This window comes from Choloepus didactylus, chromosome 1 (genome assembly GCF_015220235.1).
Source record: "Choloepus didactylus isolate mChoDid1 chromosome 1, mChoDid1.pri, whole genome shotgun sequence".
In the NCBI taxonomy this organism is placed as follows: Eukaryota; Metazoa; Chordata; class Mammalia; order Pilosa; family Megalonychidae; genus Choloepus; species Choloepus didactylus.
In genome coordinates, this window is record NC_051307.1 from 13,424,994 (window position 1) to 13,559,359 (window position 134,366).

Below are 134,366 nucleotides of genomic sequence, written 5' to 3' on the forward strand. Positions count from 1 at the left end.
CAATATTGAGATATAAGTCACATACCATAAAATTTTAAAGCATACAATTCAGTGGCTTTTAGTTTAGTAAAGAGTTGTGCAATCATCACCCCAAAAAGAAACCCTTTCCCCATTAAGCAGTCATTCTTCATGTTTCACCCCTGCACCCCAAGTCCCTGACAACCACAAAGCTGCCTTCTGTCTCTATGGAATTGTCTATTCTGGACATTTCATACAAATGGAATCGCACAACATATGGTCTTTTGAGTCTGACTTCTTTCACTTGTCCTATGTTTTCAAGGTTCATCCATGTTGTATCCTCTATCAGAACTTCATTCTTTTATATGGCTGAATAATATTCCACTGTATGTGTATACCACATTTTATTTCTCCATTCAAACACTGATGGATATTTGGGTTGTTTCCACTTTTTGGCTATTGTGAATAATGAGGCTGTGGACATTGGCACACAGGTATCTATTTAAGTCTCTGTTTTCTTTCCCGTATATACCTAGAAGTGGAACTGCCCAGTCATATGCTAATTCTATGTTTAACTTTTTAAGGAACTGCCAAATTATTTTTCACAGTGGCTATACCATTTTACAATCCCATCAGCCAAGCTGGAATTCAGACCCAAGTTTTCACTATACTAGACTGCCCGTCCCAGTGAAGGAATTTTTGCTATAGTACAGGAAGAAAGAGAGGTAGAAGTTCACTTGAGGTCCCTTGTTTTCCCTCTACAAACTGCCCAAAGGCAAGGTCTGATATTATTAGTTCTTTTGTTATCTCCTCTTGTACACAGTACATAGTGGTAATACAAACAATTATTTCTAAGTATGTAACTTATGAACAATGACATAACGACGAATAAACAGATGATATGATTGCAAGCATGTAACCACTTGCCAATGACCACAGTTAGAGCAATAGCCAGGGCTAGATCCTGCTTAAATTCCCAAAAGCTGGTCCATGCCCTTAAAATGTCACCGCCTGGGAAATCACTGCCCTCCCCCCTACGTGGGATCAGACACCCAGGGAAGTGAATCTCCCTGGCAACGTGGAATATGACTCCCGGGGAGGAATGTAGACCCGGCATCGTGGGATGGAGAACATCTTCTTGACCAAAAGGGGGATGTGAAAGGAAATGAAATAAGCTTCAGTGGCAGAGAGATTCCAAAACGAGCCGAGAGATCACTCTGGTGGGCACTCTTACGCACACTTTAGACAACCTTTTTTAGGTTCTAAAGAATTGGGGTAGCTGGTGGTGGATACCTGAAACTATTAAACTACAACCCAGAACCCATGAATCTCGAAGACAGTTGTATAAAAATGTAGCTTATGAGGGGTGACAGTGGGATTGGGAATGCCATGAGGACCACACTCCACTTTGTCTAGTTTATGGATGGATGTGTAGAAAAGTAGGGGAAGCAAACAAACAGACAAAGGTACCTAGTGTTCTTTTTTACTTCAATTGCTCTTTTTCACTCTAATTATTATTCTTGTTATTTTTGTGTGTGGGCTAATGAAGGTGTCAGGGATTGATTTAGGTGATGAATGTACAACTATGTAATGGTACTGTAAACAATCGAAAGTACAATTTGTTTTGTATGACTGCGTGGTATGTGAATATATCTCAATAAAATGATGATTAAAAAAAAAAAAAAAAAAAAAATGTCACCGCCTGGGAATCACAAAAGCGCACCTTCCCCAGCCACCATCCGGGCGTCCAAGACCCTGACTGGCACCATTCGCCTGGCACCAGCTGTCCGAAAAGCGGAACTGGCGAAAGAGGCCTTTGCCCCTAACCGACATGGCCGCCTATAAGGCTTCAGAGTTAGGGCGGCAGAATGAGGATCACGTGACGAGAATTCCGACCCTTTATTGGCCTTGTCTCCCGGGAGGGCGGGCCCCAATAACCTAGCGTGGGCCGGCTTTAAAGGGCCCACGGCTAAATCCGCCCGAGCTCCGCCCTCGAGACTGGGCGGGCTGGGCGCCGCGCGGAGTTTCCACCCCTCCCGCGCGGAGAGGAGGTGAGCGGGGCGGGCGCTCGGAGGCCGCGTCTCCGGGAGCCGTGGTGACCGGCGCTGGGGGCGGCGCGAGCCCGAGTGGGTTAAGCGCGGCGTCCGCGGGCGCGGCGCGGACGGGAGAGCGCGAGGTTCCTGCGCGCGACCCCGGCGCGGGGCTCGGGGGCGCGCGGGCACGGGGATGGAGGACGGCGTGGCCGGGCCCCGGCTCGGGGCGGCGGCTGAGGCGGCCGGGGCGCAAGCTCGGCCCGGGGTGTCGCTGCGGCCCTTCGCGCCGTTCCCGGGGGCTGCGGAGGCTGACGAGGGCGGCGGCGACTGGAGCTTCATCGACTGCGAGATGGAGGAGGTGGACCTGCAGGACCTGCCCAGCGCCACCATCGCCTGCCACCTGGACCCGCGCGTGTTCGTGGACGGCCTGTGCCGGGTGAGGGCCGGGCCGGGCCGTCGGGGCGGAGGGCGGACACTTGTTGCCCGGGGGCGGGCGGCGGCGGGCGGGAGGACGCGGGGACACCCCCGTGGCGCCCCGCCGCTGTCCCTCCTCTCCCGGGCCGCGCAGACGGGGGTCCGGGGCTCCCCGGGTCCCCGAGCACCCACCTGGCCGCTCGCAGCCTGCCGAGGGGTGCTTTAGGGGCTCCCCTTCGACCAGGGCTGGGAACCGCCTCCCAGCGACGCCCCTGTCCCTGGGGCGTTGACTCGGTTTATCCGGCGAGGGAGGCGGGCCGGGGAGGGGGCGAAGTACTGGACAATCAGGGAATGAATTGGCCATGAAGTGGCCGGAGCTCTGACCTGGGGCTTTAACCATCGCTCTGCAGTTACTTATTAGAGAAGGGGGGGGGGGGTCTCCTCATTCATAGGGATGAGGAAACACGTTGGGCGGCGACGTGACTCACTGTTCATAAATAGGACGTCTCTGCATTCTCAATCTGCCCTTTTGGAAGAAAAGCCAATGTTTGGGTGAGGATCCGTGGTTGCTCATTATCCTGTGGTTGGCCAATTTTGGTCGAATGGTGTTGAGGGAGAGAAGGGGCCTTTTTGATATTTAGTCACAAATTTTGATCTCTGGAGGAGTGGTGTGCCACCAGCGGGGACACTCAGCACATTGGGAGTTGACGTCTCCCCCCCAAGTCTACACAATGTAGACAATTTGGAGGGTGAAGTGGGAAGGTATGAATAATCAGTGATGTTGGTGGGGAGGAGGAGTTTATTTCAAATCTGCAACTATTGTGCAGAATCTAATTTGAACAGTGTAGGCGTTGCAGAAGAAAACAGGTTCTTTGGGAGATGCCCCATTAGGAGAGAGCTTTCAGAGAGAAAAAAAAGCAACATGCTTTCAGTGCTTGGCTTTGGGTCTCTTTGTATTGTCAATAAACTGTACTAGAAGGCCACTGCCAAGAGGGAGGCCACAGTGGAATAGGGAGCTGTGTGCTGAAGTCCCATTTATTTATAATTTATATGCCCATTTACTTTCAGAAAGGATTTACAATGGCTGTGTGCTTAGGTAGGCTTGCACGCATGCTTTCTCCAGCAACAAATGTCATGAGCGCAGGCTCTTCTTATTCATCTTACTCTAAAACCTTTCCTTGTCTTCCAGCCATTTCAAGCCTCTCTCCTCAGGGTCCGAGGCTTCCTTTCTAATGGAGCAAGGTCAGGTCATGTAACAGTTCATTCATTTGCTCAGTGTTTGTAGCAATTCATCGTTTTGATTTTTCTCAGTAGGTGTTGGAGACACTCCTGAAATTGCTCTGTGGGAGAATTTGTCCCCTTGGCTGGTTATTCATTTAAGAAATGGTTCTTGAGGTTCTACTATAGGCCAAGCACTGTTCTGGGCTCTGAGGGAACAGTGGTGTCCCCTGCCTTCAGCGGCTGACACTCTTGTTGGAGGAAACAGATAACAAGCAAGTCAATATCAAATATGTTGGACAGAATGAAGGCTGGGGGAGGAAGAAAGAGTTGGAGGGGGTTGCTGTTTTACATGAGATGACCAAGGAAGGTCTTACTAACAAGATGTTATTTTGAGCAGAGACTGCAGGCTAGCATTCATTCATTCATTCATTCATTCATTTGCTATTTATTGACTGCTGACTGCGTTCCAGGCACTGTTTTAGGCCCAGGGGATGTAGAGGTGAACATGACAAGCTTCCTGCTTCCGTGAAGCTAATGTTCTAGTGGTTGAAGAGGAGATTAACGATAGGAAAAAAGCAAGTGAACAAGGTAATTTTAGATAGCAGTAAGTGCAATGGAGAAAATAAAACAGGGCAACAGGATACAGTGACCAAGAGGGGGAGGCTGGGTCTTATCAGTCAGTCCTAACAGTGACACGCTGGTGGTTCAAGGGGCATTAATGTAGAGCTGGTTAATTGGGACAGGGCTAAGGGCATCAGCAAGGGATGTCAAGGCTGACCAGCAGCAGCCAAAAGCTGGAGCAAAGAGGGAGCAGTGTGGCTGGGACCCTAGGGGAGGAGCCCCCTAGGAGGAGCTGTAGATCTGAAGGTCCAGAGCTGCTGCCAGGATGGAGATGCTAATGCAGGGAGCAGCCAGGAAGAAATGCCCAACTCCCCCCAGCCCTTGGCCGCCAGAGGGAAGGGAGGCCAAGCCATCTGGACTATAGGCAGGGTCAGCCTTCCAGGGCCCAGGAGGGTAGAGAGGGACAGAGAATGGTTCTGGGTAAAGGGAACACACAGAGAGGAGTCAGCACGGAGCAACTTTAGATTGAATGGCCTGAGAAGACCCCTCTGAACAACTGAGACTTGGCTGATGGGAAGTAGCTCCTTCCTGAGATTTTCACGTGGCCAGCTGTCCAGACAGAGGGCATAGCAAATAGAAAATTTCCAGCACAAGGATGTATGGGGTTGTTTCAAAAAGCTGGAAAGGTCTAGCACACCCAGAGCCTTGAGTGGGAGGTAAGGGAGTGAGGGTGGTTGAGGCTTGAGGGTAGCCAGGGGCCATTCACCTGGAGGAGGGCTGCTAGTGGTGATAAGGTTCAGATTTTATTCTAATTGCAAAGCTGGGCGGAAAATGGTTTGCAGGGAAGGAAGACAGGTGGGCAGAGAGGAAGCAAAGGGAGTGGTTTGGAGGGCTTTTGTAGTTGTCCAGGGGAGATATGAAGGTGGCTGGCTTAGGGTGGTGGTGGTGGAGATGGAGAAAGAGACAGGGCCTCCCATTCTCTCTGTCTGGGGCACAGGAGCTTCAGAATGGAGATGGGCTTTGTGTGTTGGTTGCCCATTCATCTTACAGGAGTGAGATGTAAGACAATAGGTAAAGACACAAAAAGCAACTCAGCTATGTGAGTCAGAGTCTCTGAAGGCAAATAGCTTGGTGCTGTAAGACCACCCAAGAGCTAAAAATCAAGGCGGGTTAACAGAGTTTCTCATTTAGCTAAAATCCCCGCTCTGAGAGGGAATATGGGACTTGTACGGTTTTAATTATTCTAAAAGCCACTCTTAAGGTAGCATGTTCACCTACTTTAAGATTGGCAGTGAGTAACACCTGGTGGGCAGACCATTCAGTTTAACTCTGATCCAGATCCTTTGTCATCGTCTTAAACCAGTGCGTAGGGGTCACCTGGGTGAGCGATGGTGTGCAGGAAAAGGATGGCTTCTAACTTCTTTGCATATGTTCATATCATTCTATAACCTTAGTCTTGAAGGAAAGAAAGAAGTTCACTTGAACTACTAATTCATTTGGAAGTGTACATCTGAACCCTGTTTGTAACTGTAACAGTTTGGTACAATGTGTAAGATTTCTTTTTATTAGCTGGATTAGCATCTATATTGTAAATAATTTAAAATGAATATATTAATTAAGGGTTTACTTAAAAAATAACTAAAAGCATATTGTCATTAATTTAAAATAATGTTATTAGAGAGTTTCACACTGTTATGCATGAATGAAAACTTTTATTAATATAAGATTATTTTCTGTTTGTATACAGATTTGCTTAGCATAGTCTATTAATGTACTCTTTTTATGAACCTCTTTTTTACTTAGAAAAGCAAAGCAGTGCTTTGAACTAGTAATTATATGTGCTATTGAATTGTTGGCAATGGTTAGCTGGTTCGCTAAAATAAGGGTTTAGTCAGTCGCCACCAAGCTAACCAGGAATTTAAGAGTTCCTGAATCAAATTGTTAGTTTCCAAGCAGTAAGTGTAGTTCCGTAAAATAATGGAACTTAATATCTGTTTTTCTGTTGTCTGAAACGTGAATGCTTATTTGGTTGTTAGAGCTTTACCTGCAGGCTAAATCAGGAAATGCCAGTCATAGAAGAATTTAGTCTTTTCTAGTGAAAAAAACTCACTTTTCTTTAAAAAAAAAAAAAAAAGCCCACTTAAGATTTGTGATACTTCCATGAGTTTCTTTTAATAACAAATTATTCTGGTAGGCATGAAAGGAATGTAAGTGATGTGCTCAAATTCTTTGTATCAGTGGATCCCCCTGACCACGGTGGGAATGTCAGCTGCATGCTGGAATCCCCAGGGCGGGGGGGTCCTCCAGGCCAGTTCATTCGAATCTCAGAGCTTGGGACCCAGGTGAAGGCAGACGGAAACGTTCCCAGGGTGATTCTAATCAATAGCTAAGGTCCAGTACCATCGTCCCACCTAGAAGCGTTAAGCCTGTTAAAAGAGAATAGAACTGGAAACCTGGGTTCTAATTCTAGCCAGATAAGGAAATCCCTTTCTGTGCCTTGATTTCCCGAGTCAAAAATGAGAGTCCGGCTCTCCATCTGTAAACTCTCTGCTCGAGTGTCCTCTGGCCTTGTAGCCCGAAAGCAGGACCACGGGCATCGGCAGGACAGCCTGAGACCTTAGGCCCATGAGGCCATGCCCGAGGGATCTCACCTCTATCTCGGTTTGCCTCCCCAGCCTTTCCAGGCGCCCCCTCACCTGCTCACCCTCCCACTGAATGTCAGACCACGTCCTTGTCCTCCTGAAACTTTGTTTCGTGAGACTAGATGTCATCGAACTGCAGTGTGATGACTGAAGCATTTTTAAGACCTCAGGTGACACAGCTGGTCTGTGTCGTTTCAGCTGGTGAACAGTATACACTTGGCTGTGTTTCTGTCCATCTCTGTGGTAAGTCTGTCAGCAGTAGCGTGTTGTCAGATGTGACATCCTAGTAGGGTGGGAACTGACAGGTTATATTACACTGTAAAATCCAGGCATTTTTTAGGTCATTTCCACTTTTCACCCTAGTATCATAGCTCCTCATTTCTCAGACTTAAATTATGCATGAAAATTATCTAATAGACCATCTTCCTTTTCCCCGTAAGCCTCCTTAAATGTGGAGACAGAAAGCGTCTGGTCTCCGATAGGTACGGTTTAATGTATCTGGGAATTTTCAGATTGCTTTGTGTAAAAAAGAAAAATCTACGTTCATGTGTAGAAAGCTGATTTTAGAAGCTGTCTACTAGTTCCCTGATTTACAAATCCCCTACTTTTAAATAAATCAAATGTTCTTTACTTGCCTGAGTTTCTCTTAATCCTGCCTCACCACTCCACTCCTGGGAGGTGTTCGGTTCCCTTTCCAGCTTAATCTGCCACCACCAAACATTGCTCAAAGCATTTCTTCTCCGGTAGTGGTAGCTTTAAATGTTATTGCCTGCCACCGCAGACTTTTCAAGTCCCAAGACAATTACATAAGGGAACAAAAAATAGGCTTTGTGATAGAAGAGAATAGCTACAGCAGAGCCTGTGGATTCCAGTGTTCATATTTCAGGCTGTTTTCTTCTCTTTGCTCCTTTTGTTTTTAAAAATGTAATCAGTGGACACAATCCCCCTTTTTTATCCACATCATGGGGTGCATTTGCCATGCCTGGCTCTCCTATCACAGCAATAGCCACCGTGCACACATCAGGGTGTGCCTGCTGGGGGCTGGGCAGGAGACCCCCCACACACACACTTTCTGTGCACTGTTGTCAGGAATCAGTCTGGAGGGGACAGTCAGGGCAGTGTAACAGTTAGGGGTATGGCTGCAGGCATACCTTTTGACCCCAGGGAAGCTACTTGTACCTTAGTCTCCCTGTCTGTAAAATGGGACTGTTAATAGTACTTACATTCATTATATACATAAAATGCTTGCCACAGTGCCTGGAATATAATAAATACACAATATGGGTGTATGTATTCATTATCAACTGCTGGGTAACAAATGAACCCAAAACTTACTGGCTTAAAACAATCAGTAGTTACCGTTTCATAATTTCTGTGCATCAGGAATCCAGGCATGGTAACTTAGCTCGGTGCCTCTGCCTCCAGGTCTGTCACAGGCTGCAGTAAAATACTGGCTGCAGTCCCGTCCGAAGGCTTGACTGGGGTGTATCTCCTTCCAAGCTCACTCACGTGATGGTTGGCCTGGTTCAGTTCCTGGTGGGCTGGGGGACTGAGGGCCTCAGGTCCTCAATGGCATTTGGCCAGAGGCTGCCCTCCATTCCCTGCCATGCGGGCCTCTCCACAGGGCAGCTTGCAACGTGCAGCTGGTTCCCATCAGAATGAGCGGGAAAGGGAATGCAAGATGGATTCCACCAGCTTTCTGTAACCTAATCTTGGAGTGATACCCCATTGCTTTTGCTGTGTTCTATTCATTAGAAGCGAGTCAGTAACTACAGCCCACACTCCAGAGCAGGGGATTACAGCGGGCAGGATACCAGATTATCACGGGGGGCATTTACAAGCTGCCCACCACACTTAACTCTTTATTAGCACCTGTTTTATTTTGACTTTTGTGGAGCAGTCGCGATTTAGAAATGTTTATTAAGGTGTTTTATAATCTGATTTCTTTTTTTTTAGAACTCTTAAAACTCCATAAATGAATACAGTTTTAGCCCCCATAGCTAAATCCTTATAGGATTATAGCCGGGTAATTGTATTTCTAAAGTATCTAAAGCTGCTACCCACTGTTTTCTGAAAGAAGAGCTTGTGAAACTAAAGCCTTTGTAACATGGGAAGGGCCAGTACTTTTCTTTTCATTACTTATTTCGTCAGGTGAAGTTTGAAATTCCCATATGTAATCATAATTAACACAATGGAAAGAGGTATTTGAGCTTGGCCTGAATTCAGAATTAAAAGGCAAAAATGCTCAACATAGCAATAGCTTGTTTTACTTTCTCTCCTTTGTATTTTTTGTTGAACTTTGTGCTTTATTTTAAAGGTAAAATAGTTTCTGTTGATTAATAGAAAAGGATTTATGTGTAATATGAATCGTTTCATCTTCACAAGAACCCTATGAAATCAGTACTATTATCATCCGCATTCTTCAGAAATGGCAACTGAGAACGAGGCAGGCCAAGTGACCCACCCCAGGTCACACAGCCAGTAAGTGTTGCTCCCACAATGCAAACCCAGTCTGGCCAACTCCAGAGCCTCTGCTAACAATCAGTCTTCTTACAGAATGCTGTCATGCACATGAAGTTTTCATATACCTCTCGTGTCTTATGTAAACTCTAGGACAGCTCTGTGAAGAAAGTATTTTTATCTTCAAGAAACTGAGGTCCAAATGAGTTCAGACTCCTTAAATTTTCTGTCAGTCCCTTATTTATGTTTGGCAGACGTTTTGGCGTGCTTGTGGTATACCAGGCACAGGAGGAGCCCTGATGATGTTCTTGTCTTCAAGCAGAAGTCACTGCCCGGGCACTGGAGCCAGGCGGACCTGGATTTGAATCCCGGCTCCCTTACTTCACCCATTCATTCACTTTCTCATGCATTCATTCAATAAATATTTATTGGTGTCTACTATGTTCCGAGCACTTTGTACTGGTTTCAAGACCAGCTTTAGGACCCCAGGCAAGTTGGTCAACCTTCCCAAGCCCCAGCCTCCTCAGCTGCCAAGTGAGAACAGGAACCCTGACCCCCAGTCCTGGTGAGGCTGGGTGGTGGTATGGGAGCACAGTCCTGGAGAGCCCTTTGTGAATGGTAGACACCATCTCTGCCTTCATCAAGCTCCCAGGCCAACAGGAAAGATGTAAAATTAAATTTTTGTCCACCTTTAAAAATGTCTTTTGTATTGTGTGTATGATGTGTAAATATGACCAAATAACTTAATAGATCCATAATTAATCGTGTGTCTGGGCAAGTTATTTGACTTTTCCAGACCCCAGTCCCTTTCCTTTGGCTGTAAACTGAACAGATTGAATTGAATACTCTCTGAGACATCATTTCTGGCTCTCAAGACTCAATGTCTGTGCTCTCCCATGGGTGAGATGAGCTGTTTGCTTCTTGCTCCCCTAACCTCTCCTCCTCCCCCAAACACACATACACACAAGATAGAGCAGGTTTTTCTGGGTAGGAATTGCCCAGAAAGAAAATTTCTCCAATGTGATGCTAGTTCTTTTCCATCCTTTTCCAGCCTTCCACCCCTACCCCTGCCTTCTTGCCCTGTGTTGATCAGTGGGAGCCTCAGCTGCTGGTTTGTGGCTGGAGAGGAGGTACATTTCAGTCACTTGAACTTTGCTTCTTTAATTGGTCTTGGAAATTGAGTAGGGCTGATCTGATATGATCTCCCTGAATCTGTGAGGCCTTTAATGACCCCAGCATGGATTCTGTCCAATTACCACTCGAGGGTTTGCCAAAGACATAACCTCCCAATGCCAAAACACTCGAGTGAAGCATTCTCTAAAAGTCCATCAATTATTGGAAAATTTTCCAAGTCTCAGGATAGCTCTTATTTATTAATAGGGCAACAGTACATCCTGGCTCAACCATCCTGGTTGATGCCTGTTGTCCCAGGGAAATTGTTAGTAGCACCCTCTTTCACTCTTAAGTTTGAATGATAAGTTATATAATTAATAATTATACACTTCATTTTGATGACCCTGTTTATTTAGCATTTACCATTTGTGCCAACTGTTTTACAGGCATTGTCTTGCTTAATCCTTCTCTCTCTAAGATAACTCTCTCTCTAAGATAAATACCACTATTTTCCCATTTTGTAGAGGAAGAAGCCTTCTCCCTCTGCAAAATCAGTGAGCACATAGAATCCCACAGTAACTGTGCTTCTCTCCTTGGCCATTCTCACAGTATCGTGGCAGGAAGGGCTCTTGGAGACCTAAATCCTTCATTTCTCCAGTGAGGGATTCAGGCTCAGAGAGGCTGTGACACATTCTGAGGAGTACTCACTAGGTAGTGGTGGGACTAGAACTTAAAGCAGATCTCCTTGCTTCCAGCCCAGAGTCTTCTGAATCTCGCATTTAATTCTCTATCTAGTAATGTCTTCCCCCCTCCTACCTCCACCCCATCCGAAAGAACCAGGAGCCTTCAGATAACAATTCGGGTGTTTCAAGTTGACTTGACATCAGCTAGGACAGGGTCAGCTTGTAGCAACCTGCGGGTGAGGCCTGACCCCAGCTCTGCCGAGGGTGCCCAGGAGCTGTGGTCCCAGTGAAGGGACAAAGAGCTCTGCAGCCAGAGCTAGTCCCGTGCTGTTCAGAAGACCCGACAGTCGCCACCAGGGGGAAGTAACTTCACTTATGTTTTGTGATGGATCCTGTTGGTTGGCAGACTTTATTTCAGGCAACAAAAAAAAGGAATTTCCAGAAAGGAAGAGTCATGTCTTGGGCTGCAAATGAAGCTATTATAGAGGGAAATTTGTCATGGAAACTTTAAAGTGAAGAGACCCCACCCCCACCCCTCTCCCCCAGCAGAAAAGCTTGTGGGTGAGAAGGCCACCTTCCCTAGGGACCTTTCCCCGGTACTGGGTGCTGCGCCACTTCTGGTTAGAAGACAGAACACATGGTAGCTGTGCTCACCAAAAGGGAACACTGTTTAAAGGGATGATCCCACTCCAAATATGCCTCGGAACACGTTTGCAAAATTTCCTGCACATACTTGGATTAGGGGTAAATTTTACATTTGGAATATGACTCACATCATCGACCTAAGGAAATACAAAGGGAAAAATCACTCAGATGAAACAAGTATGTTATTTCAGAGAGAATGAGAATTTCCTGAGCAGGCATCAGCTCTGAGATTACTCAATAGATCACTTTTAAAAGGAAGAGCTTATGCTGGTGGGCGAGTGGGCAGACCTGTGTCAGGGGAGTGCTGTCCTCGGATGATTCCAGCATGATCTGTAGCTCAGACTGTGCAGTGGGAGTATTCGGGGCTGGAGCCAGGGTTCTGGGGAACTGAGAAGCTGAAGATCTCGGTTTCCCACGGGTGACCACTCTTGCATTTTAAACTGTGGATCTCAGGTGGTAAACGGAGACCACTGAGGGTCTGGGTCCGAAGAACTGCCTGAAAGGCTCTTCGTGGCTCCTGACAGCAGACCACCCATCAGAGCACTTACCTGGGTCACTGTTCATGCACTGACCTTAAAACATGTGCAGATGTTTGGAAGGTGATTCGAGGTTGGCTCGCATCTGGATCTCTCTAGAATAGCTGTGGGTCCAATGTGTCTTTCAGACTTGACCACATACATTACTTTGACACATTTGCTGAGTGGTTTTCATTTTTTGAAATCAATTCTGGTAAGTTTGTGTATTTCTTCAGTGATTCATAAATTTGCCAGGGCAAACACTTTGATCCTAATGGGCTCTGTTTTGTCAAATATCCATTTAGTCATTGATATATATTGGGGAACACTGATACCATATTATAAGATACTTTGTAACCTCTTAAGTTTTTTAGAGTTTATCTGTTATTTAAGGTCAAGTTCATGAAAATAACCTGGTCTCTCAGCACCATGAGCATGCCTGAGAGTGTGGATTTAGTGTGAAGTGGGTGGGGGAAAGTGGGGGGTGGGTGAGTAGTGAAGTTTCATGGTGGGGGGGGTGACCTCCTGCACTTAGTAGAGGGATTGGTTGTCAGAGGTCAGCCCAGGTCATGTGCTGCATTGGTGGCTTGCAATGGTGTAGTACCCGCTGCCACCTCGGGGGCTTACTGAGATTCTGAGCCACTTCCACTTTGGATGGGGAAGCCCAGGGCTCAGCGGTGCCCTTCCCCTACTAGGATGCTGGGAGAAGTTGCAGTACGGTGATGATTGTGATACTGCCTGAGACAGTAGATGCTCAAAAAATAACTGCTTAGTCGTTGTCAAGGATCCCTTTTTCACATCAGTGAACCATATTGTTAGAGGTTTATATTGGGTCACTGTTTAATTTTTGTTTGTTTGTTCAATTACTTTTTCTTCCTCCTTTTCTCCATTGGATAGCAGAGGGATCACATTGGCGGTAGCACCAACTTGCAGGTTTCCTTGATGCTTTTTATTAATCTCACTTAATTTTTATGGCTCAGCTGGGCACGGAAACACACCTGAGGGTGTGTGCACAGGTACCCAGAAGTGCCCATACTCCTTTAGGGACAAATATCGACCACAGTTCAGGGTCACACATGGTAAAGGTGGTGGGGTACAGAGGTTGGGCCAACGGGTCCGAGAGCCAGCTCTGCCAGTAACTAGCTCTGTGACCTTGGGCAGGTCACTTAACTTCTCTGCGTTTCTGTTTCATCGTTTGAAATCTGGGGCTGACAATAGTGCCTGCCGCTCGGACATCATCTGAATAACGAGTTCAGCATAATACCCAGCTCATGGAGTTTACTACTCATTGGCGCTTTTGTTGAAATGCAAAGCTGTCCACACACATTGTTGTAATGCACTGCTCACGGTGGCTCATCCTGTACCTAGCAGAGTGCCTGTCACGCAGTAGGTGCTTAACAAATACAGTACTCATGGAGCAGTGGAAATAGCACAGCATCATCAAAGTGAGGGTGCTGCTCTTTTAAGTCCATCAAATACTAAGGAGTAACTTAGGCACTTTCAGAAGCTGTGTAGGTCATGTCAGCATCCTTACACATACACCTTTGTTCACTTGTGTTAAGTCTCCAGTTTTAAAATCATTGCTGCAATTGTGTGTATGTGTGTGAAATGAACAGACTGAGAGGCTGCTGAACATTCGGAATACCATAATGAGATGTAGTGTACCAGAAGACCACCATGGCTTACCACTTATCACTTGTAATGCTTAGAAAAAGCTGTAATTTAACATGGTACATTTTGACATGAAATGAGCATTGCTGTGAAGTTAAAAACAACTTAAGAACCTGAATGCTTTTTTATGGATCTCAAATACGATAATGCATATGGAAACTCCATGAATGGTAAAACATAAATCCTAGACTTCCTAGCACATTAAAAAAAAAAAAAATTCTGGAATTGAAAAATCAGTGTCAGTGTTTGGAGATAAGGTCCGGGCCTCTCCCCTCTCTCTCCTTGTGCTGGAATGCCTTTCAGGGGACACATAGATCTTTTTAGAAATACCCCATCACCTGCTAAATCTCAGGCCATTCCACCAGCCTCTAGCACTCTTGACCAAAGGTTGCTGGCCATTCTTTGCCATATCTAGTCCTTAAATGGCAAAATCAACTTGTGATCTTTCTTATCTCTGAATGCCACCTAGTTTCCATTACACTGTGTCAGGAAAGATGATCTTCTTCAATGAAATGCATGCTGTCCGCTTAGTACCCTGCTGTGCTTTTAATGAAACAAGCCAGTCTTTACAGAGATAGTCCTTACCCTGCCACTTGTCACCCAGTTGCAGTAATGTGAGATGGTTGCGTCAAAGTGTGGCCCCAGTGGGGAGTGAGGATCGAAGTGTGGGCATTAGCAGAGCGTAATCTGGACTCTCAGTTCTTGGGACTGGTTCTTGATGCTTCAGGTCTGTATCCTGCCATCAAGCTGGAGAGCACGACCAGTATGAGCTGTCTGGAGGGGAAGGTGGCTCATCAGCTGCGGTAGGTCTACACTGTGCTGACTGTCAGGGTATTATGGAGGAATGTCGAAAGAGCACAATTCATAATAAGTACCATTCACTGAGTGCCAGCCACGCGTCCTTTCATTTGTCTAGGTTGCTGTGTGATTTGGAGAGTAATGAATTATCAAAGTAACATTTGGTCATAAAATAAGTAAAAGAAAATCATTTCCTCTAAGTGTCCTTTAGAGCTAGCCTCTAGATTTTGTGTACACCCTTTCAGATGTTCTATGCATGTATAAACATATGCCTTGTATACCAAGAGAGATAAATGCATTTAAATATATACCCCGTGTGTATGTTTACTATGTTTATACAACACAGTATTGTGTAAATTGTCAAGTCCAAATTCCATAGGGCAGGCCCCAAGTAAGGAACTCAGTGAAGGTGACATTGAATTTCCCAGGAGAAGCTGGCTGTCTGGAGTACAGATAGAAGAGAAATTCTTTCTGACTGCTGAAATCATCTGTTCTCCCTTTAAGGCTTCAACCAAATGGATGAGGAGATTCCTCATTGCTGAAGACAGTTCCTTTGTTGATTGTAGATATGATCAGCCATAGATGCAATCAACTGACTAACAATTTAATTCCACAAAATAGCCTCATGGCCACACTCAGACCAGTGCTTGCTTGACCAAACAACTGGACACCATAACCCAGCCAAGCTGAGACATGAAATTAACCATCACAGGGAGTGAGTTAGGTTTCTGTTTTTCCTTTTTGCTTGTAACCTGCATGTTGTTCCAGTACCACTTATTAAGCAGTTCATCTTTCCCTGCAGATTTGAAATGCCACCTAAATGATCAAATATATCTTCACCAGGACTCTTCTGATAGGTTGAGAATTTTGGCCATTTCTGAATCAGTTTTAATTTTTTATTTTAATGACTGTAACTTTATAGTTTAGCCTTATTTAGCAATTCATAGGGCTAATTCTCAGTATTTATTTTCCTATCCAATTTTACTTGCCTGTTCCTTGTGAACTTTAGAATCATTCTGTCACATTCCAAATACCCTCCTGTCCCCAACAAAAAACAAAACAAAAATGTGATGATCAAATTTGTTGGTATTTTGTGGGGGGGTTGCTTTGGGCTTATAAGAGTTACTTAGAGAGAACTGATACCTTTAAATATCATGTTCTTTAAGGTTGCTCTACTTATTTAAGCTGTCATTTATGCCACTATTTCTTTGGTTGTATTTGTTTTATGTTCTATGTAAATAGTTTAATGTAAACTTAAGAAATGTATTAAAATATGAGATCTTTTTCTCTCATTACACTTACTTTTATGTTCTTATGAAGGAAGTTGTTGTTTTTTATGAATTAACTTTGTAACCAACCACCACATTCTGTTTCTAATAGTCTTCAGTTGATTATTTTGTGCTTTCCAGACATAAAATTTTATCATCTGTAAAATGATGATTTTGCTGCCTTCTTTATAATACTTACATGTTTTGTTTCATTCCCTTTTCCAAATGCTTTGGCTGGCACTTCAACATTAAATTATAAAAGTGGCAGATGGACATTCCTGTTTGTACCCAATATTTAAGGGAAATTGTACTAGTGTTTTGCCATTGACTGTAATCTTGGCATGGCATGGTATTTTAACTCACCTCCAGTTATCATGGATGAATCCTTTCCTATTATAGACCTGGTTACACAGAGCAAACAAATACAGTTCTCTTTTATTACTTTTATATAGGTTCTAACCCACCAAAACAATGCTTTTTTTTTTTTTTTTTTTTTTTTTAGGAGCGACTTAAAGAATATTCTGTGAACCATATGTCTCCATCTGCACAGTCCCGATGCTGCCCACTAGAAATTTCTGCTTTGGTAGAAATGCCCCCTATCTGCCCAGTAGCCACTGGCCACATGTGGCCATTGAACACTGGAAATTTGAATGATGCAACTAAGGAATGGCATTTTAAATTAAATTTCAATTAATGGTAATTCAAATCCTGACCTGCTATTAAGCACTTAACATACAGCTAGGATGACTGAGGAGCTGAATTTTTTATTTTGTCTAATTTTAATTAGTGTCCATTTGAAGAGCCTCAGTGGCTAGTAGCTGGAGACTCGGGCAGCAGGGTGTTAGCACCAGAAGGGACCCCGTGCCCGCTCACTGTGGCTTCTGCATCTTATGGGCGTGGAGACCGTGTTTGGAGAGGTTGAGGTTGGCCCCAGGTCACACGGCTCACTCGTGACTAAACTGAAACTAGCAGCCCGGGTGCCCTGTTCTTAGTTTCGAGCGTTTCTCACTGTGCCTGACCCCACTTGGCTCCCTCACTTCCCCTTGCCCTTCTTAAATAATCACCGAGGTCCCACGTATGCAGACAGTGCCCAGTCCAGGAAGCATGCCCCCGCCTTCCTGGCTCCACCCGAGGTGGCTGCGCAGTTACTGACTTTTCAGCAGACATTTCACTCTACAGTGCAAAGGTTCTTTCCAGATAAAGGCACGCAGCCTGCCGGGGGGGCCAAGTCCCTGGCTGCTTGTAGGGTCCGGGGTCATAGGTGACCGCGTCTTCAGTCTTTCCTAGGGGTCCAGGGTCTCAGGAGGCCCAGTCCCGGGTTGTTCGTAGGGATCCAGGATTGTCCTCGCTGTGGGCTGGTTGGCAGCACCTTGACGCGCTTTGCTTGTGTTCCAGCACAAAGCTAACATGAGGCCCTTTGGCCCAAATGTATTTTTTCTTCCTTCCTCTAAAAGATTTCAACCATGGATGTTTCCAGCCTGGCAGCAGGGGGCTTTCTCCTCTCTTGTGACTGCAGCTAAAGCATAGGAGAGCTCGAGTTGCAATAAGCTGGGGAGTTGGAGTGGAGAATGAAGAAAGGAGCCTTCAGGAAGGCCCTTAGCCCAGGGCTACAGAGTAGAAAAGTCTTCTGGTAACGAAGGAACCCTGGCATTGCTCACAAGTCTTTTGGAAATCTTCCGTCTTCCACCAACTCCCTTATCCAGGGGTTTCCTGGGTCAGCCAGTTGGGACCACTGCTGTGACAGTCCTTTGCTTTCCCTCCAGTTGGTCCATTCCAGTGACGTAGGAGTGAGCGCCCCTAGAAAGAATTCTTCACTTTCTCTCGCCAGTGGGAAGGCCTCCACTCCCATCTGAAGGCCGTCTCAGAGGTGAAGGGCCAGGCCCTGGCCAGATGCCCTGGGCTCCATCCTGGCTCCTCTTGCCAGCAGCAAGACTTTGGTGTCTCTCTCTTGGTTACTGCGTGCTTCCGTTTCCTCACCCGTAAGGTGGAAGATGGTAGCAATCGCCACCACGTGGGGCTTGGGTGAAGGTTGCATGAGTGCTCTGAGACGATGTGACCCAGTAGGACCCCTCAACAGGTATGAACTCTCCCTCACATGGAGGCGAGGACCCTCTGGCTCAGGGCTGGTCACCAACCTGCAGGCTCCGTCCACCTGGGCCCCTCATGAGGGCTCTTGACTCAGGGCAGGTGTGATTGGCACGTGTGATGGGCTGCACAGGTGGTCCCCCAGGATTCCCCGCTCACGGCCGGGCAGCAGGTGTGTCCCAGCCCTCAGAGTGATGTCTGGGGTCTCTGGCAGGCAGGGTCCAGGCCTCCCAGTGGAGACCTGGGATAGCATATTAGTGGGTGTTGGGGAGAAAGGCGCTTTCAGCTGCCAGAGAAGGAAGAGGGCATGCAGAAATCTGTTGACCAGTTAAGATGTGGGCTCCTCAGGTGGGAAAGGAGGGCCCCCTGGCAACCTGAGCCAATTCCACCTTTTCTCTTGGCTTCTATTAATAGCGACCTCCTGCAGAGCGGGGCTTCAGGACTCAGTCCCCAGACACTGACACCTGTGATGAATGTATGGGGCGTGCACATTCTTTGCAGAGGCAGTAATTTACTAGGTCAGAACACAAAACTCTGGGATTCTGTTCTTTCACCGGTGTGGCTCCATTTTTTTTTTTTTTTTTAATTATTGTATGGTCGGGGAAAAGCCTTGGAGCACTTTCTTAGAGTTTAAAAACCAGGTATTTCCAACCCCCCATAATTATCCTCTCTTCCTCCTTCTCAGCACACCTACAGGAGGAAATGGCTGAGGTGAGTTTCCCCATTTATTCAGTATCTACAACATATGGCAAAGAGGGTTCCATGATGTGCTTAGTTAGTAAAGGCCTCCGCAGTGTTTGTTCTGTGCCAGGCACTCTTGTAAGTGCTTCAAAACGTGGGATCATTTAATCCTCACAAAACCCAACGAGGTGGCTCCTGTTATCGTCCCCACTTTATGGATGGAACAACTGAGGCAGATGAGGGTTCAGTCAGCTGCTCGGTTTTGCCCAGTGAAGTTGGGGAAGGTGCGGGATTTGAACCCCGGCCATCTTATTCCAGAGTCTGTGCCTCTGCCCCCGCCGTCTCCCGGGGTGCTCCTCATTTAGTGTGACCCCAGCACCCCGTAGGGCATGTCCTCATTGCCCCGTTTCCTGGTGAGGACCCCGCGGCGCGGCGAACGAGTGCGGCGGCCAGCGGGTGCCTGGGATTCAGACGCGCACCTGCTGTCCTGGACGGCTGCCCTCCCTCTCCTCTTCCTTGAATCCGTCTCGTTGTTTTTCAGCCTGTGTCTCTGCCCTCAAGACTGCCCTGCCTTCCCCTGAGCTTGTTCAGGTTCCATTTCCTCCGTGAATTGTCCCTTCGTGTCCTTGGCCCATTCAGCCGTTGGATGTTTATTTTAGGTACATTCCCTTTCTGACTCAACAGTCAGGACAGGAATTGTCTAATACCATCAGTCAACTCTGTAACGTTTTTGTCCCCTTTCTGTTTTGCAACAACTCGGAAAATAATTCTGCCACTGATGCCGAGTTAAGAGGGTACGAATGCGGAGGTCATCCACACACACAACCACGCCTCAGGATTAAAGAAAAAAAGTGTGAACCAGCAATTCCCCCCTCCCCCCACACATATAGACTTACAATCCTGTCCAGGGCAGGGGTGGCCCAAGGAGCAAGCGCCTCCTCTGGACTGTACACCGGCCTGGGGTCTGGCGCGCTGGAACCTTCCACAGGTGTCTGTCCGGGAACGCCAGTGGGAGCTCCACCTTGCTTTCACATGGCGGGAACGGAGACCAGGAGACAGAGGCTGACCAGCACTTCCATGGAGACAATGCCCACGATGGTTTTGTCTCAGTTTTCCAGGCACTTTGCTAGACCTCTTTCCTGTCCTGAAAACCCTGGGTCTTTCCCCAGGCCTCGGCTGGCTCAGCAGCCCGAGGGCCCCTCCACCCTGCCGTGGGACACCCCGAGCTCCAGCCTCCACGCCCCGTGCAGGCTCTGCCTCTTCATCGGTGAAGCAGGCACAGTCGCTCCCCTCCAGGCTCCCAGGCTGGCCTCAGAGGGAGGCCCAGTGGGCGAAGGCCCAAGAGCAATTCAGGGGATCGGTAAACGCAAAAGGCACAGACGTGCTAGCCTTGCCCACCGCCCCTTCACAGCGTCCCTGGAAGGTACCTCAGCCAAATCTTATTCCTAAAGGTTCGATTGTTTTATCATGTCTGATGGTCTGTTTAGAGGGCCCACCTAGGAGGGGCTTTGCCTGTGACAAATAGGATGAGCCTTGCCAGGCAGCTACGGGCCCTCTGCAAAGACGTGGTTGGTGACTGCGAGCTAATTAGGAGGAGGCCGGACTACATGAAGTTACCGACATTTGACTGCTTTGTTAGGCCTCCCTTGTGGCCAGGTTTCCCATGTGACACTGTGAGCTGCTTCAATAAAGCGAGCTGGAGCACATCAGATGGAACCCTCATTGGTACAAACGAGGGATCAAACTGTATGTTCATCTAGGGCAGGGAAGGCCCAGCTCACTTGAGAGCTAAAGTCAGCAAACATCCGTTTTCGGGGTTTAAGAAGCCCCCGGTGCACAGCACTGGCACCAAGAGGCTGTGCTCCTGATGTTGCGGTCCTGGGACTGCGGACAGAGCTCAGCCCCCTTTGCACCCCCAGTTAACTCAGGCCCTGCAGATTAAAGTTTCTGTTAATCACTGGAGAGCCAAGAAACTACACAGAGATATCAGGGACCTGACAGCCTCAGGCAAGTTCTGTAGACTCAGAAAACACCGGCACCCGATGATTAAGCCCTGTTGGCTTTAAGGCTGCAACATGAATGGGGTCACGAATAAATGCTTCTCTTCTGGCCCTCGAGGCCTGTAGTAGCCGAATGGCCACCCCAGGCTGGCCCCAGCAAGGTGGCTCGGGAGGAGGCCACCAGTTCTGTGGGGCTTGTGAGTGTCACCGCGGGCTCGCCTCATCCTGCTCTATTGTCCCAGTGCGGGGAAAATGGGACTTCTCCCCTCTGCTCGAGCTTTAACCACCTGCTGACCCGTGTTTGTATACAGAAGAAACACAGCAGCCTAATACTGATCCTTGGGTTTTATCAAATCTTTTTTTAGCGCAGTCAGAGGACAGTGCCACAAGGGTGTGGGAGTGGGGCTGGTCGTCATGAAATGAGGTACCACTGGTGCTGGGGGGTTGCCCCAGCCTGGCAGGGGGCTACGTGCAGTGAGGGCGGGAGGGCGGCCGGCAGGGTCCTCACGCCCAGGGGTGCTGCCCGGGGCTGGGAGCCACCCCTCCTTCCAGCAGGACTTCTCTCCAAAACAGATGCTTGGTTGTTTGGGTGAATCTGAGTAGTTTTCTCAGTTTTTCTGGCTCCTCATTATTTTCCTTTCTTCTCTCTACACCTAGAGAGTGGAAGCTTTGACAAAAAGAGTTGGATCTGAAATTCTAGGTTAGATTTGATGGCACTTTTTGAGGCTGTAATCCGGGCCATGTTGCAATTTGCTGTGTAACCACTTCCATTGTAATTGGGGATGGGGGCGAGGCTGGGTCTGATGGATGAAGTTAGTTCTGTGGACCCGTGTGAAACAGTGGACTCATGGGTGTCAGCATGCTCGCCAGAGGACCTGCCCGCCTCGTGAGGGTGTTGAAGCCCTTTATTTAGATAATTCCTTGAATTGGGATTCAGCAGCAGCTTAAACAACCTACGCTTTTAGTCGTAAAATAGCTGTCCTTGAAGCTCAGCTTTCATTTCCCTCCCCCGTAATTCAGACCCTCCATGGTTCCCAGGCCCATGGAGTCTGGGTGGGCGGTCCCTCCAGGGGCCCAGGAGGCCCCTCATCGTCTGCCTCCTGCCCCCTCCCTGCCCCGCTCTGGCTCCCACACCCTCCTCTCACTTCCCCGGCTGTTACTCTGGCTTCTGCCTTGTTCTTTGAACATCCTTGGGTTCCCACTCGGTCCTTTGTGCCTCTTCCTGAAATACTTTTTGTCCAGAAAGCCACGATTCATTTCCTCTCCTCCTTCAGGTCCTGGCTCAAACGTCATCTTAGGGACACTTTCCCTGCCCATCCTGCTTCCATCAGGCCCCCCACCCCCACCCTTTCTGTCCCCTGCCCAACTTTTCCCCCCCTTTTCTGTGCCACTTATCACCAGTGACACACTGGGGGGTTTATTTATTATTATAACCATGCAGGCAGGGGCTCTGTTTCATTTTGTTCACCTCTATATCCCCACTTCCTAGAACTGTACCTGGTGCACAGTAGGTGCGCCAATAAATATTTTTCAAATGAATGAATGAATGAATGAACTCTTCCTGACAAAGATTTCCACCGGCAGAGCCTGGAAGTGAGGAGTGGGTCTGTGTTCTGTCCTGATTTTTACAGTCTCCTTAATGAAAGTAGCTTCTGTGTGAACTGGCAGGTTCCATCGTCTGAAAACTACGTCGGCATCACCTGTGCATGAAGCCTAAGTGTACAGCTTGCTGGGTTTTTATAAAATCAACAAACCCTTATTGTCACCTCCCAAATTAAGACATAGAAGAATATGTCTCTGCCCCAAATCCAGTCATTCTAATCACCCTCTGTAATTAGCTAGATAGATTTTATGTTTGAACAGTGACCTAGTTTTAAGTCTCCTTGAGATTCCAACCTTCTCACATGTAGGAAACATGCCTTCTGGTGCTTGTACAACCTTCCTGCTGCGGCCCTGCACCCAGGGCCCCTCAAGGGTGTGTCAGACCAGCTCTTAGCACAGTACCTGGCTCCGCACTGGGAGGAGGGGTTGGCTGCAGTCACAGCCTCCCGCTGTGTTGGAACTTGGTGAGGTTGGAACCCGGATGCGGGGTCTGTTGCGGGCATGGGGGGAGGTTTGTTAACGTAAAAAAAAAAAAAAAGTGTGTCAGGATAATGTGGAGAAAACAGTTAAAGAGGAGCGGTTTAGAAAGGGAATATAGAACGTTTTTCCTGGAGGTTCCTAGTTCTCATTCCCTTCTGGCACAGCGTACTGAAGTTCACATCCTGTAAGGCTGGCTCATTTTACATTCATTTATTCATTCATTCATTCACTCAACAAATATTAATTGAATAGCTCCAGCAGTGAGAGACCCAGGAGGAAACAAAGCCATGTCTGTGCGCACGTGAAATGGACCTTCTCATGGGAGGGGCTGATAATATTTTTTGGATACATTGGTTTCAGACTGTGGTTACTGCTGTGAATAAAGCCGTCTTGGAGCTGTGACTGGGCCCTGGGGGGGAGGGGTCTCTCAGAGCAGGTGACATTTAAATTGAGGTCGCAGTTTTCTGCCAAAGATGCAAAAACGAATCTAGTCATGAGGACACCCAGAGCCAACAGATGGGCATCCTACGAGATAACTGGCCTGCACTTTCAGAAATGTCTAGGGCAAGACAGACAAAGAGAGGCTGTTCCGGATTGAAGGAGACCAGGTGTGACATCTAAACGCAGCAGGGGGTGCTGGGCTGCGAAGGACATTCCTGGGACAATGAGTGAAACATGGATTCCAAAACAGCTTGGTAACAATGTTAAATTTATTTTGATATTGAGATGTGGTTTTATTTTTTTAAAAGTCCATTCTCAAAACACACACACCGAAGTATTTAGTGGTAAAGGGGAAATTAACGTGGTATTTGCACCCTACATTTTCACGTTTAAGATGAAACAGCCTGTGTGTTAGAGCAACCTGGCACTCATGGAAAGGCCTGGAAGACAAGGGGGTTCACAAAAGGATGTGAAGAGCCAGGTGAAGGTCCAGCCGGAGGGAAGGGCTGGTTCCCAGGCCTCTGGCAGAAAGAACATGTTACGTCACTCGGGCCCCCAGTGTGGACAGCAGGGCGTGGACAAAGGGAAAACGTGCAATAGTGAGAAGTGCTTTAGTGTTTCTTCTGAGCTGGGCTACGTCTTCTCTTATTTGTTGATAAGTTTATCCTTTTTCTAGGAAAACTAGTATTCTTTACATAATATGTCCTTTAAAACTTTAATTCTTAATCCTGTGAAGCTAGCAGTGAAATAAAAAATGAAAAAGCCTTCCGATTGTATAGCACTTTATTGCCCACAAAGCTTTTTTACAAAAATAACCACAGGAGTTGTAGTGAAAGACCCCCCGAAAATAGGTCCACAGTTACGCCTCTCTGTCTTTTTCTCATCCAAAGCATCAATACTATCTTTATTGTGCTCTGCTTTTTTTTTAAGTAAACATTTTTAAACAGAAGCATACAGAAAAGCACACATACAGAAATGTACACAAATCATGAGGTGCAGCTTGTACACACTCACACGAGATGAAGAAACAGTGATATCGGCCCCGAATCATCCTTCACGTCCCTCCCCAGTCATCACCCCTCCCCAGGGGAGCCCCCCTCACCTCCATCACCCTAAATTAGTTTTGCCTGTTGGAACTTTATATAGATGGAAACATAAGGTTTTAATTATTTGTGTCTGATTTCCCCTGTTCAACATTATGTGGCTGAAATTAAGACATGTTGTTGCATGCTGGAGGAATTTGTTCATTTTCATGGTTTCTATTGCATGGTGTGAATATACCTCAATTTTGGTATCACTCTACAGTTGGTGCCTATGTGGAAGTTTTCCCATTTGGGGGTGTAACAGTGATGCTGCTCTGGCCTTCTCCTGCATGTCTTTTGATGTACGTATGTATGCGTTTCTTTGGGGGATGTGTCTAGCGGTGGAGTGGCTGAGTCAGGTTATGCCTCTGTTTGCCGGGTACTTACTGCCCACCTGTCTCGTTGTGGGTTCAGTTGTGACCTCCAAAAAGACGTCCTCACCCCTGGTGCCATGAATGCGGCCTTATTTGGAAATAGGGTCTTTAAAGCGGTTATTTGTTAAGATGAGGCCAAACCGGATTAGAGTGAGCCCGAATCCAATATGACTGGCGTCCTTCTGAGGAGGGGACAGAGGACACCCACATGATGGCCGAGGTGGAGATCGAAGCCCAGGGCTTGCCGACACACCGCCAGCAGCTGGGAGGATGCAGGAAAGGATTCGCCCCTGCCGGTTTTGGGCTCTTGGCTTCCAGAACTGTGGGCAATAAATTCCCGTTATTTTAAGGCCCCCAGTTCACGGTATGTCGTTAGGGAAGCCACAGGCCACTAAGAGGAGTCTTCAGACGGCTGCGTCGGTTCACGTTCCTACCAGCAGCTCTAGCAGCTCCAATTGCTCCACGTCTTAGAGTTTGCTTTACTAGATTTTTTTTTCTCTATTTCATTTTCTTTTCCTTTGGCCATCCTGGTAGGTTTTGTAATCGTATCTCACCGCTGTCTCGGTTTGCATTTCCCTGATGATTAATGATGCAGAGCATCTTTGAAATATAAGCGACCAGTTGGTTCTCATCCTTTGTGATGTTTCTCTTCAAGGTTTTGCCTGTTAAAAAAAAAATAGAGTTGTCTTTCTTTTCTTACTCATTTTTGGGAACTCTTTACATATTCCTAACTTAAGTCCTTTTTTAAGATTCATGTTTGGCAAATCTAATCTCTCGTTCTGTCTCTTGCCCTTTCACTTTCTTAATGGTGATTTGAGGAACAGACATTCTTCATTTTCATTTATTAATTTATTATTTCAATTTATTAATCATTTCTTTAATGATTTTTGTGCCTCTGTGTCCTGTTTAGAATATCCTTGCTGACTCTAATGAAGATACTCTTCTGATTCTTTTCTAAAAGCTTTATTGTTTTACCACTCACACGAGATCTACAATTCATCTAGAAAGTGTCTTTGTAAATGTTCTGAGGGTGGAGTTGAGTTCCATTTTTTTCCCATATCGATAGCCATCTGACCCAGCAGCATTTATTGAAAAGGCTAACTTTTCTTTATTGCTTTACTTCATCACCTTATTCATATATCAAGTGCCATAGTATGTTTTTCCAGTTCCTAACCCTGAGTAACAAATCCCCCCATCCCCCCAGATTTAGTGGCTTAAAACAATAGCAGTCATTTAGTTTACTCACTAATCTGCAATTTGGGCAAAGCTCAGTTGAAACAACTCATTTCTGTCCTATTTGGCATCTGCTGGGGTGGCTTGAGTGGAGCCAGAGGATTTACTTCTAGGGTGATTCATTCACCTGGTGAGCAAGTTGGTGCTGGCTTTTGGTGCTGGTTCATCTCAAGTGAATTAGAAAGTAGAAATAATATCTTAGCGTTTGCTGCTTTTGTAGCTAATGTATTATTCTGTAAGTATCTGTAAATTTGCTTCTTTTTGTGTTTCATTGGGTCCCTGAAGACCTTTCACAGCTTTTAATGTTATAGATATTCATCAAAATAAGTTAAAAGGGGGAAGTTGAAATCTTATATAGGTTTTAAAAATTATCCAACTTTTTTGAATGTTATTTTCTTAGCAAAAGAGAAACTTTGTTTTCAACCCCAGAGTGTATGAATTATTTTTACAATAATCAGAGCATACAGTTTGTGTAACATTTAAAACATTGACCGCTAAGCATACAGAAGTGGTATCCATTAAATGCATATCAAAGCACAATTTTCAGATAATTCCTGTTTCGGTTCCTAATGCCACACATTGACATAAAGCTGTAAGGTACCAGTGGTTGCTGTGCATTTTATTTTGTGTCTGGATTCGTGACGCTCTTAGGAATCCTTTGGTGAAAGGCAGTCTTAAAAGAGAAAATATATGGGGTCCAGATTTGTTTTTAAGAAAAGTACCAGGCAAGCAGGTATGTGCTTCTGTTACAGTCTGCAGAAGCCTGCCTGTTAACTCTTTAGCTTATAAGTACATGATCCAAAGTTGAAGCAAGTTAGATCTTTCCAGTATTGCCTCCTTTTGACTGATGTCCTCTGCCTCCTTTGTAATTTTTCCTTGACTGTCCCTAATTACACCATCCCGCCTAGCAATTTGACATACACCTCAATAGGTATTAATGGCAACAGGATTATATTTCGTGATGGAGTATAATTTTCCACTGAAATCAGCTTTGGAAGAATGGGTCGGTAGAGAAAGACTTGCAAGGAGGATGTGTTTAAGGAGTTATTCACTAGAATAAACTATAATTATGAAATTATTTTACAAGGTACAGTGTTCTGTTTTTGTTTTGTTTTTTTCTTTACCATAATAATGTCTGTTTTCTTAGATTTGGTGGAAACATTCCGAGAAAAAATACCGTGACCCTGGAGGCTGATTTTTCTTCATCATTGTGCTTTGGAGTTGTTTGGTAAATTCGTTCTGATTAAGATATTAGTTATTTCTAACATAACTGAGTGTCTTATTTCCTTTTGGATTCCTAATGTCTTAGTGTCTTATGAGGGCTAGAGATTATTTGACATAAGGTTTGAGATTTTTCTCCCTCTAGAATTTGGACAAAATATCAGAGTCAGCAAATCATTGCCTGTTGACAGACAGCAGGTCATCTGGGCACCCTGTGGCTTTTGCCAGCCCAGGCCTGGGGAATCAGATCTGGGCAGGGCCGGGTTGCCGCTGTACCCCACATTCTGTCCATCCCAGCAAGCTGTTTGGGCATCTCTTCAGAAGTGTTGGGAGTTGAGCTACTTTTCACCCACACCCCTGTTCCCCCATCTAAGCCAGCATCATCTGCTGCCAGGGTTATTGTGAAGCACCTCCAAATTCTTCCCTCTGCTCTTGGCATCCTGGAACTCTAACTCGGCACATGGCAGCCAGTGGGGTTTTAAAAATAGAAATCAAATCTGGTCACGCTCTTGCTCAGAGTTCTCCAGCCCCTTCCCAGCCTGTTCAGTGCAACCTCCAACTGCTTACCTGGGCCTGTAATGTTACCCGTGAACTGGCCCGTCTGCCTCTCCAAACTCACCCCTCCCGAACCTCTGCCTCCCTCACGTGCTCTGGCCACGCTGCCCTTCTGGCTCCTTCTCCCGTGCGCCTAGCCTGGCCCTCCTACAAGGCCTTCTCTGCCCAGAGTTTCCTGAATGCTCTTCCCTCAGATATCCACTTACTCCCTGTCTCCTGCCCGAGCATCGCTTCCTCTGAGAAGACTCCGCTGACCCCTAGCTAAACTGGCGCCCCATGCCCCACCCCTCCCCTCACCCTCTGTCCTCTTCGTCCTCTTAGAGCCCCAGTGCTTCCTGGCATTATAGCACAGCATCGCTCATTGTGTGTTGTGCGCTTCATGGAGGCTTTGTCTTGCTCACCCTTGTAGACCCAGCCGCTGGAACACTGCCTGCTCAGTGAACAGGTGTTAAATTGATGAATGAAACTCCGTGACTCAGATGAGTCTGGGTGTCCAAGGCTGAGGTGGGCAGATTGCCTTTGCTAATGAGTTTAGAGCCCTCTTCTTGTCCCAGGCAGCCACTAAGTGAGAGCTGCATCTTTCCCTGCCTCTTACCCAGGATGCAGCTTGCCTGGGGCAACTACCTGCAAAGGTAAACCACCCCTGTGGCCAGAGAGACCAGGCACTGTTTGCATTTTAGTAACAGATTCAGGGCTGGGAGGGCACTGACCCAGGCTGGGCCCTGATTCTGCTCCTGAACTGGAAGGCACCACCTTGCAAGAAGGCTGCAAGCCCTGACAAGACCCTTCTCCCAGACCCTCTTCACCCCCATGTGGGCCACCTGCTGATCGTCTCACTTTTTTTTTTTTTTAAAAAAAAGATTTTTCATTGATACTGTATTAAAACACTGATTGTGTTTAATGTTTTTTAGGGCCTGTAAGCAATACAGGCTTTTCCTATTTAATGACATTTTCATCTATAAAGGCACTGATCTCTGGGAATTGCTGTATTTTCCTCTTGGGCCTCCTCAACTGCCACAATCAAAGCTTAGCAAAAGGAGAGAGAGGAGTTGGGGTGCTGGAGGAGGGGAGATTTACTTCTCCTGCTCCCTCTTCCTCTTTTTCAATTTGAGGAAATCTTTCAAGTAAGAGGAAAGAGAGAGGGGTAGGAATAATACTTTCTTAGATTGAAAAGATCTTTAGGGGGCCATAGCAATTCATTTTATGACTCTCTGGGATACTCATTTTTGTTTTGTTTTTTTCTTTACTAGAGAAGTTGTGGGTTTGTTTTTCTTTTTTTTTCTTTCTTTTTTTTTTTTTTTTTAATAAGCCTTTACTCTGAGCCCTCCTTACTCTGCCCAATCCTGGAACTGTCTTGACAGAGGATGAACAGAGGCAGCTGGGAAACCGAACCCCAACCCTGCAAACAGCATTTCAGTTTGGTTGAGATATTGGAAAAGGCATCCTTCAATTCTAAGGCACTTTAAAAATTATATAAACACAATTATTATGGAGGCTCAAACATGATGGTTTCCTTTCTACCCTGAAAGGTATTTTCAGTTCTTTTTTCCCATAGAGGCTGAGCCCTCCCTGGGACCCTGGCAACCAGAGGGGCCCCAAGCCCCCAGCTCACTGCTCAGTGCTGAGAATTCTCTAGGTCCTTCTTGTGACTGTGTAAGACATTAGACAAATTTTGGCCTAAAACTCTCCCTCCTACTTCCCACTCCCCTTTCCCTAATACCCCCTGCCTTCCTTACCTTTCTGTGGTTTTTCTGGATTTGCAAAGTGCTTTTACAGTGTGTGGACACAGGAGGCAGCCAGGGAGGAAAGCAGCAGGTTGCAGGTTTTATTTTGCCAGGACCCAGGGCTTGGATCCCAGGCCAGCTGTTTACCCTCTCTGGGTTGAATTTTTTCATCCAGGAGTGGGGCAAATGCTCTGCACCTCTTAGGATCAGGGCAAGGCTTTCCCTGAGGCGAGAGGGCGTAGGAAAAGTGTCCAGAGCTTCCCCAGGTGTGGCAGAGATGCTCAGGACAGGGCGTCATCCTGCTCACCCCGCCTCCCACCTTCCCTCCTCTGGGGCCCATCCCAGCTCTGCTTTCTGCAAGCACCTTCTGTTCACCTTCTTCAGGTCGCAGCATGTGATTTCTGAAGCCCGAGGACATGACTAGATAATAGCCTGCCAGGCGAGCTGCAGTGATAGTTTAATACGAGCCCTGATCTGATTATTCTCCAGTCATTCAACCCTGGGCAAGAATGGATTCAGACTTTCCACTGCTGCCAGCACCCGCCGGTTTCCATATCAGCTGGAGCCTCGGGAAGATGGAAGGACATGCCGTCATTCTTTCCATTGGAGCTGGCCTGGCTTGCTAGCAGGCCCACATGCCGGCAGGTTGAGCAAAGGGAAGTTGCCGCTGCCAGCCAGGCAGTGCAGAGCACACTTGAGGACTGGCATTGTGGCACTCGGTGCTACAAGGATGAACTCACCTTACCTGTGAGAGCAAATTTAGCAGGGCCTCCTCGCTTCTCATTTGGAGTCCTTCGTTTGGTTCTCTTTTGCTTTGAGCTGTTGAGGACAGTGCAGTGTAGAAATTTTGGGTCTGAAAGCAATGCAGTGTTACACTCTCTGCCCTCTTTGCCACTGATACCTGCTGTTAGTTGTAAAAAGTCAGGTGGCCTTTTCTTTGGGAAATAGGAGGGATGCTTCTCATTGACATGATCAGAAAGGAGCCAAGAATGAATCAAGATATAGAAAAAAGAATTGTAGTACATAGGAGAGAAATTAACTCAAGTTCCCTGACCTTGATAGTCTTCTAAAGTAGAAGCCAAGGTCACCTACTTAGACCGAAGAGTTGAAGGTATAAAAAGGGATGAGACATCTGCAGTGGAAACAAATGGAGAATGGAAGCTTGACCCAGCAATTCTGAGGGCCCGTCTGAGGGTACATAGGATATATCTGTAGTGGGAGCAGTTGGCCTAGTTCTGGGTTGTTCAATAATTAGAAGGATCAGGATTGAAATTTGGCCAGGCAAGCACAGCAGCAGGACATTGATGAGGGAACTTAGCGATGGCAAAATATTTCCGTCAGTGATGGTTACTGTGAGATTAGCTAATGCATAAATGATTAGCTAAATTCCTCTACCCCCAGTCAGCATCACCATGCCAAAGTTCACACCAAAGAAGAACTAAGAAAAAAGGGAAATTGGAAACTTTTGGTCCCCAAATTTGAGGGTGCCTGCTAATATCTTTCCATTTACGTCCAGTTTTCACAGAGCATCCTCCAGTCAGTTTACAAAAGCAAATCCACCCCCAAGCAAGTAATCATGTCTTATAGGCAGAATAGCCAAACCCACTTTCATGGACTTCAGAATGTCCAGTCTGGACGAAACTTTAGAGATCATCAAGCTCAGTGGTTTTGTAATTGTTTTGTTTTAGTTTTTTGTTGTTGTTGTATCTTAACAAGGAAACACCATTTTGAAATGAATTCTCTCACTGAACCCCGACACTTAAAGGAGATCAGAGCCAAGCTGCCCGCAATGAGCTCCCCTTACCTCCTGCACCGTCTCCACAGATCCCTGGGACTCCCCCTAATTTTATCTTGGGTGAGACTGAGCCAAAAAGAGGGCAGGCAGGGCCAGAACTGAGCCCTGGCCCCCTGACGCTTGGCATTGTGCTCCTTTTACTGTGGTCTTCTCTCTGCCCCCCCGAGAAGTGGCAGATCCTAGACCCAAAGGCACGAGCAGATCTCTGACATTTCTGACCTCGTCCCTTCCTGGGAGGGAACAGGCCATCGCAGGCGATTTTTCAAGTGAGGCTGCTGCTGCTGCTGCTGCTGCTGTTTTTTTTAACTTCAGGCTCTTATGAAATCCCTCCGTCTTCAGGGAGTTAACTGCTTACGTTCTAGTCCCACAAATATATGCATGACTTTCAGATAGAGCACAGGCTCATTCTGCAGATTTTCCAGCCCGCCACCCTCAGACAGCTGCGCTGTGCCTTCCTGGTGATAAAAGGGGACGAGAAGACCCCCCTTGCATTAGGGTGTCTGTCCTCTGCTTTTGCTGGGTCACCAGTTATGTTGGTGATAATTAAATTTGGTCCTTGATAGGCATGCAGCCAAAAGCAATTTGTGGTATGTCATTTACCACGTTAAATAGTTGTCTTAATGAATAATTTTTAAGTTTTTACTTTTTTTTAATCTGTAGGCTCTTTATAGTTGATTTAAAGTGAATTGATTGGCATCTTGAGGAAAATATAACTTAAATTGAAAGTACATTCATGTTTTAACAGTACTTATTTTTAAGGTAGATGTAAGTTTCAATTTTATAGTACATGTAATCAGTTTTTAAGTGGTGATTTAGTTTTACTTTTTTTAGGATAATTTTGCAGTTATGTCAGAAAATCCCATAATGATTTGGCCCATTTATATATGTTCCATTTGTTTATGAAGCAACTTCCCTCTGAGAGGAGATTCTTTTCATAATCATGGTTATTTTTGGGGGGGGTTTATTACAATTTGCAATTCACATGAGTCTGATTGGGGAAAGGATTTTTAAATATATATATATATTTTATACAAAATTATGAAGGTCTCCATAAACAAAAGTATATTCTAGTGCTATGCTAAAAGCAATTTGAAATTCCTTTTCAGATTGCATCTGGAGCACAAGTTCACTAAGTACATGAGATAATTAGACTTGAGTTATGATCACTTTCTATTTTTGGCTTACAATTGTGTTACTAGGTTGATCATGACTTCATTTATCATGTTTTTATTTCAAGTGTTCAAAAAAAAAAAATCAAGTCCACCGTCAATGGATAGAGATGTGCCATCAGAAAAATATGTTAGAGACAAAGGCAGGAGGGATGGTAACTTACAAGAGTTTGAGCCATAGAGAATGTGGACAAGATGCTTTATATATTTATTCGCGGGAGCTTGTCGGGAAGTCAGCCGTGTTGCTTTATAGTCTTAACTCATATTGCCTAATAGATTGTCATTTCCATCCTGTTCTGAGTGTCCCATGTACACCAGACCTCTGCAACTGCCAGTACTTAAATTATTGGAGATCATATGCAGCAAATATATCTATATATTATGTACACGAATCACTCTAGTCTTTTGGAAAGTTCTCGGGCTAAAAAACATTTTCTTTCCTTTTTTTTCTTTTTTTATAATTATTATTCCTTTACTTGATTTGTTCTCTTGTCTCCAGATCATACTTTTTCTTTAACAAGTTTTTGAAAGCTTTGCATTTTAGAAAAGCAAGGGCCTTTTTCACTGTCTGGGATCCTCTAGATTGACTGGTTTTCTTTAAAATCTCTATAGGCGCCGCTACAGTACCTACTAAAAACTCAGCTCATCCAGTTCCCCTGTCCTCTGTCCCCTCAACTTCACTGCATGGTCGGGCAATGCCATGCATGGGCGGTAAGCAGAAGGTGTGGCAACACCTCACCCACCACCTTCACCCTTCTTTTTCTTGGAGGACGGGGGGCTTCCTCACTCACCTCTGCTGCACCCCAGAGCCCTCACTGCAGGTCTTACACTCATTCCCGTGGTCTTTGTGCTCCTTGAGAAAGGAGTAATTGATGATCTTTAGGACTGTTTCCTCATCTGTAAAGTGGGAACAACACCTATCTCACAGCCAAGATGAAAAATGAAAAAGACAATGCACACAAACTCCTAGCACAGTTCCTGGCACATAAGATGTGCTTAAGTTGTTAGCTGCTTTCAGGCCCTTTCCTTTCTTCCCCATTTGTCCCCTTGTCCTCAGATACCCCGGAGGACGCGTCCCACCACTTTGTCCAGGCCCAGGGCCTTCTAGTCTGCAGCCTGGGACGTGTCCCCTTAGGACGACGGTCTTGAGCAGGTTTCTAATCCCTGTAAATGTGTATAAATGAATAAAGGTGCCATTCATTTGTTAGTATTTGTGTTAAATTATTTCACAATAACGTAAAGGCTCTTGTTTGAGGCCAGTCTTTCAGGCCTGACGGAGATTCCCTATACAGCAATTTTCCAACTTCAAATGCAAGTTTTATTCCAAAAGCTCTCTCTCTGGAAACCTGCCACGAGTGCTTGGAAGGGACTTGCCCGCAAGACCACGTGATAGTGGTGCTCAGGCCAGCAGCCCGCAGAAGCCGTTAGAACCCACACGTAACCAAACGAAACTGGCTGGAGGCTGTTTGAAAACTGATGTGGGAACCATCTAACAGAAAGGAGGAACTGAGGGAAACAGGGATGAAGGAAAATCTGACTTTAAATAACTGTTGGCCTCTGGTAGGAGTTGAAAGGTCTGAACGGCCCCGGTTTGGTGGGTTCCACCACAGGAGCCAGTGAGCACAGTTACATAGACAAACAAGGCTCCTTTCCACACAGCCTCCTCCCTGGACCTGTGGTTCAGATCTAATCCCACCTGCCTGGGGAGCCAGGCTGATGTAAGGAGACCCCTCTGAAGCCGCCTCAGGAAGCCCAGTGGTCTCTGCCATCATTCATCAGCAAACCTCCTCTTTGGATTCGTTCACTTCCTTGGGAGGTTGCAAAACTTCCAAGTTAGCCCAAGAGTTAAATGACACTTGAGCGACAGCTACAACAGCCCATCTAATTCCGTAACAAGATCTTCTGATGGCTTGGGGAGCAGAGTTGCATCAGTGACAGAGCATCTTCAGTTCTCCCTCTCTCCTGCGAAATGTGAGCATAAAGGGTAACTAGATTTCAAGACTGAATGCTGACTGTAGGTGGCTGACAGCCCCTAGCTGTGGCACCAGCGGGCAGCCGAACTGCAGCACGAGGTCGGCTCCAGCATGCACTTCCTTTTAACGGGACCAGGCATGCTTTCAAAGCCTGAGCTCGGTCTCTAGGGGAAGGCTGCCATCCCAGTGGAAGCTGTTGTAAGTGCGTGCCCACCATCGCGGGGGTCTGCCAACCCCTTCCCTGATGTCAGAGTTGAGCCCCCATCAAGGGGGATTTGGTCCTGGCTGAGAGGAGAGACCTAGGATGATACCTGTTTCACTCCGTTATCTGCTGTCCAAGAAGCAGATGGAATTCTTGGACATAAATGGCAAAAGTGAGCCTCACCTTTCTCCTCATACATGACTGGTTGGTTACATCAGCTGCAACTCATAGTGGCTCAGATTCGGAAATTCCAACGAAGCCTGATAACTTGCCAGAGACTTCTTAGGTGGTGGGTGAAACCTTACAAAGATTTGCCTCATTACTGATTCTCTTTGTCAGTAACGAGTCTGAAGTTTTGAGTTTCAAAGTTGTTGGAGATTCTTCTGAATAGTTATGCTTATCTTTTTCTAACCATGGGGTACATGGTAGAGCTTGTGTTCTCAGTGTATAAGGATTCCAAGTTTCCTTTTAGTAGGAAAGATATGTACTATTTTTTTTAACTGTGAAGCCCTTGATTTGTGTCTGTACACTTCCCAAGTACAAAAGCACCTAGCACCCCAATGGGATGGGAGGGGCGGGGTGGTGGAGGACAACACAATCCCATTGATGAGATTTTTAGTTTAAGCCATCAGGTCAAAGAACGCTGAGTTGAGGGCACTTTCCATGCTTCTAGCCTCTCCGCAGCCCCCTTTCCAGGTGAGGTTTGGTTTGTGTCTTACTGGTACAGTGTGTGTCTCCTGAGCCAGAGACAGTGCACATCCTGCCCCCCTCAGTAGGAACTAGAGTGAACGGGGTGTGTGTGTGAGTGTGAGAGAGTGTGGTGTGTGCATATGTGTGTCACAGCACACTAGGAAGGGAGGAAGGAAAAGGAGCTGAAAGAAAAAAGTGGGGCGAGTTTGGTCTCTTGTAAGTGAGAAGCTGGAGAACAAAGGAACCCTATTCTTTGGGGGGTGAGGACGGGGAGCAGGCAGTGCCTGTCCTGTGACTCGGGACCTCCCTTAGAACCAGGCCAGAGGGTCATCGGCCCAGGACCCATTGTGTCCCCAGTCCAGACCTTCTCTGGCCACATCCCTCATGTCTCCGAGGGGACATGCTCACCCAGAGCCCACCCCCCTCCCTCCACTTCAGGCCAATTCTGGGTCCCCAGGACCTTGGAACGCCCTCCCCAAATGGCCCAAATCCACCTCTGGGGTATGGACAGGCCTCTTCCCAGGTTCGATGACCAGGCCACAGGTGGCTCCATCCTAGGCCTGAGGAGCATCTGGGAGCAGCTGTTTAGCGGGGCTGCGGATGGACTGCAGCATGTAGGCAGGGTGCTCACCTGCAGCGGGCAGGGCCCCTCGGGCACAGGTGCCGCCGGTGGTGGAAACAAAGGGTCAGTTCCGTGAGAAACTCCAAGGAGTCTGAGGATCCTGACGTCACACCTGCCTTCCAGGACACTACATCTATATTCTTTTTCCAAGATAGGAAGATAGAACATATTCTACCTAAAGTTTTCTAGCTTGATGTATAAATTTTAACCATGTAGACACATGGCATGTGGCCTCCATTTATCCCTGGTGATGGCCTGCTGCAAACCCAAGCCCCATAATATTAAGCAGCTCTGGAGTTCTTCACGCAGAATTTGGAAAGTTGGTTCTGGGAAAGACTTCGCGGCCCGCCTTGCCCAGATGCCCTCTGGTGCTGGCCCGCCTTGCTGGCTTGTTGCCAGGCAGTGACCCAGCTTCTGCAAACCCCAGGAAAGCGCAGCTTCCTCTGTTGGCCCGTTTCATCTGAAATGGCTCTGAAATAGTTCCCCCTTCTCTTAAGCCAAAAATATCCCTGCTTTCACTGAGGTGTCACTAAGTATGTTTCTGGAGGGCGGCAGGTTGTTGAGATGTTGAAAGTGTCCTGGACAAGCACAGTAAGGAGCCGTCCGTGCCCTGGAGGCAGAGGACAGCTCAGATGAGACAGTGTGCCAGAAAGGCCTGCACCCTCAGTGGCCACTCACACGGAAGCTGGTTAGGGGCCCACTGGGTGCTGTGTGCACACATCCTATGGTGAGCAAGACACGTGACAAACATTAGGGAACCTCCGTCTCAGGTATGTACAGTGTCATTGTCGAAGAGACACCACAAAGCCCTTTATAGTAAAAGGTGTGTCGTCTCTTTGTGGCTGTTATTTGTTAAATGTAAGTCACACTGTTTGCAGAGAGCACATCGAAGGAAAAGTCACTGAGTCCGTGTAAAGCTGTCATTAAACAATGACAAAAAATAAAGTTGTAGGAAGAGGTTAAGAAGAGGTTCTGGTGCTCCCGAACAGTGTGCTTTCTTATGTGGCCAGTGTTTCCTTATCAGCTGTAATTTGTGACACACGGTCAGACACACTCATGTAGCTACCAGTGAAGGAGCGAGCGTCTTCTCCCATGTTGTGGCCGTAGATCACAGGTTTCCCAGCTGCTGGGCCCTTGCCATCCCCACCAACGTGCGTGGGGAACAGCAGCCCAGACTTGGGGGCCAGGGGTGGGTGGAGAAAGAGGCCCCGGTGTCTAAGCAGCCTGGACATGTCCTAAATCGGTGCTTCTCAAACTATCTGTGAGGAAGATCTATTTTGATTTTTTTTTCCAATTTCCAGTTTCTTGCCAACCGATACTTTTGTAAAATAGAATAAAAATGAATTGCTAGAAGAATGAAATGGAGCAAAAAGACATACAAAATACAGGCCCTAACTTTTTATCAGATTCAACAGATATAAAATTTTCCTGTTAAATTGCTTTAGATGTTTCTAAACACCTTCTCTCAATTTTTCTCTTACATCGTGGCAGAATGGCCCCTGTCCACAGGCCACACTTTGGGTAGTACTATCCTAAAGGACGAGAAGAGGTCAAACCCCCAATTAGAAAACATAAATACCCAGGGGGTATAATTAGGAGGTTTTCAAAAAATTTTTATGGGGAGGAAAAGAAATCAATAAACATAATTTTCAATTTGCGAAACTTTTAATTTACTTGAAATATTTTCCGGTGAACAGGCACAGGTTTCACGTGGTTGCATGTTAATCTGCTGGTTTTCACTGGCCTTTTCCTCACTTATCCATCCCCAGAGCCACTGCCGCCTGGCCATGGTCCCACCACCCTCCCCTCTGCCCTCCGCTCCTTCAGATCAAGCCCCACAAGGTGCCACAGGGGTCTCCCCAAGTCACCAGCCTGGTCCTGGTCCTTCCCTGTGGTTTCACAGTTCCAACAGCATGGCATCGCCGTCCCTCCCTGGTGGTGTCTGGCCTGGCCTTTCAGCTGCGTTTGTTATTTATTTCCTGCCTTGTGCTCTTTTCCTGCCTCTCCATTGCCTCCCCACCGGAGGCTCTGACAAACCCACACTCCACACTCCACACTCCATGAGTGGGAGCCATTTGTCCTTGTGGAAGTGGTGCTTTGCCCCAGATTCTTTTCTGTCATATACAGTGCTGACTTAAAACATCTTCATACAGCTTCTCTTTTTAAATATAGGAACTAATTTCCCCAAATGGAATTGTGAAGTCCAAGATCATGGCCTCCACACACATTGTTGCATATTCCCAGACTGTCTTCCAGAAAGGTTGAGCCACTTTTCAGTGTCAAGGTCAATAAAGCCTGAATTTTAGCTCAGAAATATATTCTGTCAATTTTGGCCCAAGGTAACTTTTATCCTGAATTAGCCAACACATCTTATGTTTCTCATAGTTGACATGAAATTAATTGGCTTTCTGCTTCCAATGGAAGCCTTCAAAAGCAAGGGCTTTTCGTAAGATCATGTTGGAAGCAATAGAGTTATTTTAGGTTTTTTTTTTCTCTTATTCCTTTGTTTTCTTAGGGGTTGTTAATTTTCTTGGGGTATGGTAGGAACATGTTGGAAGCAATGTAGTTATTTTAGATTATTTGTTTTTCTTACTCCTCTGTTTGGACATGGTTTATTAATTTTCTTGGGGTATGGTAGGAACATATTGGAAGCAAAGTAATTATTTTAGGTTATTTGTTTTCCTTAATCCATTGCTTTGTTTGAAATGTTGTGGGGTTTTTTTTGGTTGTTGTTTGCCTGTTTGTTTTTAATTTTTTGATAAACAAAGTTAAAAAATTGAAAAAAAATCAGTAGAAAAATGGGAGTAAAAACTAAATGACAAATAGGGTGGGATGGGGGGATGGTTTGGGTATTCTCTTTTCACTTTTATTTTTTATTCTTATTCTGATTCTTTCTGATGTAAGGAAAATGTTCAGAAATAGATTGTGGTGATGAACGCATAACTATATGATCATACTGTGAACAGTTGATTGTATACCATGGATGACTGTATGGTTTGTGAATATATTTCAATAAAACTGAATTAAAAAAAAAAAAAAAAAAAGCAAGGGCTTTGTCTTCCAGTTCACTCTTACCCTGAAAACAAACATGCGCATAATCAGTCCTTGATGTTGACACCCCTGAGTCTGATTTCGGGGTGAGTGGAATTTGAGGTAAATGGCTTGTTTACAGAAAATGCCCCTCATCCTGTGTGTCAAACAAAGGTAGAGATAAGAGAGTAACTGAAAATAGCAGGTCTGCTAAGTAAGACACACTTGGACCTGGCGATGCAGAAGGTCGGCTGGATAACCTTATCTCATTTGGGATAGAACACCCTAACCAACATGTGCATTTCTGATGTGCCGGATTCCATGAGCATTTTACTCATATCTCTGGTCCTCACTCTAGGTTTATGGGCTCTGTGCCACAGGAGTCTTATCCCATCTTAGGGGTGAGAAAACTAAAGCACGCCCAGAGGTTAAACGATTTGCCCAAGGTCGCAAGCCCACGCAGCCCAGAGCACTATGTGTAGTCTAATTTTTGCATTCACCTGACTGGATGTGGGAGTGTCCTTTTGAAAGTGCCCCAGGAGTTTCAGGGAGGTGAGAAGATCATGGGATGACCTGCGCTCAGATGTTCCATCCACCCCAGTTGCCCACCGGCCTCCTAGGACCCTTTGCACGGGCATCTGCTGTGCGTTTGCCTTGCAACGTCCACTGTGTGCTGCTCCTACGTCCCTCTTGGGAATGCCTGGCATGTGAATAAAGCAGACTAGTTGGGAAATGTCACCTCAGAGTAAATCAGTGCTCTGTGATGTTGTCTTTGATTTTTTAGCCAAAATGTGGCCATAAGTGATTACCCTGGAGGGGAATGGAGCAAGGTTACTGTTCTGTGTGCCTTTACAGTGTACTTGGTGAGGTGGTCTTGAAACACTTGTTGTGCGTGCCTTCACGGAGAATACGAGGCAGAACCAGCACAGTTAGTGCAGGCCCATTCAGCACCAGTGCAGAGGAGGGATGGGCCACCTCCAATTTTCTGGGGAGACCCTTGAATTGAAACAGCCAAATCCCCGAATCACACTGAGCCTATGGTAAGTACAGTTGGGCAGGAGCTGACCCAGCAAGATTCAGCTTTGCTGAGCAGACAGTTGTTTCCTGTGTTTTGATTCATGTTTAGCTTCTCCTCTTTTCATAAAGAGATTACTCAGATTTTCCTATGTAAAATAATCCAGGAAGAGCTAAGAACTTTCCAGAAAGTTCTAGTTCTTGCCATTGTGCTTTCAAATATTCAAACCAACTAATTAAAAATGCCAACAATATGTTAACTCTTGAAGGAAGATAAAACTGTTTCCAATGTATTTTTGCTTATGCAGAGAGCATTAGGACAGTATTTAAATAGGACATACAGGTAAACGACTATTTCTGACATCAAAAATAGTTCAACCATGGCTCAGAAATGTACTCCAGGATTGTTTTCTATTGAACTAAAAATAAAAGTTTTAAAGTTTCCACTTGACAAAAGACATTTCCTGATGCAGGAGAAAATTGCATGGACCGGGAACTTTTATCGTGTATTTACATGGATTGTGATTTCAACACAGCAATGGTTTGTAAGTGGTATAATTCAAGCAGCTTTACTGGAACCATTACTCTTGTTTCATCATTATTCTTTATTTCACCACGAATTCTCCGTTTCGCCTCTGCCAGGCTCTCACTCTGCTTCCTGAAGAGATGTATCATTTTTCTGATGTCTTTGTGAAGTTGTGTCGATATATCTGATTTTTTAACACATTAGTTTCTTCGTGTTGTCACTTCAACCCAATTTTCTTCTGATACATTTTGAATGTATCATATTGAGTATCAAAATTATTAAAGACTCACAAAGCAGTTTCCACTATAAAACCCAATTTTCATCATTTAAATAGCTTTATAAAACTTCTCCTTTTGTAAGAATGTTTTCCAGTAAGTGGATGTCCCACACAAAATCAGCAACCTTGAGATAAATTTCAATATGGATGTTCATTGTTTGCTTCTGTCCTTTTTCCTAAATTTTTATTCTTATTCTCTGTTACTCAATGTTCTAAGAATAAAATACAGAGAAATGATAAAGGAAGACCCTTGCTTTTAAATTCTTAAAAGTCTAGGTTGGTATCCTCTATAAAAGTTATTCAGGAGAAATAAGCCAGACACAAAAAAGACAACTATTATATGATCACTTGCAAGTGGTTAAAATTGGAAATTTCAAGTTGTATGCTACAATAAAAAGCTGAAAAAAAATTTAAAGTTATGTGGGAGCAGCTCGCTGAAGGAGTTTTTAAGTTCTCCTTGCTCCAGAACCTCCCAGCCCCCTGCCAGCCCCCTGCCAGCCCCCTCCCGGTGCAGGTTCTTCTGACCAGCCTCTGGATGGGGTGCCCTTGTCTGTACCAGCATTTGCCTGAGGATCAGCAGCCTCTTCAAACAAAACCAGGCTTGTCAGAGTCAGAGTCACGCAACCTCCATTGCTAGCTCAGGCAGATTCTGGGTTTGTGTTAGAGTGCTCAAAAAGGCATAGAACCTGACATCTTGGATTAAAAGATAATATTGAAAAATACAAAAACACACAAACTTTTTTTAATGGTCTGGAATCTTTCTCAATTCAGAGCCCGAGACCTGAATGAGCTCCAATATGTTCTCTTTAAGTACTGTTTATACCTGTCCACAGAAACCTGAGGGCCTGTCAGCATACCTGAGCTGCACCTGTTTCAGTACTATTTAATGGATTTTCCAGAAGGAGTATTTGGGTGACAGTCAGATGGCTTGAATGTGAACGTTGATGTTGTCAGGAGCTACACGACCATGGGCAGTTCATCTGAACTCACCAGTCTGTTTTCCTCATCTGTAAAGATACGGTTTCCCGCCATCCTCTTAAGGGTTAGAGAAACTCAAATAAGTTAATGTAGGTGAAAGGAACTTGTCAACTGCAAAGTGGAGGTTGAATGTAACTTAGAATCATCATCAGTCAGAGCCTGCAGAATAAACTGGAAAATGCAAGCTACATTCATCAGGACCTCCAGCGGAACCCAGTTCCGGATATTTAACTGACTAATCCATAGGAACAAGGGGTATTTCAAAGCACGGCATTTAAAGCATTAAGCTTATTAGACCGTGACTGCATGACATTTGTGCGCCTTACAAATGAGTTCTTTATCTTCCTGTTTGCCTATGAAAGTTATAAAAATGCTTTGGAGGCCGCCAACATAATAGGATTCCTTGTGGAGTTCTTTATTAAATTGCACTTGAACATGTAAGCCATTATCCAGAACAGAGGGGGTTTGATGAGACTTCTTAAAGAAGAATCCCGTGCTGGGAATCAAACCTATATTGCGTTAACTTCCTGACTCTACTTAATTCGTTGGGCATGGTTTCTTTTATTTTTTCCCCCAATCCTGGCCTTGTTCCAATTTTTCCAACTATTCCTGGAATAAGTAGGCTACATTCATCCATTTTTGCACTCACAATTTCCAGTGACTCTAATGGGAATTTCATTTAGCTAAGATGATAGGAATTTATGATCTTTTTTTAAAAATGATTATTTGGAGGCCTATTTTTAGTATTCAGGTGAACCGTTTTTATAATGTCCCATTAGCATAGCTATTAATACACTTGAGTATTAATATCTCTGCTGTGCTTTCCCACACTTTGTTCATTTACATAAACTCAATTATATTCTACTTGATTATGATCTTTCCCTTCCCTGATCCTTTTGGCTTCCCTGAATTCAGAGCATTGGAGCTAAAGGGGGGCCTTTACCGGTCATCCAGTCCAACCCACTGATTTTGCAGCAGACAAATGAGATTGAGATCCAGGAGGTGATGTGTTCTGCCTAGCACACCCCAACGTGTCACTGCCGAAGCCGGGACTCCTGGCTTTAAGCTGGTGTCCTTTGTTAAGATACCATGGTTCCTTAGGAGACAAAATAAGTCATTTCAGATAGCCAGGTTTCAGTTAGACCTGAAGGGTATGTAACCTTTTGATTGTGTGAAGTTTGTTTAAACATTTTGCAACCAGTGTCTTTCTAAAATAGTCCAACCCTACCTTCTTAAGCAGAGGTGAAAGTTTCTTTTCTTGATAATTCTCTTTCTGGATAATTCTTCATAAAGCCTCCTCTTAATGGTGCCAGTTCATCAGTCCAGGTGGTGGTGGTTTGGGGATCAGGTTATAAACAGGACCTGAACGTAGGGCTGCTTTCCTAGAAAAGATCGCTGGCTCTGCAGGTCTTTTGACCTTTGCCTCTTGCTCTCATGTTCTCTGGAAGCGCAGGAGCCTGGGCAGGGACTATGGCGGCTGGGGGTTCAGTGCCCAAGCCTCAGCCCACCTCCCTCCAGAGAGTTCTCTCACGTTTTAGGGTGTCTGCTGCCGAGTGGCCAAACACCTTGTTACTTGCCATCGGAATGAGAAGTATTATACTTTTTCCGTCAGTAATACCTTGGACCACAGGCACCCCCTTGGCAGCTTACACTTGTCAACATAGTCTTCACTGAGTATTTTGGATCATTCTTCACTATTTTAAGTATGTGTGTTATGGCTGGGGACAATTTCATTGTTGCTTTGCTTCAAATTCTGACTCTGAGTCAAACCTCAAAGAGAATTCAGCACAACATTTTCCTCAGTTTCCTCATCTGTAGAAAGAAAATAGCACCTATCTCTGTTTCTGGAGTAATTAGGAAGATTAAATGAGAGAATGGATGTGACATGCCTGCCTCAGTACCTGGTAGACAGTAAGCTTTCAGTTCACGGTATCTGCTATTTGCCATCATCTTCGTCATGGTCATTATCACCATTTGCTACTAATTCTATTACATATTATTTTCTATTCACAAAATGGACACCACCTTTCTTTTCTCTTAAGGATGTTAAATGGGAAAGTTGTTTTAAAGTTTATTATTTTAAGAAAATAATATCACAATTTAAAAAGCTACCACACAGTACTTGCTAATATGTGCCTTAATATACCATTCAGTTTGGCGTCTTCCCCGGGACTGGGAAAAAGTGCGCTGTGATGGTTAAAGCTTCAAGCTGGGCTTTTGACGAGTTGGGTTGGGTTCCGTGTCTCACCGTCTCCTTGAGTCACTCCCTGCCTTGAGCAATCACTTGATCTGCACCAGTCTTTTCTTAGATGAAATGAAAAAACATACTCGTTGCCACCTCCATACCCCTCTGGCCTGCTGTGGGGTTATGAGTTAGTGTTTCTGGAATGACTGGCTGCAATGGATCATAGAGGATGAGGTGTTCCAGTGTCATCTCTGGTCTAACCGCTGTTGCCTTCTTCCAATGGCTCCAGCCTAATCGTCACAGTTTATAAACAACCATGAATGTATCCTGGTGTTTTCACCCACAGTGTCAGAGCACACCTCTCAGCACGGCCCTCAGACTGTGTAGGTCATGTGATTGGACACAGGGGAGGCTCGGGGGTCATCTGTTACACGGTCAGAAATCGAGTAAGAGTACTTGCTCCTCACCTGAAAGGTGAGCCGAGACATGTCTCCAACTGTATTTTCCTAGCATTTTGAAAATCGTTCTTAATATTTAACCTACTGGTTGAGTGCCAGTGAATTTAAAAGTAAACCATTTCCAAGAGGGCTCTGTTGTATACTTTGTGTCAGAGTATGTGTTTCATCAGACCTTATTCTCTTGCAAAATTTTAAAAATCAAATTATGTATTTTTCAACTTGGTGAAGTATACATTTTATTATGAAAACCATCTTGTACCATGTCTATTTAGTTAGTATGGGTAGTGCTGCCCTATTTTAAATGCCCTCATCAATTCTTCACTACTTCTTCCTTTTTTTTGCCTTTTAATAACTTTTTATTATGGGTGTTTTCAAATGTGTACAGAAGCAGAGAGGATAGTATAATGAGCCCCAAATACTCAACTCATCACCCAGCTTCGACAGTTATCACCGTATGGGGTCCCCCTTCCCACCCTCACACCAGGAGATAATTTTAAGTGTATCCCAGGCCTCATCATTTCATCTCTGTGCACCTCTAAAAGGTAAGGGCTCTTTTCTCAAAAAATAAAAGTTCTTTTTAAATATCATCAAATATCCATTCTGTGTTCAAATTTCCCCAATTGTCTCATGAATATCTTTTTACAATTACTTTGTTTGGATCAGAATCCAAATAAGATGCACCCTTTGCCTCTGGTTGATCGAGTTCTTCTGTCTCTTTTAGTATTTGGGTTCTCATCCTCCCCTCCCCCCCGTTTTTTTCCCCCTTAGTCATTCATATTTGAAGAAACTGGGTCATTTTCTGATAGACTTTCCCACAATCTGGAAAGGGTGAGTGCACCATGTATGCATTGTTTGACAGGTCCCTTTCTCACCTGTATTTACTGTAAATTAGGGTGCGGTCAGAATCAGAATTTTCTGGTTTTTTGTTTTTGTTTGGGTTTGGGCAAGACTCCTCCGCATGTGATGTTCTGTACTTACTGCTGCTGTACGTCAAGAGGCTCATGATGACTGGCTGTCTCTCCTTTTGTGATGTCGAGATTGGTCTATCCCTGGTTTCAAGTACGGACAGCCTGGTCCAACTCGCAAAATTCCCCATCAGCCTTTCACCTGGTGGTTTCACCAGTCATTGCTAACCCTTCCCTTCAGATCCTTCATTTCATTAGGGTTTCAGCTCCTGAAACCTTACTGAATCAATACATTACTCAATTTGAAATAAGCTTTTTCAAAACTATTCCCTAATGGATGTTAGAAATGCTGAGTGTTTCTAAAAAAAATAATGGATTTTAGGTGATTGATCTCATCATGCAAAATGGTTTCACATCATCACATAGAAACACATACTTTTAGGATGCTAACTAGAAAAATAAGAATAATTTATAAGCCTCAGAGAAAGAAGAAGATTATGAGAGATAATTAGTACAGGTTTAGCTTTTTCACTCTCTTCTCATAAGCCCCAACAAAAGATTTGAAATGCACGTTGTTTTAAGAGGTTTCTTCGTAAGGAAATCACAAGTAATTGTAAAACTCATGCACATTGAGGTGATTTAAAGTATCCCATACTCCTTTTGGTAATAATGTGAAAAAATTGATTAAGTATTGAAATGTCCTTTTTAATAACATGTAGTGGTGTGCCATTTTACAGAGCAGGAGTGGGTCCTCCTCTGCATCCTAATCTCGCTCCTTCTTGATTTTAGAACTCTCATTTGGTCTGAAAAGGTTTTTGCTTTACAGCTTATTCATTTCATTACAGGTAGGTCTGATTCCGAAGTTGGACTAGTACATTTTGCTCATGAGCCTGGCACTGCTCTACAGGCTCATCCACTGGAATGTATGGTGTATTTTAGAACCCAGAGGCATTGGTTCATCTTATGAATTTATGGCCGAAAGTTTATTGAAGATTTGGAGTGAAGATTTTAAAATTGTACCTAAGTTTCTGGGTCTTATGCATCATCCCATTTTTTATGTGGAATAACCTTCAACAGAATCATTTCAGGAAACGAGAAAAGTAGGATATGGTTATGAGTCAGCTATGGAAAACTACAGCATGGAATGAATTAGTCAGAAGAAGTGTTTCAGTGGCCAGCGTGAGCTGTGTGCTATCAGGAAGTGGTGTGCCTTTCCATGATTTTATGTGCTGTTAATCATGTGGCACGACAACCCAGAGACCTGGAATCTTTCTTTTTTTTTTTTCAATCGTAATTTTTGAGATAAAATTGAAAAGCACTATGGAGCAAAAGTGCCATAGTAGTTTTGGTAGTTGGTCATCCCTCCTGTCATCTTGAATGAATTTCCACCTCTTCTGAGCTCCATCAGGGATGGCAGCATTCATCCAAAATCCCACTGGGGCTGCAGGGTCAAGTTTGAGAAGTGATCGGCTTTGACAGAGTCGTTACTACAAAGGGACGGCATCTGTCCACTTCTTTAGTATCTAATACTTTGAGTTCTAATACCCCTAGTGCTTGCTGCTTGTGAAGCCATGCCGTTTATGGTCTGGAAGAGAGTTGCTTCTCCCCGTTGTATTTCTTTTTTGTATTTTAGCAAGTCACTCTGAAATGCAGAGAAAGGCAGTTGTGTTCAAATTGTCTATCATCTTGTGAAAGAGCAAAGAAAAAACTTAGGGAAATTGGGTGGATTTAAAGTTGGAGTCATGTAAGGTCCATAAAACTGCATCTCTGGGGGAAGACAAGGGAAATACAGTCAACCACTAAAATTGCGGGGGGGCAACAGTTTTTTGCCTTGTTGGTAATAGAAGTCAGTTAACATATGATCAAGTCAGCCTCTTCCCCGTCTATGACACTTAATATATGTACATACAGCATTCAGTAATTGTAGCTTGATTTTATATTTACGTAAGTTTTATAATTTCTATAAGTTATTTATATATATTTTACACAGCACATCTAATGGGATAATTCAGTTACAAATGGAGCCTGTGTGTGAAGTCACACTCCCATTGAAAATCTGTGGACTTCCAGAGTCAGTCGATTCTGACGCCGTTGGCAGCCTCGTAAATATTTTATCTTGAGGAAATCCTGTAAACCAGGTTTGCCTCGTTTGCCGTTTGTGGCAATCTGGCAAGATTCCCGTGGAGGATTATTGGTTCAGGAGTTAACCCAGGATGTTTTAATATTCTCATTGCGTGGTATCACTTGGCAATCAGAAGGCAAGAAGTAGCACTTTCTTCCTCACCTCCTCCCCAGGCCAGTGCTTCTCAGACTTCACTGTGCATAGGGATCAGCTGGGATCTTGGTAAAATGCAGGTTCTAACTCAGTAGATCGCAGGTGAGCCCCGAGATTCTGTATTTCCAGCAAGCTCATAGGTGGTGCCATTATTTCTGGGCCAGGGTCTACCCTGTGAATATCCAGGCCCTCGTTCAAGGCCAGTGCTGGAAAGGACCACGTCGGTAGAGTTGGCAAAATTCCAAGTCCTGACAGGCATCATTGCCTACTGGAAGTACTTAATAGAGCCCTTAGCTTCCAAGACCCCACATCTCGTCATCACATTGACCTCTACCTCACTAGGACTGGGCAGCACCCAAGGGCGGAGGGGTGCCCCAAGTGGAATCTGGCATGAGTCCTTGCCATCGAGGGGGCCGGGAGAGCTGAGCACTGAGCATCGAGAACTGCTCTTCGTCCTCCAAGCACGTGGCTGCCTACCCCAAACTCCTCCAAGGCCTTGTAAAAGTCGGGTAATTCCTTCCTTTTCTCCATTGACTGGACTCTTGGTGTGAGGGAGATTTCTAGAACTATTTCGTTATCTACATCTTCTCTTGGACCCATGAATCCTACTTTTTGAGACTTCATTCTAAGATTTTTTTACCCAGTCCACTTTTCTTCATCCTCCAACGTGCAAAGGAAGGTTTCAGAAAGTTCAGGGAGGCAAGGCAGGATTTCCATTTTAGTGATCAAGATGGCAAGTGCTCGAAGTTCTGTGAATGAAGATTTAAGAGATTTGGGAATCATTAAGGCTAATTTAAAGAAAGAATCAAGAAAGACTGCCCAGCAGGGAGTCTCCCAGCATAGAAACGTCAGCAGTTGTATTTCGGAATCACCAGTGATCAGAACATGGTTTTGGAACTAAGCCAAAGTGATAGAACTGCTTTCTACCTCCGCCATTTTTCCCTTGGTTACCCCACTGGAAATAGGTTAAATCTTTCTAACTGGTTATTTTTTATTACCATGGAAGTTTCAAGTAAACCAGCACATCGGCACCATTATTTTAAAATTCTAGGAAATATGATTCAAGGTCTGTCATTATTTTTTCCAAGGAAAAAACCCTTATGGACATTTTCTGTGAGAGTAAATTTCAGGCACTTTTCCAATTAAAAGCCAGCCAGCATATCTTCCATACACCCTGTTTGAAAAGAAACAGTGTTCAGAATGTAAGAGCAAAAATAGTTACAATTGGCATGCATTCATTCTTGATGTTTCTCTTAGTGTAATGGGTGCCTTTGAAAGCCTTTCCACTATTTTCCTTGTATCTTTTGTTTAAAAAAAGAGCCCCATTGCAAACATTTGCCAAGAATGTGGCATTTGAAAAGACAAGTTTAATCATTGTCAGAGAGTTGCTTGTCTTACTTTATCAACATCAGTGAGTTATGTGGTTTTGCGTATATAAATGAGTTACTCACCCTGGTTATTGGTGATGGCAGGATATGAATTTAGAGTGTGGGGCTGCCATCAGATAGATGATAAAACTCTGCACACACCACTATGTTTGGAATTTGTCAGAAGGTAGCGGGGTGTGCTGTAGCGTAGTGAACCGCAGCTATCATTACATTCCTGTACAATCGTTTTCTTCCAGAGACTTTTCCTTGAAAATATTAAGAAAAACTGAAGATAGGAACTTCTGCTTCCACAGAGATCATATACGAGGATTTTTAGTAAGGTTGATAGTCAATTTGGCCAAATTTTTATTATATGCTTTTAGGTTGGAGGTCATAGAAACCCCTCTGAAATGTCATAAATACTCCTCAAACTTAGGTTCTTCCATTTATTTTTAAAAATAGTTCCATCTTCTTCGTAGTGGAAAGATGACAGATCTGGAATTTTGCTGCCAAAGTAAGAATTGCAGCAATAATGACAATATTCTAAATGATATTTTAGGCCTCCAGAGAGGGTTTTAGGCCCATATATGAAATTCCATGAGAAGGCTTCTGCAGATATCCATCTAGCACATTCTGTGGAGAGAAAATTGGACTCTTGCCACTCTAGAGTCTTGGCTGTGCTGCCTCCATGCTTACTCCCGCACACCATCTACGTGCTGCCGTGCACCTGCCACCAGCAGCAGGAGCATCTGGAGAGGGAGGTTGTGGGTCTCGAATCCACACTGGAATTCTCTATTCAGTAGCTCCTGGAGTCAGTTTGGGTGGTGGGGCTGTCAGCTACTTGAAGAACCATACATAGTTGTCCTTGTGCCCTAGCACCTGATGTAGTCAGTGCCGGGCACATGGAAGGCACACATGAAGGAATGAACAACATTGGCAAGCTACTTCACACCTCCCTCCCCTCAGAAGTATTTCAGAAGAATGTCAGCCTTCTCCTGGTCCTCCATCATTTCCTCCCCACCCCTGTCCCCCTCTAGGGACTGCTGCTCTCGGTGAGCAGTGTAGTTGCACCTCATTTTGCTTCATGTGCCTTGGAGACAAGAAGGATGTTGTGCAGTCCTGTTTTAACCTGAACTGGAAGGTCACCAGCGCCACCCTGACTGTGGGAAAGTGTTAATTTTCTAAGCTCACCTGCCTAACTGGTAGTTATTGGGTCTTAAGCACCTACCACTAAAACCGATTTTGACCAACCCCAGTGAATCGTCTAGTAGATGCACTTCCAAACTCCAAAACAGATCAGAACATCACCCAAACCACTGCCCAGTTAGAAAATGAACACTGATGTAAAGAGATAAAAATAATAATTATATAAAGTCATAGGTTAGTTCCTATAAAGTGCCTTGGTGGCAGATTTCATGTTTTGAATGCAGGCTGCCAGACCATGGCTGCTGGCTGTCTGACTGCCCCCCCCCCCCCGGCGCCTCAGAGGGCCACCGGTAGAGATGAGGCCAGGCACCCCAGGCACCCCAGGCGCCCCAGGCACCCCAGCACCAGAACCAATTCTGCAAGGGCATGGTGCCTCATCCTTGGCCAAAAGACGCACGTCTTCGTCTCACCTTCTAGGATGGAGTGGCAGATGGCCAGTGAAGGAGAACTTCTTTCGTGTGATTTGGGCATATCCCAGCATTCCTTTGCCGGGTGTTTGACCACAGCAGGCCAGTTTGTCAGCCACACAATTTAGCAAACTTGCCCAACCTACCCAAAATAAGAGGCGCAGAGAGGAAAAGCATGCATTTCTTTGTAATTGTTTTGTACTCTGTGGTAATCCTTTGCTTGAATTCCCAAAATAAATGGAGAAGAAATAAAAACAGTGGCATGAAGAAATGCAGACCGTGTTTGTGCTGTGTAAGCAAAGGGGACATTTCACAATAATTGCCTTATTCTGACAATATTGAAGGATCTTGAGTCCATAGGGGAAGAGACTATTGTTTATACCCAGCAAAGCAGAAAGAAAGATATTTTTCACTTTAAGAAAACCAAGTATATGAAAATCCAGTGTTAAAACCAGATAAACAAGAGATAAGGCCATTGTACCATATTTTGAACAGTAAACATTTTTCCTGACAAATTGTCTATAAATGGTTTTTATAAAAATTTGAATCATTTTTAATAAAGTAGACTTTATTCAAGGCAATCTGTAATGAGTATTTTAAGTTAGCGTGTGTGGTAGAAAGCAGATGATAGAAGCATTTCTTTTAATCCTCAGAGCAACCTCTGGAAGTAAACAGTTTCATTATCTGTGTTTTAGGAATGACAGAAATGAGGCTTGAATGGTTGGGGGACTTCACCAAAGTCACAGGACTTGCAAAGGGACGGAGCTGGGACTTGAATTGTGTCCCCTATATCCAAGACCCATGCTTCTGCCACATACCCTGCTGCTTCAGCTATAATAAAGTGATGATGATAATAATGCACCAACAATTGTGAATAATCACCACTTCCTTTATCTAGAATTAGGTTGGGAATTTTACAGATTCCTTACTTCTGTATGCATTAGAAGAATCTGTCACTTAACTCAAGGGCTCCTTCAAATACTTGGCTTTCCTGCATGAACATGCATGTTGTTGTCCTTTCCCTGATGTGAAGGGCCAGGACCTCATCTGCTTGGAGACTCCCAGATGCTGTCCTCTGTGAGCCTTCCTGAATGGACAGATAGAATTCTAGATTAGAAGAACAGAAGACCCTTGTCACCTTAATTTTCTTACTGGTCTGAGTCAACAGTGGCTCCCAAACCTTCACCTTGGTGGAGCCAGATGGAGTAGGAGGAGGAGCCCCAGATTGGAAGCAAAAAGTCTAAGGTTCTAGCTCAGACTGGACCCTGATGAATTTGTGACACTGGACATCATTTTAACTTCTCTGGTCTCAGTTAACACGTGAAGAGAATAAAGAGATCGGATGATGAGTGCCTGAAAGATCAGTGTTAATTGACTGGATAATGAGATTCAGTTTCAACAATTTACTTATACCCAAGTTTAGAATGTAGTTATTTTTGAAACAATATGTAAAATGAGGTTTACCTGTAATGAGGGCCTGAACTAAATATAAAATTAGAGCTAGTGTTTAAATTTCTGCCATGGAAAAGAAAGCCTGTGTTTATTGTGCTACTGCTTTCCTTATTTTTATAGCCAAGCAGTTTTTAGATTTCCATATTATATATTTCTTGGCAAAAAATATTTTGACCAAGTTTTCAAAAGGATAAAAATTATCAAAAATGTTAAGATAGTAAGTACCCTTTAAGGATTTAAATCATCTGCAATATTGAAATTTTTGAAATAGGAGCACAGTACTTTTTTTAAATAGCTTTATTGAGATCTATTTATATACCATTATAGTACTTTTTTCATCTTTGCCTTTATAGTGTATTAAATTGACAAAAATTCTGCTTACTGTCATAAGAAGTACTCTGTTTTCATTGAAAACATTCATGACAATTTAAAAAGGTATTATTAAACTTCTACATCTGTCAATTAGTCAATCTATTAATGTCTAGTTCAGAATGCTGACACAAAGAAATGTTAAATTCTGTCTCTGTGCCCTCAGAAGAAATCCTTGGGGAAAACACGGTGTGGCGCAGCCACCTTGTTGGGAGTATTTATAAGCTAACTAGAGCCTTCCCAGTTTAAAGGGTCATTGAAGAGCTTTTGCAGAAATCAAAGACGCACCATTTTGTGAAGTGACCTGTTGTGATTATTGATATATTAAGTTAGCACCAAGATTCTTGGTCATCTAGCATATATCTAGCCATGCCAAACAAATTTCACATGCAGCTTTGAAAGTAAAAAGTGCCCTGTAATGAAAACATGATGTCCTAATTCAGTGCTTCTCAGAAAGTGGTGAAGGTGGGCTCGAGTCCACAGACTTTGGTGCAGATTCCTGGTTCCAAAGCCAAGAGATGTCAGGTGTGGTTCTTAATTGAGCTCAATTCTCCTGGCCTCTGCATGGCAGTTTTTCGCTTGTTCTGCTGGGACTCTTTTTCCTGAATAAAACATCTCGTAGGAGGTATTCAGGGACATGGCACAGGAACAGGTAAAGAAAGGGGGAGAAGGAGTGATGGAGAGCCAGTGGTGTGTAAATAGCAGTAGGCTTCCATGTAAACCTGGTCGCCATGAAACGTTTCCTCTCGGCCCCACGGGAAATGCCCCTGCACTTTGGCTCCAGCTTCAGGGGTCCAGGCAGTGGGGGGCCTGAGCTTTTGCCTGATTCCCCTGCTCCTTGGTTCCTGGGGTGCGGCTGCAGCCTCGAAGGAGGTTTTCTGTGGCCCTCTGTGTTCCAAAGAAAACACCACCCACAGAACTCACTGTGTAGACCTTCTAAAAAGGAGGGGGCCCAAAAGAGAGGTTTGAGGCCATGTTTATTTATGTGGCTGTGTACGTCCCTCTTACCCAGAAAGCTTTTTTTTTTTTTTGGCTTTTAACAATGGGAATTTACAAGTTTACAATTTTACAATTCTAAGGCTATAAAAATATGTAAATTAAGACATCAACAGGAGGGTATCTTCTCTAAAGAAAGACTACTGGCAATCTGGACTCCTCTGTCACATGGCCAGGCATGTGGAAACACCTGCTGGTCCTCTCCCAGGTTTTGTTGCTTCCAGCTTCTGGCTTCAATGGCTTCCTCTCTTAGCTTTTCTGGTGCACCTCTCTGTGAGCTTCTCTTAATTTCATATCTTAGTTTCTGTATGTTTTATCCTCTTGTAAAGGTCTTCAACAAGAGGATCAAGACCCACCCTGAAAGAGGTGGGTCACATGTCAGTTGAAAGAACCTAATTAAAAGGTCCCACCCACAATAGGTCCACACCCACAAGAATGGATTGAAAGAACATCACCTTTTCTGGGGTACATAGCAGCTTCAAACTACTACAGATACATACCTTAGTTAAAAATATAATGTAAATGTATAATATCTTAAAGTGGAGAAATGATAAATGACAAAAAAACCCCGCAACAGTCATAAAGTTCATGATTTTTTTCTATTGGGGAACATATAGAATATGGGACCATATATATATATATTCTAAATTACTTAATGGTACACAAATTTCCAGGAAATTCAAATAATTTCTATAATTCATTTTTTTAATTCAGTTTTATTGAGATATAGTCACATACCATACAATCATCCATGGTGTATAATCAACTGTTCACAGTAGCATCTTATAGTTGTGCATTCATCACCCCAATCTATTTCTGAACATTTTTTGTACACTAGAAAGAATCAGAATCAGAATAAAAAACAAAAAGAAAAAAAGAACACCCAAATAACTGCCCCCCCATCCCACCCTATTTTTCATTTGGGTTTTGTCCCATTTTTCTACTCATCCATCCATACACTGGATAAAGGGAGTGCTATCCACAGGGTTTTCACAGTCACACTGTCACCCCTTGTAAGCTACATTGTTATACAATAGTCTTCAAGAGTCAAAGCAACTGGGTTGGAGTTTGGTAGATTCAGGTATTTACTTCTAGCTATTCCAATATACTAAAACCTAAAAAGTGTTACCTATATAGTAAGTAAGAATGTCCACCAGAGTGACCTCTCAACTCCATTTGAAATCTCTCAGCCACTGAAACTTCATTTCATTTTTCACATCCCCCTTTTGGTCAAGAAGATGTTCTCAATCCCATGATGCCGGGTCCAGATTCATCCCTGGGAGTCATATCCTGCGTTGCCAGGAAGATTTACACCCCTGGAAGTCAGGTCCTTTGAAGGGGGGAGGGCAGCGAGATCACCTGCCAAGGTGGCTTAGTTAGAGAGGGCCGCATCTGAGCAACAAAGAAGCACTCAGGGGGAGACTCTTAGACACAATTATAAGCCGGTTTAGCCTCTACTTGCAGCAACAAACTTCATAGGGGCCAGCCCCAAGACAGAGGGCTCAGCACATCAAGCCATCAGTCCCCAATGTTTGTGAGAACATCAGCTACAATCCAGGTGAGGAAGTCCAGCACCTCTGCATTCTCCCCCAGCTCTTCAGTGGGGCCCCGAATATATATATTTTTATTCTCCACCCAAATTACTTTAGGATGTGCTGCTATTTCATTCTAATCTATACAGACCTACCGTAGCTCACTTCCTATTCAAAGTTCCATGCAATTGTGGTGTTTGAGCAAACTGTAGAAGTTATATTGTTTAGAAAATATAGATCCTACACCAAATAAACCTCTCTTCCCTTGGTCTCACATGGAAGTTGAAGTTTGAACACAGTCAGTTTCAACTTTTACCCTTTGGCCCAATTTGCTCTAGTCTTAACCAGATCTGCAGAAAGCCATTTTTAATAAGTCATGTACTTATGACTAATCATTTTCTTTTTTTTTCCCAGATAGGACATGGTAATAGGTCAAGCCACTTCTACCTTTCCTGTTTCCTCTTTCAATGCGAAAAACACGTTATCTTTCCATATCTCAAATGGAATTGAACATTTCTTGTCAAATACACAGCTCAGGGAAAAACCCGTCGCTATTATAAGCCGGCTTCCTCCTATTGTCCAGTTCCTAGTATGCTGGATGTTGTCTGCAACTTCCAACTTCTACTTTTTGGCTGGAGAGTTAGAATGATTTGTTTGATTGTTACTTGAGAACTCTACGTTTATCTTCAAACCACAAAGGCAATTTTAAACTGCAATTTTTAAACTATAATCATTTTTTGTTCATTTTCTCCTTTGTATCAATTTCTAAAATAAATTGTAGTTGCACACTTGTTGAAAATATATTAGCAGCATGATTGGGAGTTTTCAGATATTTAATGCTCAATTATACCAGTAAATGATTTTAAGTCAGAGCCTATTAGTTTGAAACAAAGAAGATTCTCCATTTTCAAGAAACCTAATGATAAGAAACTCCAACAAATACTAAACAGTCAATATTTTTATGTCATTTCCTCTCAAAGCCAAAGTTTAATATGTTTTCAGTCTGCTGGCAAGATTGTTTGGGGCAGAGGTTATTATTAGGTGTTTTGTTTCTCTTTTTTTAATGGGAAAAAAGTAAACTTTTGCCTGGTGTGATTCCTAGCCATTTTCTCATAAGTCACAGAAACATTTGTTTTTATCTATTTTATTTCAGTAAATCACTTTCTTTTAGCATCCTTCAGATGATCAAAGAGCACGTTGTATCTCTAGGGATATATGTTAAGATTGACGGAAGTCCTTCAGCATTTCTGTATGTGTTTTTCAGCCAAGCAGTTGAAATATGGACAATATCAATGTCTTCTTTAGACCTGTCTGAGATGACAGCTTTAAAGGAGCTTTGTATTAAAAGAGGTCCTTCTTTCATATTGAATAAGAGATCAAATGAGCATGTTTGAGGTGCTGGGGCTACTATGAGGACATTAGAACAAACCTGCTTAATTTTAGATCCCAGAGTTGTTATTCTCAGTTGAGGGTGGTCCCAGCACCCTTCCCGGGGGCGTTTGAAAATCCGTGGGAGCCACTGGGAGTGCAGCAAGGAGGGGGAAGAGTTGAGTCTAGTTTAACTCCTTCATTCTGCAGAAAGGAAACCTGAGCATCCATGCCTATTTTTTTTAAGTGTTTTCCTTTAACCCCTGCCCCAGTTCCCATCAGAAACCACAAAGACCCCAAGATATACTTCCTCATTTCTAAAAAGACTTTCTTAGTTCTGACTCAAATCTGTTTTCGGTGGGGGACAAACAGCCTTTATCCTCCACTAGCTCTGAAAGTGTCAAGCCGGTGGCCAGCTTGTCCTCTGGCCAGGCTTGGGAGGGACGGGCAGTCAGAGCCAGAAGAAGGGCTGTCCTCTCCCCATGGAAGCCAGAAGCAAACTGGAGGTGACACTGGAACATGGCTGGGTTGGGGCTGCTTTTGCGCACTTTTTCTGCTTTTGCCTTCCAGTTTAGTTTCTCTGAGAGAACATATCCTGCCAAGAAGTGTGTGGGGCTGCTGGGTATAAAGACGGTCCCATCTGCACCCTGATCAGTCAGTAGGGAGGAGAATCCCACTAATAAATGGTATGGCGAGCCTTGCAAACGTGAAGTCACGTGTTAAATGCCCCTCCATCCAACGCCTTGCTGGCCTCCGAGGGCAGATCTTTAGGGTCACGGCATGCAGCCCTCAGCAGCCCTCGTGGCCAGCTTGGCCTCGGCATGTGGCCTTCCAGCCACTGTTTGCAGCGACTTAGAATGAGCTCTGCGGACAGGACCTCTGCTCCTGCCTGACGTGGGTGCTTCTCGAGAGCAGGGACCGTGGCTGGTTCACTTATTCTCCCTCACGGTGGCTAGTGTGGCTCCTGGGGCAGGGAAGACACTCAGAAAATGTCTGCTGAATGCGTGGGGAAAGGAGCATGAGGCAGCCTACCTCCAAAAGCCAGATTCCCCCCAAATCATTTTAAAGTTTTAAATGGTACCAGTATCTTTTTTCCCTCTAAATTCCTCTCTTAAGGTCAAGATTCTGGAGTTTGCAGATAGCATAATCATTAATTCATTCAGGCATTGAGCCAACAAATAGTTACTGAGTCATCTGGGGGGCAAGGCAGGGGCAGAGCTGGCTCCACCTGAAAACACAGCAGGCAGCGGGGATGGTCGTTTTCCAGCTCTCGAGGAGGGTGCAGGATGCTAAAATGATAAACCCTGAGTGCAGTACGGTTGTCACACCAGCTAGGAAGGAAAAAGAATGTTTCAGAGAGGATTTAACCATGTACAGGGCCCAGGGGTGACTTCTCTGAGGAGTGACATCTACATGGCTGTGAAAGTGGGAGTCAGCTGGGAGCTGTGGGAGGTGCTCCCTGAGATGGGAACTGGACCAGGGAGCTTCTAAGGAAGTGGGGAAAGGACAGGGAGGCTGGAGCCGGGCTGTGGAGAAGGGGCCGAGCAGAAGCAGGAGTCAGCTCGGGGCCAGCTGCTGGGTTTTCTCCCAAGAACAAGAGGCAGCTCTGGAAGGCCTTTCGAGGAGACGGGAACAAGGTCATTTTCTAACACACACTTTGGGCCATGTCTGAAAGAAGAGAGCTCGGTGGTTCCTTTTCCGAAGCTCTCCTTCCAGAACGCATCCCAGGCACTTTCCCCGCCTGGTACGTGTGGTTCTGTTGCTGCCGAGTAGCAGGCACAGTATCTGATGGGGGGCGGCTGCGCCCAGCCCTCATTCCTAAAAGCAGCCCTGTCCCAAGAGGCAGACCCGTCAGGGGCCATCCGTGCACAGGACCTTGTCACTGCGCCCCCACCAGCCCTGAGAGCAGGAGTTAAAGAGGGGTGGGAGGGGCTCAGGAATGGCCTGCAGAGATGGAGAGAAGAGTGGGGAAAGCCATGGGCCCAGGCTTAAAAGGGAGACAAAAGGAGGGAAGAAATGAGACGGAAGAAGGAAGGTGAAGTGAAGGGACAGGGGACGGGCAGTAGCAGTTCACCCTGGCCGTGCACTCCTGCATGCCAGGCCTGTGCTGAGCCCCGGTTGGACCTCTCGAGGCAGCCGCAGCCACCCCAGGCAGGCCCCATGTTTGCATTTCCCAAGATGGGGGGTCAGCCCCCGTCCCCCCCCCACTCACAGGGGCCACATGGCCCCACCTTCCCTGGCCCCACTTCAGCCAGAATTTTCTTCTGCACCTCCTTTGTCCGTTTTGGCTGTAGCCAAAATGGTTAAAAGGGAAAAGGGGATTTTGCAGGCTCCTTCGTCTGGCTTTTTCAAAAAGTCCAGTGGTTGGCCTGATCTTGCCTATGACAGGGCAAATCTGAAAGATTTTTTTTCCCTTCTGTGCTTTCTAAAACTTTTTCAAAGGTGCAAAAGGTCCCATGTACTAAGGGCTGCTCTGTGCCAAGCTCTGTGCTGGGTGGAGCCTTTGTCTACACCAGGGCATCCGAATGCCCCGGAAGGCTTGTTCAAACACAGTTTCTGATTAATTGTGTTCATTTTCTGTCACCGTAGAGCAAATGATCTCAAACTTAGTGGCTCAAGATGACACCCATTTATTAGCTGGCAGTTCTGGAGGCTGGAAGTCTGGGCCCAGAGTGGCTGGGTTCTCTGCTCAAGGTCTTAGAAGGCTGAAATTCAGTTCACAGCCGGGCTGCATTCCTATCTGGAGGCTCTGGGAAGAGTCTGCTTCCAGGCTCACACAGGTTGCCAGCCAAATTTAGTTCCTTGTGGTTATAGGGCCGAGGTCCCCTTTCCCTGCTGGGGGTCACTCCAGCTCCCAAAGGCTCCTCACATCCCTGGCCCCCTCCAGCCTCAAAGCCAGCAGCGGAGAAGTCCGTGTGTTGACACTCCGACTTCCGAAAGAGCCCATTCTCTTTTAAGGGTTCACCTGGATAATATGCCTTTGTTAAAGTTGACTGTGCTAAAACATGACCGATTATGGGAGCAAAACCTGTCCTAGTCGTGGTCCAGGGATTCTGCCGGGAGGGTACACCAGGAGGCAGGCATCGTGGGGCCATCTTAGTGCCCCCCTCCCATCAAAGTAAACAGGAGGGGGCAAGGAGCAAGAATGCACATTTCCAAGAAGTTCCCAGGTAGAGATGCTGCTGGGACCACAGTTCCAGAACCCTGACTGCACTAAGTCTACAGTAACCTGTGACTTACAGTGTGCTGAATTTGCAGATGAGGAAACTGAAGCTCAGAGTACTGTCCCACAGTAATATTCAAAACATGTAGCAACTAGTACCTCATGGGCACAGAGGTACCCATTCCGAACGGATGCCACAGGCTATGAGGACAGACTCTAGCTGTGATAACCAGAGTGGCCACACTGCCGTCCTCATTGCACCAGGATATGCTGCACAAAAGCGTTGCAGCCAGGGCTCCCACCCAGGCCTTCTGACACCCGAGCCCAGGCTTTGGCCACTCCGCCATGCTAAGATTAAAAAGAAACCTTGGACCAGAGAAGAGAAGAGGAAATAGAGATGGCAGCTTATCTATTCCAAAACCCATCTTCTTTAGAACATTCTGTCTGCTCAGTGTTCTACAAAGCTGCCCTTCTCGGGGTTAAAATCTTTGTTAGTTTTCTAGAGCTGCTGTAACAAATTACCACAAATTTTATGGCTTAAAATAGCATAAATTTATTATCTTACAGTTCTGGATTCATTTAGAGTTCTGGTCTCAGTGGCTAAAATCAAGGTGTTGGCAGAGCTACTTCCTTCTGGAGACTCCAAGGGAGAAGCTGTTTCTTGGCCTTTTTCAGCTTCTAGAAGCCGCCCGCATTCCTTGGCTCCTGGCCCCACATCACGGCAACAGCTCCATCTTGCACTCCGACCCCTTGTCTCCCTCGTATAAAGGGGCCTTTGTGATTAGATTGGTTCCACCCGGATAATCCAGAATGATCTCCCCATCTCCAAGTTCTTAATTTAATCACATCTGCAAAGTCCCTTTTGCCACGGAAGGTAGCGCATTCGCAAGTTTTGGAGATGGTGGCGTGGACGTCTTTGGGGGGGCGTTATTCAGCCTCCCACCCCATCAAAGGTAGATCATTTCGTAGATCATAACAGCAAATGCTTGGAGAACTTCCTTGGTGCAGAGCCCTTCTTAGACACTAGGTCACTTAGTGCCCACGACCACCAGAGGAGGTAGGTTCTGTTCTTACCCTTTACGGACCAGGAAACAGAAGCACATAGAAGTTCACAGCCTTGATCAAGGCCACACAGCTAAGAAGTAGCAACACTTGGAATCAAACCCAGGCAATCTGGCTCCAGACTCCATGCTCTTTGCCTCTCCGTTATGCCATCTCTCATAGACACACTGATATAAGTCAGTCTGTTGTATATACACGTAAAAGGAAGAAGCCAACCTCTCCATCTTCCCTGCTTCGACCCCTGACCTGTGTGTGACTACCACTGTTTCTATTAAAGATCCCACTCTTCTTCCAGTCCCTCCGGTGGGAAAGCAGTTCATCACTTTGATCTTTCCTTCTGTGCATTCCAAGTCTCATCAGTGACAAGCCTTGTCACTTCTGCCCATCTCTGTATTGTCATCCCACTTACTATTGCTGTGAAACAGACCACCCCAAACAATGGTTTGAAACAACAACAATCATTTAATTTGCCCATGAATCTGCAATTTGTGCAGAGATGGTTCTTCTCTGTTCCACATGGCATCGCTGAGTTTGCTTGGCTGGGGACTAGAGAATCCACTCCAAGATGTCTCTCTCACATCGCTGGCAAGTTGTGCCAACTGTTGGATGGGAGCTCAGCCAGGTCTTGGGTCCAGAGACCTCATTTCTACTCCGTGGACTGCTTGGGCTTCCTGATGGCACAGGGCCTGGGTTCCAACTGCAAGGGTCCCAAGAGAACAAGGCAGATGTGTGTGGCTTTTTTATGACCTAGCCTTGGAAGCCACATGATATCATTTCTCCCATGTAGCATCTGTTGAAGCAGTCACAGTGTCCTTCCCTAGGTGAAGGGCAGGGAACACGCACTGTGGCTCTTGATGGTGGAGTGGCAAGGTTCTTCAAGACCATGTGTGATGGGAGATACTATGGCAGCCATCTTTGGAAAATTCTATGTGCCACAGTTGTCTTTATCATATCCCTGCAACACCCCTTGCCACATCCCACACACAGACCCTCCCCACCCCTCCATTTATGGATGGGTGTATGGTCTAAATTCGGGGGTGTGGTCTAACAGAAGATTTTGCCTAGCATATTAATTTATTTATTTTTATGTCCTTACCAAAATATTTTAAAATGCCATCCCATGAATTTCCTGAATTGTTTTTATTGTAAAAAGTAAATTAAATTATGCAAAGGTAGGACTTCACAACAAATCCAGGACATCAGATTAACAAATATGAGCACTTAGCCAGTGCCAGGTAAAAATGCAAGCAATCAAAGAAGTTTGTTCGAAAAGCAGATCCTTCATTTTATTCTACATGCTAGTGGATGAAGAGAACGTTAACTTTCCTAATACTTTTTCTTTTCTTCAGGTGGGAATGAGAAAATGCAGTGACATGTCCTTTTGCCACCTTTTTCAAATCTAACCTAGAGTCCAAGTCCCTTATCCACAGGGCTTTCTCTACCTAAATGCATTGGGCATTGAGATAGCATCATTAAATACTAAGAGTAGACTTTGCCAGCCACCACTGCCCCTGCTTCCAGTATCCTGAGCTCTATCTACAGCACACAATCGGTGTTATTTAGCCACAGTCTTGTCTCACAAGTGCCACCTTGAAGCCCCTGGAGGGCCAGAGACTGTGCCTTAGGCTTCTGAAGCCCCTCATTGAGTATGGGGCACCTGGTAGAGGCTTGGGAAGTATCTCTTGGATGATTGGGTGGGGGGCTATTTGAGGGAACTGCTGTGCCTTATTATTCTGTACTTAGCTGCAGGCATTTTTTCAACACACATTTATTGAGGGTTTTCAGTGTACCTGAATCTATGATTTCTTCTGCCCTCAGTTTAGTGGAGGAGACCAATTAAAATGTCATAAATGCTGGGAACCAGAGGTTCATGGTTGTATGAGGATATGGAATAGGGAAAATTCAGTTAATTTGACCCAGTCATGTGGGTCAGGAAGGCACAGAGAAGATCTTTAATAAATAAGAGTTGAATGAAAGAACAAAATGGCTTAGCCTTCAGATGTGGAAGTCTCTTCTTAATCCTAAGCAACCCACAAAGGAATCTGCTCAACAGGTGCTCGCAAAGTGTGTCCAAAGAAGTACTCTCTTCTCCAGGTAGTGAACAGCCAGCCCCAGAAGTGTCCACTTGTCCGGCGCATTTTCCCCTAGTGATGCCTTCCTGTGGGGTTGAGACTTTGATCTCCAGAAGTTGCTGATTAAATACAGATTCTCTGGGTAGGTCTTACAGGATAAACAGCTTTCATCATTAACCCCATAATGGGAAAAAGTTTATGAGATAAGTTCCAGTCTTGTTAGAAAGGATATCCAGGGGGCAGTCCCAGGGAGAAAGGAGGAGACCTGCATGTGATGCAGGGACAGCAAGAAGAATGGAGAAGATAACACAGGTGATGAGGGAGGAGTAGACAGGGACATGTCGGTATAAGAACGAACTGGATAGATTTGCACCGAGAGGGCATGGAACTAGGAGCCATTGGCAACCGCTGGATATTCTCCCCTGGGCTCACTTCGGAGCCTCCGCATTTTCTCTGTGAGATCTGCTCACACTAAATCAGAGCTTCAGCCCAGCAGGACAAAATCAAGCAACTGTTTCACGGCCCATGTGGAGCCCAGACCCTCGTGAGAACAGATCAGCAACACACCTGGTGGATTGGGTATTCCTCCAGATGAAGATGGTTTGCAGGAGAGGCTATTGAAGGAAAGCAAAATAAACATTTTCTGGTGAAACCCGTTTTCAAAGATATTTAGTTAAGAAACGGGTTTCAAGGAAAATTGGCACTCCAAAATATTAATGGCTTAAAAAACTGCAGGTTTGGAGATTATATTTAACAAATATAGCATAAAGAATTTAAAGGTCATGATATCAAATGACTATACGAAAAAAAAAAAGAGGTACGTTTCCTCTCAAAAATTGAACTTGACATAGTGTGTACTTGGCCAATGAAATAAATCATATTTAACACAATGTGGAGGGAAGGTTCTTTTTTTTTTAAAGAAAACATTTTCCTTATTATAAAAGTAATAAATTTTCAGTTTTGCACCTCCTTACTTTGAGTGGCTCCAGAGTGTATCAAATGGACTCAGCATATTTGTTAGCTGGTCATTTATTGGATGTGTAGGATGTTTCTAGTGTGTTCTGTACAAACACAGCATTGCAGGGAACATACTGGTATCAAAATCTTTACACACAGCCAGGACGATGTCCTTAGAATAAATTCCCAGGAGTGAAATTGTTGGTTCAGTATTGAGGCTTTTAGTCAACACGGTTTACACTGAAAGTTTGAACTGTTGCACCTACTACTTCTTTCACCCCTATTCCTTTTGAGGTTCCTTTTATGGGTAGATGAGCAAATGATTGCAGATGGAATCTGCGGTATTTTCATGGTGACCAGTGTTAAGGTAGTCATATTTGTGAGAGATTTCAGGTAATTAACTTAAGGTACAAATCTTTGGTGCCTTCTATTCCCGAATTTGTGGTTTTTGTCTCTTCCTCAGGGTAACCCGTCTCCCAAAACTGACCCATGTGGGAGTGTCACAGCCCAGCCTTTGCCCTACAAGAAGGGTCATCGCATCTTAAGAACTCCTCCCTGCCCCCCAGGGTCAGCAAGGCTTGCACTCTCTCCCTCCTCTCTCCATCCCTTCCCTTTCTGTCTTTCCCCTCTGCTTCCCTTCTGTGTGTCCCTCCCCTCTCCTTTCCACACGTCTTGATTCCAGGAGCGCTCCCTGATAAACCTCCTGCCCAGCAGGGACCTCAGAATCTGCCTCCCAGAGCCCAGCCTGGGACCGTGGGTTTGGGGTGTGGGGTGCTCGGCAGACGGATGTAGTTGTCACCGTTGTGTGCCCCATAATGTCACCTCTGGGCTAGTAGCGTCTGCCCCATCCCCCACCCTGGGTGGCACGGACCGCTGGGGAGGTTCCTTAAAGGATGAAGTCAGCCACCAACTTCCTGGTTGGTATTTCAACACAAGATTGATCAAACTGCATCCTAGGTTTTTTTTACAAGAGCTGTTTAAAATGCTGTCTTCTCAAAATGGCCTGTTAAGAAAGCTATCTTATGTGGTCTCTTTCTCTCAGCCAACTCTGCAGATAAACTCACTACCCTCACCCCTACATGGGACATGACTCCCAGGGGTGTAAATCTTCCCGGCAATGTGGGGCATGACTCCCGGGGATGAGCCTGGACCCAGCAACGTGGGATTGAGAAAGCCGTCCTGACCAAAAGGGGGAAGAGAAATGAAACAAAATAAAGCTTCTAGTGGCTGAAAGATCTCAAATAGAGTCGAGAGGAGAGGCCAATCTGGAGGCTATTCTTACGCATTATATGTATATATTCCTTTTTAGTTTCTAGTGTTTTAGAATAGCTAGAAGGAAATCCCTGAGTCTGTTGAACAATAATCCAAAAGACTTGATTCTTGATAATTGTGTAACTATATAGCTTTTATTGTGTGACCATGTGATAGTGAAAATCTGGTGACTGACACTCCCTTTAACCAGTGTATGGGCAGATGAGTAATAAAATAATGACAAAAATATATAAATAATAGGGGAGTATGAGTAGCATGGGACAGTTTGGGTGTTCTTTTTTATTTTCTTATTTTTTAATATTTTTTTCTTTATTTTGAAGTAATGAAAATGTTTGAACATTGATTGTGGCAATGAATGCACAACTATATGATGATACTGTGAGCCACTGATTGTATACTTTGGATGGATTATATGGTGTGTGAGTATATATCAATAAAATCACATTAAAAAAAAAAAGCTATCTTAGAAACCTCACCCTGAAAATACCTGGATCTGTTTACAGCTGTGTCTTGCGGTGCCAGTGGTGCCGGGACCTGTCTGCCCCCCTCATGACTCGCAGGAACCTGTGAGCGTGTTGAGATCCTTGTTCTCAGTCATGCTGGCGGCCTCCTCATCATGGCCATCACCTCCTGCTCCCTAACTAAAGAAAACAACAGGTTGGAGTAGTCTGAGCGGAGTCAGGGTCACCTCGCAACAGTGCCCACCATTCCTGGTCACTCGCATCCCTGCGTCATTTCAGGAGTGGGAGAAAACATTCTGCAAATGCCTACAGACCCACCCATGTTCCGGAATGTGTCATAGCAATGACTGGGGCTGGCAGGAGAAAGTGAAGAATGGCCGTATGGGAGCAAGGGATCCACTCTCCAAACGTGTCATCTGATGTGGATTATGCAGCATCGAACATTTTGAGCCACAGAAATGGGAAAGCTGCTCGCGTGGTCCCCTAGCAACTCAGGCAGTGGTGGCTCATGATAATCTGTTTTAGATGCATTATGGAATTAAGCTAGACGCCGAAAACTCTGTTGCCTCCAAGGTCGGTCGGTCAGTCAGCCCCCAGCCAGCCACCGTACTTGGGGAAGGGGCATGTACAAGACCACAGGGGTGGGGGACCCAGGCCCTTGGAGACCCCAGCTTCCCCAAGGGGCAGCTGCTCAGCTGCAGCCGGAATGGTGCCTGTGAACAGTTTTGGGGAAAGCAGGGAAGGGTGTATAATAATACACTCTTCTCTTCTCCCAGCACTGAGCTGACTTGAGTTTTAAAATGATTATGGCTATGAACTCTCCACAGTAAAGTTATTGAAAACTACCTGGTGTTAAATATTTCCAGAAGCTTTCAGTTTTGCCCTGCTCTTTTCCTTTTCCTCTGGGACCTCCTCCCCTTTGACCTTTTACCTGCTTTTACCTCCCAGGAGCACTGGGAGGGTTGGCCTCTGCCCTGGCTGGGGATAAGTGCTACCAAGATGAATTTGAAATATGGCAACAAACAACCCCTCGGCTTTAAAAGTCAGAAGTAGATGTGACACCGTAATGTCAAGGATTCCTTGTCGGGAGTGAGTCTGGAGCCAGGAGAGCTGTTCAGAGCCGGACTGGAAGATGTCCGGGTGCTGGTGGCTGGGGTCACTACCAGCCGGCATGGGTGGCATCAGTCCTTGGCCAGGTTTGTGCCAGTGCAGCGTGGTGGCCCAAAGCAGAAGTTAAAGTCAGTAACTAAAGCAAGGAAAGGAATAGACTAAAGGGAGCAAATAAGGAGTGACTGATTGGAGTGGCTTTGGCCTCAGTCATCTCTAAGTAAATGTTCCTCATTGAATCCCCGTCTCATTGCCTCCCCGCTTTCCGAGCCATTAAGTACAGTTTCAGTTTGCCTATGGCTATTTCCTCATCTTAAACATTCCGAGCGGTGCATTTCCAAGAAGTTCCAGAGCTGTGGTTAACCTTCATGGGTTAAGGAAAGACTGAGGTAATAAGGAACAAAAGTTAATGAGATTTGAGGCACACATGGAATTTTAACAAACTAGGTGAACTCTTGTATGAGCTGTGACCTGTATGTTAAGGCACAGATTTGAACACAGTCTTCCTTCCTTCTTTGCCCCAGTCGCTAGGTGACTTGTTTGTAAGATGGGTTTCTTCTTTCAGATTTAGAATTCTTAGGCTTCATTCTCTGTAAGCAGAGATCCAGCTTCTGCCTATTTTCTCCAGAGGGTTCTGCTTGAAATGTCAGGAGCCCATCAAAAGTCCACCTGTGGACATCGCCTTACCTGCTTTGCACTTCATTTTCTCTTAAATGGTGCCCCTTCCTTTGGCCAAAGATTTTATCAGTAGCCAAGGGATGCAAGAAGCAGTCAGTTCCTGAACCCAACGCTGTCCCTACCCACCAACCTGTTCCCCAGTTGTCACTAAAAGTGACAATTTGAAGGAACAGAAATTCATTTGCAGACATCAAATAGAAGAATATTGCTGTTGTTCTGTTTTTTATACCTAAGCCTCATGAAGGAGCCAAAAGAAAATTGGGAATTAGTCACACCACAGCTTAGACAAATGGGCTCCAAACTTTTTCATTCATGAGCTTCTTTAGGAAAAGATTTTTGAGGACATCTGCCAATAAAGGCATTTTATTTGTGAATTCCGTGCAAGTTCTCCTAGACACTGGGCACTTTATAAAACACACCCTGAAAACAGGCATTTTAAAAAGACGAGGGGAGCTTATATTACAAAGAATATTCTTCCCACCCTGGAAGGATTGTCCTGGAGACACCTGGCGTAGAGCCGTCAGAAGAATCACGAAGGACTCACAGGGTCTCACGTGGTGCCGTCTCAGAGTCTCCCACGGAAGTTTCCATCCGGTACCTGGGCCCCCTGTGAGCTCCCACACACAGGGAAATAAGTGTCTGGCACCAGGTGCGCAGGTGGGCGGCCCCTGAGCACAGCGCTTCCCCGGAGGCCTGTGAGCAAGCACCGTTCCCAGTGCTCTGCTGCCTTCCATGACCAAGAGAAGGGCCGTGGCCTTTGTACAAAGCAAAGGACGACCTTCAGTCAGCAACACCCAAGGCCTCCCGGTGAGTCCTGGCTCGGAGCCCACATCGATGGGCCCTCCCTGGTGCAGGTCCCTGGACTTTGGCGTCAGCGACCTCCACAAGCATTTATCACACAGCTGCAGTGTTGCCTGGGGGCTGCAGAATGAGCAGCATTGTCCTCACGAAGATTTCACTGTGTTGGGGAGATGGCCAAATGAGAACGTAACTATGATGCCACCCAGTCCGTGGTGACATCCTGGGGTCACCAGGATTAAATGAGGGAGAGAATGCTGAGTCATGAAGGAGGCTACTGGAGGACTGGCATTTGCGATGGGCTTTGAAGTATAAGTAGGAGTTCAACGGGCCAAGGTGAGACCAGGGAGGAGTTGGCAGAGAGAAGTGAGGGAAACAGGCCCAGTGGAGGACATGCAGAGTAGAGCCCTGAGCACTGTGGCCACAGAAGCTCTTGCTGCCCTGCCTGCTCCAGCCATCACATCCCTCGGCCCCTGCCTCCACCCATGCCCCTTCACTGTACTCTGAACCCAGAGACCAGAGTGATTCTGTAAATGTGGATGTCAGTTCATGCCCTTCCTCTATTCGAAACCCTCAATGGTTCCCTCCTCAGTTGGAATACAAGCCAGAGTCCTTCCAGTGGACAGAGGCCTCACATGTCATGTGTCCCTCCTGCACAGCCACCCTGGGCCACCTCAGGCCGTCGGCACGCCAGGATTCTCCTGCCTTGGACCTTTGCACCTACTGTTCCCTCAGCCTGCAATGCTGTTCCCCCAACGTTCCATGGCTCAATCCTCCACTTCCCACAGGTTTTTCTGTCCTCAAGTATCACCTATCAGGGCTGCTTCCCAGCTCGTCTTTCTAAACTTTCAACACATCCCTTTCCCATATTTTCCTATCCCTCTTTTCTGCTCTATTTCCAGCCCATATCATGCTTTAGGCATATGATGTATTTTACTCATTTATCTTGGTTATTGTCTTTCTCCCCATCTAGAATGTAAGCTCTATGAAGGCAGAGATATTTGTCCATTTTGTTCACTGATGAATCCTCATTACCTAGAACAGTACTTGGGCAAATGAACAAATGAATGAATGGATGGATGGATGAATGTATGATTGGATGGATGGCTGCTAAGCAAAAGGCTTTGTCTTCAACCTAAGGAGCAGCAGAAAGTCCCCGAAGTTGTTTATAGTTGGAGAGGAATGTAATCCAAGGTTGGCTTTGGGAAGCTTTGTGATAGGGAAGTGTACACACCATTTTTGAGCAATAAGAAATTGGCCACAGGAGGCAGGTTTAGAAAGCTATTGTGGCTTCTTGGAGGGCCGCCTGAGGTGCTGTGGGGGGATTTGGAATGGAGAACTTACCCTTGACCTGTGGGCTCCCTGGGAGAGGAAGCCATCCAGATGCCCTGGAGGGTCAGCCTGAGGGACGAGAGAACAGTGATCCCCAACCCAAAGCCAAAGGGTGCAGACACTAGGTGGGCAGAGTTTAGTGGAAGGAGTATGAGTTCGAAAGACCTGGGCAAGTCCTGGCGATAAGAAATACAGTGTGCCCCTCGGAACCTCGGGATCCTTTTCAGTGAATTGGCAAATAGAGGGACAACTAACATGGCCACCACTGACTGTGTTTCAGGCTTGTTGCCTCCCTCAACTTTTCATTCCTCACCACAACTCAGATTTCTTGTTAACCCCATATACAAGTTGAGGACAAAGACACTCTGCTTAAATAACTCCGGTTAGGAAATGATAAGGATGAGTAACACAGCAGGCTATGGTGTGTGTCCGTCATCACTTAGGTGGGAGGAACAAAGGCCCCCCCCCCCCACATTACAAAGGGAAGGGTGACAAACATTAAATAACAGCAAAATGACTCCATTTTCTCAGAAGCTAAACCTTTCAATAAATGTAAGTTTCTTCACATAAAAGATATGCAGTGCTGCCTCTTATCTTAATCCGGTGGGTCCTTTTCCTCCCAAAGAGATCATTTGCAAATCGTCCCCTCCTTTGCCCAGCTCGGGCTTGCACAGTAAAGTCAAATCTCAGATTCCCTCCCTGGTCAGTCCATGGCTGAATCCATAGCTGCCAGGCCCGTGGCACATTCTTGTCCCATTTGTTATCTCCTGGGGTTTATAATGGAATAGGGTGAGGTAATCCCAGCTATGCTTTAAGAATGCTGTAATGGGAATGACAGAATTCAACATAAACCTCATTTTTCCCTCACTGAAAATAGAACTTCTTAATGAAAATATGCCCTAACTGTGGAGCCAGAGGAGGCAATGCAGGTTAAAGAGATTAATTTATGATTTTTATAACGTGAATGGAAGAAATGGGAAAACATCAAAGTTTTCTTAAAGCTTTTAGTTGACTAAAACCTATATATTTTTTTCTCTGTTAAGTTCTGGTTTCGGTTTTACTATTTTTGAGGGCAATTTTTTAGTATGAATCTCAAGAGTTCTAATGAGATATTGCTGTGGGCTTTCCTTTCTTCAAGTCACTTCAGTCTGACTAGCGCACAAGAATCAAGAATGTACTTGTCTGCAAACCACCAAGAAATATCAAGGAGCAAAGTCAACTTTTTCTATACTTGCTTTGGAGAAATTTTTATCCTCTGGGGAAACCATAGCTCTTTACAAAGTAGATTCTTTGGCATGGGTGGTTGAGAAATAGAAGCTCATGTATAATAGACGTGCAGTCAAAGAACAGGTGTTGTCAACAAGGACGGCCAGGCCAGCAGGTGAAGGGACAGTGAGGTGTGCTTAAGGCAGTGTTACCTGAACCCAGAGCTCTGCCCCCTTGGCCACCAGGGGCTTGGCGCGCTGACAAAGAGCGATGTCCCTCAGGGAGGCACAATGTGAAAATTCTAATCTGCTCCCCGCCTCTCGTTTTGCAGCCAAGGAAACCAGAGGTGACAACGTGGGTGCCGTCTCCTGTCCCGGGCCCTGGCTCACTTGGCGACCCAGCGATTTTTGCCAGATAGCGTCCATCCCAGCCTCGCCATGGCTAGTAGCCGCCATTCTGACAAGCCCCTCTTCCTGATCTAAAAATGGAAGCATGCAGTTCGCTAAATTTGATTCAGGTGGAGCTTAAAATCAATTCAAAGGCAGGTACAGAATTACACTATCTGTGAGGCTTTTTGGCAACCTAGTGAAAGAGCCATAGTTTCTATAAGCAAACACAATTCAGTCATCTTCAGATACCTCTCACTCTTCTATTGTTTTTCATCCCTCCCTGTGATGAAACCACAGTTATAGATTTGGATGAGTTCAGTGCTGTTTTCTCAGATGAACAGAAATGTTCCAGCTTTGCCCAAAACAACCGAACTGGAGCTTCCTGTGATGATTTTTTAAAAAGTCAATGCAATTAGCCTCCTCTTCCACCTATGGTCACCCTTTAACTCGGTTAGCCAAGGTGGACATCAGGACAAAGAAAGGAGGCAAAGGGTTGGAGTGGAGGGGAAGGCATTCCAGAGAAGGTCCTGGCCTCTCTGGAGAAGTCGGCATGCAGCTCTGGGTGTCTGGCCTCCCCCCTGTTTCCCCCCTTTCATCACCCCCTCCCCCATTACCACAACCACCAAACTCTGCTTTTCCCTCCCTGTACTGAAAATGCAGCTTGTTCTAGGCAAGCACTTTCCATCCTAGCGTGATCCAACATGACCAGTTCCTCTGGGGTTTGATGCAGAAAACATTGTTCCAAGAGTTCCATTTTTTTTTAAAAGAATATATGCATTTAGATCTTTTCTGGTTGGGGGTTATGGGTAATTTGGCAAAGCAAACACCAGAACCAGTTTCTTACCTAACCCCATGGTTGGCAGCAAGTCACAGTGCATTGAAATTAAGCAATGCACACTCCTCCAAGAAGACTCAGCTTTTCCTATTTGGAGGGACAAATGTTGTGTTTTGTTTTCTCCTACTGCATACACACACACACACACACACATATATACATATATATACTTTTTAATTATTGGCTGGCAATGATTCTTTGAAGTTAATTTTTAAATGTGAGTAGTAGGGTTCCATTTGACTTTCAGAAGCTCAAGAGCTGTCACTGCATGCTCCTAGAGAATGATTTTTTTAATAATTTGAGTGTTTTTAGGTTATAATGAAATTAGGGAGAGTGCAGAGGGGCCAGGAGCCCAGACTGCCTCAGAGAGTTAAGCTGGTATGGTGCTTAGAAGTTCAGAAAGTCGTAAAATTTTTAAAGAGAAAACTGGGCTCACTCCTACCACCCCATATGCTTCTTCAGACCAGGAGCCTCCCCTGAAAAGGCCAGCTGGGCACCGACTTCAATCATAGTGTTCACTCTATTTCTCCTTGTCCTAAGTCTCTAAGCAGGACCTCTGAACAATTCTTTTTTCAAATCCAGAGACTGGGCTCTTTAAAATGTTTTGGTAGCTGTTAGAAAATGATCAAAGTTGCATACTCCTCTTCCTCAAATTACAGTTATCAGGCTTCCAAATGAAATCCCCAGGATTGCTTTAGGGACACTTCCCACCACCCCATAATAAGGTGGTATCGAAACACTCATCCGTGAACGTTCAGTTGGAAAAGACTACATTTCAAAATTAATTCTACTTTTTTTCTTTTGAAAGCAGAATTCATTGCTCAAGATAGATTTCAAAATGTTTTCTCTAATGCCCAAATTTGAAACTAGCTAGGGTATTTCAGGAAATTACCAGGCTCAAACTGACCAAGGCTTTGGTTTCTAGGTTGCCCAAAGCCTTGCAAGTCCCCTGGAGACTAACTGCCGTTCCCTGCTGTGGACCTCCGTCCTCCGTCCTTATCCCTCTGTAACATTTTCCATCTTAAAGGGGATTGTCCCATTCAGCGAGGAGCACGAAGTCTGAGTGCTGAATGGAATTACTACCAGTGGAAAGTATGCTGCAAGAGGGGTTGATAAAGCAGCTGCCAAGCACCCTCAGCTGTTTTTTCCATCCTCCCAAAGGCAGTTAATTAGCATAGGGAAAATGACTAAGGTGTTGACGTCACCTCTTTCCAGCAGAAACTTACACTTTGTCCCTGTCTGCCTGCAAGCGTGCAGGACTTGACTCAGGAATTTGCTGTCCAAACAGGATGCCATGGAAGCTGTGCTTTTTTTTCCCAAGGGGCTGGCCCTCATGGCTTTATAACGCGGTGCTCGAGAAGGGACCGGCAGCCTCTTCTAAGAGAACCTCACTTGGGACTTGACTGCGCGTGTCCCCGGTGCTTTTAAGAAGGCAAGATGCATTTTAGAACCTTAAACTACAGTTTTAGCTCCTTGGTTGCCTGTGTGGCAAACACTGATATCTTCAGCGAAAGTGAAACCAGGGTAAGGCTTCTAATATATGTGGTTTTTGAGCGTTCAAACCATTCCGCTAATTCGGAACATTAATTGAAAAATTGCGGGGTAGGCAGCTTTCTTTTGGGCTTTGGGGTTTGGAAGAAATCCAGGGTACCTTAAAAACCAAGCACGGTTTGCCTAAGGAACTGGAAAGGAATTTCTAAAGTTCTCAATATTTGAAAATATCCAGGTTCCTTGACCACATAATAAAGCAGAACTTTGCCTCTTCTGTTTTTCATTCTGTATTCTGAGGGAGGCCCTTTTTTTTTTCCCTTTCTTTCTTTTTTTTCTCACAGCTAGAGTTCTGAATAATTTGATTTTATCTTGGGAAGTAAATGTTGTAAGGACATTTGTATGCTTTGCCAGTAGTTCCACAGGCTTGTCCTGAAGTTTTCAGACTTTTCTAGCTGGAGAAAATGTAGCCATGGCAGCAAATTTAAAAACTGGATAAATAATATAAGTGTGGGATAAGAGTGCCTCCTGGGACTCTTTAATATTATTGGTCATTTTATCACTGCCTACTTTTCTTCCTCGTTTGACTAAAATGTAAGCTTTTTCAATAGGTACCAACCACCAGCTATCCAGATTAATCTTTAATAATGTAAATAATGTATATGCATGAATCCCATTTCATGTGCTCTACTTGGGGAAAGGAGGTGGTGATGTTTCTGTTATATGCTTCATAACCAAAGTCAAATTGGGACGTGTAAAGGTTTCTTTTTTTGTTTTAATCAAACTTAACTGCATAATTGTGTACCATGCCAGTGTGCAGGGCTGTAGTTTTTATGGAGATCACACTCTGGTTCTATGTGTAAAAGTATCACAATATCAACGTCTTTCATAATACACATATGTGAGTAAAATCATTGATTTTTTTTAAATTAGATGGAGATGCCATCCAACAACTATAATACCTAGATACTGGCTATTTGTTACGATCGTCTAATAGTAATACGGATTTAACAGATAAATGTTGTGTCACGGTCCCGAGCCCTGACTTGTATATTTTTGTGTATGAATATTTCTAAAAATATTCATCAGAGTCATCTCTCCTAAATTCTGAATCATAACTCGAAAACTGCAGTTGGTTGGAGTGCCTTTTGATGAGGTCATGCGAAATTCCAAATTTAAAAAGCACACACCCCTAGCCTAGAAACCTGCCAGTGCTCCAGGGGAGTGGAGGGAAAAACGGATCGGGCAGCGAGATGAAATCCGATGTGAAGCATCTACTCTGTGCAACCCTCATGGGAAACTCACAGGAATTTTCACAAACCAAAGAAACCCAGGGGGAGGCGAGGAGAGCAGGTTTGTGCGCTGTCAGCACCGTCCCTTCGAAAGTCTGGGAGAAAGGCAGCCCCTGGCCAGGTCCATGGCCGTCATTCCCTCCTGCGCTTTCCAGCCGGGGATGTTCTGGAAGACGCGCATCTTCTTCTGCATCAGAGCTGTCCAGGTAGAGGGCCCGCCCCTCGCGAGCCAGACCCCAGCCACCCCTCCGCTTTTCACGCGGGGCCCAGCCACCTGCCCGAAGTGTCTTACACGGGGAAGGCTCTAGAAAACAGCACCTGGAGCCCATGCCATCTTCCTTGACCCTTCAGCTGCCTCCTAACTCCCTAATTGCAGCGGCCCCCTCCAGGGCGCCCCACAACCCGGGACCCAGTAGCAGGGGGCTCTGGCCAGAGCTCTTCTGGGAGGAGGCTGAGGAGCTGTTTCCCTAAACCCAAGCTTGCAATCACTGAACTTTGGTCTCTCTTTCTAAGAATTGATGGTATTTCATAGTTTTCACCAGTCGTTATAATGCTAGAGCTGGATATATAAACATAAAAAAGCCAGCTTACAGAGATGGGTCCACTTGCAGTGCCTTCATTTTTAAACCAGTATTATTTAGAGAGCTAAAAAAACAACAGCCTCAGGTTAAAAACAATAGGGTGAATTTTTAAAACCATTCCTTTACATTAAGAAGTAAAAGGCCTTTTATTAACATTCATTGTTTTTTCAATTCTAAAAGTAATTTTTTTTTTCCTAATTAGCTGCAGTGCTTTTAAGCCCTAAAGAAATAGTTTTGTCTTCATTTGGGCAACATCTGGCTGAGAGAATTGTTGATGAGAATTTTTATAGCTGAAAGGGATGTCAGAGACCGAGAACAGTAGCTTCATTTTAGGGAAGGAAACAGACCCAGAGAGTTTGTGACTTTCCGAAGTGGGCTGAAAATGGGTCATGCTTCCAATAAGTAAGATGTACCCAGCATCACCCTGAGCTGGGTGGGGGGCTGGAGTTCCCTGGACTGGTATTGGGCCAGGGGAAAGGAATCTCCAAAAGTGTACCTCTTGGAGAATGCTCCTTCAACTTTAGAGAGAATGCTTCTGTTTCAATAAAAAGTGTTTGTAAACTATACTTCTGACTTTCTTTACAAAGTCACCTGCACCACGACTCAGAAGGCAGAAGATGCTGCATGTCCTCAGAGGAGGGCTGATTCTCTGTGTCCTCTAAGAAAGAAGTTGGGAGCTCCGGAAAGGATCAATAATTCATCTCCTCCATGAGAAATGTGATGAGGTTGTCTAGGCGAGACTCCTAGACAGAAATTCTAAGTCCTTTTGTTTTCGTTGCAATTTTTCAGGCCAAGTTTGAATCCCTCTTTAGAACCTATGACAAGGATATCACCTTTCAGTATTTTAAGAGCTTCAAACGAGTCAGAATAAACTTCAGCAACCCTCTGTCTGCCGCAGACGCCCGGCTGCAGCTGCACAAGACCGAATTCCTTGGAAAGGAAATGAAGTTGTACTTTGCTCAGGTGAGTCGGGTTTCTGGGCCTCTGTGCTTCTCCTCTGTGTCCCCCTCTGCCAGCAGCCTACACTGCTTGCGTTGTGCCCTGATTTAAAACTCCAAGAACTCGTCCTGAGAAAGGCAAAATTCAGACACAAAATCTTCAGTGTCTCACCTATTTTAAGAAAAGCTCGAGGTGTGTTTGAAAGCAACACTGGGTACCAGGCAAGGGGATGAATGCCTTTTGCATTCCTTCTGTGAGGTTGTGACATTTGGTGTCTGGGCCCATGGCTCCTCCAGAACCCAGGAGGCTGCAGGCTGGTGGCTTTCAGACAGCATCTGCTCGAGGGCCCGACCTGTTCCAGACTGGGCCGCGGCTCTAGCTCCGTGCAGAACCAGGTGCCCTCTGAGTCCCAAGTAAGTCGGCACCAGCTCAGGGCTGCTAGCCCCTGCCTGCAAGAAAAAAGAGAATCAATTAAGCAGAGAGGTAGCATCTAGATGCTGGAGAAGCTTCCTGTGGGCACGGGTCCTGCCCCAGGGCACACGTGGGGGCTGTGAGGTGTACCCATGGGTCCTCCTGGTCCCTTAGCTGGAGGTGACCCACCCCCTGGGGAGCTCCCCAGTTTCCATTGGAGGATGGATCAGGGCTGGCCCTCCACCCGGGGCCCTGGAATGGGAGCAGACCCTGTAGAGGGCTTCCTGCCAGAGGGCGAAAGCCCTTCTGACTTCACGTAGGAGGTACAGAAAGGCCTTTTCTTCACCTGGTCAAGTCCAAGGGCCAACCTGCCGGGCAGGTTGAAGCAGGAAGTGCGCTGGGCTGCGCTGCCCCCTGGTGGTGGGCCGGGACCGAGGCGGAGGTGCACGGGCTGGGCTGGCTTGGACCTTGCGTTGCCGGACGTTTGTCTGTCCTTCCCTCAGGCATCCTCTGTGACTACACTCTTTTCTGCGTTGGGTGACGTTTTATGGAAATAATTACTTTGCAGGCTTTTCTTCTGATTATCAAAGTAAAGCGTTTTCATGATGAAAATTCGGGGAAAAACATTAGAAGTACAAAGAAAAATGATAAAAATCACTCGTACCCCACTACCCAGACAACCCCCGATAAGATCTCAATGCCAGTTCTCCCTGGACAGCCTTCTAATCACATGCTCCGGTTTTAACACCAAACTGGGAGCATAGGCTATTGTTACATTTTTGTTGTTTTTATAATCTCCTAGAAGGTAGGAATCTTTCTCTTTGTCACATTTGGCACCGTCAGAGACAGAAGCGCAGAGCACTGCTGGGGAGCAGATGCGAGGAGAAGCTTTGGGGTGTGGTGGGCGGGGGTCCTGGGACCCCATCCCAGCCTTGCCCACCTGAAAAGCTGTATCACCTTGGAGATGTCGCCTAACCTTTTGGAGCTTCGGTCTGCGCCTTGGCAGTCTGAGGAGCCGGAAGAAATGGATTCTCAGAACCCTTCCAAGCCTGACGTCAGAGGCTGTGTTTTCTCCATTTGTCCTGCCATCATCTCTGTATTTTTTCTGGGTCCCTGTGCCTGTGAACACCATGGCCCAGCAGGGGCTCTAAACGTGTGCCCCAGAGCTAGAGCTCAAACGTCCCTTTACCTCCTCCCCAGACGTCGGCAGAGTCACCCTTGAATCATACCAGGCGACCCACCTGGGCACGGGCTTTTCCTTTCCAGGCTGTCGGTGTGCAGATGCTGAGCTGAGCTGGTGTGCAGATGCTGTGGCAGTGCACTCACGTGCTGAAACACTGCACCCTCCCCGCATGAAACACTGGCATCTCTTTATCTCTCCCCTCAGACTTTACACATAGGAAGTTCGCACCTGGCTCCGCCAAATCCCGACAAGCAGTTTCTGATCTCCCCACCTGCCTCTCCGCCTGTTGGTTGGAAACAAGTGGAAGACGCTACTCCCGTCATAAATTATGACCTTTTATATGCTATCTCCAAGCTTGGGCCAGGTAAGACTGCTCCCAGGTGGGCTGTGTGTGTGTGTGTGTGTGTGTGTGTGTGTGTGTGTGTGTAAAGCGGGGAAGGGTGACAAGGCTTGGGAGCAGTGTGGCGGGGAGAACCTGTGCCAAAGGCCCACGAGGCTGACAGTCACGCTGCACCCAGGTGGGGCAGCCCCTCCCACCTGTTGCTCTCATCACCTCACGTGGTTCTAGGCGGGCGTGGCTGTGAGTTTCCTCTGTTCGCGTGTGTCCTCTGTATTGCTGGGACTCACCCCCGGAGCGGGCCTGCTTGCCCTTCACCTCATTCCTCTCAGGGCCTGGGGACGAGAGGGAGTGAAGCTGGTCCTGGCAGGTGCCAGGTAAATCCAGCCCCTCACCTGCTGAGCATCATTGTGGGGGCAACTCGAGCTCTGGCCCCAGATCCCACCATGCTGGGTGGGGATGCACCATTGGACTTTAGAAAGACCCACTTTTAGAAATTCATTTTTGTCAAGGTGATTTGATCATTGAGCTGCTTCTCACCTGCCTTTTTTAGTGTAAGAGAGCAGGTGCTCCCGAGGAAGGGGCAGCTCCAGGCCTCCAAAGGGACCCAGGGTGGCCCGAGGCCATGGGACGAGTAAGCGTTCAGGCCATCTGGCCCTGTGGGGTCGTGAGCCTTGGATGGGGTCATCCTGTAAACGCATGTAAGATGTAGAGAAGTGATTCAGTGCAGGTGGTCCCTGCCCTGCCTGATGGGGATGTCGGGGCTTGGGCCCTTCCCCTGCCCTCCCCATGGAAAATGCCGAGACCAGCGGCTTATTTCTCTGTGAGCAGCAGTCCACTGTTCCATGGGTTGAGGGTTTTTTCTTGGACCATCAGCAGTTTCATACTGAAAAGATCACATTTCTGAAAACATTGCCCAAATGGAAACGCCCAGGGTGGTATAAAGTAAGAATCGCGTTCCTTGCTGCTAATGGTAGTGTGAAGGTCAAGGCCAAGGTGCCCGTGAGCAAGGCGGAGGGCTGTGGGTTAGGTTCCGGGGCCCGAGGTCTCCGCCTGGGGACAGGTGTCAGTCTGTCCAACCGGCAGAAAGTGCTGGGAGTGAACATTCTTCACATCCCAGGATCTGTCACGCCTTTTCCGAATGCTCATTTCAGAAGTCTTCTTAGAAAATAGACTAAAATCGTTTTGCCCTTGGTTAACTTAATGAGTTTGATTGATACTCAAGGGTGGTCTCTCTCTGAGCCTCCATCAATATTCCTCTCTGTGAGCAAAAGAGGAGAATCTCATTCACCTTTTCCAGGGCAGTTAGAAGAATATTCCGGTCTCATACGTGGGAAAGCAAAAGAACCTGTAGGAGAGTAACCGACGTCACCAGTGGCAGGAAGTCCCCCTTGGCAGTCAGAGGTGCCTCCCTGTGCCCCACACCATGAAGAAATGCCATGCACGAGGCCCTCGAGGAAAGCCCACTCCGGGCTGGGCCACGGTGAAGTCCCAGGGTTTCTGCTGCCCCTGGCACCCCGGCAGTGACGAGCCAGGCTCTCTTTGAAAACATAAGGGTCACGTGCATGGGCACGTTCCGAGAGCATTTACCACATGCTTTGCACACGTTCCCTCATGTAATTAGGCCAGTGAGGTTGGTGTCATCGTCACCCACTTTCCAGAGGAGGAAACGTGTCCGGGGAGGCAGTGACCTGCCCATGAGCCCCGCGGCGCCAGAAGTCAGGCGGCTGGCTCGGAGCCTGAGCTCTCGACCACTCTGATTCCCGTCAGCACCCAACACACAGACTCTTCTCAGAGTCAGGTGATGCCCCAGTTGTCTGCTCAACTCCTCCAGGGCTTTCAGTTCCAGAAAGTTCACCCTGCCCTGGCTGGAGCAGACTGGCCTGAACTTTACCAAGCAGAGCTGGTAAAACTCAGGCAGACACAGAGCAGCAGGACAAACACGACTGGGCCCAGGGCGTGGGTAGTTGTTGTTATGTCAAAAAAGATGCTGAGACCAAGATATCTTCAGAGCACTTGGTTAGATGTAGTCACACCTGCATCAGCCCCAGGGCCTCCCATGTCCCCAGTGTCCCAGCGTGCACCGTAAGTCTCAGCCCACGCTCACAACAGAGATGCAGGACGTTCTGCTTCCAAACGTGTTTATTCATAGCACATCTTTTTCCTAAAAGGACGCTCCTCCCCCACCCTCGAGCGTGTGCTGACAGAGGGAGAGGACTGTGGGTAGTTTAGGTTGCCTGGGGGGCACATTAAGTGTAATTTTAAAAATACGTTCCTTCCATTCCTGTCCCATGCATTTGACTGTCTCAGACTCATAGGCAGTGAATGGCAACTTATCTTTTTCCAGATGATCCCAGTCTGGCTGAGTTGGTTGATCCCCATTGAATGTACACAGAAACATGGCCCAAGACCCCCACCTGCTTTTTCATTTTCTCTTGCTTTTCGGCTCTCAAGGGCTTGTCTGAGTTACCCTGCAATGATTTTCTTTCCCCAGGAGAAAAGTATGAACTACATGCGGCGACGGACACCACCCCCAGCGTGGTGGTCCACGTCTGCGAGAGCGATCAGGAGAACGAAGAGGACGATGAGATGGAAAGGATGAAGAGACCCAAGCCCAAGATCATCCAGACCAGAAGGCCAGAGTACACACCCATCCATTTAAGCTGAAGTGGCACCCGAACAAAGAAGTATTCCACGTCATACTCACGGGGAGGAACCTTTTACCGTGGCAGTGGCTGCTCCCAACTCGGGAGGTGGCAGCTGCGGTCGTCGTGTCCGAAGTCCCAGTTCATGTTGCTCAGAAGAGAATCAAGGCTTTGTCTCCTTGTTCTGATGCTGCACATCGGTCAAGTTCATGGCGTCCAGGAATGTCCTGGGCCAATCACCAAGTTGGCGGTGATCGCACAAGGACATTTGGAGACGTCTTGAGAAAACCGATTACGATAGTGTTTATACTTGTTCTTTTCTGGCGGGTCGTTCTCTTTTTGCCAAGGGCAGGCTGATCATGGGTGGGTCGGGGGAGAGTTTTCTGTTTCTAATCAGGGGGCAGTGTAGAATCTCTACTGGTCAAAGAGGCACCAGGCAAAGTGTTGAGGGCAAAAAGGTTGTTAAAACAACTAATGCAAGGGTGGGAGTTGTAGCGCTTCATTCTCATTTGTTTCCCTAAAGCTCCAGTGTCTTTGCATGTGTGTTACTGGTTTTCAAAACTAACCTTTGTTTGTATAGAGTCACACCATGGTTGTTTTCCATCTCTTGGAAAGCTAGGAAAGCATCTGAAAAATGTATCACCCTTCCAGATTCAAGACTCTCTTCAACAGCACACATTTCCTACCCGGATTACATCTACTCAGCATCCTATCTGGTGCAACCTGTAACTTATGCTTTGCAAAAGAAGTTCATCTGATATTCCTATGTGCAGTTTAGGTTGTAGAATTCAGAGACTAGCAGTTTCACTGCCAACTTTTAGTGGGTGAGAATTTTTAGTTTAGGTATTTTGGGTTGGACAGAGGTTTCACTTGTTTCTCTTACACGGTGGTTTATATACATGAATCATAACCAAATACCTTTTTTTGGAACTATCGGTTGAGAAAGTTGACTTTTACCCCCACTAAAGCACCAAAATAAACTTGTAAATAAAGCTAATAGCATATATTCGTAACTGTTGTACACTTGGGTGAAAAATATGGCAGTGAAGAATAGTGTAAGATGTGTTCCTCTACCTGTGATTTGTGTGTTGTAGAAAATGCTGTTAAAATGTTGAACAGGACTTGAGTTCCAAGCATGTAAAGTGGATAGTCAGTGTGTGATGATATGAGAGGGATGCAGTGCCTTTCCCCATTAATTCCTTATGGAATTGTCACACTAGGTTAGCATTTGTAATTTTTTTCTAGTTGAAATGTGTATGTCTGGTAAATAGGTATTATATTTTAGCCTTACACTACCATAACAAAGTTTGTCATTTTGGAATACCTAATGCCAAGTAACAATGCATGCTTTGGAAATTTGGAAGATGGCTTTCTTTAAGAAACAAATATGTTTGCATTAAATTCTTGGGTGGTTCATGTCAAGAAATTAAATGTTCTCAAAACCCTGTTTACAGTACTCGGTGGGGGGCGAAGCAGGTGAGAGAGACCACTGCATAGCTGTCCAAGTGTTTCTAGTTATAAGTGCTTTTAAACTGGAGAGGCTAACCTCAAAATATTTTTTTAACTGCATTCTATAATAAATTGGCACAATATGCTCTTTACTGAAAAGCTCTCTGTTTGTCATTTTATTTCTAAGGATTAATCAGTGACTCCTTTGAATTCTGCAGCCTCAGGATGCAGTCTTTCGTCATTTTGAGTTTAGAAACTCCTAATGCTTTGCTGTGGCGTACAGATGGTCCATCACTTAGAAAAGGGGAACGTGGATAAAACTAAAATCGGAAGTCTCAGTACTTCCTTTTTATAAGTAGGTGATATGGAGATGGGACCCCTATTCGCACACAACCCCACCGAACAAAAGTGTTTTTGATTGTTAATTGGTGGAGTTTTCTTTTTCCATTAGAAAAGATGTCCATGGAAAATGCTAAGGTAGCACGTCCAGTCATGTTCAGAAAATGTTCCGTTGGAATCTCAGGCAGCATTTTCCCCGGAGCCTTATTACAAGGGGTGCGGTGGGGTGAGCGTCTCGTGCCAGAACTCAAAGCCGTAAGGAACGTAGTCAGTTATTTGCTGAATCTAGCAAGTAACATTTCATCTTGATCAAGATTCACGAGGCACTTTTCCCAGAAAATTCACATGCTACTCCTTTTTTTTCCTTTTATGAGTTGCCCCATCCTGTTATTTCCCAAGAATGTCTGCCTGTTTTAAAGCCACGTATGTTTCAGATCTATATACGTTAGACTATTCGCACTTCAGTCAGGTCAGCGGAATCTGATTACTGAGCAAATTAAAGGGCAGATTCAGTAATCGAGCACTTGGGAGAAAGAGGGCAATATTTCCGAGCAGAAACGTATCATCGTTTTGAATAACGACGTCGCTGGAGAGCGGACTGAATTGAGATGCTAGCTGGCCCAAGTCCCAGTTTCATAAAGGCCAGAAATACGTCCCCCGAATAAATCAGAAATGTGGCGTCAGCTAATCTGGACTTCCAATGAGTCCACTTACATAACTGGGGAAAATATACGGTGATGGTGCTTCCAGTGAAACCAGCAGAACCTTAGAGTAGAAATCACAAACCAACGAGCATCCTCACTCGTGACAAACTATCTCCGATGGGTATTTTTGTAGAAGGCACACGTGGCAGCCTCAGCCAGCCAGAATTCTGGAACCCATCCTGCACGCTTTGAGGTTACTGCTACTACCAGGCTGTTTGACCCGAAAGGCACCAAATCACAAACACACTTGGGAATCACATATTTTCTTTGGCCCTGCTTGTGAGAGTCGCTCAGCCAAATGCAAATGACAGACACAAAGCAAGCAGAATCACGCAGAACACCTCCTTTGCCATTGATTGAATGTATCTTGTAAATGGATTTTGATAGAATGTATTTTCGATCTGATGTTAAGCAGATTAGAGCCATCCAAGAAAAGAAAATCAGCCCCTCAAAATTTATGCTAAATCAAACTGATGAGAGGAGCATAACGTTTCCTGCAGCTATTAATACTCAGGTTGTAAAAATTGATTTGCCTTCAGCAAACATTTAGAATTTTCCATTTCCAGGAGGATGTATGAATTAAGGCCCACAGGAGATTTGAGGTTTTCAGGGTTTCAGTTTTAGGTGAAATATACAGAACTCACTACAGAGTCAATAGATCTTATCAAATATTAAATTATAGAGGCTAAACTATGCCAAGGAAGGAGCAGCTGGAGTATGTCAGACTTGATAGCATTTGTAGGACCTTGTGAAATGTTTGCTTTGATAGCAATATTAAAAGTGCATTTCAAGTGACATTCATCTAAGAGTCAACAATTCAGAGGTGAAAGCCGCATAAATAATACCTTAAAATTATTGGGAACAAGGTAGAATATAAATCAATAAGAAACATGTGCTGTCTTCTCCTGTATTCTGATAGTCTAATTCCAAGGCAGGGAAAGTAGAGAATGATTTTGAGTAACCCACCCTTACTGGCAATCTTTAATTCACATCCGAAATTCTCACTCTTGTGACTCACTGAAAACGACATGGCTGTGAGGCAGACAGATTTTATGCTCACACCCCTCGTTTTCTTCAGTCATCCCCCACTGCTGTTCGTGAAAGGCCATTTCAATCACGACTGTGTTGATGAGAAAGACAAGGAAATTATTTGCGAGTGATTGAGACATGGCTCCTACCTTTAGCACCTTTTTCTTCCGAGATTCTGATTAGGGGTTTGATCACCGTTCTACACGCCTTCCCGCTGCCCTAGGTGCCCTCCCGCAGGCTCCATCTGCCTAGAACATTCCCCCACTGCTCCCAGCCCAGCCCGGCTACCTCCACAACGATACACACCCCCTGAGAGCAGGCCCAGGCCCGCCCGACTCACCCCCGTCTCAGTCACAGGCAGCCACTACTGTGCTCGGCCCGCAGTCATCAGTACTGAAATAGCAACCGACTCACTGATCGTCCTGCAGCCCTCCATCGTGAATGTCTGTTCCCCAGAGACTGTCCCCAGCTACTCCTTCCGGGTGGCCCATTGTGCTCTTACTTCCCCATAGGATTATAAGCATGGCTTTTTCAGCATGGACGTTAAATTGTTTGTCTTCCCCATTAGAACATAAGCCAGGTGGAAGCAGGATTCCTGATAGTCCCATGGCTCAGAGTAGACAGTCAGTAAAAGTTGGATGGACAGAGGAAGGAAGGGAGGAGGGAGGGAGGGAGAGAAGGAGAAAAGGAAAGAAGGGAGGAGATCTCAGGGGCAGAGGAGTGAAAAATCACCAAGTAAAAATAGAAAAATAAATAATAAGGCATATTCCTCTCTCCCTAGTCAGCAGAGCCAACATACAGCTCAGTGCTTTAATCCAGTAAATTGTCAGGCTGCTGGAGCAACAAGAAAAAAATAGAGACAGGGAGGCAGGCATACTTGTGTTGGGGTAGGGTAATAGGTGAGAAAAGAAAAAATCTTTTGTTTTTAATTTTTTTCTTCTCAAGATGATTGCCTCCTGGATGAGTGACCAGGCTGCTATGACAAATACCACCGAGTGGGTTGGCTTAAATAACAGGAAGGTATCAGCTCATGGGCTTGTTTCCTTCCAGGACCGGGAGGCGGCCTTCTGGCTGCTGGCAGGCCATGGGTTTCTTGGCTTTCCTGTCACATGGCAATGTCCTCTCTTTTCACTTCCAGGTTCCACTGACTTCTGATGTCTGGCTCCTGCTCATAGCTTTCTCTCTTATAAGGCCTCAAATAATAGGATTAAGATCCATCCTGATTCAGCTGGCCACACCTTAACTAAAAACAACTTCTTCAAAAGGTCCCGTTTACAGTGAGATCACATTAGAGGAGTGGGATTAAGATTAAGCTCCTGTTTTATTCTGGGGTATATAAACCAATCATCCCCTGGCATCAAGGAACTTTTGAGGGTGATAGAAATGTTCTCTATCTTGATTGAGCAGCAGGATGGTTAGTGCCACAGGTGTATATATTTGCCAAAAGCTCATCAAGCTGTTTATGTAAAATGGGTACAATCTGTCATACGTAAAGTCTATGTCAATAAAGTTGATTTAATTAAAAATCAGGATAGAAATGTGGGAACAACATTTTTAAAATCTTGGACAATGAACAAAAGTTGGTGGGAGCTCTTAATTCTCATCATATCCTTTTTAAAAACATTTTTCAAGTGTGCAATACTTTAGGAACATTCTTAAGTCACAGTGTGGTACAGCAAGGCAAAGCAGTATAGCAGCACCCTAAATGAGAGAGCGAGCATTCTAATTAATCCGCTTTTCTAGAAGGCCTTGATGTGTCCACAACAGGTTGTTAAATTTAAAATCAAGTTGGAGCATATTTCTAGAAAGTTTAACATATAAATAATTTCTTTTATGTTCAGAACCAGAACTTTCCCACTTCCAGAATAAGGTACAGCCATACCTAATCAGTGTAGAGTGAGATTGACTTTAGAATGTCTTTAATATCAACCCACACTCTCAGGCAGCTCTGAACATATTGGATCTGTTTTCAAAAAGTATCTGTTGAGCTTCCAGATGCCCCAGGCACTGTGCATGGAACTGAAGAGAAAGTGATGAAAAAAGCCAACAGCGTTCCCATCCTTACAGAACCAAGTAGGAGCAATTAGACAGTAAACACACAAACAAATAAATTAGATCACTTCAGATAGTGCTAGATGCCATGAAGAAGATAAACAAGGTACATTCATCTCCTAGTGCTGCTGTCACAAAGTACCACAAACTCAGTGGCTTGAAATAAAGCAAATGTATTATCTTACCATTCTGGGGGTCAGAAATCTAAAATCAAAGCGTCAGCAGGGCTGCACTCCTTCTCAGGAGAAAATCCGTTTCCTTGCCTTTTCCAGCTTCAGGCATCCCTTGGCTCGTGGCCCCTTCCTCGTGTCTCTCTAGCCTCTTGCTTCTGTTGTCTCATCTCCCCCTACTGACTGAGACCCCGCTGCCCCCCTCTTCTAAGGACCCTTGTGATGACATTGGACCCACCCAGACAATCAGGACCACCAACCCTTCTCAAGATCCTTGACTTCATCACACCCACAAAGTCCCATTTACCATGTAAGGGAACATAGTCGCAGGTTCCCAGGGTGAGGATGGGGTCACCTTTGTGGGGCTAGTTTTCAGCTGTCCATACAAGGCAGTGACAGTGGGCTACTTTAGACTATGTGGTCAGGGAAGGTCTCTGAGCCAATGACAGTCAAGCCCAGTCATGAGAAAATGTAGGGAAAGAGCATCTGAGGCAGAAGCAGCAGCCCGTGCAAATCCCCAAGGTGGGAAAAAAGTGTGGCAGGAGTGCAGTGTGCGAGGGGGATGGGTGTGGGCAATGAGGTTGGAGAAGCAGGTGAGGGCCCTGCCCACAGGCTCACAGCAGGGGAAAAGATGAGGCTGTTATTATAACTGCTTGGGAAGCTATTGGAGGATGCTGGCCTGGGAGGAGTGTCATCAATTTACGTTTAGAAAACCATCTGCTATATGGAGCCTTGGATGTAGTAGACAGAGAGGGGTCTGGGAGAGCAGTTGGAGAAAATTGTCAAAGTCTATGAGAAAGATAACAGTGATCAAGAGAAGTCAAATTCAGGACATAGAGTCAATTCTCCTTATTTGCAGTAGTTAGGCTCTTTTCAAAGTCACTGTGAACATTGAATTAGCAAACACCCAAACACTATTCATGGGAGAAACACAGTGTTAGGTCCCCTACCCTACGATATAACATTTTCATCAACCACTCAGTACATCCCCTTGTTTTATGTGTGCATCTGTTTACAGACATCTTATTTAATGGATACTGTTGATTCATTAACACTGAACTCAGCCTGCAGCACTATCACTCGCCTGAGCAAAGTGGATCTAACACACGTATTTTCTCTGTAAAGTACATCGTAGCCTTCTCACACTTAGGACACTAGATAGTACTTCGGTGCTACACTTGGAGGCCATTTTAAACAGTGGAAATTACCACCCAACACAAAATAACACAAAAGGTGGAAAAACATATGCCGTTCAATATATTGTGGAAAAAACACTTGTTACAGTGTGAGAGCTGAAACAAGAAGACAGAGCATCACCTCATTTGACCCCAGCTGAGAACATGCCCGTTGGGTGACTTGAATTCTTTGCTGCTCTGCCTTGAAAGTGCCCTGAGTATTGATTTGGGGGTTACAGGTAAATTTTAGTGAGTAGGTGAATTCTCAAATAAGGAATCTGCAAATAATAGCGATCAACAGTGTTTAAGAGTAGGATGGATAAACTTACTGCTGGGCTGGATGGGTATGTATTGGGACTGGGGAAGAGGCAGAGCTGGTAAAAAAAAAATAAAATAAAATAAAAAGGGGTCAGGAATGCCTTCTAGGTTTTTGGCTTGAACGCCTGGATGAACGATAGCACTGTTTACCAAGATGCAAAAGACTGAGGGAGAAGTGGATTTGGAAGGCATGTTAGTTATCTATTGCTTTGTAACAAGTTACTCCCCAAATTTCATTGCTTATAACAACATGTGTTTATCATGTCACAGATTCTATGGGTGGGGGCCCCGGACATGGCTGGTCTGGGTGCTCTGCTGCGGTGTCTCACGAGGCTGCAACGAGGTGCCAGCCCAGGGTCTCTCCCAAGGCGGCAGTGAAAGTGAGCACAGGTACCACCAGCCCGAGGTTTAGACAGGTGGGGCTCTTCCCTGACTGCTGCCCAGGGGCTGCTCTCCCTTCCTTGCCAGGTGACTGTCCCCATCAGGGCAAACACACAGGAAGAACCAGAGAGAGACGTCGCTGTCTTTTGAAACGTAACCATGGTAGCCACATCCCATCATTTTTGCCACATCATATTTGCTTGAAGCGAATCACTAGGTCCAGGAGAAACTCAAGGTGGGGTGGGGATTGCACAAAAGGTGTGAATACCAGGAGTGGGGACCATGGGGGGCCATGTCAGGGGTTGCCTGCCACAGAGGGTTCTGGCTCGAGGCTACGTTTGAGATGCCTCTTTGATATCTGTCTTAATTTCCCATGATGGCCATCACCAAGTACCACAAACTGGGTGGCTTCACAGAACAGCGATCTATTGCCTCATGGTTTCGGCAGCTTGTTGTCTGAATCAGGTGTCAGCAGGGCTGGGCTGCCTCTGAAGTCTACAGGGTTCTGGCGTGGCTCACCAGCAATCCATGGCATTCTTCAGCTTGTGGCATGACTCAGTCTCTGCCTCTGTCACATGTTTGTCTTCTCTGTGTCCAAATTTATAAGGACACCAGTCATACAGAATTAGGATCCATCCTCATCCATTTTGGCCTCATCTTAACTCATAACATCTTCAAAGACTCTATTTCCAAACAGGATCATATTCATGGGACCAGGATTTAAGACTTGAACAAATATCTTGGGGGAGCACAACTCCATCCATCATGGCTTGCATGTGGAGGCAGAGTGACAGATGCATATATGTGGGTCTTGAGTTCCAAAGACAGATCTGGGCTGGAGAAAGTAATCTGGGAGTCATGAGCAGGCAGGTGGTAATGCTCCCGGATGTTGGAGTGCTTTCCAAACACCCAGGCATGCAGATCCCCAAGGGAACCCAGACTTAACCCAGCCAGTCCCCTCTGCCACTCAGTTCCCCTGATGGAGCTGGACTGCAGGGCTGATGACCCACAATTTGGAGGACCTCAAGGACTGAAGGCTCAGCTGACAAGCTTTCTGCCCCTCAAGGGTGCAAATGTTTCATTTTGCTTTTTCTGGGATGATGATGTCCCTTACTGCTCAGTGAGACATGAGGGACTTTTTATGATTTCATTAAGTTCTTTTATGAGCCTGGGGGAACCATTGGCATGTGTTGAACACAACTAATTGGCTATTTTGGAAAATGCTTTATGGATTGGACAAAGTGTCTCTAAAATTCAGATAAACTAAAAAGACATCTCTCTCCTTGAATTTCCGTCTTAGATCTCTGAAGCTGGGGCTTAAGCCTGGTGAGTAGGCACCTTTGGAATTGCTCTGCCATTAGCAAACATACAGCTTCCTTTGCACTGCCAGACACTGTGCTAAATTCTGTCCATGCTCCATCCCATTTAATCCACACAACACTGAAGATAGGTATGCTTTGCCCCATTTTATATTTGGGAAAACTGAGGCACAGGTGTAAAATAAACTTGTTCAAGGTAACCCAGCCAGGAAGTGGTCGAGACAAAATTTCCACCCACATTTATCTGCCCCCAGAGCTGCTGCTTTTCACCACCACCCCACACTGCCTCCCAGGCACTGCAGGCTGTGGCCACTTGTCCCCAAAGCCGGTCCCTAATGCCTCACACCTGCCGAAATGCATGCCCTGGGGAAGTCCACACCCACCCGTGTCCAGGTAGGCCCTGAGACTTGATTTAACCACAGAACATGGTGGAAGGAATAATGTGCCCATTCTGCACCTAAGAAAGTCTGTAATCTTCCACCTCTGTACTCTTGGGAGCTGGCTGCCATGTAAGAAGGCCAGCAACCCTGCTGGGGAGAGAGGCCATGTAAGGAGGCCATGGAGGACGAGATCCCATAGGGAGAGAAAGTCTGCAGGGAGGAGCGCCAAGATACCAGAGATGTGAGCCAAGAAGCCATCTGGATGTTCCAGCAAAATGGAGCCCCCAAGATTGCATCAGGTGGAAAAGAGGGGCTGCCAGCTGAGGCCAATCAAGCCACAGAGTCCTGTGTCCAAATGCAGTGGTGGTTGCTTTAAGCCATTAAGTTTGGGGTTGATTTGTTATCCCAGTGGATAATTAAAACACCAGTTTAAATCTTCTCTCAGCTGATTTTGTACTATTAGCAAAGTGTAAGCACTTTGGACTACAGCATAGAAAGCAACCTCATTCTGTTTGTAAGAAAAATACTTGTGTAAATATACTTATATATCAAAAAAGGGGGTGGGGAAAAGACTTCTTATTTATATTTTGTTGTTGACCATTTACATTCACTTCTATGGATATATATATATATATATATTTAAGCTTCCCAGTGACTGCTTCTCTACTATTTGCATAGCTCCCCTTTTTTAAGATCAAGTCTCCATCATAATGCTTGATTATTCTGAGCCCTTTCATGAGTTACCTCTCATAGTTCCACAGATAAGCCTCACCTGAACCCAAGGTAACACATTAAGCTCTTTGTGTGCCTTAGAAGAAAGATGGTGTGTAATTCCAGGCATACATGCACCGTCTCTGTTCTAAAAGTCATTCTAAAAGCCAGAGTAGGTGTCTTCAAATTTTTCAGACATGTGTCAATGTTGTTGAGTCACTGGTGCCCTTCCCACCTGGTAAACGATGACCCAATGGAGTTTTAAGACAATGGCATACTAAGGCCAATATGGCCCACTCAAAGTGTCCTCCTCTTTGTTTCTCTTCTTCTTGACCTAAGTCTTCTCACAGACAGGAAGATTTTTGATATTTTCCCCCAGGGCCATCATTGAAGTCCCCATGAAAGATATGCAAGGCAGACACGCTGGATGTGCATCTGTATTAATTAGGGTTCTCTAGGAAAACAGAGCCAACAGAGATATCTATAAATATAAGATTTTATAAAAGTGTCTCACACACTGTGGGGATGCACGAGTCCAAATTCCAGAAGGCAGGATGCACGAGTCCAATTCCATAGTGCAGGCAGTGAACTGGCAACTCCAATGAAGGTGTTCAAAGAAGAAGTGAAGGTCCTCTTTCTTTCTCCCTTGAAAGTCTTCAACTGACTGGATTAAATCCAGCTGATTGAATTCTCTGATTGCGGGAGACCTGCCCTTTGTTGATGTAATCAGGCACAGCTGCAGCCAATTGACTGATGATTTAACAAACCAGCCTTCTGGTTTATTAACCAGCCACTGATGTCCTTGCAGTAATGGTTAGGCCAGTGTTTGCTTGACCAGACACCTGGACACCATCACCTGGCCAAGTTGATACATGAACCTAACCATCAGAGCATCTATTTCATCCCACATTTCAATCACTTCTCAATCACTTCTCAATCACGTCTGTCTTCTGAATGTCTTTAGGATATGTCCCCAAAGCTCCAACCCCAGAGCCACTTCATTAATTCAGCCCCTCACCCTTTCTCACTAGAACATAAGCAAAGCCTCTACCCTGCCCACCCCCCATCCATTCTCCACACTACTGCCAGTGAGCTTGCTACAAGGTATAGCTGATCAAGTGCTTCCTGTCATCTTCAGGCAAAGTCCAAACCCGGTCTCCTAACTTGCATCTGCCCCACCACATCCATGGAGACTCCAGGCACAATCGACGCCTGCACTTCTCTGGGTGCCCCTTGCTTCCCACAGCTCTCTGTCTTCACCTGTAATGTATTTCTCTGATATTCCAGCTTCTCCTCACTCTCTAGGACGCTTGCCTGACAACTGCCAGCCTTGCCAACCAGAGCCACAAGCACCAGCTATGGGATCCTGTGAAGCCATCGTGTACCCTAGAAACAACCTTCACTGTCCATCTCCCCAGCCAGTCTGCAAATTCTTTCAATGTATTTGTCTCATGTTTATCAGCACCTAACAGAGTGCTTGAGTGAAATAGCACCCAAGTAAATATGTGTTGGATGAATTGCTCATGACCCAATTCAATTCTTTTTCTTTACCCCTTTATAGATGTGGAGCCCCCGCAAACAACTTCTGAGCTGTGCTGTGTTTGTTGTGGGTGCTGGAAACCTTAGGGAAAAGCAGGTGATGCACATAAATACTGCACAAGGGTTGTTTTCTCAAAGGAGACAATGTGTTCAAACATGGAAACTCGGGACTGCTTTTCCCAAGTGTTGCTCATCCCCTGGGCCCTCTGGCCAGGTTCGTGTTGTCACCTGTGCATCTAAAACAAGAAATCACCAAGCAATGAGAAAATATTTCAAAGGCACTGTTAGCCTCAAAACCCATCAATTTTCTGAAAAGTTGTCCCCTTAGAATCTGTAGGGGCCAATGTGAAGAGCTTGGACAGAGGGACATCTGAATAATGGAAACGTTGGACCAAATGATTCTGATGGCACAATAGCAATTCCTTCCTGAGGACTTCTCTGTAGATGCCAAAGGATCAAATTAACCCTAATGTAAAGCATTTACTTAACATACAATCACTTGTACAAATCAGCTGACAAAGAGTATATGCTGGAATAATTTCTAAACAATGTTCTATAAAAACACTATTGTAGTTAAAAACTTTTTTTTCCCCATAACTTTCTGTCTTGTGTCATTCAAGCAGCTCGATACTCTTCTGCAGTTCCAGCAATTTGGTGGAAACTGTGTGTCCAGGGGGATAGGAATGACTATCAGAGACATCCCAAGCCAAGTCCCTTTTTGGGATCTGCTCTGGCCTCTTCTGAGCTACAGGCACCAGTGAGGGCATTTGCAGGCAAGGAGGGGATGGGGATTTCTGCACGGATCACTCAGGGACACATCACCAAGGCAAGGACAGGAAGACGGTCTTTCCCACCTTTAGGGATTATGGGGAGGATGTCAACTGGTCCTCCCCAGTCTCTAAGGCCTGTGTGGGATGGTTTCAGCCCCAATCCCACAGCTGAGGAAGCCCTAAGCCTCATGCAATCCCTGCTGATTCCTGGGGTTTCCACTATCTCCGTCTGGTTCTGCCTCTCTTTTGTCCCATAGCCCCCAGGTCACAGAGTTCTGGTCAGTCATCAATTTCCACAAGAAATAAAAGGGACAGAAAGAAGATCTTTGGTTTGGTTTTGTTTAACAGCTTTATCGAAATATAATTCCCATACCACACAAATCACCCATTTAAAGTATACGACTCCATGATTTGGGGGTATAGATCAGTGCAACCATCACCACAGTCACCTTTGGAACATTTCCATCACCTTAGAAAGAAACCCCACACCCTTCAGCTACCAATCCCCTACTCACTCCTCTCCACCTATCCAACCCTAAACAGCCACTAATCTACTTCCTGTCTCTAGATGTTCCTATCCTGAAATTTCATATGAATGGAATCATATAATATGTGGTCTTTTATGGCTGGTTTCTTTCACTTAACATGTTCTCAAGGTTCATCCATGTTGTGTCAGGTATCAGTACTTCATTCCTTTTTATTACCCAATAAGATTACATAGTATGGATATGTGGATAGAGCACATTTTGTTGTCCACTCATCAGGTGACAGACATTTGGGTTGTTTCTACTTTTTATCTGCTATGAATGATGCTGCTATGAACATTCATGTACAAGTTTCTGGGTGGACATATGGTTTCATTTCTCTTGTTATTGGAATTGCAGGGTCGTAGGGCAACGCTAGGCTTAAGTGAGCACCTGCCAGCCTGTTTTCCAAAGTGGCTGCACCAGTTTACGTTCCCACCAGCAGTGCATGAGAGCTCCAATTTCTCCACGTGCTGGCCAACACTTACCTGACTTTGTGATCCTGGCCATCCTAGTGGGTGTGAAGTAGTATCTCACTGTGGTTTTCATTTGCATTTCGCTGATGCCTGATGATGTTGAATATCTTCTCATGAGCCAATTGTTGCTTTGGTTTTGAAGGAGGACTCTCCTCTTACAAGACACAGATTCTACCATCTCATTCTCCTTCCCCTCCTCCTTACCCTCTACCCTCCTGAATCTAACCCACCCCCAAATATATATCCAGGTCCAAACTCATCTCGCTCCACCACAGAGTAACCTCCCCTTCCTCAAGGGTCCAGGGTCTGGGGTCAGGCACACCAGACACAGGCATTTTCCTGACCCTGGGAAGTCTTCTTGCACCACCTGCTTAGATGAACATTTCTACATCTTCCATCTGTGTAACTAGTGCATGGGAGAGGCTTACTGATGGATAGCTGTTAGTATAGTTGTATTTGACTTGTGTTTACTGCTTTGGAGTCCTGCAAACATACAAGGTAAGGAGATTGTTCAAAAATTCAGAGGGAAGGAAGGGGTTTGGTAGCCCACCCTGAAATTTTGGACCCCCAAGCAGTCTCCTTTTCATAAGGATCTACTTCCCTTAAAGTAAAACAAGTGTTTCCTAAAGAAGAAGGAGCCTTTGGAAGAAGAGAAACTCACCCATGCCTGGTGGTAGCCATGGTGAGATTTTTGATGGAAAGCTGAGAAATTCTGAAGCCCTGCTGCTTATGGGAAACTGCGTTGTGACCTCTGATCATGTGTCAGGACCAGCCTTGGCTGAGTTCCAGTCTCGGTTCAGTGCCTTCAGACCCTATCTGCATGTCACATGTTAGAGCAGGGAACAATGGACAGCGGGTCTTGAAAGCACTCTTGGTGACTGATGGAAAAGCCAGTGGACCAAGTCAGGTGGAGTCAGCTGAGTAAGTGTGTGTGTGGGGGGGGGGGAGGGGAGGGAAGCTGGGGGTTGACTTTACTAATCACAGAACAAGGTAGACCCAAGAGGAGGTTATTAGGAGTGACTAACAAGAACTCTAAGGTAAGCCTGCAGCCATATAAAGGATAGGACATGGGCTGGGATGAAAAAAACCAGTCTGGGTTTGGGTCTTTATTCCTGGTTGGTGGAAAGAGATGAGAAACCAACACACTGGGTGACTTAGTCAAATGGGTAAACCTTTCCTCAGGCCAGTTTCTTCACCTGTTAAATTCATTCATTGATTTATACATTAATTAGCTCACTGAACAGTTATTGCAAACCTGTTAAGTGCCTGGCACAGTGTTAGATGCTATGATAAAGATGAATCAAAGTCTTCATAATCCAGCCAGGACTGAAGGAAATAGGACCCAAAAGGAAGGATTGGATCATTTTACCCGAGTGGACCCAAGAAAGGCTCCATCAACAAAGTGATGTGTATGTTGACTCTTGACAGATGGGAAGCCGTCTACCATGATTTTCAATGATTGGCACAATGAAAGCAAAGACACATAAAGTGGTGAGTCTATCTCCTCTGCCCCCAATTCCCAGAACATCAACATTCCTCCTCTTACTGGGTACAGGACTTCCAGATGCACACCCACTGTTTGGTGATAACACCAAATTCAAGACCCACCTGGGATCTAGTGATCCCCCAGGGCTTGCAGATGTTCAGGGTTATGATGGAGCACATGGCTCCTGAGACCCAGAATATAGCTGAGGTACATCTTGCCTAGGTATTAACACATGCCATCTCTAACTCACAGAAGCCATGGATGGAGGTGCCAACTGAGTGAGGGCCTGCTGGGGAGGAGATCATAGTTTAGGGTTGAGTTCTTATGTCTGGGCTTGTTCCTTAGAGCATTCTTCTGTCTACCAACCCTTACACCCCAGGCTCTGCTGGTTCTTTGATGTTCCCATATCATCATCAACCATATACTCCTTGCCTCTTGGACCGAGAGACCATAAGCCTTCTCTTATCCTCCTCTCCACCTCCATCCTGCCCTCAGGGCCCTGCAAGTCTCTATTTGTAGGTCCTGAAACCAATGGGGATGACCTCATTTTCTTTCTCATTCAACTGAGTGGTTACCTGTAGGAAAAGAATAAGGGTTCAGACCTGGGGATGGGAGTGTACATCGTTAGTAGGATAATTTCTGTGGACAAAATGAATTGCAAATAAAATTCATAGACAGAGAAAGTAAATTACAGGTTACCAGGGGCTGGGAGGGGAGAGTGTAAATGGGGAGTCATTGCGTAATCGGTACAAAATTTCTTTTGGGGGTTATGGAAAAGTTTTGATAATAGATGGTATGATGGTAGCACAACATTATAAATACAATTAATGGTACTGAATTGTACACTTAAAAATGGTTAACATGAGAAATTTCATTATATATATGTTACCATAATAATTTTTTTAAAAAAAGAATTGCAAATAAACTTACACATATTGGGTTTATTTTTGGTAGTAAAGTTGACTGCTATGTGAATGTTGTTGGATAAAACAAGAAACTACATATGTGCGTGTGTGTGTATACATATGCATATGCATATACATATACATATGTTGTTGTTAGGAACCAGAATTTTCCTTGAAGGGGAAAATAGATACAACTATTAAATAAAATAAAGTTTAAAAAAAAACCTCTGTAGTGCCAAATCTGAATTAGAAGTATCAGTGTAAACTCATAAATGCACGTGTGTGTGTATAATTCATAGCTCTTTTCAGTGAAAGAGCCTAGAAGTTATGAAATTTTAATGGCAATGAGCATACTCAGACCCCAGAACTTGGTTTCTAAATACCATTTCTCAGGAAAAGGAACCAGGTGTCTTACTGAAATGGCTGATTCCAAGTCACAAAGCAGAATCCAGACATTTTGTTGCAACCAGAAAACACGTGCTCCAGGATTAACAGGACCCTGTGAAAAGGACACCAGAGTCACCTTGAAAGGGCTCCTACTGGCCAAATTGAGACAATTTGAGCATTGGAAAGAATAATAATGTAATTGATATTCAAGTATAAAGAAATCTATGATTCCACAGTGATACTCAAAGAAAAAAGAAAAGAAAAAGGAGGCAGGAAAGAAAAAGAAACATGGAGAGAGAGAAAAGGAAAACTCTTCCTTATGAAACTTCCCTCCAGTAAATATAGAAAGAATGACTTACTTTTATTGCAACCACAAATAGAGAAATCAAGTCAGGCAAGGATCATCAGTGGACACTAAAACTATTGGGTGAAAGGTTACAGGGGAAGAGAATATTAGCAGGATTCCAAAGTATCGTTCAACAGATTACTTACTAACTTCACAGAGAAAAGCATACCTTTACCATGGAAAAAAATGGCAATTATCACCTTCACCAAGTGATCAAAATGAGCACCACCAGTAGGGTTCTTCCTGTCGTTGCATGTCTCCTGAGGTGACTTCATAGCACATTTACAACATCACCTATGGAGAAGATGGAGCCAGCGTCGAGCTTACAGGAGATGGGGGGTGGGGGGGAGGAACACGGCAAAAAAACCCCGAGGAAACTATCTGACAAACTTAGGATGAGAGGATGTTTTGCAAGTGACCTAAACCCAGAAAGTCATCATCAATTAAAAAATCAAAACCAAACCTCTATGCGGATCACCTGGGAAGGACTTCTCATTTAATTGCAAATGAGTCTCTGTTCCATTTGTTCTTGAACCTGGCCTTGCAGGTGCCTCTCCAGTGGTTCTAGACCAGCTGTTATCATGTTTCACCACCACCCCCACATCTCTCCATGATTCTCATCAAGCATTGTGGTGTCCTCTTGAATGGTAAGAAGGCTCAATAGGGATGAGGGCTCTGGTCTAGAATTGTTGTTATGTTGGGAGCAGGGGACAGCCCAGGTTGCACAGAAACTTAAAATAACTCAGACAAGCCTCATCTGTAATGAAAGTCAGCTCCACTCTGCCTCCAGGGCAAGTGCACCAGCATGCTCCCGCAAGTCTCCGAACCTCCTCCTGACTGGTTCTCCACGGCTCCCTAGTACTTAGAAGTGGCTATGGGTCTGTCTGGAATACATCATCCCCAGGATCCTGGAGCATTGCTGAGACTTACTGTCTCAAAAATTAACCAGCAGTTGTAAATCCAACAGAGGGGCAGCAGACTGGACAATTTGTTCCCCAAACCCAGTGCTGGATTAGGTCCTACAGTCCAAGCATACTGGTCGTCCTACTCCTGTCCACTGTCCCACTTCCTGGACCATGGCCAGGCCTGCAGCTTCATCTCATGAGCTCTCACAGCCACCCCCTAGACCCAGGTTCCCACATTTCCCTTCCTCGTCCCACCCTCACCTGAAACCTGCTGCATGCCACAAGGGGTCCCACCGTTGACACCCAAAAGTCCTTCTTAACGGTGAACCTTAAACACAAAGGGCTGATTCCAACCCATGGGGAGAGGCTGGCAAATACTCACAGGCCTCAAGGTTTTCCACATCTCTGCCTAGAATCAAGCCACTTGCGTTCTAGCACAGGAATCTGCAGAGCTCACTAAGGCAGCACCAGAGCTGCTGGGGCTCAACCAGAAATCCAGGTGCCCAGGCCCCACCCCAGACTGTTTAAACCAGAATCACTGTGGGTGAGCCCAGACATGGGCAGTTTCTAAAAGCTCACCAGGATTCTGATGTGCAGCCAAGGTTGAGAGCTGGGTCACGGAAGGACCTTGAAGTATGACTGAGGAGTCTGGAGCAGATCATTTGAGCAAAGGAAAAGGGAGAGCAGGGAAAGGTTTGGGTTTTCTAAAGGCTTCTCTGGGGCCCATTGGAGGGTGGATAGGAGAGGAGCAAGGCAGGGAGGCCCATTAGGAGATTGCTGGGTTCATCCAGGTAAGAGCCACCTGGAACTGGGCTGAGGTGATGGAAAGATGAATTGGACGAAGGAAAGAAATCAGAGAAAGATTAAGGAAGGGATGCACCCTCGCCATTCCTAAAACGTGTCCTTTTCCACTTTTCTCTGGCTCTTCTGTTTCTGCTATCTTTAAGGCAGTTTCCAGAAGAACAGTCATTAGTGTTTGCACCAAGCCATCCAGACATGTGTCCCGTCCTGGAGTAGCAGAATTACCTGCTTACCTTACTCATCAAAGATGAATGCAAGTTTAAGGTAATTCTAACAGGGATTCTGGATAACTTTCATCTATTCCTTATTTTGAAAATTTGGGTAATGCCGTAACATCACTTAGGTAAAGGAAAAAAACAAATTCATGATTTAAAAAATACTGTTAAAAAATTTCTGCTCCTGGTTCACATTCTTCTGGCTGATTTGAAGTTCCTGGGATGAAATACTGGTCTTCAAACTCAGGGATTTCCTTCTTCAGTTTTCCTTCCCAGAGTTCCTAACAGTCTGTGAAGGAGAATAACTCATTTTTCAATCTAATTAATGATATGATTCCCTAAGATGGAATATCAGGCCATTTAGTATAGGGTTTTGAAGCTGCAAATGCCTGGGTGAGGGTTTCCAGCTTAGTTTCACATATGATCATCTAACCACTCGTGGAACCTGTGTTGGGCTACAAATTGCTTCTGCTGAGTCCAGGATGGTTTTGGCTTTTTCAGCTCTTTACTGAGGTAACGCACCTGCTACAAGGGCTGAACGTTTCTCCTCTTCCCAGCTGAGCCTGTTAGTTCCTGTTAACACCATTAGGAAAACTAAAGAAATATTTCTCATGTTTGAAATTCAACAAGAATGATGGTCATGTCTCTTTCTTACCAGAAAAACCTCCACTTACTTTCTTATCCTTTTCAGCAACATTTGACCCAGTTAACCACCTCATCCTTGAAACACTTTAATTTCCTGACTACCACACTGGAAGTCTCTCCTGCTTGCCCTCCTGCTTCTCCAGCTGTACCTTCTCAGGCTCCTTTCTTGCCTCATTCTCCTCTATGACGAGACACATCCTTGGAGAGTCTCAGGAATTGATTATCAGACCCTCCTTCTCTAACCACTTTTCTCCTCTAGACCTCATTAAATTGCATGTCATTAAATGTCATCGACATGCTGATGACACCCAAGTATAGGTTCTTAGTTTGACTCCTCTTTGAGCTCGAGATCCAACATACAACTGCCCTCATTTAGATGTGAACTTTGAAAGGCATCCCAAACATCACATGTCCATAAAGCAGACTTGTTGATTTGGTCCCCAGCCTTCCCCAGGCAGCACTGCTTCTCCCCACATCCCCCATCTCAGCTAATGGCATCAGCCTCCATGCAGCCTCATGTCACCCCTAGTGGATCTCCTGGATCCCTCGTCTTCACATCTCACAGGGTCTGCCATGTTAGGCAAAGCCCTACTGCAGACAGCTCTGCCTCCCAAATGTTTCTCAGATCTGTTTGTTTCTCTCCCTCTCCTCTGCAACCACCCAAGTTCAAGCCCTGTCATAGCTCCCGTGGACTTTTGGGTTCTCAGTTCATGCTGTTGAATGAATGAATAAGCAGCTTCGTTGTTCTCTCACTGACCTCCAAGATCTGACCCTTCCCAGTGGCTCTAAAGATGCTTGTCAGCAGGTATGATTTATTTTCCAGGAAACTTTGAGATTGCATTTCATGAAAGATATGAAGTTAACAAGGGGCCGGTGAAATTCATGGGTCATTAGTCTTTAAGTTAGAACTTGTCTGATAAAAAAAGAAGCCAAAACTTTCTGTACTGCAAAAATCTTGTTTATCCTCAGTACTGATTGCAAAATACTTATTTATTCTCCAAGATTCTTATTGTTTAAAACAATATTAGTTGCATGTTCTATAGAGCTTTCAAATCTGGGGATAATTTTACTACTATTCTCTCTCTCTCTCTCTCTCTCTCTCTCTCTCTCTCTCTCTCTCTCTCTCTCTCTGTGTGTGTGTGTCTGTGTGTGTGTTTCTCTGTATCTCTTTCTCTTTCTGTCTCTGTGTGTCTGTGTGCCTGTATGTCTCTCTTTCTCTATACACACACACCTTCCCAAACTAGAGACAAGTAGAAAGAATAATATCATGATTACCCACGTAGCTAAGCTCAACTGAATTGAAAACATTTTGTAATATGTGCTTCATAATTTTTAAATAAATAAAACATTATATAGAGTAGAGAGGCTATCCTGGAGGTATCTATTATGCAAGCTCCAGCTAGACATCCCAAATGGCCATAACATGCCATGCCCTTACCAAAAGTAGTCCCCAAATACCTAGGCCCCTACCTGAGATTCTATAAAGGTTTCATGCACTAAGTTTATCTCTCAGAAACTTAAATCCACCAGAGTGTTCCTATGTCAGACAAGTCCTAAAACCCAGAGGCAACAGCCTCTTTAAGGCAGCAATCAGATGCAGCCCCCTTCCCCATACTGTTGACATCCCCTTTCAGTATGAACAAGTTAGGGTGCTCACTGCCTAGACACCCCTGAAGATGGAGAAAGACATTACATGAGAGGAAACGGTAGTAATGGACAAGGTAAGATTTAACAAGGTTTATGAATACTGAAACTTTATATAAATACATATATATTTTTAGACATTGGAGTGTTGGAATGGCTGGAAGGAGGTAAATGACATGGTAGAACTATACACTACAACATCCTTTGAAATTTTCTCCATAGCTTCTCATTGAATTATGCTTTGAAAGTCTTCACCTTTCTGTATATACCCTACATTGTATATCAAGGAAAGAATTGAAACTATGGAACTGTTACCCATAGCAATTTTTGAAATTACCTATATAACTGCTTGTTGAGCTGTACATCGAAAGTTAACACCTTTCTGTATGTATGTTATATTTTAAAATAATGGAGATAGCTGAAGTTGTGGAACTGTGACCCATTACAAGCTTTGAAATTTGTTCTCTAATTACTTACTTTGGAAGTTACCACTGTTATCTATATTTCTTAAAGTTCACAATTTAAAAATGCATTTAAAAAGGGATTTAAAAATCCTCCATTCCACTTGGAACTGGCCTATGTGCTTTCTAAATCTCAAACAAGCAAACAAACAAACATAGAAATGTTAAACCCGTTACACAAAATTGGTTACGAGAAGCTATTCAACTCCATAAATGTAGTTTTATTCATATGTGCTTTTCAGAAAATCTCTCCTGAAAATATAAATGGACTAGGTAACTGTTGATAATAATCCCCATGAAGGATTATTTTGCCAGGTTCTTTTAGCACAAGTAGCAAACTCATTCTATTCTCTCTCTTTTTTATTTTCATGGGCCATAAATGACACATCACAAATGATCTGAGCTGTGTATTGTGCTCAATTTTCAAAAATTTTCTCTGCTGATGTCTCTAGAGAATTTTGAGAACTAAACGTCATAGAGAAATTTACTTGGCAGCTTTCGACAAGTAGGTTATTAATCATCCGGTATATATTTTAAGATTTTTTTTCTTACCTTGAGTAATAAATGTATTATATTCATAGTGAAAAAAAAAAAAACATTATAGGTAGAACTGAGACCCTCTATGCACTCTCCTTGATTCCATTTCCTTTCCTCTCTCTCCAGGGGTATCACTATCACAAATTTGTTATTTATAATCTCATGTGTGTTTTTATACTTTCACTACATTTTGCAAATCCATAAGCAATGAATAGCCTTGTTTTACAGATGATAAACTTTTAATTGGTATCATATTTTAGGTATTATTTGGCAAACTATTAATTCAACATTTTTAAAAGATTTGTCCTCATGGACCCACAGAGCTCTGATTCGTTCTTGTTTTCTTCCCATCATTGAAGTTCACTGATGATAATTTTACAGAAAAGTGCACAAATTATAAGTGTTAGTGCAATTAGTTTTCATAAAGCAAACATACCCATTGTAACCACCAATTAGATCAGGAGATGGAACATTATTTGCATGCCAGAAGTTCCTTACATGACATCATCTGATCACTATCTGCCCCACTTTCCCAAAGGAAATGCTTTTAACTTCCAATGCCATAGTTGCCAGTTTAAAAACTCTCCATAAAAAGAAACGTAGAATTTGTACACTTGTATCTGGCTTCTGCCAAACAGTCTTCCAAAGTGACTTTACATTTCGTCTTACCCCCAGCCATGAGTTCTTGTTGCTTCATATCCTCACAGAATTTGTCAGATTTTTTTAAAGCTATTCTGATAGGTGTGTGGTGGTATTGCATGGTTGTTTTAATCGCAATTCCTTGATAAAAATGGTAATGAGCATGTGTTCATATCTTATTTTTTCATCAGAGTGTCTTCCTTGCTCAGGTGTCTGTTCAGATCTTTTCCACATTTTTAATTCAGCTGTTCATTTTCTTATTGTTGAGTTTTAAGAGTTCTTTGTGTATTTTAGATACAATTCCTTTAGCAGGTATGTTTTAAAAATATTCTTTCCCAGTCTGTGGCTTATCTTTTGATTCTCTTGACACTATCTTTTGCAAAGAAGTTGTTTTAAATTTTAATTGTCTAACATCAATTTTTCTCTCATGGATCATGCTTTCAAATATATAAAAACTCTTCACCAAACCCAAAGTCACATAAATTTTCTCCTCTGTTTCCTTCTAGAAGCTTTATAGTTTTGCAATTTATACTCATGACTATGATCCTTTAAGTTAACTTTTGTGAAATGCATAAGGTCTGTGTCTGGATTCATTTTTTGGCATATGGACATCCAGTTGTTCACCATTTGTAGCAAAAACTATTATTTTGTCATTGAATTGTCTCTGCTCTTTGTCAAAGATAAGTTGACATATTTGTGTGGATCTATTTCTGGACTCTTTCTGTTCCATGTGTTTTATTCTTTCACTAGTTCCAAACATTTCTCCCTCCCATCCCTTTTAACAGTGTTGTCATTCATTTCACTTATCTATGTAATATGATCACCTAATACATTGTAACTGTTATTACCTTGAACAAATATTTAAATCAGTTTAGAATAATAAAATAAAAGACTTTATTTTGTCTTCATTTATTCCTTCTTGGATTCTCTTCCTTTCTTTATGTAGATCGGAGTTTCTGACCTATGTAATTTTCCTTCTCCCTGAAGAACTTTAAACATTTCTTGTAGGACGGGTCTGACAATGAATTCCCTCAATTTTTGTTTGTCTGAGAATGTCTTTACTTATCCTTCATGTTTGAAGGATAGTTTTGCTCAATATAGAATTCTAGATTGGTCAGTATTTTCTTCCAATACTTTAAATATTTCATTCTGCTCTCTTCTACCTTGCATGGCTTCTGAAGAGAAGTCTAATGGAACTTTAATCCCTGTTGCTTTATAGGTAAGATGTTTTATTTTTTCCCTCTGGCTCTTTCAAGATATTCTCTTTGTCTTTGGTTTTCTGCAGTTTGACTATGACATGCCTAAGTATAGTTTATAGTATTTATCCTGTTTGGTATTCTCTGAGCTTCCTGTGGTTTAGTGTCTGTCATTAGTTTTGGAAAATTCTCAGCCATTATTACTTCAAATATTTCTTCTGTTTCGTTATGTCTTTCTTCTTTTTCTGGTATTCCAAAGGTGCATGTTACACCTTTTGAAATTATCCCACAGTCCTTGGAGATGTTATCCTGTTTTTTCATTCTCTTTTCTCTTTACATTTTAGTTTGAGAAGATTCAACTTTTGGGCTTATGAACAAAGCTGCTATGAATATTTGTGTACCAGTTTTTACATGAACATGTGTGTTCACTTAATTTGGGCATACACCTGAGAGAGGCATTGCTGGCTTGTATGATTATAATCATTTGATATTTTTCAAGATTTGCATCATGGCTCAACATATGGTCAATGATAGTAAATAGACCATGTTCACGTGAAAAGAATATTTATTCTGCAGTTTCGATGTGCTTTGCCCTACATATTTTAATTGAATCAAATGTATTAATCATGATGTTCAAATCTTCTGAATCGTTATGAGTTTTTCATCTGTTTGTTCAATCAACACACAATGGTGTGTTGAAATCTTCCACTGTTTATATATTTGAATTTTTCTCCTTTTTATTCTACAGTTATTGCTTTATATATGTTGAAACTATATTATTAAGTACATACAAATGTATTATTTTTATATCTACCTGATAACTTGACTCTTTCGTCAATGTGAAGTGCTCCTTTTTATCTCTAGTAATGCTTCTTGGTCTACTTTGTCTGGTGTGAGTATACCTATACCAACTTCTTTTGTTTAGTGTTTGCATGTCCTGTCATTTTCTGTCATTTTATTTTCAGTCTTTCTGTATCCTTATTTAAAAGGTGTCTCTTGTAAATAGCATATACTGGATTTTGTGTTTTTATCCTGTCTGATAATCTTTGTCTTTTAATTGGGGTATTTAGTCCTTTTACACTTAATGTAATTACTTGTGTATTTGGGTTTGAATCTACCAACAAATACTTGTTTTCTATTTGGTCTACCTGCCTATGTTCCTTTTCTTTCTGCCTTCTTTGATTAATGAGCTATATTTCTTTATTTCATATTTCCTCAACATTAGTTCATTACCTATACATTCTTGTATTTTAGTGGCAACACCACAGGTTACAACATGCATCTGTAAATTATGAATGTCTTTAATATACCTTGATTCCCCCAAAAAGTATTTTCATAGGGGATAGAATTCTAGGTTGACAGTTATTTTCTTTTTGGCACTTTGAAGATGGCATTCCATTTTATTTTGAATTGTCATTTATTTTGAGAAATAAGATACCTATCTTATTGGTAGTACTTGGCTGTTATTTATCTTTGCTTGCTCTGTCTACTTTTAAGATTTTCTCTTTGTCTTTGGTTTTCAGCATTTTTGCTACAATGTACCTATGGTGTGACTTTCTTAGAAGTAATTCTACTTGAAGGTTTTCATACTTCTTTAACCTTTGACTTGGTTATTTTTAAATCAGTTTTGGAAAATTCCCAATTCTTATTATTTAAAATATTGCTTCCGCTCCATTCACTTTCTCCTCTCCTTTTGGGACTCCAATTGCATTTCTGTAAGTTCTTTCCCTAATATGTCTTACTCTCCTTTTATGTATATTCTTTTTTTTTTCTTTTGTGCTTCATTCTAGGAATTTTGAAATGATTTTTCTTCTAATTTAATCATCCTTTATTCACCTGTGTCTGAAATTCCTGATAATTTTTTTCAGGAAAATTATCTATTTCAGACAAATCTTCAAATTATATTTCTTGGCTGGCTGTTCATTTACTTGAACCTCTCTCTACTTTTTTTTCTCTTATTAATTTATGTTCTTATTTTTCATTTCATTTCTTCTACTTTGTTTAGTTTTTTTGCACAGTTCTGCTTTTCTTAGTACAATTTAACTTACTTTCTATCATTTTTCTTTTTAATAAATGCATTTAATGCTGTAAATTTGACTCTAAGAACCAGTTTAGCTACATCAAAGAAGTATAGTATTTTCTATGTCATATTATTTTATTTTTATAATATTTATTATATTATTTTTATAATATTTTTACTCTTTAACCAATGAGTTAAGTGGTCATGTGTTGATTTTTTATTTTTAGATATATGAGGGTGTGTTTACTAAATACTTATTGTTGATTTACACCTTAATTGCATTGTGATCAATGAACCCAGTCTATATAAAACGGATATTTAAAGTTTGTTGAGACTTCTTTTGTGACCTAGTACTTGGCCAATTTTTGAAAATGTTCAATGGGCACTGGAAAAAGAATGTGTATTCCCTACTGGATGGGGTGTAGGGTTCTCTGCATATATTTATTCAATAAAGTTTGTTAACTCTTTATTCAAATATTCTGTACTCTTATTCTTTGGGGGTGGGCAGGATCTATCAGTGTCTGATAGATGTGAGTTAAACCTCTCCCCAAAACCCAATTCCCTTTATTGCAGATACCTTGATTTCTCATAAATCTCCCTATTTTTCTTTATATATTTTAAGCCTGTGTAGTTAGGTACATGCAAGTCCATTATTTTAATAGCTTTCTGACAGATTATTTCCTTTTATTAAGGTGTGGTGACATTTTGTATCCTATTAATCACTAGAAATTTTTTTGAAATTTTAGTTTTTCTTATGTTAATATTGATACCTTAGATTTCAGAGGGTTAGCCTTTGACTGATATTTTTTTCATTACTTTATTTTCAACTTTTGGATTTGTTATTATTTTAGATAGATGAGTTGCAAGCAGCATATAATTAGATGTGGCAGGTTGAATCATGTTTCCCAGAAAAGACCTGTTCTTCATCTTAGTCCATGTTCTTAAGTGGGAACTCATTGTAAATAGTATTGTTGAATACGTTAAAGCAAGTCAGAGGGTGAACTCATTTATGAATAGGATTTGAAGGGTCCTATTTAGACATGGCTAGCTTAATCAGGGTTGGACTTAATCTGGATTACTGGAGGTCTTATAAATAGAACCCAGAAGTCACTGAAGCTAGAATGAAGAAGACATCACCATGTGGTAAGAGACAGAGATATAAGCCAAATAACTCCAAGAATTGCTGACAGCTGGCACCAGAACGCTACAGACCCTGGGAGAAAGCAAGCCTTGCACATAGCTTGATTTCAGACTTCTAGCCTCAAAACCAGGAGCAAAAAATGCTTGTTGTTTTGGAGCCAACATATTGTGTGTTATTTGTCTCAGAAGCCTGGCAAATTTAGAGACTAGATTTTATTTTGTTACTCAAGGTGATAGTCTTAGTCTTTTAACATATGCTTATTCTGTTTAAGGATATTGCAACTATTGATATACTTAGATATAGTTATATCACCTTATTTGATTATTTCTGTTTGATAGCTATTTTCTTCAAGTATTTTTCCCTCCACATTTTCCATCAAATAGATAATGTATTCTATATTCATTTTTATCTAAACAAGGGAATTTATTTTCCTGTTTTGCAACTTCTATACTCTATTTCTATTCTTTCCATGATTACCTATACCTTTGTTGCATACTTAATGAACTTTGAATTTAATAATTTTTCTACCAAGACTCTACATGTACAGTATGTCTGTCTTCTTCCTGAACACATCAGGGATCTCAGGAAATTTGAATTATCCATTGAACACCTTGCTGTTTCATTAATGTTCCTATTTTAAAACCCTTAAATTAATTTTTGTTAATTTAATCAGTAATAAAATTATTAGCATGTTTTGTCAATCTCTATGCTATTTTATCTTGAATTTCACACATTTCCTCCCTAGTGTCTTTTCTTCTCTTTTAAAATATTTTTTTTTTATTGGAGAAGTTGTAGGTTTGCAGAAAAATCATGCATAATATACAGAGTTCCCATGTATTACCTTCCTTATTAGCACCTTGCATTGGTGTGGGATATTTGCTGCAAATGATGAAAGAACATTTTTATAATTATACTATTAACATGGCCAATGGTGTACTCTGGGGTTCACTTTTTGTGTTGTACAGGCCTATGGAAAATTTTTTTTAAATATTTATTCTAGTAACACCTATACAACCTAAAATTTCCTCTTTTAACCACATTCAAATATATATTTCAGTGCTGTCAATTATGTTCACAATGTTGTGCTACCATCATCACCATCCATTACCAAAACTTTTCCATCATCCCAAATAGAAAATCTGTACAATTTAAGCATTAATTCTTCATTCCCTATCCCCACACTGGCCCCAAGTAACCTACATTCTAGTTTCTGACTCTATGAATTTGCTTATTCTAATTATTTCATATCTGATATCATACAGTATTTGTCCTTTTGTAACTGGCTTATTTCACTCAAAATGATGTCTTCACAGTTCATCCATGTTGTCATATGTATTACATCATTTCTTTTTTTATTCATTTTATTGAGATATATTCACATACCATGCAGTCATACAAAACAAAGCGTACATTCAATTATTTACAGTACCATTATATAGTTGTGCCTTCATCAAAATTAATTTTTGACATTTTCATTACCACACACACAAAAATAATAAGAATAAAAATCAAAGTGAAAAAGAGCAATTAAAGTAAAAAAAGAACACTGGGTGCCTTTTTTTTGTTGTTTTGTTTTGTTTTGTTTCTCCTTCCCCCATTTTTCTACTCATCCATCCATAAACTAGACAAAGGGGACTGTGGTCCATTTTGCTTTCCCAATCACATTGTCACCCCTCATAAGCTACATTTTTATACAATTGTCTTCGAGATTCATGGGTTCCAGGTTGTAGTTTGATAGTTTCAGGTATTTACTGCTAGCTACTCCAATTCATTAGAACCTAAAAAGCGTTGTCTGTATTGTGCGTAAGAGTGCCCACCAGAGTGACCTCTCGGCTCCTTTTGGAATCTCTGTCACCAAAGGTTATTTCATTTCCTTTCACATCCCACTTTGGTCAAGAAGATATTCTCCATCCCACAACGCTGGGTCTAAATTCCTCCCCAGGAGTCATATTCCACGTTGCCAGGGAGATTCACTCCCCTGGGTGTCAGATTCCATGTAGGGGGGAGGGCAGTGATTTCACCTGCCAAGTTGGCTTAGCTAGAGAGACAGGGCCACATCTGAGCAACAAAGAGGCATTTGGGAGGAGGCTCTTAAGCACAATTATATGCAGGCCTAGCCTCTCCTTTGCAGCAACAGTCTTCCCAAGGGCAAGTCCTATGGTAGAGGGCTCAGCCCATCAAACCACCAGTCCCCTATGTCTGTGAGCACATTAGCAACTATTGAGGTGGGGAAGCCCACTACCCCTGCATTCTCCACCAGCTCCTCAATGGGGGCCCTGCATATTTTTTCATTGTTTTTTTATTTTTAATTAACTCTCTTTTTAAAAAAAATCAACTATATAAAAAAATTTTTTTAAACATACAGTAAAATAAACATTTCAAACAAACCATAACAAGGGAGTAAGAAAAAGACAACTAACCTAAGATTACTACTTTCTTCCAACACGTTCCTACTCTACCCCAAGAAAATAACCTAAGATAGCAACATTTCTCTGAACATGTTCCTACCATACCCATCAGAAATCAACACACCATAGTCATTCCTGGGCATTCCCAGAAGAATGTTAAATTTACCCATGATAACTTATCTGTTCTTATTGGGTTATCATTCCCCTTTCCTTAATTGCTCTCTATCACTAGTTCCTCAACATTCTACATTACAACCATTTGTTTTACATTTTTCAATGTTCACATTAGTGGTAGCAATATAATATTTCTCTTTTTCTGCTTGGCTTATTTCGCTCAGCATTATGTCTTCAAGATTCATCCATGTTGTGATATGTTTCATGACATCATTCCTTCTTACTGCCGCATAGTATTCCCTTGTGTGTATATACCACATTTTATTTATCCATTCATCTGTTGAAGGACATTTGGGTTGTTTCCATCTCTTGGCAATTGTGAATAATGCTGCTTTGAACATTGGCATGCAGACATCTGTCCGTGTCACTGCTTTCAGATCTTCTGGGTATATACGGAGAAGTGCAATCGCTGGATCAAAGGGTAACTCTATATCTAGTTTTCTAAGGAACTGCCAGACTGACTTCCAGAGTGGCTGAACCATTATACAGTCCCACCAACAATGAATAAGAGTTCCAATTTCTCTGCATCCTCTCCAGCATTTGTAGTTTCTTATTTGTTTAATGGCAGCCATTCTAATTGGTGTGAGATGGTATCTCGGTGTGGTCTTAATTTGCATCTCTCTAACAGCTAGTGAAGCTGAACATTTTTTCATGTGTTTCTTGGCCATTTGTATTTCCTCTTCAGAGAACTATCTTTTCATATCTTTTGCCCATTTTATAATTGGGCTGTCTGTACTACTGTCACTAAGTTATAGGATTTCTTTATATATGCAAGATATCAGTCTTTCATCAGATACATGGTTTCCAAAAATTTTTTCCCATTGAGTTGGCTGCCTCTTCACCTTTTTGACAAATTACTTTGAGGTACAGAAACTTCTAAGCTTGAGGCATTCCCATTTATCTCTTTTTTCTTTTGTTGCTTGTGCTTTGGGTATAAAGTCTAGGAAGTGGCTGCCTAATACAAGGTCTTGAAGACGTTTCCCTACATTATCTTCTAGGAGTTTTATCATACTGTCTTTTATATTGAGATCTTTGATCCACTTTGAGTTAATTTTTGTGTAGGGTATGAGGTAGGGTTCCTCTTTCATTCTTTTGGATATGGATATCCAACTCTGCCAGTCCCATTTGTTGAAAAGACTGTTATGTCCCAATTCAGTGGCTTTGGGGGCCTTATCAAAGATCATTGGGCCATGGATCTGGGGGTCTATCTCCAAATTCTCAATTCAATTCCATTGATCAATATGTCTATCATTGTGCCAGTACCATGCTGTTTTGACAACTGTGGCTTTATAATAAGCTTCAAAGTCAGGGAATTTAAGTCCTCTCACCTCATGTTTCTTTTTTAGAGTGTCTTTAGCAATTCCAGGCATCTTCCCTTTCCAAATAAATTTGATTACTAGCTTTTCCAAATCTGCAAAGTAGGTTGTTGGAATTTTGATTGGGATTGCATTGAATCTGTAGATGAGTTTGGGTAGAACTGATATCTTAATGAAATTTAGCCTTCCTATCCATGAATATGGAATATTTTTCCATCTTTTAAGGTCCTCTTCTATTTCTTTTAGTTGAGTTATGTAGTTTTCTTTTCATAGGTCTTTTACATCTTTGGTTAAGTTTATTTCTAGGTACTTGATTTTTTTAGTTGCTATTGAAAATGGTATCTTTTTCTTGAGTGCCTCTTCGATTTGTTCATTTCTAGCATATAGAAACATTACTGCCTTATGTGTGTTAATCTTGTATCCCACTACTTTGCTAAATTTGTTTATTAGCTCTAGTAGCTGTATCACTGATTTCTCAGGGTTTTCCGGATATAAGATCATATCATCTGCAAACAATGACTGTTTTATGTCTTCCTTTTCAATTTGGATGCCTTTTATTTCTTTGTCTTGCTGGATTGCCCTGGCTAGCACTTCCAGTACAATGTTGAATAACAGTGGTGACAGCGGGCATCCTTGTCTTGTTCCTGTTCTTAGAGGGAAGGCTTTCAGTCTCTCACCATTGAGTACTATGCTGGCTGTGGGTTTTTCATATATGCTCTTTATCATATTGAGGAAGTTTCCTTCAATTCCTACCTTTTGAAGTGTTTTTATCAAAAAGGGATGTTGGATTTTGTCAAATGCTTTTTCGGCATCTATTGAGATGATTTTTCTCTTTTGATTTGTTAATGTGTTGTAACACATTGATTGATTTTCTTATGTTGAACCATCCTTGCATGCCTGGAATGAACCCCACTTGGTCATGGTGTATGATTTTTTTAATGTGTCTTTGGATTCAATTTGCAAGTTGAGAATTTTTGCATCTATATTCATTAGGGAGATAGGCCTGTAGTTTTCCTTTTTTCTAGTATCTTTGCCTGGTTTTGGTATTAGATTGATGTTAGCTTCATAAAATGTTTTAAGTAGTGTTCCATTTTCTTTGATGTTTTGAAAGAGTTTAAGTAAGATTGGTGTCAGTTCTTTTTGGAAAGCTTGGTAGAATTCCCCTGTGAAGCCATCTGGCCCTGAGCATTTATTTGTGGGAAGATTTTTGATGATTGGATCTCTTTGCTTGTGATTGGTTTGCTGAGGTCTTCTATTTCTTCTCTGGTCAGTCTAGGTTGTTCATATGTTTCCAGGAAATTGTCCGTTTCCTCTACATTATCCAGTTTGTAGGCATACAGTTGTTCATAGTATCCTCTTATAATTTTTTTAATTTCTTCAGGATCTGCAGTAATGTCACCTTTCTCATTCATTATTTTGTTTGTATGGGTCTTCTCTCTTTGATTTTGTCAGTCTAGCTAGGGGCTCTTCAATTTTACTGATCTTGAAGAACCAACTTTTGGTGTTGTTTATCCTCTATTTTTTGTTGTTGTTGTTGTTGTTGTTGTTCTCTATGTCATTTATTTCTGCTTTAATCCTTGTTATTTCTTTTCTTCTACTTGGTTTAGGATTAGTTTGCTGTTCATTTTCTAGCTTCTTCAGTTGATCTATTAGTTCTCTGATTTTGGCTCTTTCTTCCTTTTTAATGTATTCATTTAATGCTATAAATTTCCCCCTCAGTACTGCTTTTGCTGCATCCCATAGGTTTTGGTATGTTGTGTTCTCATTTCCATTTGTCTGTATATATTTATCAATTTCTCTTGCTATTTCTTCTTTAACCCACTGATTGTTTAGGAGTGTGTTGTTTAACCTCCAGGTATTTGTGAATTTTCTAAGTCTCTGATGGTTATTGACTTCTAATTGTATTCCATTGTGGTCAGAGAATGTGCTTTGAATAATTTCAATGTTTTTCAATTTATTGAGGCTTGTTCTATGTCCCAGCATATGATCTATTCTGGAGAAATTTCCATGAGCACTAGAGAAGAATGTGTATCCTGGTGATTTGGGATGTAATATTCTATATATGTCTGTTAAATCCAATTCATTTATCAGATTGTTTAGGTTTTCAGTTGTCTTATTGGTCTTCTGTCTGGTTGATCTATCTACAGGAGAGAGTGATGTGTTGAAGTCTCCCACAATTATCGTGGAAACATCAATTGCTTCCTTTAGTTTTGCCAGTGTTTCTCTCATGTATTTTGTGACACCTTGATTGGGTGCATAAACATTTATGATTGTTATTTCTTCTTGTTGAATTGCCCCTTTTATTAGTATGTAGTGGCCTTCTTTGTCTCTCATAGCATCCTTGCATTTAAAGTCTATTTTATCTGAGATTAATATTGCTACTCCTGCTTTCTTTTGGCTGTGGCTTGCATGAAATATTTTTTTTCCATCCTTTCACTTTCAATTTCTTTGTGTCCCTGTGTCTAAGATGAGTCTCTTGTATGCAACATTGATGGTTCATTTTTTGGATCCATTCTGCCAATCTGTATCTTTTGATTGGGAAGTTTAATCCATTTACATTCAATGTTATTACTATGAAGGCATTTTTTGAATCAGCCGTCTTATCCTTTGGTTTATGTTTGTCAGATATATTTTTTCCCTCTCTCTCTTAATGTCCTTTAATGTACTCATACTGAATCTCTTTAGTACTGAACCTTTCTCCATATCTCTCCTTTCTTTGTTTCTCTGTGGGTAGGGCTCCCTTTAGTATCTCAGGTAGGGCAAGTCTCTTGTTAGCAAATTCTCTCAGCATTTGTTTGTCTGTGAAAAATTTAAGCTCTCCCTCAAATTTGAAGGAGAGCTTTGCTGGATAAAGTATTCTTGGTTGGAGTTTTTCTCTCTCAGAATTTTAAATATGTCATGCCACTGCCTTCTCACCTCCATGGTGGCAGCTGAGTAGTCACTACTTAGTCTTATGCTATTTCCTTTGTATGTGGTGAATTGCTTTTCTCTTGCTGCTTTCAGAACTTGTTCCTTCTCTTCTATATTTGACAGTGTGATCAGAATATGTCTCAGAGTGGGTTTATTTGGATTTATTCTATTTGGAGTTTGCTGGGCATTTATGATGTTTAGAAGATTTGGGAATTTTTCCCCAACAATTTCTTTGAATACTCTTTCTAGACCTTTACCCTTCTTTTCCCCTTCTGGAACACCAATGAGTCTTATATTTGAACATTTTATATTATCTATCATATCCCTGAGGTCCATTCTGATTTTTTTTATTTTTTTCCCCATTCTTTCTTTTGTTCTTTCATTTTCTGTTCTTTCGTCCTCCAAGTCACTGATTCACTGTTCAGCTTCCTCTAGTCTTGTACTATGAGTATCCAGAATCTTTTTAATTTTGTCAACAGTTTCTTTTATTTCCAGAAGATTATCTATTTTTTTTATTTACTCTTGCAATTTCTTCTTTATGCCCTTCTAGGGTCTTCTTAATGTCCTTTATATCCTGTGCCATGCTCTCATTGTTTGTCTTTAGTTCTTTGATTAATTGCTCCAAGTACTGTGTCTCCTCTGATCTTTCGATTTGGGTGCTTGGGCTTGGGTTATCCATATTGTCTGGTTTTTTCATATGCTTTAAATTTTTCTGTTGTTTTTGGCCTCTTGGTATTTGCTTAACTTGATAGGGTTCTTTTAGGATGTGTAGACCAATTCAAACCCTTATCTCTAATTTGTCAGATCTACAGCTTTGTGAAGTACACTTTCTCTAACCAGCAGGTGGCATCTGCAAGCCACCTATTTCCCTGAAGCCAGTTCTCCCCCGCTTCGTCTTTGTGGTGAGTGGCAATGTGAGTCTTGTGGGGTCCAATTTGTGCACCAAGCTTGCGTGTGTAGTTGGTGTTGCCAACCCTGCATATGGGGCGTGTGTCTGAGCAGTTAGGGAGGGGGTGTGGCTTTAATAATCAAATCTCCCAGGTGTTCCTGGAGATTTAAAGCTGTTGCAATAGTCTAATCCTTCAGTTCAGTCTTGCCTCAGTTTATCTTTGCCACTGACCCACAAGTCTTTGGTATTGGCATATGGTCCCTGGGACTTGTGAGTGGGTCCCTCTTCCAAGCCGTGCGCTCCTAAGTCCTCTGCTGAGGGACTGTGCTATGTCACAGGTGAGCACCATCCCCTAAGGGAGGTTCTTGGCTGAGGGCTGTGTAGGGGCATTCCCAGTCTGCTGAAAGGATGGCTGAATGGGGCATATTAATTTCCCCCTTTTCACACAGCTCTGCCTTCCCAGGTCTGGGACAATTATCTGAGGGTGGGGGAAAGGCTATTGTCCATGCCCAATATTGTGGTGTGTGTGTGTTGTTATTGGAAACACTTCCCATCACAGTGGGTTGTTTGGGGCAGCTCTGGGCTGTGGCACTGGTGCCCGGCAGGAACATTCCCTGCCTACCAGGAAGATGGTTGTAAGAGGACGCCACCCTTTTCTTGGGAAGTTGTGGTGTTTCATGAATTTTCTCAGCCACTGGGCTTATTGCTCTGTGTCTCAGAACTCTCTTAGCTCTGCTCTTGTCTGGGCCCAAATTGCAAGTCTTTGAGGCTTTCTGTAATGGGCTTCTTAGAGTAATTGTTTTAGAAAAAGAGAAAAAGATTAAAAAAAGGGGGGGGGTGGCCGCCTTGCAGATCTAATGGGCTATTGAAACGCTAAGAGACAAGGATATTAGGGCCATTAAGGAACAATCAAGAAAGCAGAGAAACCAAGGCTCTTCAGACAAAGAAACTCTAGATTTGCATATCAGCCTGACTCTGCCTGAGCCCTGCCCTTCCCCATTCTATGTTCACCAGAACTCCAAAAAGTCTCCACTTTTATTTTTGGGTTTTCCTTGCTGTTTTTGCTAGCCCTATCTCCTCTCCACTGGGCTGACTGCCCCCGGATTCTCCAGTGTCTGGTCTCAGTCTATCTGTTTGGAGTTTGGATCAGCTGTCTGAGGTTTCAATAAGAGCCGTAACTGCAGTTCTCCCTCCTTGTTCCCAGCACCAATGGCCCCTCCTCCCATGGGACTGAGCCTGGCAGGGAGGGGCACGGGTCCCCTGGCTGCAAGAACTTACAGATTTCACTGATTTCAGCTGTTCCAGGTGCTCATGAGTAGGCCATAAATGCAAACGTTGATTTCTGAACTCTCAATTTTATTCCATTGGTCTATCTGTCTGTCCTTGTGAGAGTACCATACTGTTTTGATTATTGTGGCTTTGTAATGAGTTTCAAGTTTGGAAAGTGTGAGTCCTCCAACTTCATTTTCATTTTCCAAATGATTTGGCTATTCAGGGTCCCTTACTCTTCCATACAAATTTGACAATTGGATTTTCCATTTATGTAAAGAAAGCTGTTGGAATTTTTGATTGGGATTGTATTGAATCTGTAAATTGCTTTGGGTAGAATTGATATCTCAACAATATTTAGTTTTCCAATCCATGTACACAAAATGTCCTTCCATTTATTTAAGGACATTTGATTTCTTTTAGCAATGTTTTGTCATTATCTATGTACAAGTCCTTTAGATCCTTGGTTAGATTTATTCCTAGAAATCTGATTTTAAGTTGTAAATGAATTTTTGTGTTGTGATTTCTTCTTCAATTTGTTCATTACTAGTGTATAGAAACACTGCTGATTTTTAAGTGTTGGCCTTATACTCCACCATTATGCTGAATTCATTTATTGGATCTCGTAGCTTTGTTGTGGATTTTTCAGGATTTTCTGTACACAGGTCATGTTATCTGCAAACAGGGAAAGTTTTACTTCTTCCTTTACAATTTGGATGCCCTTTGTTTATTTATTTATTTTGCCTAATTGCTCTGGCTAGAACTTCCAGTACAATGTTGAATAACAGTGGTGAGAGTGGGCATCCTTGTCTTGTTCCTGATCTCAGAGTGAAAATTATCAGTCTTTCACTGTTTAGTTAGATGTTGTGGGTTTTTCATATATGCCCTTACCATGTTGAGGAAGTTTCCTTCTATTCCTACTTTTCTAAGTATTTTTATCAAGAAGTGGTGCTGCCTGCCCTCTCCCCTATGTGGGACATGACTCCCAGGGGCTTAAATCTCCCCTGGCAATGTGGGACAGTTCTCCCAAGGATGATCCTAGCCCTGGCACCATGGGATTAAGAAAGCCTTCTTGGACTAAAAGGGGGAAGAGAAATGGAACAAAATAAAGTTTCAGTGGCTGAAAGATTTCAAAAAGAGTTGAGAGGTCATTCTGGAGGTTATTCTTATGCATTGTATATTTTTATACTATATTTATAGTTTTTATTGTATTAGAATTTCCAGAAGAAAATACCTGAAACTGTTGAACAATAATCCAGCAGCCTTGATTCTTGAAGATGATTGCATAACTATATGGCTTTTATGGTGTGACTGTGTAATTGTGAAAACTTTGCAACTGACACTTCCTTTATCCAGTGTATGGACAGATGAGTAAGAAAATAAAGTAAAAAAAAAAACAAAAAAAAAAAAACAAATAACACGGGGGAAAAGGGATATGGGATGTTTTTGGATGTTTTTTATTTTTATTCTCATTTTCATTTATTTGGAGTAATGAAAATGTTCAAGAATTGGTAGTGGTGATAAATGCACAACTATATGATGATACCGTGAACCACTGATTATACACTTTGGGTGATTATCTGGTATATGAATATAGCTCAATAAAATTGCATTTAAGGGGGGGGTGTTGGATTTTGTCAAATGCCTTTTCTGCATCAATTGAAATTATCATGTGTTTTTTTTTTCCTTTGGTTCTCTTAAATTGGTGTATTAAATTAACTGATTTTCTTATGTTGAACCATTGCTGCATATATGGGATAAATTCCACTTATCATGGTGTATAATTCTTTTAATATGCTGCTGGATTCAGTTTGCCAGTATTTTGTTAAGTATTTTTTGCGTCAATGTTCATAGGAAATATTCGTCTGTAATTTTCTTTTCCTGTTGGTACCTTTATCTGGCTTTGGCATCAGGGTGATGGTGGCCTCATAGAATGAGTTAGAGACTGTTCCCTCCTCTCCAATTTGTTGGAAGAGTTTGAACAGTATTGGTGCCAATTCTTCTTGGAATGTTTTATAAAATTCCCCTCTGAAGCCGTCTGATCCTGGACTTTGTTGGGAAGCTTTTGATTACTGATTCAGTCTCTTTACTAGTTATTGGTTTGATGAGATCTTCAGTTTTCTCAAGTAACTATAGGTAGTTTGCATATTTCTAGGAAAATGTCCATTTCATCTAGGTTATCCATAATAGATAACTGTTGTTCATATTATCCTCATATAGTCCTTTTCATTTCTGGGAGGTCAGTAGTAATATCCTCCTTTTCATTTACGTTTTTAATTTATGTGTGCACTCTTCTTCTTTGTCAGTCTAGCTAAAAGTTTGTCAGTTTTATTGTTCTTTCAACTAACCAATTTTTGGTTCTGTTAATTTTATTTTTTTATTCTGTATTTCATTTAACTTCCTTCTTTCTGCTCACTTTGGGTTTAGTTTTCTCTTCTTTTTCTAGATCCTCCAATTTTGAGGTTAGATCTCTGATTTGAGATCTTTCTTCTTTTTAATGTAAGCATTTGGAGCTATAAATTTCCCTCTCTGCTTTCTGCATCCCATAAGTTTTGGTATGTTATGTTTTAATTTTTATCAGCCTCAATATATTTCCTAATTTCCCTTGAGATTTCTTCTTTGACCATTGGTTAAGAGTGCATTGTTTAGTTTCTATATATTTCTGACTTTCCCATTTCTTACTGTTATTGATTTCCAGTTTCATTCCACTGTGATCAGAGGAGGTACATTGTACTATTTCAATTTTTTTAACTTACTGAGACTTGTTTTGTGACCCAAGATATGGTCTCTTCTGGGGAATGATCCATGTGCCCTTGAGAAAAATGTGCATTCTGCTGCTGGTGGGTGAAGTGTTCTTTGTGTATCTGTACATGTATCTGTTAGGTCTTGCTGGTTTGGAGCATCATGCAGCTCTTGTATTTCCTTATTGATTTTCTGTCTAGATATTCTAACAATTACTGAAAGTGGTATATTAATGTCTCCTACTGTTAATGTAGAGCCATCTATTTCTCCCTTAAAATCTGTCAATATTTTTGCTTCATGTATTTTGGAGCTCTGCTGTTAGGTGCACATATGTTTATAATTATTATATCTTCTTGGTAAATTGACCTCTTTATCAGTATCCAATACCCTTCTTTGTCCCTTATAACAGTTGTTTTTTTTTTTCTTCTTTACTTAACATCTGTTTTATCTGATATTAGTATAGCTACCCCAGCTCTCTTTTGGTTACTACTTGCAGACTACATATTTTTTCCATCCTTTCACTTTCAACCTGCTTATGTCTTTGAATTTAAAGTGAATCTCTTATAAACAGCATATAGATGGATCATGCTTATTTACCCATTCTGCTAATTCTGCCCTTTTTAATGGAGATTTTAATCCATTTACATTTAAGATAACTAATGACAAAGCAGAACTTTCTTCTGCCATTTTGCTATTTGTTTTTTGCAAGTCTTAGAACTTTTCTGACCCTCAATTTTTCTGTCAATGCCTACTTTCATCTTTGTTTGGCTTTTTGTATTGTCCATTTTGAGTCCTTCCTCATTTCTTTCTGTATACGTATTTCATGTATTTTCTTGGTGGTTACCATGGAGTTAAAATTTAGCATCCTAAATATATAACAATTGTTTTTTGTTTGATACCAAATTAACTTCAATAGCATACACATACACTGCTCCTATACTCCTCCATGCCCCACCTATTTTTGTACTTGTTACAAATATATCTTTGTACATTGCATGTCCAATACCATTTGGTTATCATTACTTTTTATGCATTTGCATTTTAGCATCTGAAAGAAGTAAGAAATGGAGTTACATACAAAAAAAATACAATACAGTAGTACTGGCATTTATAATTACCCAAATGGCTGCCTTTACTGGGGGCCTTTATTTCTTTATGCTGCTTTGATCCACTGCTAGTGTCCTTTCCTTTCAATCTGAAGAACTTCTTTTAGCTTGGCTGGCAGGTCTAGTGGTGATGAATTACCTCAGCTATTTTGTATTGAGGAATATCTTATTTTCTCCCTCATTTTTGAAAGTCTCACTGGATATAAAATTCTTGGTTGCAAATTGTTTTCTCACAGCACTTTAAGTATCTCAGCTCACTGCCTCCTTGCCTCCATGGTTGCTGATGAGAAATTGGAACTTAATCTAATTGGGACTCCCTTGTATAAAACATGTTGCTTTTCTCTTGCAGTTCTCTGAACTCTCTCCTGTCCTTTGCATTCAACAGTTGGACCACTATGTGTTTGAGTGTATTTGTCTTCAAATTTGTTCTCTTTGGTGTTTGATGGGTTTCTTGGATGTGCATGTTCACATCTTTTGCCAAGTTTGGGAAGTTTTCTGTCATTATTTCTTTGCATATTCCTTCTACTTCTTCTCCCTCTGGGACTCCAATAATGCATATATTAGTTGCTTGAGGCCCTTAGGTCCCTAAAGCTATTTGCACTTTTTCTAACTCTTGCTTCTTTCTGATCCTCAGCCTGACTCATTTCAATTGTCTTTCCTTTGAGTTCACTGATTCTTTTGTCTGCTAGCTCCAATCTGCTACTGAATCCCTCCTGGGAAATTTTTTCATGTCAGTTTTTGTGTCCTTCAACTCCAGAAGCTGTGTTTGTTTTCTTTTTAAAATTCCTACCTCTTTATTGAGATTCTCACATTGTTCATTCATTGTTTTCCTGATAACCTTTTGTTATTTCTCTGTATTTTCCTTCATCTCCTTGAGCATATTGAAGTTTTTTTTTTTAATATCTTTGTCTGGTATGTCCACAGCCTGGTCTTCTTCATTGATATTTTCTGGATTTTTATTCTCTTCCTTTGGAGGGATCATCATTTCCTGTTCCTTTCTTTGTCTTGTAATATTTTTAATATTTTAAAATGTTAACTCTGGAATTTAGTTCCTGAGTCTCTTTCATGAGTTTTTATCTGGCTAGTGATGACAGAGATTTTCTTGAGTGCCAGGAGCTGACAAAACCAAACAAACTAATGCAAAAACCATCTTTCACAGTCTTCGCAAATGGGTTTTGCTGTGGCTGATGCTCTCCTTTTGTGCCCCATTGAACACCAAACAGGACAAATTTGAAGACAAATACACTCCAACACATGCTAGGCCCTCCTATCAGCCAAAGGTGAATGCCAAGGGCAGGGCCCTCCCTGTCTTTTCAGTCCCTGTGTCTTATTCTGGGCTTGAGCTTGCCAGTGGCCTTAGCAGATCCCTGTTTTCAGGAATTTGGGTGCCTCCCCAGCTCCCCAGCTAACAGACCTTCTCTCTCTCCCTGATGTTCCACCACAGGACATAAAGCAGGTAAGGGTAGCCTTTGCCCAGTCTGCCCAACTTAACTGCTTCTTTCCCCACTTTTGCTGCCACAAGCTGCATTTGCCTGATGTGCAAATTCTTGGAGGTGGGGGTGAACCAGAGAGGAGTTTCCCAAGTCATTCTTTCCCAGGTAGAAGGAGGCTGGGGGCCCACAAAGGGGGCACTGGCCGGCTCTCCACTGCTCTAGGGAGGGCTTGGGGGAGGGGCTAGCAAGGGTGCCAGGAGCTTCTCTTATGGCTCTTTGAAGCTGTGTTTTCTTGATTTGGCACTTGCACCCAGGAAATGTTTTCTGTAGTTTTGAGAAAGGGTCTTTGAAGATCCTCTTCCATTTTTGCCTGGGGTGGGTTGGAACAATAGCTGCCCTGGGAGTGGGACACTCCAGCAAACTGAAGGAGCTAGTCAAAAGCAATGATCAGCAATCAGACTGCGTACTCCCAGATCTTGGGGAGCTGGGTCTTTATATCCCACCCTGGCACCAGCAAGCTGCACCAGGGGCCGGGGGGTAGGACCTCATGGCTCCTGCTGTGAAACTGGGGGATGGGCAATGATCACCACTGCCCAGACAGTGCTTCACACTGGTATTTACCTCAGTTCACCAGCCTCTTCTTTCCGCTTTCCCTGGATGCTGCACAGTGCTCTACTAGACTTTGCAGTTTCAGAATAGTTGATTCAGATACTTCCTGCCTGTTCAATAGTTGCTCTGGTGGAGAGACTGATTCCTGGAGTTTCCTAGTCCACCACCTTACCTCAAATCCTCCCGGTTAGGGATTCCCCTGGTCCCTTTTCATTTTGCTGAAGTACAGCCATTAATAATTCTTTTAATAGATATTAATTCTCTAAATCATTGCAATTTTGAAGATCTCTTTATTTTGCTTTATTCTTGAATGGTAGCCTATCTTGTTATAATATTCTAAGCCCAAGTAATTCAATGGAGAAAGGATAGTCTTTTCAACAACTGGTAATGAACAATTGATATCTATATGCAAAAGCATAATATTCAAACTTTTGCTTACTCTTTGTACAAAAATCAACTCAAACTGGATCATAAACTAAATGTAAAACCTAAAACCATAAAACTTCTATAAATGAAAAATAGAAGGAAATCATAATAACCTTGGGTTAGATAAATGTTTAGCTATGATTAAAAAAGCACTAACCAAAAAATAAAATTTAATAGATTTCATATAAATTAAAGACATCTGATCTTTGAAAGACTTCAAAAAAGAAGAAGGCAAGCCTCAGACTTGGTGAAAATATTTGCAAAATACTTGCAAAACATCTCTGATAAAGGACTTCTATCCAGAGATACGGATGGCCAATAAGCATATGAAAAGATACACAGCATCATTAGTCATTTGGAAAATGCAAATTAAACCCACAATAAGGAGGAACCTAAGATGGCGACTAGGTGAGACAGAGAAAAAAACACCTCCATGGAAAACACTAGATAAAAAACCAGAAAGGACCCAGAACACCACTTCCAGAGTAGCACCAGCCGGACAAGTTCTGCTAAAGCCACAGGGAACGTGCATTTGGTGAAACCAGGAGTCTGCATTCTGAAACGAGTGAGTGTGTCGGCTGAGTCCCTCGGCCATGCTGTGGTGTGGGGAAACGGTGGGTTGGCGTTTTTTTTTTTTTTTTTTTTTAAAAAGAAGCCCAGGAACAGCTGCAGATAAGACGGGAGCGGTCTGGACTAATGCCTCGGTGTCTGGGGTGGAGGATACCCCTTCCCACACCCACTGCTGATTGTCTCAGGTCCAGGGGAGCAAACGGGAGATGCACGACTTGCAGCCGTCTCCCCAGCGGGCAGGTCTACTCCTACCCGGGCCGAACACACAGCACAGAGCCGAGCAGAGAAGCCCAGCCTTGCAGCCGTCTCCCCAGCGGGCGGGGCTGCTCCTGCCTGGGGCCGAGCATGCAGCACAGAGCCCAGCTGAGAGGCCCAGCCTCACAGCCGTCACCCCAGCGGGCGGGGCTACTCCTGCACAGGACCGAACACACAGCACAGAGCCGAGCCAAGAAACCCAGCCTGACAGGGAGTCTTTCCTGCAGCACTGCTCACACGACACAATATCAGCCGTGGATGGTGGCCTTGAATACACCCATGGCTGATTGTCCCGGAGCTGGGAGAGCAGAGCTGTGCAGAAAGGGGGAAGTTAACGCGTCCCATTCAACCATCTCTGAAGCGGGCAGGGAACGCCCCTACACAGCCCGGCGGCCCAGGGCTTCCCTGGAGGCCGGCGCTCACTTGTGACGTAGCACGGCCCTCCCCCCATCAACAGAGGTCCTGGAAAAGCACAGCAGGGAGGGGGGAACCGCTCGGAAATCCCAGGGAACCTACACCGATACCAAGGACTTTTGTGTCAGCGGCAGAGAACAGCCTTAAATCTCCGGGAACACCTGGGAGGTTTGATTAACCTGCCCTTCCTCCCTAACCACTCAGGCACATGCCCCTCATTGAGGGCAGACAGCACTAACAACACAGCCAAATTAAGTGCGCCAATTGGACCCCAAAAGAATCAGATCCCCACACACCACAAAGTTGGGGAGAACTGACTTGAGGGGAATAAATGACTCATGGACGCCATCTGTTGGTTAGTTAGAGAAAGTGTATGTCACCAAGCGGCAATTCTAACAAATTAAAGATCAAGTAAAGCAAATGCCAAGAGGCCAAAAACAACAGAAAATCTTAAAACATATGATAAAACCAGACGACATGGAGAACCTGAACCCAAACACTCAAATCAAAAGATCCGAAGACACACAGTTCCTGGCAGAATTAATCAAAGAACTACAGACAGGCAATGAGAGCATGGCACGGGATATAAAAGACTTGAAGAAGAGCATGGCACAGAATATAAACCCACAATAAGACACCACTGTACACCTATCAGAATCACTAACATTTTAAAAATTGATCATACCATGTGTTGACAATGTGGGTGAGCAACTGGAAGTTTCATACACCGCTGGGAGGAATGCAAAATGGTACCTACTGCTCCTAAGTATTTACCCAAGAGAAATGAAAACATAGATCCATCAAAAGACCTGTTCATGAATGTTTTATTTAACAAATTTATTCATAGGAACCCCAAACTGGAAACAACCTTTGTGTCAACTAACTAATGAACAATTAAGTACTGGTAATGTGATACTACTGTACAATGAAGGGGAACAAACTCATGACACATAGATGACCCTCAAAAGCATTGTGCTAATTGAAAAAAACAGATAGACATAAAAGCCTGTATGATTCTATTATATGACATTCCGGAAAAGGCAAAACTGTAGGGACAGAAATCAGATCAGTGGTTGCCAGGGGCTGAGTTGGTTACAAAAGGGCACAATGGAGCGTTCAGGAATGAAGAGAATAACCTATTATCTTTATGATGATGGTGGCTGCATGAATATACATTGGTCAAAACTCCTCACGTTTTAAACCTCAAAAAGGTAACTTTTATTTAATGTAAATTATACCTTAAATTTGGCTCTAAATAAATATAAACATAATCCAGAATCTGACCACTTCTCCCCAGTTTTGCTGCTACCCTCTTGGTCCAAGCCACACCATCTCTTTTGCCTCCTAATTTGTCTTCCTTCTTCAGCATCTTCAGTCTATTCTCAACCAGAGTGAACATATTATGATGTAAGTCATAGCATCTCATTCCTCTGTTCAAAATCATCCCTTTTTTTCCTCAGAGGAAAGGGTTAGAGGTTTATAAAAGGCCCTACAAGATCTTCCCCCATTCTCTCTCTCTGGGGCCTCCCTACCCTTCCCTCCACCTGCTAGTTCCCCTCTCCAGCCACATTGGGCTATTGCTTTTTCCTAGAACCAGACCCTGTCCTACCTTCAATTTCTGCATTTTCTGCTCCTTCCACCTTCTCCCAAGTGCCTAAATAATTTGCTCCTTTTCTTCCTTCAGTATTTTACTCAAATGTTACTTTTTCAATGAGGCTTCCCTTACTACCCTATTTAAAATTACAATCCTCCCCCAGCCCTCCCTGTCCTACTTTTCTGCTTTACCTTTTTCATAGCTCTTATCAATTTTTAATGTACTATGAATTTTACTTATTTCTTCCATTTATTGTTGTCCCCTGCTCCCCAAATTGAATATAAGCTCTGCCATAGAAGGGATTTTTTTCATTTGGTTGACTGCTATATCCCAGGGCCTAAACAGTGCCTGGCACATAATTGGTGCTCAATACACAGATGCTAACAGAATAAAGAAATAAATGTTCACATAGTTTTTCTCCTTTACTATGATCCTTAAATATTAATTTGATGATACTATTATATGAATATTATCAATATATTAGTTGCATCAATCAATTTTCTTATGTTATGCCATGTTAAACCAACCTGGCATTGCTGGGAAAAACCCATCTTGATTATGACATAGTGTTTATTTTGTAATTACTGGGTTCCGTTTGCTCATATTTTATCTAGCATTTTTTTCAGGTGTGATATTGGCTTGTAATTTTCCTTTTTTGTACCAACCTCATGTGTTGTCCAGAACACCTCCATCAGCTGGGAAGGCACGTGGCTGGCATCTGCTGGTCCTTTGATCCTGGGTTGCATTGCTTTCAGCTTCTGATTCCAGTGGCTTTCTTCTTAAGCAGCTATGGGTTCTCACTTAGCTTTCCAGGGCAAACTCTGGGCTTCATCACTCAGCTTAGTGTCTCCAAATGTCTTTCTGTCTGCATCTCCAAATATCTGGGTGTCCAAAGTGTTGGCTCTGAGCTCTCTCTCTCTTAGATTCTTAAGGATTTCAGTAAACTAATTAAGACCCACCTTGAGTGGGTGGAGTCACATCTCCATGGAAATAATATAATCAAAAGGTCGGACCCATAACTGGGTGGGTCACACCTCTATGGAAACAACCTAATCAAAAGATCCCACCCCAGGGAGACGGAAGAAGATGGTGGCATAGAGAGGAGTGAAAGCTAGTTTGTCCCCCTGGAACAACTAATAAACAACCAGGAACAACTAGTAAATAATCTGGAATAACTGCGGGAGGACAATATGACTCATCATATACCAACCTGAATTGGGAGGAATGCCTGAGATCGCAGCATAAAATCTCTAAGTAAAAACTGCTGATCCAAGCTGGGAGCCCCCTCCCCCCATGGCCCAAACTGCAAAGCCTCCCAGTGCTAGAGAGCAGCACTCTCCCAGCAAGGTAATACAGCTCAGCTGAGCTCCAACTGGGGTTTTAATTAACAAGCATGGACTGCTCAATTCAATATAACAGTCCCCAACAAGCAGACAGAGGCTTTTGGTGATGACTGACCTTGGAGAGCTGGATGGTGTCCGTGGACTGGCCCTGAAGGGGCTTTCTGTCCCTTTTTTGGCTCAGTGGGGAAAGCATCAGCCATTTTCAGTTCCCAGTGCTCTGACCAGACAAGGTGGAGATAACACACAAGAGAGTCTATTCAAGTGTAAATGACCTCCCCCTAGGGGGTGTATTTTCCATAAGAGGAAGAAGGTGGTGCCAAGCTCTACTACCCACCTTCCATTCAGAACCAGACCCAGAGCCTGGGGGAAAACAGCCACAGGCCACATCTCCTTACACCAGTCTGGAACTACAGGCTGACAGGTGCCCCTGCTAGGCAGAAAAGCACAGTGACCTGAGGCCTCACAGGGTGTATCAATCTTCTAAGACACACCCTCAGGGAGACCTGATACTATTGCCTCCTTCTGAAACCTGAGCCCATTCTGGTCTGGGAAAACCTCATTGCAGTAATCAAGGAAACAAGATGCCTAGAAAACAGAAAACTACAACCTACACTAAGAAAAATGAAATTATGGCCCAGTCAAAGGAACAAACTTACACTTCAACTGAGATAAAGGAATTCAAACAACTAATACTAAATCAATTCAAAAAGTTCAGAGAAGATATGGCAAAAGAGATGCAGCATGTAATGAAAACACTGTGTGTTCATAAGGTAGAAATCAAAAGTTCAAAAAAACGACTGGCAGAATCTATGGAAATGAAAGGCACAACACAAGAGATGAAACACACAATGGAGACATACAACAGCAGATCTCAAGAGGCAGAAGAAAACACTCAGAAACTGGAGAACAAGGCACCTGAAAGTCTACACACAAAAGAACAGATAAAGAATGGAAAAATATGAGCAATGTCTCCAAGAACTTAAGGACAAAATTAAATGCAGGAATGTACATGTCATTGGAGTTCCAGAAGGAGAAGAGAAGGGAAAAGGGGCAAAAGCAATAATACAGGAAATAATCAATGAAAATTTCCCATCTCTTGTGAAAGACATAAAATTATGGATCCAAGAAGCACAACGTACCCCAAACAGAAAAGATCTGAATAGGCCTACACAAAGACACTTAATAATCACATTATCAAATGTCAAAGATAAAGAGAGAATCTTGAAAGCAGCCAGAGAAAAGCGATCCATCACATACAAAGGAAGCTTGATAAGACTATGTACAGATTTCTCAGTAGAAACCATGGAGGCAAGAAGGAAGTGGGGTGATATATTTAAGATACTGAAAGAGAAAACCAGCAACCAAGAATCCTATATTCAGCAAAACTGCCCTTCAAATATAAGGGCGAGCTTAAAATATTCTCTGACAAACAGACAATGACAGAGTTTGTGAATAAAATACCTGCTCTACAGGAAACACTAAAGGAAGCACTACAGACAGAAAGGAAAGGACAGTAGTAAGAGATTTGGAAAACAATTTTGGGACATAGCAGCACAGCAATGTAAGTACACTGAACAAAGATGACAGTAAGTATGTTTGAAAGAGGAAGGTTAGGAGCATGTGGGACACCAGAACAAAAGACTAAAGATAAAGACTGGGACTGTATAACTGAGTGAAACCTAGGGTGCTCAACAATTGTAATAAAAGGTACAAATGTGTTTTTACATGAGGTAGAACAAATGAATGTCAACATTGTAAGGTGTTAAAAATAGGGTGGGATTGGGGGAAAAATACAATCAATGCAAACTAGAGACTATAATTAACAGAAACATTGTATTATGCTTCCTTTAATATAACAAAGGCAATATACCAAAGCTAAATGCATATGGGGGTTGGGGTGGGGAATAAGGGAAGGGTATGGGACTCCTGGCATTGATGATGTTGTCTGACTATTCTACTTTAGTTGAACGCTATCTTTCCTTTTGTTGCATTCCAGCTGTCATGTTTTTTTTTTTCTCTCTCTCTCTCTCTTTCTTTTTCCTTTGACTCTTCCTCCTTCTTTGTGGAAGAAATGGAGATGTCCTTATATACATAGTAGCAATGGTGCTGAATACATAAATACATGACTATACAGGGAACCAATGATTGTTTACTTAGGATGGAATGTATGGTGTGTGAACAAAACCATCTTAAAAAAAATGGATTGATGAAGAAAACGTGAGGACGCTATATTGAGTGAAATAAGACAGACACATAAAGGCAAATATTGCAGGGTCTCACTGATATGACCTAATTATAATATGTAAACTGATAGAGATGAAATATAAGTTACCAGGATATAAAATGAGGCTAAAGAATGGGGAGCAGTTGCTTATTATGAGCAGAATATTCAGCTAGGGTGAACTTAAACATTTGGAAATGGACAGAGGTGATGGTAGCATTTTGGGAGAATAACTAACAGTGCTGAAAGGTGTGTGAATGTAGTGGAAAGGAGAAGTTTAAGAGTCACGTATGTCACCAGAAGGAAAGTTGGGGGTTAAAAGATGGGAATGTATAAAACAGTGAATGTTGTGGTGGACAATGTCTGTGATTAACTGTACAAATATTAGAAATCCCTCTCATGAACTAGAACAAATGTATGACACTATAATTAGAAGTTAATAATAGAGGGGCATCTAGGAGAAAAAAATACCTATTGCAAACTATATACCACGGTTAGTAGTATTTTAACATTCTTTCATCAACAGTAACAAATGTACTATACCAAAACTATGAATGAATAATGGAGGGGGATTTGTTAAGGGTATAGGAGGATTGGAATTTCCTTATTTTGTTTTTATTTCTTTTCTGGAGTAATGAAAATGTTCTAAAAATTGAAAAAAATTAATTGTGGTGATGGATGCACAGCTGTATGATAGTACTGGAGGCAACTGATTGTACACTTTGGATCTTTGGATAGTTGTATGGTATGTGAACAATCTCAATAAAAACTACAAAAAAAAAAAAAAAATCCCACCAGTGTGGATTAACAGAACAAAGTCTTCTTATAGGGTACATAACAGATTCAAAATAGCACAGAGTTTTTCACATTTTAGAATTTTCAATTTTGGTTTTTAGGCTCATTTTAAATGTTTTTGTTTGTTGGTTGGTTGGTTTGGCTTGGTTTTCATTTTTATGTCCATCTATTCTGTTAAACAAGATTCCATGGATAAGAGGCCTCAGGCATTTTCTCTTCTGCCCTTATTCTGGGGAGGTGAATTCCACATTTTCAAGCCAGACGTCTTCAAATTTTCTGCATTATACTTTGTCGTGGCTTTGTGTTTTGAGCTGAGGAGTGATCAGACATGAACTCCTTGAACTGTCTTGTCCAGAATTCTCCTCCCTTTTTTTTTCATTTTTTTATTGTGAAATATAATGCATATACAGAACAGTGATAACTTTCAATGTACAGTTTAACAAGTAATTAGCAAATTTCAAAGAATGTTATGGGTTATAATTCCACCATGTCAGTTATTTCCTTCTAGCTTATTCTAGTACCCTAGAAACTAAAAAAAAAAAAAAGCACATATAAAGTATTTGTAATCCTTTGTTCAATGCCATCTCGTCTGTTGCTGCCCTACTTCCTCAATTGATCACTTTCTCAGATATTCATTCTCCCTATCTTCTGTATTTTCAGTTCACTGCTTTGTTCCACAGGAATTCATAGAAGCTGTTTTACTTCATTGCACCAACACTGTGAGTCAAATAGAGCAGGTGCTTGTCATCCCCACTGACAAATGAGCAAAACATGAAACAGCATTTATGTGTCTTGGCTCAGGTCTAATGATGGACGGTGAGGGGCAGAGCTAGATCCCCACGTGGGGCTCTGGACCCTGCTGCATTTTACTTTTTGAGTCACTCTTGCTGCCCATTGAAATAGAGCACTGGCCAATCATGGAATATGTTGAAGACAATTCCCTCCCCACTTATTCAATGCGTATGGCTCCTTTGGCAGTGTTTCAGTTTGCTAAAGCTGCTTGAATGCAATATACCAGAAATGGACAGGCTTTTACAATGGGGGTTTATTAGTTCACAAATTAACAGTTCTAAGGCCATGAAAATGTCCAAATTAAGGCATCAGGAGGTAGATACTTTCTCTGAGGAAAGGCCGATGGCATCCGGGGTTCCTCTGCCACGTGGGAAGGCACATGGTGACGTCTGCTGTTCAATAGCTCTCTCTCTTAGTTCCTGTGTGTTTCTCTCTAAGTGACTGGGGGTCCTCTCTTAGTTCCTGGATTTCATCTCTTAGCTTCTCTCCTGGTTCTGGTTTCAATGGCTATCTCCAAAATATCTCTGGGTGTTTTCTGTCTAAGCATCTCTGAGCTCTCTTCAACATGTCTCTGCCTTTTATCCTCTCATAGAGGACTCCAGCAAGGGGATTAAGACCCACCTTGAATAGGTGGATCACATCTCCATGGAAAGAATCTAATCAAAAGGTCCCACCCACAATAGGTCTGCCCCCACAAGATTGGATAAAAATAACATAGTCTTTTCTGGGTACATAATAGATTCAAACCAGCACAGGCAGCTTCTGATTTCCAAATGATCAATATCAGAGGAGAAAGGGTCTGATCTGCTGTTGTGGCAAACGATTTTAATTTAGATGCTGTCATTCACACCTATTCCTCCTTCTTACCTTCCTGGTCCAAATTCCCATGCTCCTTCATTCCATTAACTTCAATCCACTCAACAAATGTTCACTCAGGCTCAGTCCTTTGTAGGTGCTATCAGGTGCTACAGGCCAGTCTATGACTGGTCCAGAAAGGGGTGTCCTCAAAATCATGGGTGGAAAAGTCACCGTTAATCTACTCAAGAAACATTTGTGAAGTCCCTTCTATGAGCTGGTCCCCCGAACAATCACAGTACAGAACCAAAAGACAAATCAGTGGGGTATTCTCTCCTTCAGAAGTCTGCAGTGTCATAGGAGAGCTGATGTCATCAATTTCTGAAATATGAGGTGGAACCCAAAACGTTGTAAAAGGACCTCACAAGGACACAACGAAGCAGGGCCAGGCTGGGCCAGGAGAACAGCCTGGAAACGCTTGTCAGGTTCCTCCAAAAGCTGAACCAGTCTGGCATTCTGTGGGGGATTTTAGAGACAAATTGTCTTGCGAGCATTGGGAAACAAAGGGTGGTGGAAGATGACTTCTTCCAGAAAGTCTGTTTGTGTCTTGATGGGAAGAGGGAGGCGAGCGGATGGGGTTGGCATTTTAGCTCTACTCTGCAAGGTGGGGTGAATTTGAAAGTACGTTTGACTGGATACCCAACACCCTGCCCACAAGGGAACTCAGCAAATAGCGTATGAACTGACTAAGCTTCAAGAAAGATTTATTTGTTGGAGAAAATTTGGGGGAAAGGGGTCTGAGTTCAGATTCAGACATTACTTATAATAAAGGTTCAGTTTGAAGATTTAAGTTGTCATCTCAATTTTCCAGTTTGCAAATTTTGTACCCAAAGTATTTTGGAAATTTGCTTTTCTGACAGATTTCATTTCGAATATGTTTCCCTCCTGTTGTGCCGACACTACCTCTGATTTATTCTTTGATTCCTTCGCTCCCCTTGGAGGGCCCACACCAACCAGCAGCAATTCCCCCACAGAATCCAGACTTCCAGGTCTAAGGCCCTTGCTGAAATAGCCTAGAAACTACAACAATGACTGTAGACAGTCCCGTTTCAAAAAAGTGACCTTCTCACACGGTCCCAAAAAGGCTGCTTGCACTGGTTGTAAAGTCAGGGTTGCCCAATGTCCTTCCACTTCAGGGACTTTGACCACAATAGTGCTTCTGTGTTATCAGAGCTTTGGGGATACACCAAACTAATGTCAGACATGCCAAGAGCTGAGAGATATTAATCTCATACCTTTGTCTCCTTGTCCTTCAGGTAAAACATCCAGCTTTTTGTTACCTTTGCAATTTTAAATCCACAGCATGGAAAAGGATTATACATACGTTTTTGTAAAATAAACCAATTGAGTTTTGTTTAAAAAAAAAACAAGACATAAAGGCAGTATTTGTACTCAAATGTCAAACATTGTGTGTGTGGATTTAGTGTTCTTTCCTACAGACGGTAATTAATTTTTCCATGTTCCTATCAGCAACACCATTATTCTGACCTGGACAAGAAGAGGGTGGGGAAAGGCAGGAAAAAAAACCCTATTATTTCTTTTGGAAAAACTTTCTTAATTGGATTTGTGCTCTTTTCATAACTATGTGAAGGTTGTGGTTATTTGTCAAATGCAAGGGCACTGTGAGGCCTGATTGATAGATCCAAAACTACCTGCATCATTTTGCTGGGTGATTCAAGGGTGCTGTAAATTTGTGCAGCACCTCCAAGACATGGGCAGAGGCACCTTAAGTGACTATTTTAGTAAACGTCCTCTCTGTCCACCAGCTGGCCAACATTCAGTGTCATTTGTTGAGCATAGCAAATGGCAGAGATGGGTGGGATCGGTGCTATAGAGTTGAGTTTGTTTAATGGAAAAGCCAGTCCTGGCCCTAAATCAAGGGTTCCCAAGATAGAAACCAAGGATCATCTAGCACATCAGAGGTCTAGAATTCTCCAGAATTGTAGGTAAAATGTCATACATCTGGGGGGAGGAAGGAGACCAATAGCTTTTCTCAGATTCCCAAGAAGAATCTGAAAAAAGCAAAATACTTCTCTAAAAGGACAAATAGGTCATAGACATCTGACACAACCAACAAATTAGCAACCCAACAAATTAGCAAGGACCAAATCATTCAAAGAGTAAATAAGTTCTCAGGTGTGCAAAGGGAAGGAGCCGCCACCAGGTAAGGGGTTTGCAGAAAGTGGGTCCTGGAAGGGAAGGGTCTGAAACATGGGCGGCAAACCCAATACCTACAGAACCAGGTAGAACCTGCTGGTGCCCTTAGTGAGGAGGATGTGGAATGACAAGGCCCCGGGTAAACTGCAGAATGTGTTTTTGTGTAGAGGGGCTTATGCCATCAACTCCTGCCAGTTTGTTATTCTTCCATAAGTGGGCTTGACATTTCTGTGTCCTTGATTTTTGCAAGAGAAACCAGGAGTCTAGATGTTTATAGAAAGCTCTCAGTTTTTTAATCTTAAAAATAATTCAAAATTTAAGCAAATAGACCCATGGTCTAGAGGGTCAGAGCTGACCAGTAGCAATGGCCGTAGATCTTTGCTACGGACCTGGGATTTGGGAAAGCCCTGGGCCCAAGCTGGAGGAAGGTCACTGGTCACTCCAAGGAGCAGAGCAATGGGAAATGAAGCTAGGGCACTGGAAAGGCCAGTAGGGCCCCGAGCATTGTGGATGATTTGTTTTTGGATCCAAAGCAATCCTCTAGGGGGTCTGAGGAGAAGGCCAGGAGGGAAGCATGCTCTTGTGTGTGGAACTCATAGCCAAGAGGATACTGGGAGGAAACTGAGGCAGTGGAGGTCAAAAAGCAAGAAGGGAGGGGGGCGGAGGGCAGGCAATGTCTCCAGGTTGATGCAGGGACCCTGGGCACCAACTGAAGGGCAGCCCGGGGAAGAAGAAAGAACTGTCTACATGACCCCAGAGTCTTTACGTGCCTCTGCATGGGCTATGCTGAAAATCAGTCCTTTCTGGTGACGGACGGATCTTTTCTTTCTCCAGTGCCAGGAGCACACGCAGGTTGCAAGTTGAGATTTGAGATTTTCCTAAAAAAGAATGAGAAGCGGCTGGAGTTACGGCTTCGGATGTCATCTGCATTGAGGTGGGAGCTCATTGAAGATGCCTCCC

General features: G+C 43.6%; 1 protein-coding gene across 2 annotated transcripts; it reads left to right on the top strand.

The window, feature by feature from the left end:
* Positions 1 to 2,155: 2,155 nt before the first annotated feature.
* Positions 2,156 to 82,072, top strand: RCAN1 (regulator of calcineurin 1). Of its 2 annotated transcripts, none has more exons than XM_037831952.1 (4): positions 2,156 to 2,427; positions 75,739 to 75,912; positions 77,687 to 77,846; positions 80,314 to 82,072. In XM_037831952.1, exons 1-4 carry the CDS (start codon positions 2,185 to 2,187, stop codon positions 80,484 to 80,486), a joined length of 750 nt encoding a protein of 249 aa, XP_037687880.1. In that variant the 5' UTR covers positions 2,156 to 2,184; the 3' UTR covers positions 80,487 to 82,072. The 2 variants fall into 2 exon arrangements, with proteins under 2 accessions (XP_037687880.1, XP_037687890.1); XM_037831962.1 differs by lacking the exon at positions 2,156 to 2,427 and adding an exon at positions 72,925 to 73,112.
* The last annotated feature ends 52,294 nt before the right edge of the window (positions 82,073 to 134,366 follow it).

What these genes read in the sequence shown, in the direction of transcription:
- RCAN1 (XM_037831952.1), top strand. Translation starts at nt 2,185, where the DNA reads ATGGAGGACGGCGTGGCCGGGCCCCGGCTCGGGGCGGCGGCTGAGGCG. An exon ending in TCGTGGACGGCCTGTGCCGG is followed by an intron (nt 2,428 to 75,738) that starts GTGAGGGCCGGG and finishes GCAATTTTTCAG; the next exon opens with GCCAAGTTTGAATCCCTCTT. An exon ending in TATCTCCAAGCTTGGGCCAG is followed by an intron (nt 77,847 to 80,313) that starts GTAAGACTGCTC and finishes TTCTTTCCCCAG; the next exon opens with GAGAAAAGTATGAACTACAT.